Source organism: Cheilinus undulatus, linkage group 21 (assembly GCF_018320785.1).
Source record: "Cheilinus undulatus linkage group 21, ASM1832078v1, whole genome shotgun sequence".
NCBI classification, from domain to species: Eukaryota; Metazoa; Chordata; class Actinopteri; order Labriformes; family Labridae; genus Cheilinus; species Cheilinus undulatus.
Genome location: NC_054885.1, coordinates 39,671,900 through 39,816,078, shown reverse-complemented (window position 1 = coordinate 39,816,078; position 144,179 = coordinate 39,671,900). Strand labels below are relative to the sequence as shown.

Genomic DNA, 144,179 nt, shown 5'->3' with positions numbered 1-144,179 from the left:
CATCCGTGTTTGTCCTGATGCAGATCTGAAGAGATAACGTCTGAAATAACGGTGTTATTTTGTGGTTTAGACACCGAGATCCTCCTCCACCTCCAGCTCACAGAATCAGAAATATGAGCAAATCCTCCTGAAGCATCGACAGCCTGATGGAGTATTGATGTTTAGTCAGACGAATAACAGCACTGCTAATGATATTAGCATGTTAGCTCATGTCATGCTAATAGGTCTGTATTGATGCTGTGCAGGTATCGACTCCAAGGGCTCATGGTTCTGACAGTCAGTGTTTCACTTTAATGCTTACCTCATTTAAATGTAGAGCAGCTGTTACTGAGGGAATCTGTAGAAAGAGCTGCTCTGACTTCATTAAAGGACAGAAATAAAGCTTTGATTGGTCCATTTAAAGGACATTCATTTCGTTTTCAAAGCAAAAACTCGCATATAAGTGACCTGCCTGAACTGGTGTTAAAATTGTGGTGCATCTTCTGTAGTTTTTATAAAAAAGGAGTAAAAAAAATGATTTTTTTTAATGCATTGTTTTTGCAAAGAGTAAAGCCAGAGATTTGCCATGAATGGGAGCAATCTGCTGCTGAGTGACTCTTCTTATGCTGCAGTACCGATCCATTACTAACCCCGCAAAGCTGATGGAAGTCCAGATTCCATGCCTGTCGTCAGGTGGGTCCAGGGGCGTAGCGAGGGATTTTGAGCCCCCAGAAAAAATATAACAAAGGGCCTATGGTGATTTTGTATGCACTCATTTTATTCTGAAGGACTTGTTTCTGGTTTTGACTGTTTTTTATTAACTTTGTTTCTCCCTGAGGCTTTCTCTTCCCCTTGGCACTGTGGCTGCTCTGCAATCAAGCTCACCACTCCTCTGCAGCAGTCTGACGCCTCAGCGCCAGAGTATTGTTTGCCACGCACAGCGGTACAACGGTCCTCTGCTACTACCAGTGACACTCTTCGCGTTATTTGCAAATTCTCTTGTGCTTCTGTGAACTTGTTTTTGACCATTTCATGTGTTTCCTTTTTTCCAGTGCCTCCCTCCTCGTCTCACGCCAGCCCTAAAACCCAGCACTCTCTCAAGAAGCCTCATTCTCACTCTCACTCCTCCTGCGGGTCTCCTCACCCTCCAGACCTGTGGATTCCCCCCTGCCTATTTGCACTTTAACCCATAAATCTGTTAAAACTTTGCAAACTGGTCTGCCTTCAGGGTTCACCACACCAAACCTAACAGGGCCCCCCTTAACCCACTAGCCAAGCAAAGAATGTTGCAGCATTTTTACAAATATCTATGCATTTTAATGTATTTTTGAACCTTTATTTCCCCATCAATAATTCATACTTTTACTATGGTTAAATTAAATTTACTTGCATTATTTTTCAGTGCTGTACTACACAACAGGGGCCCCCAATATTGTATTTTACTCTATTTGATGCAAATTGCAGGCTGTTGACTGATTCATTTAGTGGCTTTTGATTCAATAATGACAGCAATTATTCAGAAAAACTACTGTGGGCCTGGGTAATCAGTACCCTTCGCCCCCCTGTGCTACGCCCCTGGGTGGGTCCATCCTGCAGAGCTCCAGTCTAATACATCTCTGTCCCGTCTTCGAATTGACAGACCAGTCAGAGTCATGGAGGCAGTGTTAATTTTGTCGACTAAAACTATGACTAAAGCTATTTGACAACCGCCTTTTTTCTATGACAAAAACCAGACTAAGACTAACAAAAATAGATCTGTGACGACTAAAACTGACAAAAACTAAGTTTAGTTTTCATCAAGATGACTAAAACTAGACTAAAACTAAAAAAGATAGAAATGACTAAAATGTGACTAAAACTAAAATGCATCTCATTTAAAGACTAAAATTAGACTAAAATTAAAAATAGCTGCTAAAATTAACACTGATTTGAGGAGAACGAGGCGGTAGCTACAGGTTTAGTTGAAGTGACAATCCTGTCAACCAGGGGTTCTCAACCTTTTCAGCCTGCAACCCCCAAAATAAAGGTGTCAGTGACCGGGGACTCCACTGTACCTGAAGGTGGCTGAACACAGCCATGCACATTAAAAACAGAATTAAAATACGTAAAAAATAGCTAAAATTGGTTAATAATGGCAAAAAATGGTGTGAAAGGTGGTGAAATAAGATTTTAAAAGTAGCAGAAATGGGTTAGAAATGCCGAAAATTAGATAAAAGTGGCAAAAATTACCAAAAATGGCAAAATGAGTTAAAGTGGCAAAAATGGACATATCAAGTGGTAAAGGGGGAATTCAAAAATGGCTGAAATGGCATTAAAGTGGCAAAAATAGGTGGAAATTTAGTTAAATGGGATGAAAATTGATATAGACTGGCAAGAAAGGGTCAGCTGAGGCAGAAAAAGTCAGAAACTGGCAAAAATGTGGCTTAAAAATTGGTAAAAGGGGTTAATAGCGACGTTAATGTGTCAACAGAGCCAGCAATAGTCAGAGAGTTGCAAGATTTGGTTTAGAAGTTACAAAAACAGGCAGAAGAAAGTGGTGAAAAAGGTTTAAAATTGATTTAAAAAAATGGGTTTTAAGTTGCAAAAATATGTTAGATTGGCAAAATTGGTGGGGAAAAGTGATAAAAATGAGTTACACTAAGGCAAAATTAGTGAAAAGTGGCAACAGTGTAATTCAGAAATGTGCTTAGTTTTGTTAAGGCATCTGGAGACCCCCTCTCAGTGGCTCGCGACCCCAAATGGGGTCCCGATCCCAAAGTTGAGAACCCCTGTAAACAACGGTGGCCAGTGAACATTAGTTTGGATATAGCCAAGAGAACCTGGACATCTGAATTGTCTCCACACGTTTTAAGAGTTAACTGATCGTTAGTGTAAGATTATGGTCTGCAACACAGAGTTTCTGTTAGCTGGTATTTGCTAATATCAAACAAAGCCTTTAAAGCTCCTAAAATCTATGCAGAAAAGATGTAGAATTATTCATCCCTGCAGGTGATAAAGAAACTGAAACAAAGGTAACTGTAGATAAAACCAGTGCAGCAGCCTGGGCCAAGCAGAGCGCTGCAGTGGACTCCAATGAGTGGGTAAATCCACCTCTGACCACTTCTCTGATGAAGAGGAACTGTTTAACACAGAATCAAGTTACACAGAAAGGCGTGGATCATTAGGGTCGACAGCGAGAGAGACATCTCACTTCCCTGTAGCTGGGTGGTCCTGCTCGGGACGTCCTGGCAGCAGTTTAGGAAGAGTCAGCGATGAGAGGAGGAGTTTTAGGGTGGTGTCCAGTTAACACTGCACTGGTGAGCTGTTGTTGGGAAGATTGGTTGGTGTTTTCAGTGGAGGATGGTATTTAGCTGCTAAGATAGGAAACTGCAAACTTGTGTTTGTTTCCATGACTCTAATGAGAGAGTAAGGAGTAACCAGGTGGAGCTGCTCACAAAATAAACATGTTAAATAAAGAAACCTGCAGAAGAAGAGGGCTCAAGGTCAGACTGCATTAAAGTCTTTATCTTAGAAGGGAATATTCAAAACTGCATACAGTAAAGACTGTTCAACAATAGCATGGATAGAACGACTGCTTTACAATTAAATCCTGAACTGTTTATGATCATGCTCCCTATGAACACACACAAACATCACATGTTTAAATTTACATACATGCTCCCTATGAACACAAACAAACATCACATGTTTAAATTTACATACATGCTCCATATGAACACACACAAACATCACATGTTTAAATTTACATACATGCTCCCTATGAACACACACAAACATCACATGTTTAAATTTACATACATGCTCCCTATGAACACAAACAAACATCACATGTTTAAATTTACATACATGCTCCCTATGAACACAAACAAACATCACATGTTTAAATTTACATACATGCTCCCTATGAACACACACAAACATTACATGTTTAAATTTACATACATGCTCCTTATGAAGACACACAAACATCATGTTTATATTTACATACATGCTCCCTATGAACACACACAAACATCATGTTTATATTTACATACATGCTCCGTATGAACACACACAAACACCACATGTTTAAATTTACATACATGCTCCCTATGAACACACACAAACATCACATGTTTAAATTTACATACATGCTCCCTATGAACACACACAAACATCACATGTTTAAATTTACATACATGCTCCCTATGAAGACACACAAACATCACATGTTTAAATTTACATGCATGCTCCTTATGAAGACACACACATCACATGTTCAAATTTACATACATGCTCCTTATGAAGACACACACACATCACATGTTCAAATTTACATACATGCTCTGTATGAACACACACAAACGTCACATGTTTAAATTTACATACATGCTGCGTATGAACACACACAAACGTCACATGTTTAAATTTACATGCATGCTTCATATGAACACACACAAACATCATGTTTATATTTACATACATGCTCCATATGAACACACACAAACATCATGTTTATATTTACATACATGCTCCCTATGAACACACACAAACATCACATGTTTAAATTTACATACATGCTCCCTATGAACACACACAAACATCACATGTTTAAATTTACATATATGCTCCATATGAACACACGCAAACATCACACGTTTAAATTTACATACATGCTCCGTATGAACACACACAAACATCACATGATTAAATTTACATACATGCTCCATATGAGCACACACAAACATCACAGGTTTATATTTACATACATGCTCCATATGAACACACACAAACATCACATGTTTATATTTACATACATGCTCCATATGAACACACACAAACATCATGTTTATATTTACATGCATGCTCCCTATGAACACACACAAACATCACATGATTAAATTTACATACATGCTCCATATGAACACACACAAACATCATGTTTATATTTACGTACATGCTCCTTATGAAGACACACACACATCACATGTTTAAATTTACATGCATGCTCCATATGAACACACACAAACATCACGTTTAAATTTACATACATGCTCCATATGAACACACACAAACATCACATGTTTAAATTTACATATATGCTCCATATGAACACACGCAAACATCACACGTTTAAATTTACATACATGCTCCGTATGAACACACACAAACATCACATGATTAAATTTACATACATGCTCCATATGAGCACACACAAACATCACAGGTTTATATTTACATACATGCTCCATATGAACACACACAAACATCACATGTTTATATTTACATACATGCTCCATATGAACACACACAAACATCATGTTTATATTTACATGCATGCTCCCTATGAACACACACAAACATCACATGATTAAATTTACATACATGCTCCATATGAACACACACAAACATCATGTTTATATTTACGTACATGCTCCTTATGAAGACACACACACATCACATGTTTAAATTTACATGCATGCTCCATATGAACACACACAAACATCACGTTTAAATTTACATACATGCTCCATATGAACACACACAAACATCATGTTTATATTTACATACATGCTCCCTATGAACACACACAAACATCACATGTTTAAATTTACATACATGCTCCCTATGAACACACACAAACATCACATGTTTAAATTTACATATATGCTCCATATGAACACACGCAAACATCACACGTTTAAATTTACATACATGCTCCGTATGAACACACACAAACATCACATGATTAAATTTACATACATGCTCCATATGAGCACACACAAACATCACAGGTTTATATTTACATACATGCTCCATATGAACACACACAAACATCACATGTTTATATTTACATACATGCTCCATATGAACACACACAAACATCATGTTTATATTTACATGCATGCTCCATATGAACACACACAAACATCACATGATTAAATTTACATACATGCTCCATATGAACACACACAAACATCATGTTTATATTTACGTACATGCTCCTTATGAAGACACACATCACATGTTTAAATTTACATACATGCTCCATATGAACACACACAAACATCACATGTTTAAATTTACATGCATGCTTCATATGAACACACACAAACATCATGTTTATATTTACATGCTCCATATGAACACACACAAACATCATGTTTATATTTACATACATGCTCCCTATGAACACAACAAACATCACATGTTTAAATTTACATACATGCTCCCTATGAACACACACAAACATCACATGTTTAAATTTACATATATGCTCCATATGAACACACAAACATCATGTTTATATTTACATACATGCTCCGTATGAACACACACAAACATCACATGATTAAATTTACATACATGCTCCCTATGAACACACACAAACATCACATGTTTATATTTACATACATGCTCCATATGAACACACACAAACATCACAGGTTTATATTTACATACATGCTCCATATGAACACACACAAACATCACATGTTTATATTTAAATGAATGCACACTATGAACACACACAAACATCACATGATTAAATTTACATACATGCTCCATATGAACACACACAAACATCATGTTCAAATATTACATACATGCTCCTTATGAAGACACACACACATCACATGTTTAAATTTACATGCATGCTCCATATGAACACACACAAACATCACGTTTAAATTTACATACATGCTCCATATGAACACACACAAACATCACGTTTAAATTTACATACATGCTCCGTATGAACACACACAAACATCACATGATTAAATTTACATACATGCTCCATATGAGCACACACAAACATCACAGGTTTATATTTACATACATGCTCCATATGAACACACACAAACATCACATGTTTATATTTACATACATGCTCCATATGAACACACACAAACATCATGTTTATATTTACATGCATGCTCCCTATGAACACACACAAACATCACATGATTAAATTTACATACATGCTCCATATGAACACACACAAACATCATGTTTATATTTACGTACATGCTCCTTATGAAGACACACACACATCACATGTTTAAATTTACATGCATGCTCCATATGAACACACACAAACATCACATGTTTAAATTTACATGCATGCTTCATATGAACACACACAAACATCATGTTTATATTTACATACATGCTCCTATGAACACACACAAACATCACATGTTTAAATTTACATACATGCTCCATATGAACACACACAAACATCACGTTTAAATTTACATACATGCTCCATATGAACACACACAAACATCACGTTTAAATTTACATACATGCTCCGTATGAACACACACAAACATCACATGATTAAATTTACATACATGCTCCATATGAGCACACACAAACATCACAGGTTTATATTTACATACATGCTCCATATGAACACACACAAACATCACATGTTTATATTTACATACATGCTCCATATGAACACACACAAACATCATGTTTATATTTACATGCATGCTCCCTATGAACACACACAAACATCACATGATTAAATTTACATACATGCTCCATATGAACACACACAAACATCATGTTTATATTTACGTACATGCTCCTTATGAAGACACACACACATCACATGTTTAAATTTACATGCATGCTCCATATGAACACACACAAACATCACGTTTAAATTTACATGCATGCTTCATATGAACACACACAAACATCATGTTTATATTTACATACATGCTCCATATGAACACACACAAACATCATGTTTATATTTACATACATGCTCCCTATGAACACACACAAACATCACATGTTTAAATTTACATACATGCTCCCTATGAACACACACAAACATCACACGTTTAAATTTACATACATGCTCCGTATGAACACACACAAACATCACATGATTAAATTTACATACATGCTCCATATGAGCACACACAAACATCACAGGTTTATATTTACATACATGCTCCATATGAACACACACAAACATCACATGTTTATATTTACATACATGCTCCATTTGAACACACACAAACATCATGTTTATATTTACATGCATGCTCCCTATGAACACACACAAACATCACATGATTAAATTTACATACATGCTCCATATGAACACACACAAACATCATGTTTATATTTACGTACATGCTCCTTATGAAGACACACACACATCACATGTTTAAATTTACATGCATGCTCCATATGAACACACACAAACATCACGTTTAAATTTACATGCATGCTTCATATGAACACACACAAACATCATGTTTATATTTACATACATGCTCCATATGAACACACACAAACATCATGTTTATATTTACATACATGCTCCCTATGAACACACACAAACATCACATGTTTAAATTTACATACATGCTCCCTATGAACACACACAAACATCACATGTTTAAATTTACATATATGCTCCATATGAACACACGCAAACATCACACGTTTAAATTTACATACATGCTCCATATGAACACACGCAAACATCACACGTTTAAATTTACATACATGCTCCGTATGAACACACACAAACATCACATGATTAAATTTACATACATGCTCCATATGAACACACACAAACATCACAGGTTTGGATTAACATACATGCTCCATATGAACACACACAAACATCACATGTTTATATTTACATACATGCTCCATATGAACACACACAAACATCATGTTTATATTTACATGCATGCTCCCTATGAACACACACAAACATCACATGATTAAATTTACATACATGCTCCATATGAACACACACAAACATCACACGTTTAAATTCACATACATGCTCCATATGAACACACACAAACATCATGTTTATATTTACGTACATGCTCCTTATGAAGACACACACACATCACATGTTTAAATTTACATGCATGCTCCATATGAACACACACAAACATCACGTTTAAATTTACATACATGCTCCATATGAACACACACAAACATCACTTTCAAATTTACATGCATGCTCAGTGACATGTTGATGTGCAGGCTCACAGCTGCAGCTCCGTGGGGGTCCGACTGTACGGCCCCGGGGTAAACACTCCTCTGAGTGTGTTGAGATGGTAGATACAGTATTGTGAGTGTGTGCTGATGTGTGTGTGGTTGTGTGGAGGGTCCTGACCCCCATCAGTCTCACTCAGGACCAACTTAACAGAACCAGAGGGGGCCAGCAGCAGCAGCAGCAGCTCCAGGGGAGTCAGAGTGAGTGAGTGATGGGGGTTGTTGTTTAGCTCTGCAGACACTCCCACCGTGGGGTTTTCATGAATGTGGGCCGAGCATCAACATCAGAAAACATACAAATAACCACACTTGAATGTTGTAACTACTGCAAATGCTGCTGGTGTGTTCGGTCAGTATTAACACATTATTCTCAATGCAAACAAGGTCCAGATTTAACATTAAATTTTAAAATTGCATTAATTCCATACTGTCTTGTCCTTTTAGGTGCACCGTAGTAAAGCTAGTGAGGCATTAGATGGATACTGCTGTGGGTTGTAGAAAATGTTGGACAAAGTCAGATAGATTTAGCAGTTTGGTTAGTGAATGTGGCTTTTTGGTCCAGTCCTTGGCGGCCACCATGATGGGGATATCACCCTGAACTAACTCCATTTGGTTTCCTCTACACCAGTGATTTTCAAACTTTTGTCGTCCAAGGCACACCTAAGGTTAAGCCAAAATCTCAAGGCACACCATATTTACATAGATACAAAATAGACTTTTTAAATAATGTTACAGTCAAGGTGGCCTATAAGGGGAGGTAAAGGGGAGAGTTTTCTGGGGCCCAGCCAGCTGGGGGATCATGGAATTGGCAAAAGGTGCCTGAAAGGTGGCTAAAATGAGTTAAAAGTGATGAAAAACATGGCAAAATTGGGTAAGAAGGGGCAAAACAAAATCAGAAATTGGCAAAAAATTGGTTAAAGTAATGGCCAAACAGTGGGTTGAAATTGGCAAAACTTGTTGAAAACGCCAAAAAGATGCTTTTCACAATTTTTTCTCCCAGTTTTCAACCATTTAAGCTATCTTTTGTCATGAAATACCCCTTTTTTCCTATTTTTCCCCATTTTAGCCACTTCTTTTTGCCACTTTAAACCCATTTTTGCCCCTTTTCACCATTTTTGCCCCTTTTTGCCCATTTAATCTACTCTGCCATTAAATACCACTTGTTTCCTCTTTTTGCCCATTTTTGCCACTTTTATCTGATTTTTGCCCTTTTCCACCAATTTTTTTTTGCCATTTTTCACATATTTTTCATGCATTTAAGCTATCTTTTACCATTAAATCCCACTTTTCCTACTTTATACCCATTTTGACACTTTTTTTTGCAACTTTTTACCCATTCTTTGCCTCTTTTCACAATTTTTTCTCCCAGTTTTTACCATTTGAGCTACTTTTGTCATTAGATACCACTTTTTCTTAGTTCCTAGAAATTGGCAAAAACTTGTTGAAAGTGTCAGAAAGGTGGCAAAAACTGGTTGCAAGTGGTCAAAAAGCATTAAATGTAAAAAGATGGTAAAAATTGGTTAAAAGTGATATAAAAGGGCAAAATTAGGCAAAAAAAGTGTTCAAACAAAGGTGGGCAAACATTGGCAAAAAGTGGCAAAATAGATCACAAGCAGCAGAAAAGTGGGTTACAGTTGCTAAAAGGTGGTAAAAAGTGTTAAATGTTATGGAAATAATAGCAAAAATAGCCAAACAAATGCAAAAGTGGTCAAAAAGTGGCAAAAGGGTAGCAATAAAGGGTTAAATGTGGCCAAAAATGTTCCAAAAAAGTGGCAAAAATGGATCAAAAGTAGTAATAAGAATTGACAATAAATGCTATAAAGCAGCAAAAGGGTTAAAGTTGTCAAACAAGTGGCAGAAATGGATAGATCAAATTGTCAACTTGGTTAAAAGTTGCATGAATTAATAACTTCAGCACTAATTTCAACCCATAATAGCTTGCCATGCTTTCAGCTCTTAATGAGGTAACTGTTTATCAGGATGCTAGCACTGCTGCTACCGATCCAGTACACTGACATCCTCAATAAATCACCATTGAGGAGGGCCCATTCTCAGGGTTTTTCAGTATTTGTGATAAAGTTGTAGTAATAACGTTGGACAAATTCCCATGGCACACCTAGACTTGCATCAAGGCACACCAGTGTGTCCTGTCACACCACCTGAGAAAGGGCCCAAAGGGGCTCATCACTTTTCATTTCATTTATTCAATGTCCATGTTTGGATACAACGTAAGACCAAAGATGACCATTGGGTGAAGTCTCCTCCAATCAAATCAGGGGATTTCACTCTCTTCAGGCTTGGGCTCACATGTCAGTCATTATGCTGCTGTCAAAGGCTAAAACTGAGGAGATTTTGTCTTTAATTTACTTTAATTTTAGTTCGTTTTCTAAGCAGATAATTTAGTTTTAGTTATTTTTCGTGTTTGGAAAGTTTAGTTTTTATTCAGCTTTAGTTCACAAAATGATTTTTATATTTTAGTTTTATTTTTTTAGTTAGTTTTAGTTCACTAAAATAACCTTGGAACACCGCTGGCGATATATGCATGCCAAATTATACAGTTATTATTTCAGTCTGCCTCCTGAGTAGCTGACAGACATGTCAATCATTCAGCCTCATCCAGTCCCCGCCTACTGACACAACTCTCACAGCCAATGACAGCCCGGTTTACTGTCTCAAGCTTACCGTAGTTTGTTTACAAAGTTAGCGGGTACAGTATGTCCAAACGACCGCAGTTATCTGGATGCTAGCGCAAACTAGCTAGGTGCTAGCTAAAGACCGGACAGATGCTAGCTAGGTGCTAGCTAAAGACCGGACAGATGCTAGCTAGGAGCTAGCTAAAGACCGGACAGATGCTAGCTAGGAGCTAGCTAAAGACCGGACAGATGCTAGCTAGGAGCTAGCCAAAGACCAGACAGATGCTAGCTAGGTGCTAGCTAAAGACCGGACAGATGCTAGCTAGGAGCTAGCTAAAGACCGGACAGATGCTAGCTAGGTGCTAGCTAAAGACCGGACAGATGCTAGCTAGGTGCTAGCTAAAGACCGGACAGATGCTAGCTAGGAGCTAGCTAAAGACCGGACAGATGCTAGCTAGGAGCTAGCTAAAGACCGGACAGATGCTAGCTAGGAGCTAGCTAAAGACCGGACAGATGCTAGCTAGGAGCTAGCCAAAGACCAGACAGATGCTAGCTAGGTGCTAGCTAAAGACCGGACAGATGCTAGCTAGGAGCTAGCTAAAGACCGGACAGATGCTAGCTAGGTGCTAGCTAAAGACCGGACAGATGCTAGCTAGGTGCTAGCTAAAGACCGGACAGATGCTAGCTAGGTGCTAGCTAAAGACCGGACAGATGCTAGCTAGGTGCTAGCTAAAGACCGGACAGATGCTAGCTAGGAGCTAGCTAAAGACCGGACAGATGCTAGCTAGGAGCTAGCCAAAGACCAGACAGATGCTAGCTAGGTGCTAGCTAAAGACCGGACAGATGCTAGCTAGGAGCTAGCTAAAGACCGGACAGATGCTAGCTAGGAGCTAGCTAAAGACCGGACAGATGCTAGCTAGGAGCTAGCTAAAGACCGGACAGATGCTAGCTAGGTGCTAGCTAAAGACCGGACAGATGCTAGCTAGGTGCTAGCATCATGTTCACAGACTGATAGACCGTCAGCTTCAAGTCCAGTATCAGGTCTTTATTTTCGATCATACTCGTTTCTACAAAGGAGCATTTTTCATCTTTCAGCTGATTTAAAAACCAGCATCCCAGCAGTTTAATGGGACAGAAGAGGCTTGATGGACCTCCAGTGAGCTGCACAGAGGACTCACTGCTCAGGAAAAGGAAAAGGTGCTCTGTTAGCGGCTGAGGAAGCATCTACAGGTAGGCTTTATTTCACCTGTGATAAAATCAGGATTATATTCTGAAATCGTGCATGTTTGGGAGTATAGAGGTGATCCTGCGCTGTCCCACAAAGTTGTAGCTGTTTTTTTTTTCTGTGCGTTATTAGAGTATACAGTGACAACAGACCTGCATGTTTATTCATGCAGACTATAAAATTGTCGACCTTTGTGTTGCAAAAGTCTGTTTGCATTTTCCTGTTGACGTGCTGTCATCATTATGTTGTTTCCTCCATCCGTCCATCCATTTTCTATGCCGCTCATTCTGTTCCGGGTCGGGGGAGGGGGGCTGGATCCTATCCCAGCTGTCATATAGAGACAGACAACCAGGCACGCTCGCACTCACACCTACGGGCAATTTAGAGTCACCAGTTAACCTAATGAACACGTTTCTGATGGTCAGAGGAAGCCGGAGTACCCGTAGAGAACCCACGCGTGCACGGGGAGAACATGCACACATGCACAGAAAGGCCCTGGCCCTGACTGGGAAGCAAACCAGCGACCTTCTTGCTGTGAGGCAACAGCGCCGTGCCGCCCCATGTTGTTTTCTGTGCAGCTTTATTTCTTCTCACTTAGCGGACATTGGTCTTCCTCCTGAAGCTTATTGTTGGCATATAAAAGATGTTTGTGCTGCTCCAAGCCTTTCTAGAAATAAGAAATGGGCTGATTATACTTTAAAACTTTTAATAGGCACAGATTGAGAGAGAGAGAGAGAGAGAAAGTGAGCAAGCATGCATTGCGCCGTTAACGGGAGGGCAAATGGGAGAGAAAACCATCATTGAACACATGAATCATCTGCTATTTAACTGTGTGTCTTAATCACTGGTTAAATTAGTGTGGATTCTCAACAGCTTATACAACAGACTACTTATTCACAGTGAAGACTCTGGAGGATGTGGCTCTGATAAGTTCAGAGTTCATAATGAAGAGAGCAGTGATGGTCCACGCAGCTGACCAGTGGGTCCATGCGCAGTGAGCCATGTCAGAGTCCTAAATATGAGACAGCTACGGTCCACTGAAGTCTACGGTGCTGTTTGCATTATTCACTGGTTAACTCAGATATTCTGTCAGAACACAAGATCAGCTGCTTCTGTCACTTCTCAGTCATTTTCTATGAGCAGTGCTGTTGCGGTGTGCTCTGATTGGCCCCCCATGAATGTGACAGACAGAACGCTCCTCCAGTCACCTTCAGACAATTTTTTTAAAAGTACTGCCCTTCTCGAACACGTTCTATAGGAGCTTACCCAGATACATGCATGCATAGGAGATATGAAACAGTCGATCTGGAGTGTCAGGTTGGCCTTCAACTTAAGTTTGTAAAACACACTTTAGAGTTGAAGAAAAAGACATCAGCTGATGTCATATATCAGTTATTGTAGTACAGACAAAGCCTCGTGCCCCCCTCTGAGGTTTCCCACTAGAAGATGGATCCAGATCAAAGGTTGGGAACCAACGTGTTAGAGAGTCTAATCTCAGTAACAACACAGTCATGTTGTCTGGGTATTCTCCATCGTGCTGAATCTGTGAGACAGCCTTTCTTGTAAACTGTGTGGGATGTTTTATGGCGTGATGACGCACAGTGATCAGACCTGGTTAGCCTTGGAGGGATGGGAGTGCAGAGCAGCTGGCCCTGGTGTGAGAATACCCTAACTCATGTGGGTCAGTTGTAGACCCAGTCCAGTTCACACAGAAGTCTGGTACCGGCCTCATTTTACAGATATGTGAAGAATCAAATAGAAAAAAAATCACACCTGAGCGAAAAATAGAAACTAAGCACTGATAGTTTCAGCGTGGATGCAGCCAGAGTTACGTCTAAGTGTCCTGCATCTGAAAAAGCAGCACAAACTCCGATTGTAGTCCCCTCTCCCTGCAGACGGAGCTCATCTGAAGGATTTTTCTAAGCTGGCTGCTTCTTCTCCCTCTGCTCCATCAGCTGCCGTTTATCTCTGTTAAAGTTGAGCTGGAGCTGTTCTGTTTCAGACGTTCTTCATGATTTCCATCCTCACAGCCAGTGTAACCTGATATTTGTCATTAAAGCAGTAAAATAAGTCAAACAGACAGCCTGAAACACAGCCTGGGCTCTGTGTGCGTGCTGCAGGAGGGGGTGTGTCCTAACTGGACAGGATATTCATTAATTTGGGAGTAATTGATCGTCGGCCCGTACCGTTTATTATTTACTTTAAGGGTGTGTGTCACAAAGCTTCAACAAACCAGTTTATTTAATTAATTTCACCATTAAACCCCAGAAATTCATAGAAAAATAAGATTCATCCTGGTTCTCTCATACTTTAATGACCTTTGGTTGTTTTTCTCGTCATCATGGCGACCTTCGCCGTCTCTGTGGATGTTTGAGAAAGTTATTTTCCATCCTGATGCCCCGCGGCGTGTTGGGGAAAAAGAAAACACGACCATGTGATGAAGAATGTGAGAAAGAAGGGCTGGGGCTCTCGGTCTGAACCCCTAAAGAGAGAAAAAACAACTCAGCCCGTTTAGAAACCTGCAGCACGCTTCATTGAGACGATGGATGCTGTTTTCAAACTTTCAAACACGTTTACAGCTGGGTGTTTTCCCCGAAAACAAGACGCCGCCACACACAGGAGGCCAGAAACATGCAGTATTTCATCATAGTGGCGGCGGGTTTGAGGGGATAAATGGTGCTGATTCAGCTCGGTATGAGGAGGATACACTTTCAGAAGAGAGACCCAAGTACAACAGTTTAATTTATCCTAAAGCCTGATCAAAACATGACTGATCAATAAAACAAATCCTACCCTGGTCTTTATTTATTAAACTGCAGATGCCTGAAAGATCAGGACCTGGTCCTTAAAAGACGATCTTATTTGAAGAAACAGGGGCCGTCCTTGCTGTGAGTATCAGAGGAGGAAAAGAGATGAAAATGGGATCGGCAGAGCCAGAAGGGGAGCGTGGTGCTCTCTCACACTGCAGTGTTCTAAAATGCATTGAGAACTGAAGGAGAAGACGACAGGTGGGCCGTTTGAAGCTTACAAAAACGTGCAGGCACTCACCTTTGTAAATAAGCCAAAAATTGTGTTGTTGTCCTATCACCGCACGTACGCACCGGTGCGCAGAGATGCTGAGCCTTTATGCAGTTACATGAGAAAAAACCCTCTTTCCATGAAAACTGGTCTTAATGCACCGATCATCTAATGACGAGGACGGTAACAGCTGAGCTGAAGTCGTGAACGTGACAAAATAAAGACTGAAGAAAATACACCAGAGTTTCTGGAAAAGTAGTGTAGAAGATTTCTAAAAGTCCCAGTGCCACATTGCAGATAGGTTTCCAAAAATATTCTGATGTTTCCAGTGGAAATTCCTGGAAGCATCCTGGAAAAGACTGCTCAAAGGTTCTGTGAAAAGTCCTAGTATTATTGTTGAAAATTCCAAAACATTCCTGGTTCCTGCTGGGAAAATTTCTATAGATTTACAGGAAAAGTCCCAGAGAAAATCACCAGAAGTTTCTGGAGAAACTCCCTCTGATAACTCAGAAATGAAGGGAAGATGACTTTCATTTCCCTAAAATCTTTTCATTGTGATTTCAGAGAAATTTCCAATGCAAATTTGTTTGGGTTCCTTTCTGCGGTGAAAACTTAACTAAACTTCACCGACCATTTGACTTTATCCATGCTCACAGTCCCAGTTTTGGGTCCCAACCCACCAGTTGAGAACCAGGGTCTTAAATATTATGATGATGAATCTTCAATTCGGTGTTTAGGTCCTCTGTAAAAACTCTTTGCATTCGCTTTGTCAGAGTTTTCAGCAGTTTTTATGATGTACGGATTAAAATAGTTTCAGTGTTCTCTGTGTTTGAGCATCTTCATACGTTTTTGTGGATGAGACAGCCGATGTTTATGTTGGAGAGAGAGAGAGAAGGAAGGAGAGAGAGAGAGAGAGAGAGAGAAAGAGGGAGAGAGAGAGAGAGAGAGAGAGAGAGGGAAAGAGAAGGAGTGAGCTGTAAAAGGCTAAAGGAGATGGCCACATGGCGCCACCGCTCCACCATCCCGATCATCAGTGTAGCCCCTCTGCATGTGTTCTGCTCTCTAACTCAATCAGGATGCCACATTGGGATGATCGTGTGTGTGTGTGTGTGTGTGTGTGTGTGTGGGGGGGTGTGTTTGAGTGTGTGTGCTGGCACAGCTTTGAAACAGAAACAGGCGGAATAAAAAACATGTATTTAATTATCTAACATTTTACATTTAGAATCGCATACATATTGATATGAAACAGAGTTGGGGTTACAAAGTAATCCATTAGAGTACTCAGATTACTTTTGAAACGAGTAACACGACACGTTAGTTTTATGGTTCAAGTGATCTGTTTTTATTTAGCTAGAAAAAAGAAGCTCAACAAAGCAGCTGCACTGTTTCTGTTTCTCTCCTTCCTGTTAGCATGTAGAAGCTTCCAGTTTTTCACCAATCAGGATGCAGCATTTAAATGTCCAACCTAGTGATGGACAATATAGCAGTCCTGGATGTATGTAGCAAAATATGTAGCTAAATATGTAGCTAAAATATTTCAACTGCTCATAGTCGGTAGGGACAGATCTTCTCTGTTAATGCTTAAAAATTCACAACATGTTGAAAGAAATTGATCCAACTAAAACAATAGTTTGTTATTTGGACTAAAATATTTATTTTATGCTGGTTAATTTGAAACCCCCACAGTGACTGTAAAGATTAAACCTGGTCCTTGTACAGTTGTGACCCCTGCTCTAATCTGCCTGCTTGTGCTTTTATTTGCTCTGTTTGCGCTCTTATTGTCTGATGATTATAATCAGGGGATAGGTTTGAATCTAAAAACATCTGGGTCCAAGTCCGGCCTGTGGCTTCTTCCCTGCATGTCTCTCCCCCACCCTCTCACCCCTGTCTCTCACTCCATCCTCCTGAATTTTAATACTTTTTTTTTAAAAATACATTTCCTTTGATTTATTTATTTATTTATTTTGTTTACATATAAGCAGTTCCTCATATTAATTCACTTGGTAAATATACACATGCATGAACACACACAATGAAGATCAGATATAAGACAAAGAAAGATCTGTATATGATAAAATATACATAAAAATTTTTAATGAAGTATTTTTCTTGCAGTTGAGTTATTTTCAATAATTCTACCATGTAATGTCTGATAAAACTTATAATTTTGAAAGTTATTCAATTAGTTCCCACTACATTACATACCTTAAAGTTCAGACTTTCTCTTTTATGATCATATATTTAATCATTTCAGGTTTATTTTTATTTTATTTTACTTTAAAATGTATGTTAGAATTAGTTCTCATGTTGATGTGTGTATGCAGATGAGCTTCAGTGATGTCTGAGTTACAGGACAGCTCAGTAACTGTGACAATGGTGTGTGTGTGTGTGTGTGTGTGTGCTGAGTTTCGACATGTGACACGCACTTATAGAGACGTGGAGAGATTTACTGAAGTTAGACCGACATATGTGTCTGACAAAACCTGATCAGACAAAGACTCTCTCTCTCTCTCTCTCTCTCTCTCTGTACGTCACTGGGCAATCAAACTCCTCCCATCCTCTCGCTCGACCATCTCCTCTGGCTACCATTGGTTAATTGGTCCATTTCCTGCACTTTGATTGGGCGCTTGAGTATCTCTCTCTTTCTCTCTCTCACTTTTGTCCCCGCCTTCTCTCTCACCCTTTTCTCCCCCCTCCTCTCTCTCTCTCTCTTTTTCTGTCCAATCATTGTCTGGGCGATCAATCAGCTCTGACAGGATGTGGGGCCCTGGTGAAAGAGAGAGAGAGAGCATCAGCAGTTGTTATCCCCCCCTTTCTCTCTCTTTGTTTTTTCTTTTTTCGGAGCAGAGAGGAGGTGGAGTGATGGCGAGCTGGGCATTAATCAAACTAACCCCCTGGAACGCCTCCAACCACACACACATGGACACACACAAACACACCAGAGTTCACTGGTAGGATCCTAACACAGAGAGATGAGGCTGGGCAACAGATCCAGATCTATCACTAAAACCGGTTTAGTAAATCTAGGCAGGGGTCTCGGGTCCGCTTGTAGAGACACGATTCATGTTTGAGGAACACAATAAGATGATCTTAGAACATTATAATTTACCGACAATCTGCTAAAGCAGAGAAACAGGAGAATCCTGTTCTAGATCTACAGATCTGCGTTCACTCGGCCCCTCACCTTCTGCTTCAGCAGAGCAGGATCATGGCTGAACCTAGAGCAGTGGTACTCAACGTGAGTTTGAGTTTGTACTCAAGTTTGAATTATTATTCCCCCAGAAAAACTTAAAAAAGGGAAACTCTGACCTCAGAATTATCCATTGGGATTTGTTTCCCACACTTAAACAGCAGGATTTAATTGTCAAACTTAATTGTTGACCTTTTTTGTCTGTATATTACCATTGCCCTTATTTGCATTTTTTACCCTTTTTGCCTCTTTTATCCTGCTTTTCACTAATTGTATTTTTCCCTTTTTGCCAAGGTGTCTCTTGCCATTACATATTGCTTTTTCCTATTTCCCCCCCACTTTCTTGCTGCTTTTAGCCATTAATAGTTATTTTCCACTCATTTCACCCCACTTTTTGCCAATTTGTTATTTTTCACTAATTTCCCCACCTTTTTTGCTGCTTTTAGTTATATTATACTCATTTCCCCCCCACCTTTTTGCTGTTTTTAGCCAAGTTTAGTTATTTTTCATTCATTTTTGTCATGTTTTTTCTGCTTTTTACCAATATTGCCCACTGTAAGCCTTTTGTTGTGTCTCACCCAGCTCTGCCACTTTTTCTTCACATCTTTCATCACTTTTCAACCAGTTTTTGCCATTTTCTGCCTTTTTTGCCACTTTCACCCATTTTTGGCCACTTTTTTTGCAGCTTTTTCACCTATTTTGCCAGCTTTAACTTATTTATATTGCCACTTTCACCCACTTTTCACCACTTAGATTGTGGCTCTTGCAAAGATATTTTTTGAAAATTTGGCTCTTTGGTTGAGCAGGGTTGAGTAACGCTGGCCTAGAGCTTCAGATTTAGTCCTGAGAAAGAGAAACTCTCCGGTAGTTTTCAGTAATATTTTTGTCTTTGTATGCTTCTCTGCTTGTTTTACTTCCACCAAGAACAGCTGCTCTGACTTAATCCTGATATCTACAACAAATTGGTCCATTATACTAAATTTTGCATATCTATAATCATTCCCGATTTTCATTTTTGGGCCAAAAGTCGACTGTTTGCAGCTGTTCGTTCCTCAGAAGCAGAAGAAGAGATCTAGTTATAGATAAGTCAACAAAAGTGTCTAATTTATCCCCCAATCATTTAGTTTCCTTTATTTTCTCTCTCTTCATCTTCTCCCCCCTCCCCCTCCTCACCACGTCTTCCCACAATGCCGAGCGTAACGGGGGAACACGACACCCACGGTGCATCGCTTTCACGGCTCCACGCGTCATTTTAGTGTCACATTTATCTGTCCCGGTCTGTGAGTGTGTCAGGTGGTGTACCTAACCAGACCAAACCAGCCCCCCCTCCATACTGGGCTACCAGAGCTCTGCCAGCTGCCCTCCTCTCCTACTGGGAATTAATCCACCAACCACCAGCTGAGCTCCGAGAGAGACGGAGAGAGAGCCAAACCCACCAACATGTGTCCTGTTAGGGCTGGGCTTTTTGGAGCAAAAATCTCCACATCTCCGAGTCTTTAGCTGAAAATCTACACACCACAAATATCTGGATATTTTTATAGAAATGTCTTTGTGTTAAATATAAACCCCTCAGTCAATCCTGTAACAGTTCTCTGAAGTTTATGCGGTTGATGTTTTTCTTTTGTTCTATCAGATAAGATCGATTCTCTAAGACTCCAGGCATTCCCTCTGATTATATCGAATGCAAAGTTATTTTCTGTATTTGTTAATATTCTCCTCTTAAACACAGACTTCAGGTTTATACAGTTGAATTATTTGGAGTAAAACACTCCTGATAAATCCTTAACTCAGCCACCCTGAAGATAAATGTCGAGTTTCATCGTTTTCTGAAAAACTGCGGTTTGTTTGTCCTTAAATCAACCACGTTATTTTCCAAGTGGATATTACAGTTTAATACAGGACTTAGATCATTTCAGAAGGCAGCCTATTTTATGTTTTTAAATAAACAGGTAAAAAATGTTAGTGCATTAAATATGATAAAAAAAAAAACAGGAAATCAACTGAAAGCTTGTGCTGCTCAACATCATTTAAAAAGCATATTGCTCACATGGATTATCAGCAGTGGGGTTTAGTGTTAAATACTTCTTAAAAGTCATGTCTAATTAAACAACCCCAGATTCATGCAGCACTGCCGGTCCACATGGAGTAAAACCTGTGTACACAAGCTCAGACCTGCTCTGGGATTTAAGCGTATCATACACTCACAGTCAGATTGATTATGTAGATCTGTGCATGGAAATAATGAACAGTGATGTTTCTGCCATACCGATAACTGAAAGCCTGATGGCCCACTTACATGTAGTGTCTACTTCTTTAAGTGCTGTTGGGACAGTTTTGACCCCTTTAAGTGCTGTTGGGACAGTTTTGACCCCTTTAAGTGCTGTTAGGACTCTGTGTTGACTACTTTAAGAACTGTAAGGACTCTGTGTTGACCAATTAAAGTGCTGTTAGGACACTTTTGACTACTTTAGGTGCTGCTAGGACTCTGAGTTAACCACTTTAAGTGCTTCTTCTCTGTTTTTCTCTCTACTTGGTTCCACCGTTGCAGCTTTCATGCTGTAGCCATGATGTGGCTACCAAACTACTCTATAGATACGTAATATGAAGAAACGGGATCATTTCAGAGCACGAGGTTTTGAATGTGGTTGAGGTATTTTCATCTTCAATTTCCATCAAAGATTTTTGGTGGATTTCATTTCCAGCAGCTGTTTGTGTTTAAAGCTATCTAAAGCCCACATCATTTATCAGAGGCCATTAAACTCCAAATCTGATGAATGGAATAAAATAATAAACATTCCCATTGCTCCGGTGTATAAATCAGCTGGATGCAGGATGTCTCTCTGCTCTATTTCAGTAAAGCGTGGGATGTGAGGAGATCCTTACTGCTAATCTGGAAGTCTCACACTCACCGATCAGCTGTGATAGTGGCGTGTTAATGGATTAGCTTCATGTTCCTCTGACACTGATTGGGTGGAGTGGGAGTCTGTTTGACACTCGGACTCTTTCTGTGTTTCTGCGTGGGTGTGGATCGGTGTGATAAGAAGACTTCTGAGGACTTATTGATCCTTCAGCTTTATAAACTAATACAGCATCTGTCTGAGTGGTGTCTGCAAACATCTGATCTCTCTGGATTTATTTCTGAAATTATTTTATACAAACATCTAATAAGACTTTTAATGATAAAATAATTTATCTGACTCTGGTAGTTCTTAAAATGATGCAGGTTTATTTTGATTTATATATATATTTTTACTTAAACTGGACTTTTAAATCCATCTTAATCTAAGTTTAGAGATGTTGGACTAACACGCCTAGCTAATGTGGTTGGAGAAGGATTGCGTGTGTAGACCTCAATGAGACCCAGAATGGACTAGAAGCTCTGAGCTCCACAGTTACCCTGCTTCTATCTTTCCTGGCTTTTAATGAAATCCTTTGGATGAACTTTCCTGCCGCCTCCAGCTCCATGAGGCTGATAATGTCCACGTTAGCTCAGACCAGCACCAGGATTTCTCCATCCACTGAAGATGTGTTTAAATTGTGGAGTTCTGGTCCATCTGTCTCTGTGAAATCAATCCGTTGTTTCTCTCTCAGTGTGTGATGACTCTACTCAACATAAACACGAATCACCCAAAAAATGTAGATTTATTTCAGCACACATAAACAAATAAAAGCAGATTCTAATGAGATCTGTGGATCTGTTGTCCTTGGCTGTGTTGTTTTAGCTCATGTGTGGTGTTCATTTGTGGAGTTGATGCAGTTCATGGCTGAGTTTTTCCCTAAATTACTCTGAAACTAGTCACTTTTTCAACATTTCTGCCGACATAACTCTTCACACAGCCTGCTCCTTAGAAATAAGAATATTTATCTCATGATGAAGTTCTTAGAGGAGAGATGATGTGAGCGGTCTCTGACAAACACATGAATTAAATCACCAGCATGACTCTTAACAACGGCGTCAACAGAAGCCGCCGTGACAGTGATGGATGGGGGTGGGACCTACAGGGCCCAGTGGAATGACCCGTCCACCAATGAGATGCCAGCAGCGTGACCTTTGGACCAATCACAGCACTTCCAGGTCAAATGTGTCCGCAGGGCAAGACCGAGACAATCTGTCCAGGCGGGCATGAATGGATGGAGCAGAGAATGGAGCTGGAGCAGCAAGGAGCTCCTCCTCCTCCTCTAGAGAGCTTTATAGACTTCATCTTTGGTATTTTATTATGACACATGTATGATGATACGACTCCAGCTGAAAGCTGCTGATTAGGCCTAAAAACATCAGGATATCAGACTTTTCTTTTTTTATTTGAATTCAATTTAACTAGACTCTGATAGCTAAGACCGATACTGAGGAGGTCTGGGCTGTTTTCATCTGGGTTGGATCGCCTCTGCAGACTAGTACAGGTCAGCTGCTGTGATCTGCTGTAACTAAAAGAATGGTTTAATTTATGTCCATCCAGCCTCTCTCGGAGTGAGGGGACTGTAGCTCTGTTTAGAGTAGAGCTGAATGGTGTGCAAAAGTAATCTAATTGCTATTTTTCCCCAATATTGGGCTTGCAATTTAATATGCAACATCCACAAATTTAAGCGATGAATCATTCTATATTATAACCTACATTCAGGAACATATGCTCTCGGGGTTAGCCAGCAGCAGGCTTTGACTTTACAGTGAATGCATAGCTAGAAACCCCCATATTAACAGACACATTTATGACCATGCTTATTAAAAACAAAGAAATTATTATTTTAGGATCAAGTAATCCATAGTAGCATGAATCTGAATATTAGGGTGCAAAGAGCTTTAGTCTATAAAGGAGGAGGCTGGGGTGGAGGAGGTGAGGCTTTAGTCTATAAAGGAGGAGGCTGGGGTGGAGGAGGTGGAGCTTTAGTCTATGAAGGAGGAGGCTGAGGTTGAGGAGGTGAAGCTTTAGTCTATAAAGGAGGAGGCTGGGGTGGAGGAGGTGAGGCTTTAGTCTATAAAGGAGGAGGCTGGGGTGGAGGAGGTGAAGCTTTAGTCTATAAAGGAGGAGGCTGGGGTGGAGGAGGTGGAGCTTTAGTCTATAAAGGAGGAGGCTGGGGTGGAGGAGGTGGAGCTTTAGTCTATGAAGGAGGAGGCTGAGGTTGAGGAGGTGAAGCTTTAGTCTATAAAGGAGGAGGCTGGGGTGGAGGAGGTGAAGCTTTAGTCTATAAAGGAGGAGGCTGGGGTGAAGGAGGTGAAGCTTTAGTCTATAAAGGAGGAGGCTGGGGTGGAGGAGGTGGAGCTTAAGTCTATGAAGGAGAAGGCTGGGGTGGAGGAGGTGAAGCTTTAGTCTATAAAGGAGGAGGCTGGGGTGGAGGAGGTGAAGCTTAAGTCCATAAAGGAGGAGGCTGAGGTTGAGGAGGTGAAGCTTAAGTCTATGAAGGAGGAGGCTGGGGTGGAGGAGGTGAAGCTTCAGTGTATAAAGGAGGCGGCTGGAGTGGAGGAGGTGAAGCTTTAGTCTAGAAAAGGAGGAGGCTGGGGTGGAGGAGGTGAAGCTTTAGTCTAGAAAAGGCGGAGGCTGGGGTGGAGGAGGTGAAGCTTTAGTCTAGAAAAGGAGGAGGCTGGGGTGGAGGAGGTGAAGCTTTAGTCTATAAAGGAGGAGGCTGGGGTGGAGGAGGTGAAGCTTTAGTCTATAAAGGAGGAGGAGGCTGGGGTGGAGGAGGTGAAGCTTGGGTCTATAAAGGAGGAGGCTGGGGTTGAGGAGGTGGAGCTTTAGTCTATAAAGGAGGAGGCTGAGGTTGAGGAGGTGGAGCTTTAGTCTATAAAGGAGGAGGCTGAGGTTGAGGAGGTGGAGCTTTAGTCTATAAAGGAGGAGGCTGAGGTGGAGAAGAGGGAAGCTTTAGTTTATGAAGGAGGAGGCTGGGGTGGAGGAGGTGAAGCTTTGGTCTGTAAAGGAGGAGGCTGGGTTGAAGGAGGTGAAGCTTTAGTCCATAAAGGAGGAGGCTGGGTTGAAGGAGGTGAAGCTTTAGTCTATAAAGGAGGAGGCTGGGGTGGAGGAGGTGACGCTTTAGTCTGTAAAGGAGGAGGCTGGGGTGGAGGAGGTGAGGCTTTAGTCTATGAAGGAGGAGGCTGGGGTGGAGGAGGTGACGCTTTGCCAGCAGCAGTGTGGCGCATCAGCATTAATGCAAGCAGGGATTATTGATAAGTACTTCATATTTAAACGGACTGCTTTGTCGATACTTGAATGTTTGTGAAATGTGCATAATATGCCTGCTGCTGCTGCTAAAAAAAAAAGGTATTGTGACACATTTCATGTTTAAGGAATATTAGAACCTTTGTGATTTGTAAATTGCAGCAGACCATATTATGATTTAATCTAATTTGCGATTAATTGCCCAGCCCTAGTTTAGAGATCTGGATTATTCGTCTCAGCTCAGTAATAAAAGTTGGTCTTCAGCTTCCATTGGCTTTTATGCCTTTGAATCAATAAGAATGGAGAAAAAGGAATCAGAGCAGTTTCTGTCATCCACTAAAGGAGCCAGCTCTTAGAACCAGCTTGTCTGTGAATGACAGAAGACTCATTCATAACTGTAAGCTGTTGAAGAGGCTCTGCTGGCCTCTTAGCTCGTGGCATCCCCAGCTTCACCAACATTCCAACCTCTGCCTCTATAGATGATATAAAGCTTCTAAAACAGGGGTGTCCAACTCAGTCACAGCAGGGGCCGGATTCAGGATTCAGGTCTAACCTGAGGGCCTAACAGGGTCACCTTTTTAACCATAAACTGTCAACCTCATTTCACCAGTGGTAAAATATGAAGAAAAAAAAGCCTAGCACTAATGATAAATGATTCTGATGTTTCAAAAGTTTAAAAGGTCAGTTTAAAGGCTCACATTCTGAGAAATGTACATTTATTAGTTCAAAAAGATCAAAAAATAATGTTTTTTTTTTTAAGGCAAATACATTAGAAAAAAAGTCAAAATCATGACTTTAAAAGGTCAAAATATAAAATAAAATTTGTAATCATTAAATTAAATTCAAAATATCATCCAAAATGTTAAATTGTGAGTCTCAAAGGCCAAACTATGGGATTATGAATTCAAAGTTTGGAGTTGAAAACATGATATAAAATACAAAATAATTGGTTAAAAAAGTAAAAAAAAATTAAAAATCTTAAAGGTCAAAATAAAACATGAGAAATCAAAATGATGAGTTGAAATTCTCAAAGTATTAAATAAAAAGTCAAAATCCTAAGTTTGAGTCCTAATTTTGAGATGCAACATTGAAAATTTAAAATTAAAACACAAATTAATTTATTTTTCCACATTTCTAATTTCGTATCTATTTATCTTTACTCCTTGCTTTTTCAGATTTTTTAACTTAACGATGATATCCTAAATCATCAAGGATATGTTAACATTTTTATATTTGAATAAAACTGCAGACCTCAGACTGATGGGCCAGTTATAACAGAAATATGAGATCATCTTGCGGGCCGGATTTAACTGTTCCACGGGCCGGATTTGGCCCCCGGGCCTTGAGTTTGACACTCCTGTTCTGAAACATTCCCTCCTTTGCCCCAGTTATCATTCCAGCCTAACCAGTACCCCAGAAGACTGATCTACTAGTTTATGACAATATGAGGGAGAAACGCTGTTAAAGATGAACCATAGCCTCTTAGTTTTTGGCTGGTTGGCCCCCTTTCTGCTGCTTATCAGCAGCAGGGATGTCACTCACTGGGAAGTCCCACCGACTCTCATTTGGATGGTGCATTGCTTGAAGATACCTCAACATGACCAGCAGAATAACTTCTAACACTGCTCCTGACCGGCCAGATGAATTTCTGACATGTTTGATATTTTTGGTCGTATGAGTCCGGAGTGAGAGCAGAGCCACGAGCAGAATCCTCAACTTTGAGACATTTTTTCTTTGTGAACTGCACAATGACATCCTAAAACTCCATGAAAACTGCAGGAATTACTTTCTACCCACCCCCCCACCCCCACACCCACACACACACACACACACCCACACACCCCCACACACACTCACACAAAATAAGGGAAATAAATGAGCAGGAACTATGCCTACCCTACAACTAGATACAACTTTATCTACAGTATGTGTGTGTTTTTCAGAGTCCATAGATGTTTGCCGTTGTCTGTCCTGGCTGCACACAGTGTGAGCACAGCCATGGGACTGTCCAGTAAATTGTGTGCAATGGTTGTGCCTCTCTAAACCATTCAGTCCCTCAGTATGAGCCGACATTCCACCACAGCTGTCGTAGAGTCGGCTTGAATCGCCATGCTTAAGAGAGCCACAATAATCATGTATGTGCTGTTAGAATAAGAGGGACAGAAGCCTGATATCAGGCCATCACTGAGGAGAAGGGACGTCCTGGACTAGCATACAGTCATTCAGGATCTGAATGCACAACACAGGTCGTTACAGTCAAATGCAAACATGGCATGAGCGTGAAAATATAAGAGGAATTTAATTGGAACCAAAAATAGATAATGATTGCACGACTTTAAACCAGACGGTGGATAACAGCGGTCTGTCCACCTACTGACACATCATACAGCTAATATATGAACAAAAAATCGACGTGTGATATGTAAATGTTTAAAATGCTTCTTAGAAAGCCTTATACTGACTTAGATCCAGCTCACTCTGCACAAACTGATGTCCAGTCCATCAGCACAGCACACTGGAAACCAAAATTTACCAACATTTCACAGCTAAAAACCAAATTTAGTGTTTACAGAGAGGGTGAGTCCTGCAGCCATGTGTTAAACATTACAGCCAATCAGAGCGGGGCAGCCCGCTCACAATGATTGATAGATGCCGGTACTACTTTCCTGCTTGTCTTCCACGCAGAGAAACACTCCCAGGTCTGTTTGTTTACGGCTGGTGTCGGCATTGGAGATTGATTATAAATGAACGCTACACCGTGATTAGCTCCAACATGTTAGCGAGCGTTACAACATTAGAAGAGAGGCAGACCTCGGCCTCAACACGCCGTTACAATTAGTTTTATTCTGCTCATAATTTACCCCAGCACACACTCACACGGCAGACGTCCATCTCTCTTCACACACACGTCTGCTCAGAGCTGCCAGTCAGACCTTCATCATCATCTTCATCACCATGATGTCGGCCTGCTCGTGTTCCTGTCTGCTGTGTTTATAATTATCTGTCTTTTCTAAAGGTGTTTATAATTCACACTCAGAGAAACTTTTCATGGGAATTTGGGGAAATGTGTGTGGATGTTCTGGAGGATTGGTTCAGATATTTTCAGGCATTTTCATGGAGATTTTGGAAATGTTTTTCAAACTTTTGGGGCTCTTAATTTGATTTTTAGGGGGAATTTGCTTGGAAATGTTTAGGTATTTTCATGGAAATCGGAGAGAAATTTATTTGGGGGATTTTATTGAGAATCTATGTCTGGGTGGCTGGTGTCTTCAGGAATTTTCATGAAAATTTCTGTCAATTTGCATAGAAATATTGAAGTATTCGCATAGAAATGCAATTTGTAGATATGTAGCTGTGTGTGTGTGTGTGTGTGTGTGTGTGTGTTTCAGGATCTGATGTATTGGGGAAATGTGCTTTTATTGCATTTTTTGCAATTTCGTAGAAGTTTGGGACATTTCTCTAAGTCTTTTGGGGAATTTGTTTGGAAATTTTCATGGAAATTTGGGAAATTAATATGTAATTTATGGGAACTTCATTTTATTTATTTTGTTGGGGGGGTCATAATTTCATTGAAATTATTGGGAAGTTTTCTAGATTTTTTATGGATTTTGCATGGAAATTTTTCAGTGTTTTCATGGAAATTTTGGGAAAGAATATTTTTAAAGAGTTTCATGTAAGTTTTGGGGGAAATTCACTTTGAAATTTTCATGGGAATATGGTACATCTGTTTGGACGTTTGGGGGGATTAGATTGGAAATTTTCAGGCATTTTTATGGAAAACTGGAAATTTATTCATACATTTTTGGGAATTTGAATGGGAATTTTGGGGCTTGGTGGTCCTGTGAAATTTTCAGAAAATTGAATGGAAATTAAAGGAAATTTATTTGGAAGTTTGGGGGATTTTTCGCTCATTCTCAGTGAATTTGGGGGAATATTTTAGTGAATTTTCAGGAATTTGAGAAGAAGTTTAGGGGGGGATTCACTTTGAGTTTTTGGGGAATTGCTGTGACATTTTCAGGTGTTTACAGGAACGTTTTGGGGGTAAATTTTTTTTGGAATGTTTAGGATTTGTTATAAAGTTTTACCTTAACATTTGGGGAATAAATGAAGAAGTTTCGGGAACTTTTTATGGGATACTTTAAAAATGTGTTCAAATTTTGTCTTTTAAAAAGATTTGGTAGTTTGGAGATTTTTTGTGGATTTTGTAATGGAAAATTTGGAACTTTTAGTGGGAATTTTGATGATTTTCTCCCTTTAAAAGTTCTTGTGGTCCATCATTAAAATGCTTCCCCCTCCCTCTTTCAGTGACTGACCAACTGGACTACACTCAACCTAAACAACTGCTCTAAAACTGATCCAGGTCTGGATTTCCTGCAGATACAGGACCTTCAGGAGATTTGTGGCCATCATTTTTGGTCTGAACTACTTCCTGTTTAAAGACGAGGCTGAGCTAAGAATCTTACGTCCTACTGATCCCAAAAAAAGAGGTAGGAACTAAAACTGCATAAGCTACAGAAACTAAAGCTCTGGATTCAGGAGGATAGAGAGGAGATGAACACTGACATCTCTGAAAAATAATGCTGTTACTATTGCTCTAGAAAAATACCCAAATATCCCTTTAATGTGGCGACAGCTTCTGTTTTCCTGCTGCAAACTTTCCCAGGATGCTTTTAAGAAAATGTCGCTTTTAACCGCTTTTCTCCCTCGTGAGAAATTCATCCATGGAACTAAAACCAAAGTTTATTATTGAGTCAAAAGCCTGATAAGTTCATAAAGCTATTATTAACAGTGAATTAAGGGAATCCCAGTGGATTGTGGGATGTGTAGTTCCTTAACTCACAGAAAAAATCTCCACAGACTCCAGTCCAGATTTTGTGCTGAATTAAATGTTTTATTCCCAAGTTTTCTGGCAGATGCTGCTTCTGGTGTCTGATATTGTTCCTTACAGTGAAAGCAGGGATTTCTCCTGATATTCTGGTTTGTCCCGTCCCTAACAGACAGATTTACTCTCATACAGCGGTGGAGGAACAGAGATTCACTGGAGAATAAGAAATCTAAAGAAACCTAACAGCTGGAGTTTGGAGGAAGCAGCCTAGTGCTGACATATTTGTGCACAGCCAGCAGACAGACTCCCACTCTCTCCTCCCAGCTGCCATCAGCTGTCAGTCAAAGTCTGCCCCGACCAATCAGAGCAGCCCGTCACTCCCTCTTTGTCCTGAAGCCTTTGGTCATTTTAGACAAGCAGAACTGACGTCCATTCACACCGTCAGAGAGTTAGTGTTTGATCAGAGCGCATGCAGGCTTCCCCATTGTCATGGCAACACCAAACAACAGCATGGGAACAACATGGCGGGGATGAATTTAAACTATTTAACAAGTGTGAAAACGTCGTGTTCAGAACAAGTCATGGAGAGTCTCACATCACTGATAAAGCCACTGAATTAACGTGTTAAAATTCTTATCAAAGGGCTTTTTAATGTTTGATTAAACTCATACATGAACATAGAGTCAGAGGGTTAAAGGGAAGTGACAGATAAAAATATCAGAGAAGTAAATCATAACCTTTAATAAAATGTTCAAAACAGAGTCTGCAGGTCTGTGCCTCCGCCGTGATGATGAACCCTCACAGGGACATTTCTTTACTCTGATTGAATACTGACTGTTGTGTTTGGCTGTGAACTGGCTTTTTACGCCCCCTGGTGGTCAGAGAACGTCAAAGCAGTAACTCAGACTGCAGTATCAACAAATTAGCCTGTTGTGGACAATTGTGGATTTGCATAAATATAATGGTTACTTAAATGATACTGAATTTATTTATAGGAATGCAAGCACCACTTTGGAGTAGAAGCATGATAACTTCAAAACAAAGAACCCCAAACAACATAAGTAACTCAAAGATGATCAGATTTCTGCAACATAAATAAAGACCAGGCAGATCAGAGATGTAAGAAAATAGAAGGAGGAGGAGGAGGAGGGTTAAGTGTCCGTATGTCCTCTCTAAACCTCTGTTAGGTCAGCTCCTTATTTACCTGCTCCAGATGCTGATAGGCTCTGACTCTGCTCTACAGCACCTGTATACCTGTATGTATATATAAATACCTATATGTACCTGCATTTGGCTGGTGGTCGGTGCTAATTTTCCACCCTGCTATAAATAGATCACTGTAATGTTTATAACATATTTAAATGCAGATGATGAATTATTTTAGCTGCAGAATGTGTCTGCAAGAAAATCTGAATCGGTTTTTTAGGCATGTTCAGTCCTGTTAGTGTGACAGGAAGTTCTGCAGGTTTACAGCCAAGATATCAGATAAATGTGTGAATGCATGTGTGGAGTTTGCTTCTTTGTTATCCTCATTCATTAAACTTTAAAGTGTTCTGAGGTCTAGGAGGAAATCTGGACTCTGCTCTGGTTAGGACCATAAGCCTCCACTGGAGTACAGACCTCTGACGAAAACATGTTCCTGAGGGAGATTTTCCCTCTTCAGTCCGACTACCGCTGCATCATTTGGTAATAATGTCAGTTTGTAATTATACTGGACAGTATTGGGATTAGGAATTAAGATAAAGAATTAAAAAATGGTCTCATGAGTCTACCTGCTGGGGTTACCAGTGAAACTGCAGAGAATAATGAAGTGAATTTATCAACTAAAACATACAAATGTTAATTAGCATTTAAAAAAACACAAAACCTGATGTTTTTACAGTTCTGCTTTAACAATTACTTCATATTTTCAGAAAACAAAACTTTTTAACTTTGTTAAAAATAAAACTTCTTCTACAATAGTGGCTCTAATGTTAACTCAGAGGTCTTTCTGCAGCTGTTTTAGGAAATCTGAGAGCAAAAATAATTGCAGCTTTTTATGAAAACATTTAATTGCACAGCCTCCTCCTCCTTCTCTCTGATTTTACCCTCCTCCTCCTCCTGCCAATCTCTGATTTTACCCTCCTCCTCCTTCTTCTCCTCTCTGACTTTACCCTCCTCCTCCTCCTCTCTGATTTTACCCTCCTCCTCCTCCTCCTCCTCTCTGATTTTACCTTCCTCCTCCTCCTGCCAATCTCTGATTTTACCCTCCTCCTCCTCCTCCTCCTCTCTGATTTTACCTTCCTCCTCCTCCTGCCAATCTCTGATTTTACCCTCCTCCTTCTCTCTGACCCCCCCAGTCCATTCTGTGCGGCCTGTCTCCACATGTTTACCTTCTCGCTGCAATAAATCGTTTTTCTGTTGCTAATTGCAGCTCGGTGTTTTTCTGTTGGGCTGGTTTTGTGTTTCTCCAATCAGAGCTGGGAGATCCTGCTCGGAGCACGTTTGTTTTTCCAGGCTGCAGCATCATTTATTATGAGTCTGGATGTGAGTGTGAGCCGCTCCTCAAGACTTATGGCTATCCTGCAGACCTCTTACATTAGGTTAAATTACAGCCCAGAACCAGGATCAGTTTGGCCGTTTTGGTCTTTTTTCACGTCAGATTTTATCCTGAACTTTCTCATAAGAACTTTAAAGCTACAAAAACAACGTAGAGCATGATCTGAAGCCACGCAGCGACCTGTGTGAGCACATGGGAAGGTTTTATTTTAATACTGAGCGATCCATCTCAGAGTGAACGGATGATTTTTGGCTGCCTGGTGGCGCAGGAGGCCCCTCAGCCGGCAGCAGCAGGTTCTGGTTTATATTTATTCAGTTTGTATTTAATTGAAAAGGAGGCATGAAGCCCGGCAGGATGAGGGCCATGTGCTTTCACTGCTCGATGAGGGATGGCGGCATTCGACTGTGAGGCCAACATTCAGACCAGGATGGTGCACAAAGATGCCCGCTGTGTGTAGAGTCTGTTTTGAGCTGACCAGACCAGATCAGAGCTGCTGAAAAGGATGCACATGCTAGATCAAAACAGGTTTTGCCTTCTTTAGTTCTGCAGAAGTCTTCTTGGCCAGTCTGCTGACATCTTCAAACTCTTTCTTACTTTTCTTTATCAGTATCAGAGGTCTCCTCCCTGTTGCACGTGCCCAGAAGACCTCCACTGGGGGGGGCTACCAAGAAGCATCCTGATCAGATCTCCTCAGCTGAACTCTGTCTGGATGTCCAAGCTCCTCACCCTGTCCCTAAGGCTGAGCCCAGCCCCCCCCCCCAAGGCTTCCATCGTGTATCTCATTCTTTCAGTCTTTGAAAGGTAGGGAAGCGCTGATACCACTTAGAGTTAGTTCAAATCACGCACTGCCATATCAGTGAGATCAGCTGATCTCAGACCAGCCCTCATCAGCTGACGGCCAGCTGATTCTATTTAAAGTAAAAAGTTTTCATCCAACATGCCAGAGCCAGTCCTGATGTATTGATCTATATCCCTTTAATTGACTCCTCTCCCATGTTTGTATCAATAAAACACGCTGCTGTTTCCATATTTATCAGAGTATTGAGGTATTGATCCTCTATAAAGAGCTAAATGTAAACGTAGTCTTTGAGCTCTCTAGAGCTTTCTTCAGATCCATCAGGGCTCTCTTCGCCTCTCTGGATCTTTCTGGATCTTTCTGTAGCCCTTGTCTGCCGGCTGTCGTTGGCCTGCTGTCCCCTCCCTCCTCGCCGTGTCGGAGGTTTGGCGTTTTGAAGGTGCTAATTAATTTCTACATCCAGGCGTCCAGCTGGAGCCTGCAGGAAAAAAATCAGATGATTAGGTTTCCTCATGTCATTAAAGTGACGGTTAGCAGACAAACGTTTGACTTTGTGGAAACCTGAAAACATCACCTCCACTCTGAAACGTTACTCAGAGGATGGAGACGGAAGTATAGGTCATAACAGAGGGAAAGGACTGAGTCAGACACACCCATCATGAAAAATAACATTCAAAGTGACGTTTTACCTTTAGTCATGGGGAAATGAAAGATTAAGACTCTAAACTTTGGTTTCTACAGAAGCCTTAAAGGGACATGCATCCATACCTTTCTATTTAAATCATTTTTTTATAATTAAGCTTTTATCCTGCAAAATCTCAACTCATTCCTGCAGTAGGATAACGAAGGAGGAGGAAGTAGGATCAGGATTCCTCCTGGTTGCCTCCCTGTGGAGGTTGTCAGGTAGGTCCAGCTGTGAGGAGACCTCTAAGGAGACCCAGAACTCACTGGAGGGATTATATATCTCATGTGGACTGGGAACACTTTGGGATCCTGCAGGGGGGGCTCTTTGTAAAGAAGCACACATAATGTGTGGTTATGAAGGATATTTTTATTATCAGTTATTAATGTCAGTGGTGTGGCTGTTCTGGGATCCCCCTGCCTTTCCACAAGTGTACGTGGAATACACGCGGGAAGATTGGAATATCAATGATCACAGAATGACACTCATTCAGTCAGATGGAAACTAAAGGAGGAGCTGGGGTGGAGGAGGGTTGCAAAGAAGCCACTTGCAGAGGGAGCAGCAAAGCATAGCCAGGATAGAGCAGATTAAATATGGCAGCATGAGTGTGAGTAGCCAATCAGCTGGCCATCAGCTGATGAGGGGATGTGTGAGATCAGCTGATATCACTAATATGACTCTGAGTGGCCTGCTTGAACTAACGCAATACACCTGATCTGTGCATCCTAACCAAGGTTTGTCATGGTTTCAAAATTTTAATTTGATACTTTTTAAGCAAAAATCTAATTATACCTGATTTGATATCATTGCAATCAAAACGGAAGTCTTTAACTCCTAATATCTTACCATTCTAGTTTTTTCTTTCAAAAATGCTGGCAAACTCCTGCACACTGTTTAAACGGGAAAATATTGGCAATGATGCCTTTTTGTAATTAGACAGTGTGAAGGAGTTTGTCTGCAGCTCTGGTATTCAGTGATTCTGTGGTGTTGCAAAATATTAAAATAATAAATATTTTAAACAATGCCCTATTCACAAAATGTACATCATGCTATGGTTAACAATACATTTATGCATCAGTGGAGTTTATGTTCAGCATTTGTCAAGGTTTCCATCCGAAAGTGTCACAGAATTTAAACCAACAAAAGACATTTTAAACACTGCAGTTATGCAAGTATCAGGAGGCGACAGGTCGAGCAGCTCATGTTCAAAAAAAAAAAAAAAAAAAAAAATGCTGAAGAAAAGTGCTCAACCTGTAGGGAGAAAAAAGAACACAGAAGGATTTTGGGGTTTTGAGCAACAAATTCAGGCCCTGGCTGCTAGCTTAAGACTGACAATAATAATATTTATTCACTGATGTGTTTCTCATGCAAAAAGCCTCATTTTCAGCCTCCAAGTGTAAAAGCTTGTATGCCATATTTTGAAGTTTTAAAAATATGCTAGTCATGTATTTGCATACTCTGGTTGCAAATGTGTACAAAAACTATTGTACAGGAACCCTATAATGATTGGTTTCCCTTCATAATAGGTCGTTTTATTTTACAATTATGAAGATTATATGAAAAATGTAATTATTGCAGAAAGATATCCCAAGGTTATGACACAGAAGATCCCTAGAAAGTGAAGGAAATGTATCCATTTTTCTGTAAAAATGACATCATGATAAAATAAAGCATGCATGTCCCTTCAGGGCCTCCGTACTGTTTGGATGCCTTTGCAGATTTCTCTCTGGTGTTTGTCATCATTTTTCTCCTCAAATCAAACAAACAGGAGTGAGAGATCCATCTGTAACACAGCCAGGGTGTTTATACTGCACAGAAATAATGAACAAGAGAGAAACTCCCTCTCTCTCTCTCTCTCTCTCTCTCTCTCTCTCTCTCTCTCCAACATTAGAGCAGGGTCTCTCTACCATTTTAACCCCGCCCCCCTCTCTCTCTCCCCTCTCTGTCTCTGCCTCTCTCTCCCATCCTCCAGCCAACCCACATCCTGTGACATCACAGCTTAATTACCCAATCATAGGTCACCCCATCCATCACTGTCATGGCCCCAGCCAATCAGCTGCTGTATGATAATTGTCTCCAGCCAATGGCGTTTAAGCAGATCTGCTGGTGATGTATATAACCCCTCAGAGCAGATAAAACAGGCTCAGCCAGGACAGATTTAGACCTCTGACTCAGGAAACAAGAGAGAGAGATGTCCCACCCATCACATTTGATTGACAGGTGAATGATGGGAAATGTAGGACAGGAGAAAGAAGAAACACAGCCCCACTAATGCTGACTAAAGCTGAATTTATTTTGCTCTGAAGGAAACCAGACATCTGTAGAGTGATGATGATGATGATGATGAGTCTGAGTCTGAAGCCAACCATTACACCACAGCCCTTCTACCCCCTCGGTTTTTCTCTGTTCGGGATTATTTTCTGTTTCCAGCTGCTGAAAAAGTTCAGAAGGCTTCTTTACTCGAGTACAAACAGAAATATCAGTGAAGCCTTCTAGTAGGAGAGACTTTAAAGAGAGCAGTTGTGCTTTTTTTGTGTTTTGTGCTGTAAAAGAGTGAGACCACACACATTTGTCAGGCCAAAACGCTCTTGTAGACAAAATCCATGATGCTTTCAGGACAGTTCAGCAGGACTGGCATGTCTGAACATCTTCTATCCAGTACGCCGCTCAAAAATAACAGTCTACTCTACATGCATCTCTATTTTTAAAATTTCTCCAGGATATAGAAATCTGTTTCTTTGTACAGCATACACATAAAAAAAAACTATTGTTGGTCTAATGCTCTTTAAAATAATAATAATAATGTGGCCCAGTTCTGATTAAACTGCTGCTCTACTTTAGCTACATGTGCGCTGAATGCTACACCTGCGGCCACTGCTACCTGCTTCAGTAAAACTAAAACTCGCTGATGCTGATTGGTCCAGTCTGTTCTCTCACCGGGAACGATGGTTTGATCCTGAGCTCTGACAGAGGGGTCCGTCTGATGACAGAGATGGAATCTGAACATCTGAGTTAAGGCAGGTTGGAAACAGAGTCCAGGATTAGGACTGGGGATGTCTGTGCTTTGATGCAGCTGCTGAAGTAATCCTGCAGCCACTGCTGGACGTGTGCATGTTGTTTATTTTGATTTACATGTAGAGAGATGTATTTATGTTGTATTGATTTCTAAAAAAAGAAAAAGAAGTTTTCGTCCATCTGATCACTTGTCCTGATCGTCATGTAGTCAGAAAACTGAGGGTGAGGATAATCGTGATGATGCATCGAGTCAAATTAATGACAGAATAATCTGAATCAAACTGTGATACAATTAGAGGGAAAAAGCATGCAAAACAAACTTAAAGGGGACATATTTGACCTGTTTAAAACAGGCTTATATTGGTCTCAGAGGTCCCCAAAACATGCCTGTGAAGTCTGTTGGTGTAAAAACACTCCAGTATTGATTTGAGCATGTCTAAAAACTCCTCTGTTTCAGCCCTGCTCAGAACCAGCTGTTTCTGTTTCTGTGGCTTTAAATGTTACTGAGCTGCCTGACTCCGCCCCTCTCAGGAAATGAATGTGGTTTAATGGATGTGGCTCTCCTGATCCTCCCCTCAGCTGATCAGGAGAGGAGGGCGGAACTTTCTTCCAAGCAGGAAGGGCCAACCAAACCTGGGGGTGGGGCTAACTCCCCACATGACATCACTAGGGGAAAATCTGACAACGGTTTGTTTCAGCGCACATTTTCTGAAAGATGGAGAAAGAGAGGGGGGAGGGAATAAATATTTCTGGTACTTGAGGGGATTTAGACAGGCCAGAGGCACATATTTTAATTAGAAAAGTTTGAAAAGGTGAGTTTTGTATAATGTGTGACCTTTAGGCACTCTGTGTTCAGTTAGTCTCACTATGACGGCTGTGCTGATCTGCAGAGATGCTCTACAACCAGGACTGGATTACTTCATCTGGTCTGATAATGATTGCTTTTTCTTGGTTTTATAACCATATCTGAGTTTTTAAATATTTCTAAAGTTCTTAAATACCGTTGGATTGTTGGGTAGGTAGTATAATGAGGGTTTTAAACAAAATTTAGGCGCTGGGTGCTAACTAAAGGCTGATAATAATATTCATCCATTGATGTCTTTCCCCAGCAGAAGCCTCATTTTCCACCTCCAAGTGTAAAAGCTTTGCTGCAATATTTTGAAGTTTCTAAACGTTTGCAGCGTTTCTAGTCATGATATGCATACCCTGGTTAAAAATGTGCACAAAAACTATTGGACAGGAACCTTATATAATCTTATAAAATTATATATAAAATTCTTTTTTACAAAAATGAAATAATGTGGAAAATGTAAAGGATGTTTAATGTAGAATGTAGTTATCTCTGAAAGATATCCAGAATTTATCACATAGATCTCTAGAAAGCGATGGAAATCCATCCATCATAATATACCACACCATGTCCCTCTAGGGCCTCCGTACTGTTTGGATGTGTTTGCAGCTTTTTCCTCTGGCTTCATTTTTCTCCCTGAATCAAACAAACATGAGTGAGTGAACCATCTGTAAGACAAACGATCTCTGCTGTAGTGTTTAGCTCCTCTCGTTAGGAGCTGCAATATCACACTAGTCCTCATCCACTAGGTGGCGCCCTAGGGTTTAAACTCTGGTTTTTATTTTCATGTTGTCAAACGTTTAGTGTCAAACAAAAGAAGACTGAAGTCAATTTATTCGTCTCATATGTGATATAGTGGTGTTTCCTCAATGCAGTGAAAATCATGTTGCCATGACAACCTCTCATTCATCATCATAAGAATGATGGACATAAATAAGAATGAAAAACTTCCAGAAAATAAAAACAAAAATCACAAAAATCTCATATGAAACAGAAATAACATGGTGGGGAGTTGTTGCAGTGACAGCTGTTGGCCACTAGATGGGGACATTTTACTGTGCAGACTTCACATCACTATCAGCCTGACACCATCACTCATTATTCAGTGATCAATAAATAATCCAGAGTATGGTTGAATGAACGGCTGTGTTTGAGTGTAAGTTAACATCTGAAATTCATTTTTACATTTCTTAAATCTTTATTATAAATGTATTACAACAATTAAATACTTTTCCCCTGATTTTTTTATAATTACTATATTTGTGTGAATGACTTGTTGATTTTTCCTCTAAGCTTCCTGATCCACAAACCATAAGAATCTCTAATCATACCACTAATCATGATGTTGCGCTCTGTAGAATGAGTTTAGATCCATAAGGTAAACTTTATAGTCCTGCAGTGGGACGTTTGTCTTGTAATTAAGATTTTATTAATGTCTTATTGATTGTAGGAAGAGCTACATTTACTTCAGTTCTGTGCTTTTTCTTTACATTTTCATATCAGTAATTTTACTGAAGAGTGAAGCTGAAAGATTTGGGAAAATAATCTTATTGCAATTTTTTTCCCCCAATAATATTACGATTGCGATTTGATATGCCAACAAACACAAACAATGGATCATTCTATATTATAACCAACACAATATTGGATAAAACAAGGGCTAACCAGCTTTGAAAAAATATCTAATTGTGATGATTTTGACTCATATTGCAAATCAGACATGAAGAGTGATAATTTTGATTTCATTCACATATTCAATAAAAAAAACCTACAAAAATGAAAAAAAATCTGTTTTTTTTTGTTGACTATTCTTATAGAATTATTCACTTGATTGCATAATATGTGATGCATAACATCTCTGCTTAAAAAAAAAAAAAAAAAGGTTTTAAACTGGTATTCTGGTGCATATTTCAGGTCAAAGAAATATTGCACCTTCTGAGAATTGCAGCAGTCGACATCATGATTTAATCTAATTTTGATTAATTGCCCTGCCCTGCTGAGGAGCATTTCATTCACAGTCATTCATTTTCACTGTGGTGCTCCATAATTTGTACATACATTCTCCATCCGTGGGTAAAGGTCAGTGTTTTGGTAGTTAAGAAGCAAAAGCGTCAGTCGCCCAACGTGGGGCTCGAACCCACGACCCTGAGATTAAGAGTCTCATGCTCTACCGACTGAGCTAGCCGGGCGGTGTGGTAGGCGCAGTAATATTTCCCACCTGTAGGGTCGCTGTGGTCTCCCCTGATGTGTCGTTTACGGAGGAAACAGGAGAGAAAATGATCACGAGCTCGTTACTCGTTTATTTGTTGTCCAAGTTTGATTTTTTATCGTTTTTTCTCTGTTTCAGAGAAACAGAAGGACATGTCTGTTTACCTGGACTACAGACGCGATGAAGAACTGTTAGATATCTGATTTAGATAAACCATCTATGTCCTGCTTCAGAATTATAATAGTTTACTCACGTTGACTTTTTAACTGAATGAAGGAGGGCCTCTTATTAGTCTTTATGTAAATACCCACATTACCAAATCCAGCCCTGTTCCTGAAACCTCAGACCAGTAACCTCTGTTAACCTTTGTTTATGACCAACAGTTCATGATTAATCATCGTGATAAAAGTTACATTTTAAAGAGATGTAGTGTTTCTACCTCATGATGGCAGGCCTGTCCTGGGCTTCAACCCGGTTTGTTGGTTTCTTTGAATGTTTTTTAAATGAGCATATGGAAACAGACTAAAACTCATTTATTAATTCTCTGTTTGGAAATACTGCTGGAGACTGTATCAACCGTAGTTGTGCCATTCAAATCTCATTTCACAGCGTTTTACTCTGAGTACTGTTCTTCTGACATCGCTGAAAAACTATGACAATTACATTCATGAGACCTGAATGATTATATTTAAAATAATAACAAGTATAAATAATAAATAATGATATAATAATACTAAAAATGAATTGATGTTATTTTTAGTAATTAAATGTAAATATAATCTTCATTTTAATAGTATTTTTTCTGTTTCCGGCCTTCCTTTGGGAGGGTGTGACTGATAACCAATCATATTCCTAGGAGGAATTCAGAAACGAATCATTGGCTGAGGCAGTTATATGACGTCACTCGAGGGTATCCAATGACGTGGAAGACCACACCCCCGGCCTCCACCTACCATTATCCAGCTAATTAATATTCATGACAGGAGCGGAGCTGATCTCTGATTGGACTAGAGGGTAGAAAACGAGTTTTATTCGATTTCAGTTCTCCTTCTATTTTCTGACCTTTTAAGCGGGTAGAGAAACAAAATACAAATCATATTTATACACACTTTTTGTTTCAATACGAACTTTATATCATTTATTTTCAAATATTTTTATCTCATCCTTAAATGAAAAAATAACACGACCTTTTGAGAAAAAATGAAAATAAAAAAACATAAACAGCAAAAAGAGGCAGAAGTCCAAGAATTATGTATACAGATTTATTATCAGATTCACAATCAAAACATCTGAATCAGTTCAATTAAATATCAAATATAAACAGAACGGTTAGTCTGTCTTTGGCTTTTTTTATTTTTACACCTAGGGAAATATTTCATGTCTGTTGATATTTTAAATATTTTTAAAAAAGTTTAAAATATGATCTTTATGGACTATTTTCACCAAGTTCCCTTTTTATTTTGAAAATCCAATACATGTGCAGATGTTTGATTTCCTTCATGAACTTAGCTCAGTTTTGTGTTTTAAGCAGCATTAATTTACTTCACAATAATTTAACAAACTTTAATTATGGTCTTAAACACCAAACTTAGAAATATATATTAGAAACAACATTTTAAAGTGTGTTTGTTTGACTCCAGGTCATTTTATTAAAGCTTTATTGGGTCTTCTACCTTTGCAAACATCTTTTCTTTAAGTGTATTTTCTTATGGAGCCTCATATATTAGTGAATAATGAGAATAAAGCACCAATAAAGAGATTTTAGTAAAGGGAAATATTCAGAAATTTAACATTTTGGCTGAATAAATTCTTCATTTATAAAACAGTGTAAATTGAAAGTCTATAAATCACTAAAATACAAAACCACATCAACATAAACAGCATCTTAATCCTACAGTTACATTCTGTTATCAGAGGGGAAGATCCTGCCCCGCCAAAATAAAAGTAACAGATCATTACTAGCAGATAATCCTGTTGATTTTAGTGTTTGTTGGTGTCATTTGGCCATTTTATTTTCTCAGTAACATCGCTCTAAAACTAAATAAATTAACAGCACGTCTCATATAATAAAACACCATCATAGATGAAACCTCAGCTCTGGTTACGGGGTTTATAAACTAGTCTGCAGTTAGAAAAATAGGTCTAAGTAAAAATCCTAAATGTTTAAATGCTCTGAGTCATTTCAGGATGGACCATTTGATCTGCTCCTTCGCCGACTGAAGAACCTGCAAACAGAACAGGAAAGCCATAAGACTCATATCACAGTATGGTGCGTAAAAGTTAAAACAAAAATATTTTTCTATATTTTTGTGTTTCCACCGAGCAGATCCGTTGTTTTTCTGCACATTATGACACAGTTTGTCATGATTTCAATCTAACCAGTAGCCCAGAGGGTTTATTCTAGAAACAGATCAGTGAGTCCAGAGAGAGAAGAGCTGTTCTGCTCACTATTAAAATAAAAGACTTCATTTCACCAGTAACTTTATTATTGGTATGTTTTGGTAGTATTTTTCTAAATTAAACTGTTTAAAGAAATATAATGATAAAGATTAAAAACTAAATGTTTAAAATGAGGCCTGTTGTTCTGATTGACCTTCAGCTGTTTGACCACTAGAGGGCAGACTGACCCCATGTTAGACTTCATCAGGGAGACAGATGGAGACTCTGCTGATTTAAAACAAATCCTAATACATTATTATTCATCTATATCTAGAAAATAAGACTTCATTCCTCTGGTTCATCTGCCTGAAAACTCTTACTGTGGGCATCATGGAGCGTTCTGATTGGTCAGATCTGAGCTCTCCTGAGGCAAAATAAACTCTGCATATTCAGCAGGTAAAGATTTACATCTCTGGCGTTTAAAGCTTGCACTGATAAGCTACAGTATGAGATGGGCAAATTCAGTTTATGTCAGAGCACAACATTGTTACAAAGAGGGGAATCAGCTAAACACAGAAATTAAGCCAGTTTTAACTGCTTTTGCAGCAAATAGTGTAACACTTCCTGGGTATTTTAGTATATTTCACACACACACACACATACATATAAACTTGGCACATTTTTCATGGGTGCAACCCACATACTCAGCTCTGCTGCTCATCCCACAAATGCATGATCCTTACAAATGTGGCATCATTTAAAAGGGTAATAAACAGGCTTTCCAGCGGTATAAGGTTTATTACCAAGAAGCATTGTTACAACAAAGAAATAATTTACCAAACACAAATTGCCTTACTTTTTGTTTTAAGTTTATATTTTAAATACACAGGCATTTGGAGAGCATGTAAATTTATTTTAGCGACAAATACAGCTGATTATATCTCTGATTCAAAGACAATTATAGAAATATTTCTATTTTTCATGCTTTTGCAGCAGCCTCTATCACTTTTTCTTCCATTTTCACAATTCCTTGGTTTTTGAAATTGACCTGGGGGCCGTCCTGAGTGAGGAGGAGGGCCACATGTGGCCCCAGGGCCACTAGTTGCCCACCACTGAGCTACAGGTTTGGTAAAATGATTGTGTGAATTAATCGTCTGGTGTTCAAAGGCCTTTAGAAGTACGTTTTACTGACTGAGTTAATAATCTCTTTCTAGGTTTGAGATTTTCAGACAGTTTCATATTAAATTAACAAATGCTCTATACAGAGTAGGAACATTTTCCAAAACTAAACGATGTATTTTTTAAATTTTCTGATTAACTGATATTTTCAGATCCCTTTAATCATTTTGTGTCCTTAAGTGTATCTGTTTTTTTCTAAATTCTTACTGTTCTCAGGATTTTAGGGCCAGTCTGATGTTTTTTCTGCCTTTGTAAAGTGCTTTAAAACACTTTGATGCTCTATAAATAAAGAAATGTAATACATACTGGAATAGGGAGAAACACAAAGTTTGATCACTGATTACCCCTAAACTCAACTTCAGCTCTGGTATGTAGTTCCTCATTCTAACAGCAGGGGGCGCACAGAGCTCAGGTTTAATTCTCAGTCCCACAGAGCTGATTCTAACACAGCTGTCATGCTTTAAACTTTATGTGAGTACAAATTTGAAAGATTTTTTTTTACACTTTAATGCCACAGAATAAAAAGTCCACACAAAATTCTGGGTGTTTTTTTGTCTTATTTTTCTTATAATGCTGGTAAAATCTTGCACACTGCCTAAATTCCATCATATTTGTGCAGTTTAGATATTTTGCAGGATTCTTCCTGCATTTTTGATGGCGTAGCTCCCCTTTAAAGCACCTGTCTCTAATATTTGTTTCAGTTTCTGACAGTGTGTGCAGCAGAAGCGTTGTGTAGTTAGCAGACTTACGTTAGTAGTCAGAGCCAGTTTTTCTGTTATGTGCTGTTGAAGTTAAAGCAACAGAGAGAGAAAAGCTTAAAGCACAGAAACACTCGAGCAAAGACACAGTCACATGATCAGGAAATCGCAGAAGATAGGACTCAGAAAAAACTCTCCACAGAGGAAACTGATCTGATCAGTGACAGTTTCACATCTGTGCTTTATTCAGAGCCACGCTGCTCGTTGCTGTTAATCTGATTATTTAATCGATCGATCCATACATGTATTTATTCACTCACACACAGGTCGATCAGTGTAGAGAGGAGCCAGGCTGAGTGTGCAGACAGATGTTAAAATGTTTCTGATCAGTCTGTTAGTGTTTTAGAGTGAGGCAGTGGCAGCTGGTCACTAGAGGGCGCCAGAGCGACGGCTCAGCACTCTCCACATGGAGAATGACAGACCTTCAGCAATGAGGTACTTCAGGTTAAATGTTCCACATCTCTGTGACACCAGATATATTCACGTTTATTTGGACAACACCCCGTAGACTGTGTTTGGGAACCTTTCAGAATAAAACTCACAAAGGCACTGCCTGTCACTTTCATTACAGGTCAACCAGAGCAACAAAACATGATGTAGTGCCGCCCCAACCTATGAGTGGAGCCAGTTGGTAAATTAAACTGCTGCTGAAGCCGGTCAGGAGAAGAGCAAGGACGCCTGCCTTCGATGACACTGATTGGTCCGGTCATTTTCTGACCAGGAACAGGTGATATCCACTTATTCTTGGGAGATTTATGCAGCTGGTGAATCTGGACAATCTATGGGCCTTGTGAGTTTATTTATAGCTTTGCAAAGTTTCAGTTCAATTAGGTGTCACATCAGATATGCTGACTACATCCTATGAAACCCGTTTCTCTCCTCCTTTTGAAGTGTTATCATCGGAGCGTGCTTTAGGTGTAAATCAGTGTTTGTATTGTTGTAGAACCTGTTTGAATGTTGTCACATTTAAACCCAGTCTTACTGAAGGGAAACTGCATCTGACCCTCAAACAGCCACTGTAACCGGCATCTGCCAGGTCATCACTGAAGACATGTTCTTAATGCATAGTGTAGCTGCATGTGTTCAGGTTCAAACACATAATATCTGAACGCACAGAGCAGATTATTCATGCAGAATATCCACACGGCCTGGGACGGTCCGTCTGCAGCCCCAGCCCTCCTGCAGAACCATGAACCAGCTGCCTCTGCTGTGAGGGGGTTTAGCTTTCTATAACAGGAGTTAACAGTCTGATGCAGAGGAAGAAGTGAGATTTTAATGTTAATAACAGTGGAGAAACAAGGTAAACAGCAGAAATATATCTGTGTGTTTTGATTATCCGCTAAATGCTGCAAAAACTTCTCTGTTTCTTTTCTGCATTTGCCTCCTAACTTTGAGTCTACATTATAAAACATAAAACTCTTCTTTGAGTTCTGATCAGAGGATAAAGACAGCAAACGCATCGTTCCTGCATGCTTCTGTCTGTGTTCTCGATGCTTTAACCCAGGGCTGTCAAACTCAGTCACAGCAGGGGCCGGATTCTGAACTTGGGTCTAACCTGAGGGCCTAACAGGGTCTACATTTAACCATAAAATGTCTACATTATTTTCACCAGTATTGAATTATGGGAATAAAAAACTTGGCACGGGTGATAATTGATTTTGGGATTAAAAGGTGAACATGATAAGTTAAAAACTCCAAAGCTGAGATAAAAAGTCAAACTTATAAGTTTAAAAGGTAAAAACATGACACTTAAAGTCAAAATAATGTTTTTAAAAGGCAAAATATGAGATAAAATACTGAAACCATGAATTTTAAAAGGTCAAACACTGAGATTAAATTCAAAATCATAGTTTTTAACAGTCAAAATATGAGGTAAACATCAAGATCACACGTTTTAAATGTCAAAATATGACAAAACAGTGTTTTTAAGGTAAAAAAATGAGCTAAAAATTAGAGTTGGGAGCTGAAAAAGGTCAAAACTTGAGATAAAAGTCAAAATTATGATTTTAAAAGGTAAAAATATGAGATAAAAAGTCAAAACCATAACTTTCAGTCATAACTGTGAGATACAAAAATGAAAATATAGAGAAACCTCAAATTCTTCCCCACATTCCTGACTTTTTATCAAATTATTTTTACTGTTTACTTTTTCTCATTTTTATGACTCAAGGATGTTATAAATCATCAAGGTTAAGTTTGCATTTTTATACTGGAGGAAATCTGCAGACCTCATACTGGTGGGACGGTTATAATAAAAATATGATCTGGTGGGCCGGGTGTAACTGCACCACGGGCTGTATTTGGCCCCTGGGCCTCGAGTTTTACACCCGTGGTTTAACCCCATTAGTGTCTGAGTGTCGTTACCTGGGCAACGCTCTGTTCAGATAGTGGGTTTTCATCCGCCTGCAACAGAAAAACACACATCACATTATGAGGGGAAAATAAAAGCAAAGTTTGATTTAAAAACCTGACGGAGCACGGCAAACAGCATCAGATCTTCACTGAACAGCCAATCAGAGACATTCACAGCAGCCAGCAGAGTTTAGGATTGATTCTGATGACTCAGGTGGAGTCAGGTCTGAGGAAACGGCCTGGAAATAAAATCTCAGGTTTCTTCAAACCAAAACTGATGTATGACTTTAGAAACTACTGAAATGACTCGAAACAAGTTCTGCTTTAGTTCATCAATAAGTAAAGTAAACCGAATCTTTCTTCTGGGGATAAATTCTAATCTGTAAACTTGTCTTCAAGGATGTGGAGTGTGAGGATGGTGTCAGGAGGAGAGTGTCATTGCTGCAAAAGTAAGAGTGCTGTCCCATACTAAACTGGGCAAACTCTGAGGGGAATGGTGGAGGAGATTTTCCACCAGAATGATTCAGCAATAAAACCAATTTACTGCCAAGGCCTGAGACGAAGTTTTTCACAATTTCAGTACTTTTTTTGTCGTTAAAACAAGGCTGTATTGTTTAAAATGTGCGGTATCAAGAGTCTTAGACCATAAAAAACCTGACAACCTTAGCACAGCCTGTGATTGGTTAACAGCTCAGCCAATCAAAACTCATGTTAGGATTTGTAGCCATGCTGGTGGCGCTAGTCTAAGGTCTAAGGCAGGGGTCTTAGGCAAATAGGCAATCTTTTTTAAGGATTTTGGGGGACCAATCAGATTTCAGGGGGCGCTGGTTGGCTCTGGCTACCACTGGCTCCGCCCCTGGAACATCATTGGTGCTGCTGTAATCCACTGAGGTGTTAAAAATCAAGATATCTTTATTATTTTGGTGCCAATATGCTATTTTTAGTGTTGTCTCAGTTTAATCCTTAAAAAACCAGCATATAAACTTTTCAAATGTTTGTTTACAGTGTTAGCATGGTAGCACTGCCTTGTTTCAAAACTAAGAATAATACAGTGTAGCACAAGCATCATGCTCTGTTGAGGGCCATATTTGGCCCCCGGGCCATGGTTTGGACACCCCTGGTGTGAGGTCTAGATCTGTGGTGGTCAGGGGACCTGAGGACGCTGGGATGTAGGAGGATATAACTCCCCGTCTGTCTGTCTGTCATTCAGATGGAATATTCTCGCCCAGAAAGGGGCGGGGCCAGCGTCGACTATCAGTATGAAAGCATCCTTAGACTCCTCCTCTAGCGCCACCAGGTGGCCAATGTGTTAAAGATCAGAAACTGCAGTCCTGTGTTAGTGAGCACGCTCTCATTGACCTCACCGCCATCACTCATCCATTTACTCTCTCTCTCGCCCTCCCTCTCTCTCTCTCACCCTCCGTCTGTCTGTCTGTCTGCCTACAGCAGCTGGTTCCTTTCTGATTGGCCGTCTACGTTACCGGTGATGTAATCAAAGAGGACGAAGCCATAGGCTGGCTCTGACATTAGCTGACCAATCAGAGGAGAGAAGGAGAGAAGGAAAAGTGAGGAGGAGGCAGGAAGCAGACAAGGAGAGAAGCTAGGAGGCCGATCAGCTGATCTGAGTGTGAACAGTTTAAGGATTTTAATCAACTCATCAATGGATTTGATTGGTAGATTGGGATGATTGACAGCTCTCTTACCCTGTAGTTGACCTTCTGTAGGACCTGCTGGGGGTCGCTCTCCAGAATCACCCTGACGACAGAAAAAAAATCAACCAATCAGGAGAGAGAACAACGTCAGGACTTTCCAGGGTTACAAGCCAGAGTGAGAGCCATTAACAGTCATTCATTATTAACACAGCCACCCAGTTATTTAAGGGTTAATTAACAAGATCTAGAACGTTTTAGAAAATCATTTTATTTTGAGCCTAGCTAAGCATTTCTGGATGGTCTGGTGGGACCAGCGCACTGCAAACGCAGTCTAATGTCCCGTAATCATAAATGAACATACAGAGACTAAAGCAAGGCCTTCTGTTCTTCAGGTAACTCTCTGAAGCAGTGGTTCTCAATCTGAGGGTCGGGACCCCTTAGGGGGTAGTGAGGCACTGAGAGGAGGTCGGCAGATGACTTTAAAAAAACAAAAATGTTTTTTCATGTTATTATATATTCATAAGTTAGGGTTAGGGTAGTAGGGTTATACTTTACCCACTTATGAAAATATAAGCATAAAATGAGCTGAAAGTCAAATAAAACATGAAATCAAAGCAAATCAAAAAGTAAGTTTGCCCTGTTCTGATGTTTAAAGTATTTATTTTAAACCAATTTTCCCACTATTATTTCCCACTTTACACCAGTTCTGCCACATTTAAGCCCTTTCTATCACCTTTCCCACAATTTTTTGCCATTTTTAGCACTTTAAATGCCACTTAAACCCATTCCTGACTTTTCAGCCCCATTTCACCACATTTTCTGCCCATTTCTTCTACCTTTTAACTATTTTTGCCATTTTTAAATCAATTCTTGCCACTTTCCTTCTTTTGTTTCCACGGTTGACCCATTATTGCCACTATCAACCCATTGTCACCACTTTTTACTGCCCATAAATGACAAATTTCAAACAAATTTCACTATTTTATCTGCCCATTTATGACAATTTTTGCCTATTTTTCTGCTCTGGTTGCCCCATTTTTGCCAATTTAAACCCCTTTTTATTCCCACTGCACCATATTTTCGGCCCATTTCTGCCTCTTTAAGCCAGTATTAGCACTGTTAACCCCTTTGACCACTTTTTATATCAATTTTCTCCACTTTCAGCCCAGTTTTGCTACTTAAAGTCACATTTCGCCATCTTTTCAGCCATTTTTAGTCTTTTTTTGTCAGCAGTTTGGCTGGGCCTCAGACAGTCCCTTCCCCTCAGAGGGTCTCCTAAAGTCCAGGAGGCCGTACGCTCCTTTAACAATCCTTCTTTCTCACATTAACTGGCAGCATGCTACAGCTACTTCAGTGTAAATCACTGTCTCAATGGCGCCACATAGTGGTGAGGAATGTTAACATCCTTCCCAGACTTTCTCTCTCCTCCATGGCCGGCCTTACACCTAAAATGAGAACTGACTGATTCAGACGGCACATCTTATTTCAAGAAAACCAACAAGTAAACTTCACCGCTGACATTTTTACTCGTTACCGGCCAAACAGGTCTAAGTTTTGTGTTTTACATCTCTACTAAGATGTTCATCCGGACTTGTTGAAATAAGTTTTATGTGATATTTCTTTTTGTAACCAGAAGCAGACAAACCGAGCTGCTTAGATTCGAGTTTTTGCAGTAAAAGGTACAAACAGGCTAGAATTCCTCTCTCACCCTCCGTCGATGATTTCATCCACGACCAGAAACACTCCCTCCATGTTGTCCAGTAAACACCTCCGCTCCACGTTTTTCCTGCGAGGAGACGTAAAGGTTAGCCTCATCCAGCCCATAATAGTAAAATATTATTAAGAGTGTAAGGACTGCTTTAATAATTCTGCTGAGTGACTTTGCTTTGACTTAAAGGAACATTGACAGTATTTTTACACACAGAGGATGCTGGAGCCAGGAGACAGACTTCATTAACAAGTATAAATCTCAGAAACGATCATCCTGTACCTTTAAAATGTGACATTTATGGTTTCTCCATGTGGCTGCTGGTTTTCTCCTCTCTGGATGTCTGACATTTAAAAAAATCTCCCCGTTAACGGGAACAGAGGAGCTCTCTCTGATGTCAAACTCAGAACATTTAAATTTTTCACTGAGACGTCTAAAAGCCGATAATCTCTCTAACGGTATAATAAGCTCTCCGTCGCTCACACTCGGCATTACTGCTGCATCTGTTGCCATGGCAACCCCATCAGCTGCTGTTTGGCCGATGATGTGAGGGATGCATGCCGCACACACGCTGAAACACACAGAGATGGATTTATTAATGAATCTCTGCTCCTCCAAGCGTGTTTAAGATGAGAACAGGGCGTCGATATTTCACTGCTGTGTTTGTCTGATATGATTATTTTAATGAAATCCTGATTTTATTCGGGTAAAATGAGCTCAGATGGGTTTTTTCTCACCAAATCCTTCACAGTGACTCTCTGAGCAGCTCTGTCTGTGCATGTTAGCACTGAAGCCATCATTTTTAATAATGTGCAGTCATTCTGGGGAGAAGACTGGGATTTCTGGTTATTTTCTGATGCAATTATCAGCAAATATCATTTATTTATTCATGCATTCACTCCTAGAATGTGTGGAATTGCAGATTTGCAACTGCAAATCTAAACTGATTTAAAAACCCTTGGAGACCTCAGACGTAGGGACAGTTTCAGCTGATTTTTAAGGTTATTATCCTCTGGACTAGACGGCTCAGTCTGACTGCGTACCTGCTGTTAGTACCGATCTCACAGTGGAGATTCCACAGACATGAGATCTCACAGAAACACAGGATCAAATGTGACTTCAGAACTAGAACCTAGAACGTTTTTCAGCAAATCCTGTTTGTGATGCTGTTAAATTCAAGTCACCAGAAGTTTTAACTCATGCTACCTTTTAGTCCTTAAATTTCTCTGATGTATGGAACCAGTGTCATGGTTTAAATGGTGTTGGATTAACTGATGCCACTCTATCGGTGCCTACAGAGACAGTAATGCTGCTAGGAAAGAGTTTGCTGCTCCACAGAGAGGAGAAGAGTTTACAGAAGGAAGGAGAATTTAAGTCACTCTGGAGATGACTGATCAAAACCAAGCGTTTACTTTTTGATCCTTTTGAGTCTTGTGTTCTGGTGAGTCCCTGAGGATTTCCAGGTGTGATACTGGGCTGCAGCAGACTGAAGTTTGGGGTCTGGTCTGGTCTGGCAGCCCAAAGAAAAAAACCCTGATTTGTACTTCTGCACTGAATCCCTGCAAACATCGGCTGGATGTTGCTGGTGACGCTGAGGCGTTGGCGTTTGTTTCGGATCCATTTACAGGCAGTCGGTCCGAGTCGACGCCTGGATCGGGTCTAATCTGCAGGAGGACCCTTGCATACCTGCAGTCAGCTGGGAGGATACCTGCAGAGATGGGGCATGGTCCTGGAGCAGGATGTAGCTACGCCGCATGAGTCTACATCATGACCACCACATCTTCCTCCTGCAACACTCTGCTCTATCTCTACTCAGCTGTGAGATTTTAATGCCGGATCCTGATCCCATCATCACATTTCCTGCTTGTTTGTGTGCAGAAAACCACAACGACTGAACCTGAACATATTCACCTGGAGCTGGAGCTTCTCTTTATCGTTTAGTAGTTGATTAGTCAGCAGTTATTGCATATAAAGAGAGGAGACATCGTGTCTGTACGGACCTCTAGCATTGGCTGGCACAGAATCAGGCTTAAGACGGGATGAGAGACGTACCTGAGGATCTGACTGAGCGACTCAAACAGGCAGTTCAGGACGGACATCAGCATCAGCTACAGAGAGAGAAACAGAAGATTAGTCTCACAGCACTTTAGCTCACATTAATCAGGTTTATAGTGAGGTTAAAACTAGAAATGAGCAGGTTTCAGGGTCTTATTTATGATCTTTTTTGGACTTTGGCTTTTATTTTGAAAGGACAGAGGATGGGAATGACATGTGGGAGGAGCCATGGTCAGATTTGAACCCAGGCTTTCTATAAGAGGTGTAACCTAACCTCCAGACCAGGAGGGACCTAGAGGAAACAGTGTGGGCAACTCTGCAGATAAAGTCATAAAACACCATCCTTTAAGCATGGATAAAGAGCTTTAACTCACTTTCATTCTGTTATCACTGTTAAAATGAGAGGCAGCGGCCTCTCTTTACCTCGTTCTCTTGAGAACTTCCCACCACGTAGAAGAAGAGGTCGATGCTGCTCTTATAGACGATGGTCATCCCCTCCAGGAACGCGATTTCATCTGAGCAGAGAGAGGGAGGTTAGGACAGAAATATCGTTTAACCTTATTTAACCCTCAGGCATCACTAAGGACATTTTTGTCCATTTGGGTAAATGTTTCCTCTTTCTCTGCTCACCATCTTGGCTGTGTTCGTGCATATGGGCTCATTTTTTGCAACAAAGTTTCTTTCTAGGCAAATTTTTTAATTCAAATTTCAGTTGCTCTAATAGGTCAGAGGAACACTGAAACACATTTACTACCCTTTAAAGCCATTAAGGACAAAAATGTCCACTTCCAAAAAACGGCTATAAAAACTTAACAGATTGATCATTTTTTCTGCTTTTTTTGCATAAATCTGTTAAACAACTTCAGCTGTTCTCAAAACTACCAAACATTCAATCATGTTGAGGATTTTAACCCTTTAAATGCCAGTTTGATTACAGGATGGTCATATTTTTCTAAAAAATCCACACAAAACAGTAATTATTTTCCAGATAACTAATGTTGGGGGGGTGGGGGGTGTTTTTCTAAATCAGTCCTGGGTACGTCAAACATTATTTAAAATACTGACTTTAATGCATTATTAGTTTTGGTGTAGCATCTGATTTAAAATTTACTACCCTTTAGAGTCGTTGTCCTTAATGACTTGAGAGGGTAGTAAATTTTAAATCAGATGCTACACAAATACTAAAAATGCCTCAAAGTCAATATTCTGGCTAATCATGGACATGTCCAAGCTGGATGTAGAAATAACGCTCCAGCCGTCTAACATTTGGTTTCAGGAAGATATCACTTTTTTTTCTTTATGCTTTTTTTCATAAAAACAACGTTGACTCTAAGTAATCAAACTGGCATTTAAAGGGTTAAAATCCTCAAAATGATTGAATGTTTGGTAGTTTTGAGCTCAGCTGAAGTTGTTTAACAGATTTATGCAAAAAAAGCAGAAAAAATATGAACCTGTTAAGTTTTTATAGCAGTTTTTTGGAGGTGGACATTTTTGTCCTTAATGGCTTTAAAGCGTAGTAAATTAAAGTGACATCTGAGGTTAACTTTGATGCTCCAGATAGGAAGAAAACAGCAGCGGCTTCAGTCATTCATGCTTCTACCTGAAGCAGGTAGAAGCATGAATGCAGGAGCAGGTTAGTGATATCTGTGCTTTAATGAGGAGCAGAATGCAAACTGATTAAAGAGAGCAGTCTTATTTAGCATTTATGTCCATTCTCAGAAAGAAAGTGGAGCAAGAATGAGGATGGAGGGAGGAGAGAAGGGTGAGAAAACCAGAGAGGGGGAGAGAGAGACAAAGGGAGGGAGATAGTATGACCCAGAGACGAAAGAGGAGGAGAGGAGGAATGCAGGAGGAGTTAGGGACAAAAGGAGGGGATAAGGAGACGAGGGGAGTAAAACATCTAAAAGTTAAATTTAAACAACAGTGAGAATGTTCCTGTGAGGAGGAGAACACGTGTGACCTGTTTAAATATGAAATGTTGGGTTAAAGTCGACTCTAGCAGAGCCGTGAGCGTCTATAGAGTTAACAGGAAGTGTCAGAACGCTGCAGGCGTCTCAGACGACACTGGAGACGTGTGTGAGCGCTCAGGACCAAACAAAGACACGGACTCTTCCAGAGGAACTCTAGAGGACGGGGATGCACTGGTTCTTAGATATCACATGACTCAGAATGTCAGAGGGTCAGGAAGCGGGGGTCCATCATTTATTATGATCCCTTCACTAGGGCTGAACGATTTGGGAAAATAATCTCATTGTGATTTTTTCACCCAACATTGTGATTGCAATTTAACGTGATTATTCTTCAGGTTCCTCATCTTATAAACCATTCTATATTATAACACACAAAACTATTTCCCCAAGAAATTTATATCAAATCTCCCAAAATCTACAAGTAGATTTTCAAAATTCAAAGCAACCCCTTCACAAAAAAAATCTAATCAACTTCTTAAAATTTCACAGATAAATTTCTCAGATTTTCATGAAATTACAGAAAAGTTTAAAGTTAATTTCCCCAGAAATTTGAATCAAATCCCGCAAATTTAGAAATAAATGTTAAAAATTTTCATAAAACTACCTAAAATTTTCAAAACATATTTCCAAAGAAATTTAAATCAAATTCCTAAAAAATTACAAATAAATTTATCAGATTTTCTAGAAGATACTTTAAATTTTCAAAGCAACCCCCCCCCCCCGAAAAATCGAATTCCTAAAAAAGTGACAATAAATGTCTCAAATTTCTGCATAAATATCTAAACATTTCTAAGCACATTTCCCCCCAAAATCCAAATCAATCTAACAAAAATGTCTTACTGTAATTATTTTGTCCTATATTGTAAATTTGATATGAACAGTAATGAAGGGAATAATGATTTTATGGATTTCTTATTTTGAAGACAAAAATACACAAAAACAAGGAAAGTAGGAACTTTTGTCAGTTATTCTAGAAAAACATTCAATATACTTGAATGTTTGCATTTATGTGTGGAGCGAAACACCTCTGCATTGTTTAAATGTATTAAACTGCTATTTCAAAACAATTGTGATTTCATCTACATTTTGACTAATTTCCCAGCCCTAGACAGGAAGTGGGGGTCGATCGTTTATTATGATCCCTTCACTAGGGCTGAGCGATTTGCAAAAATCATTTAATTGTGATTTTTTTTTCCCCAATATTGCGATTTAATATGTAATTATTTTTAGGTTCCTCGTCTTATATATTTTTCAATAAATCCTTCTAAATTATAACGTACACAATATTAGATATAATATTCTATGGAAAAATGATTTCAAACAGATATCTAATTGTGATTATCTTGGCACTATTGCAAATTTGACATGGATTGCTATATTGAAGGGGGATTATCATCTTTATCTCAACAGCATTTTAAATAAGAAAAACAAACATTTAGTAAAGCTGGAATTTTTATTCTTAAAAATGTGAATGTTTGCGTTATGTGCATAAAATTTCTGCTGCAAAAGAAATATTGCAACTCTAGTGATTTGTAAATTGCAGCAGTTCATATTGTGATTGAATCTAATTTGCGATTAGCTGCCCAGCCCTACCCTACACTTACCTGGAGGTGATCCAGATCACTAATACTCAGACCTCCTAGTGTGGCCTAGAGTCTAGAGGAGTCTGGTCCTGATCTGAGAGTCTAGCTGAGTCTCTTTAACATCTATAAATCCTCCTTTAGTCTCAAACAGTCTTTAATGTAAACGCTGATGTTCTGTCAGCAGACTAAACCTCGTGGGCTGAGAGAGCGAGGAATGGTGAGCCGTTCATGAACGAGTCTGTTCTACTAAACCACTCTTTAATGTGAGCCGCTGTAGCTAGCTCCTGTTTGAGTGCCACTTTCTTTCCTCCATCCTTTCCTTCGTATTTAATCCACATTTAAAAACCAAACTGGAAGCAGATGAAGAACCAGCTCTACTGAGCTGAGCCAATAGAAGAGACGGATTTCCCGTCAGAACGAGAGAGACTGGACGGACATCAGCTGAGGAAACACGGGTAAGATCAGAGTTTAAAGAGCTAAACCAGGACAGATCTGGACTGAACCAAACCAGACTGCTTTGTAAGATCTTTTAAACATTATTTCTGGTATTTTTCCTTCAGCTTTGGTTGATTTTGTTCAGATATTCTAAAGAAGCTTGGAGGAACCTACTGTCTGCTTTGTACGTCTTGTTGAAAACGTTCCTCTCAAAGTTCTTCTGCTCCTTCATGGACGGGTAGAACTCCCGATCGTAGTACTGAAACACAAACACACGAAACAAATCAACGCTGCTTCACTGAGAAATAAATAGATTAATAAATAAAACCACAGATTAGAATTCAAAGACCTGATTCTTTACAAAAGCATGAATAAAACCAGAGATATAAATGTCCCATGTCACCTACTACATTCATATTTTATCTTTGATTCAGGGATTTAATTCCCTAAAATCTCAACAACCCTAGGGTCATACGCTCTGGCTTTTATGGTGCTGGCCCTTTAAGACCTGCAGGAGCGCTGGCGCTCCCAACGCTTTTCTGTCTTCTAACCAAAAATGACAGAGCAATAATTCTTTATGCACATTAAACTGAAGGAGTAACACTAAAATATCACACACTCAGTGAGCCCCAGAGTTCTGTTTCCCTCCAGAAATATCCTTCCTTCTTTGCAGAAATGTAGTACAAAGCACACACATCAAAACAATATACTAGAATACGATCTAGACTGCTGCTTTTCACAGCACTTCCTACTTTACATGACGGCGTTTTTCTGCATGAACCTATCGCGTTGTTTCCTCGTAGCTCACGAATCGCACTTCATCTGATCGCGCTGCTGTAAATAGTTTATTTTTGATAAACATTCTGTCTTTTTGCCTTCTATTGAAGGTCATAAAGGGTTAAAAAGAAAACCAACCAGGGGGAATGTTATCGACTAAGACTGACTAAAACTGTGAGTGGACTATCCAGACTAGACGAGCTAAAAATAGATCTTTGATGACAAAAACTCTAAAGTGAGTTTAGCTTTCATCAAGGAGACGAAAATGTTGACGTTCATTTCTCCACTTAGGCAGAAAAACACAAGGACAGACTGGGGAGAGGTCATTAAAGGTGTGTCAGCATTTTCTTCAGTACATATTAGAGCTCGGGTTCTCAAATGGTGGCTCAGGGCCCAGAAGTGGGTCATGGACATGGGCAAAAGTCATAGAAGTAAATAAAATAAATTAATAAATAGAAGTAAAAAATAATACTAATACTAATAAAATAGTACTAATTAAAATAATATTTAAACTAATAAATATTAATTTAATAAAATAATACTAATAAATAATACTCATATTAATAAAATAGTACTAATTAAAATAATAGTTAAACTAATAAATACTAATATTAATAAAATAATACTAATACATAATACTCATATTAATAAAATAATACTAATTAAAATAATACTTATAAAATAATTATACTAATAAAATAATAGCCTACTAATTAAAACAATACTAATACTAATAAAATAATACTAATAGAATAATACTATTGATATAATACTTGAGCTAATAAAATAATACTAATAAAATAATACTATTGATATAATACTTAAGCTAATAAAATAATACTGATAAAATAATAGTTAAACAAAACAATATTTAAACTAATAAAATAATACTAATAAAATAATACTAATTAAAATAATATTTAAACTAATAAAATAATACTTATTAAAATAATATTTAAACTAATAAAATAATACTAATAAAATAATACTAATTAAAATAATATTTAAACTAATAAAATAATACTAATAAAATAATACTATTGATATAATACTTAAGCTAATAAAATAATACTAATAAAATAATAGTTAAACAAAATAATATTTAAACTAATAAAATAATACAAATAAAATAATACTAATAAAATAAAATTTAAACTAATAAAATAATACTAATTAAAATAATATTTAAACTAATAAAACAATACTTATTAAAATAATATTTAAACTAATAAAATAATACTAATAAAATAATACTATTGATATAATACTTAAGCTAATAAAATAATACTAATAAAATAATAGTTAAACAAAATAATATTTAAACTAATAAAATAATACTAATAAAATAATACTAATAAAATAATATTTAAACTAATAAAATAATACTTATTAAAATAATATTTAAACTAATAAAATAATACTAATAAAATAATACTAATAAAATAATACTAATTAAAATAATATTTAAACTAATAAAACATACTAATAAAATAATACTAATTAAAATAATATTTAAACTAATAAAATAATACTAATAAAATAATACTAATAAAATAATACTAATTAAAATAATATTTAAACTAATAAAATATACTAATAAAATAATACTAATTAAAATAATATTTAAACTAATAAAATAATACTAATAAAATAATACTTATGTGCAGCGTGCAGTTCTGTGGTTACAGATAAAAAGTTGTGGGTGTGAATCAAGGCGTACCTTTGACAGAAGTCTGTTTCCATCATTGTCCAGAATAAAAAGAGCTTTCACCGTGTAGAGTGAAGGTTCCTGCAACAAGAAACAGAAAAATCTTCAAAATCATGGTTTTAATGAGTCACAACACCGTAGAGATCCACACACAGTCCTGATAGAACAACACGATTGAACCTGTCAGGATGCATCCACATTTATTTCATGTGAATGAATTCAAATTAAACTCCTGTCCACACTGTACGCTGCCTTCTTTGCTGCTGATTAGAAGTTTCTTTAGTTCTGCAGAGATCTGCATGCATTTATTTTTACACCTTTCTTTTCAGGTGTAAAAATATCCATAAAACATCCTCTGTTCTGCACACTCTTCCTCATCGTCCGTCTGTCCTGGTGATGAGTTTCCAGCCCCGGGACAAAGTTCTGTTATGCACTGACTAGCATAGATTCACAGTCAGAGTGTATCACAGAACTTAGACCAGGAGCCCACCACATCCAGAGTCCAGCATCCAGAGACACAGGGATTGCTAACACTAATGTCCAGGACCAGGCCCCAGGTAAAGACCAGTTTGAGGCTCTTTAGGGTCAGTCCTGGGTGAGAACTTCAGGCCAAACCGTAAAACTAAATCCACAAACATCGACTCTAGCATCAGTTCTGATCAAACTGCTGCTACAGCTGCATCCACGCTAACCTTTTAATGGCCGCCATTGTTCACAGGCTCGGGTTAGCTTCAACTAACTTTATAGCTCTGTTTTGATCCAATCAGGAGTCACATCAGATACTCCGCCCACATGAAGCCGGCCCTCCCCCTCTGTAGTGTTCATGTGTTAAAGCTACACCTCTAAATGCAAAACTACATACAACAAATGAAGCAGAAGTAGTCGCTCCAGTAGAACCAGTTTAAATCCACTCTGGAGGATCTCAGTGGACTCAATCTGACCCTGTAACCAGCTCCTGGTCCTGCCTGGCCCTCAGGGAGCTGCTTTTTACAGAGAGTGATGGATGAACCTGAACACATCACTGAAACTACCCGCCCAACAGTTGAATAAGTGTCTGTAAATGTGGCTTTATTAGAAGGAAATTAGAGGAGATTCCTGCTTTAGTGTGTTCTCTGCTGCTTTAAAATAAAGTTAAAAATGAAAATCAGTGACGACATAGAAGGAGAAACCCTCTTATACTGTTGCACATATATTTGTAGAGTATTTACCAACCCAGAACATGAGAAATAAGCCAACCAGCCCCAGATTGTGGTCTTTTTATGTCTGAAAACTCCAAATCAGAAGGTCTGTCCCTTCGAGAATCTCCCATCTAAACTTTAGCAGAGGTCCACCAGTGTGTTTCTGAAGGATGGGCTATGGGGGTCAGTGACAGCAGGTCTACCGGTCCGATGCACAGAGACAAAACCACTAATAATTATCTTTATTATTTTATTCTGAGATAAAGTTGACTTTAGGATGAAACTCAACCACAAGATTCTTTTTTTAATCCTGTGGTTTTTAAAGGTTTATATTAATATGTCGGCTTTCAGGAAGGTTTTTCTGCCAGAGTTTCTGCTCATAATGAACGCACTGAAACCTTTTATAAAATGTAAAGTCACAGTTTAGATGAAATGCACATCTAGAGTTCAAGGTCTACATATCCTCAACCACCAGGCTGGACCAGTGATACTCAACCTGTGGCTCTTAAATGTCTTACTTTGAAATATCATCCCTCCAGAAAACCTTAAAGGCAAACTTTTTTTGCCCTTTTCACAATTTTTTTTGCCACTTTTCACCCATTAGAGCTGCCTTTCCTATTAAATACTACCTGTTTCCTATTTTGGCCACTTCTTTTGCAACTTTGAACCAATTTTTGCCACTTTAATCCAATTTTTTCCAATTTTTTTTGCTTTTTTTCACCCATTTAAGCCACCATTTGCCAATAAATACCACTTGTTTCCAATTTTTTTGCCAATTTTTGCCACTTCTTTTGCCACTATTATCCAATTTTTGCCACTTTTATCCAATTTTTCCAATTTTTTGCCACTTTTCGCCCATTTAAGCCACCATTTGCCATTAAATACAACTTGTTTCCTATACTTTTGGCCATTTTTGCCACTCTTGAGTGCTTTTTGCCCATTTTAGTCAATTTTCACACATTTTTTGCCACTTTTTGCCCATTTTTGCCACCTGTAACTCATTTTTTTGTCACTTCTCACCCATTTTTTGCTATTTTCTGAACCTTCTTCCACTTGTTCTCACCATTTTTGCTGTATTTCACACATTTTTGCTGCTTTTTGACCATTTTTCCACCTTTAGTTTACTTTTAATGCTCCTTCAAGCCATTTTTTACACTTCTCACCACTTAGATTGTGGCTCTTAAAGGTATTTTTCAACAGTTTGGCTCTTTGGTTGAGTTACACTGGGCTAGAGTGATGTACGCGGTAGAGCTCAGCATAGAAGCTGCTCTGTGATTGGCTGCATAGACCAACATGTGACTCCAGCCATTGAAGCATGCATGTCTGCTCCTGCAGGTGCAGCTTTCACACTAAACGCAGGTTTGCTGCATGTTGGCCGCGTCTCTCTGCTGTCACAGCTCCGTCAATCTTTAAAAACCTCCCTTCAGAGTACAGTGCAGGGGTGTCCAAACTATGGCCCTGGGGTCAAATGCGGCCCGCAGTCCATTTTTGATTGGCCTGCAACAAATTCTAGAAATAAAATGAAATATGGCCCACATGAGATGATGAAGCTTGTACTCTACTATTGTACTTTTTAGCTTCAGTGCTGGGCAGTGCTACCATGTTGATTCTGTAAACAAACATTTTGACAAGAAGATATATTGATTATTCATGTCCTGATAGATCATTGCAGCACACAGCAGTCCCAATAGCATTTCATGTGAGGACCAGTGGTAGCCAGGGCCAAACGAGGACCCCTGTAATCTGATTCACTCCCCCAGATCCTGAAAATGACTGTTTGCCTTGTCAGCCGTTAACAAGCCATTCAGGTCTATTCAGTAGCTCAGCATGTGTTAACCTACACTGGGTTGGTCTTACTTCAATACCCTCAAGATGAGGAATATGAAAGTCTCCCCACCATTCTTATATATTTCTGTATGTGGAAAAAGTTAGGACACCCCTGGTATAGTGCAACCATGCAGGGAGCTTTTCAGAATCAGGAAGTTTCTCCAAACACATGCTAGATTGGGCTTTTACTTTGAAAAGCACAAACCAGAAGTGACACAACAGTGTGGAAATAGAAAGATTGACTGATGACTGAAGTTTAGAGAACAACTTTATAAAAAGATGCATTTTAGCTCATGGCTCTAATCAGGATGAACACGTTTGTTACAGTGAGGTAAACTCGGCTCTCTGTTCATCATGACAACCATGCACAGTTTTCAGCCCAGAGAGAATAACACAGGCGAACCCTCTATTCTCTAGATTCTACATGTGATTGGTGGCACAGAAGCATGAGATGCGGCGCACACAAAACGGCCTTCAAGTGAAACGCCTGGACTCAATCTTTGATAGAAATGTACTCTGTTTGACCAAGCACGGTTGACTTCCTCGGCACAGACTGCTCCAGCACAGATGTTCATGCATGAGCAGACACAAGCACTCGACGTGGATGTGAAGTAAAATCACTGTGAACCTTTAACAGCGAAATCCCGGAGTCTGAGGAGGCTGAATCTGACCTACATGAGACTAAAGTCTGTAAAGCTGCAGCCAAATTCTCTCAGTTGTTCCTCACTGTGCAGACTTGGACTAGGAAAATAATGCAACTGTGTTTTTTCCCCAGAATTGCAATTTAAATAAATGCAATTATCTTTTAAGTTCCTTCTCTTATGTATTTTTAAGGCAAAAAAATCTGTCCCATAACATAAAAGCTAATATTCGATGAATTAGGGCTGAACACCTTTGAAAAAAATGTCTAATTGTGATTATTTGGATTTATATTGCAAACATGATCTGAATTGTTGTATAAGGGAAGGCAGGATTTGTTGTAAACTACTCTAAAATATGATGTTTAAATATTTGCATGTTTAGATTATCACATCTCTGCAGAAATCAAACTGTATCAAGAAATATTAAACCGGACTCAGAGATCACACTTTAAGTAAACTAAGACATGCATGTGGTGTGATGGCGCTGATGTTGATTAATCTAACAGCTCTAGAGCGAGCGTGCCGTTAGTCTGCTCAGACATCTCACAACAACCACATCAGAGTCTGAGCTCTTCAACAGTTTTTGGCCTTTGTTTAAAGTGTTTCAGATGAAATTTTCTCCTAATTATAGACATATTTTAGACTCTGCATGTATCCGCTGCTGTAAAACAGGATTTCTCTGATCTGTTTAGCCAAGAACACGACCACAACACTTCCATGAATCTGATGTTTCTATTTCCTCTTCTGCTGAAGCTTGTTAGAAAATATGACTGTGACGAGACGAGGGAGCGTGCACACAGAGCAAATGAAGGGTTCTTAAAGGGACGGCTGTTTAAAATAACTGTTAATTATCCGTTTGTGATCAGAAAGGCCCTAACTCAGTCTGACGTCCTGTTGTCTGAGCCTGACAGAGACTAAAACAACTGTTATGGTTCCATCCGGGGTACACCAGCTCTAAGTCTAAGTTCATAGGTGGGGTCATCACAGACCAGCTGGGATGATCTGCCCTGATGTCCAACACAACAGCGATGGAGGACGTGCAGGTGAGAGTGCCCCTGGTTCCTCGCTCTCTGGTTTTCTTTAGCTGCAAGGAGACCAGTTTGGTTCCAGACGGCGGCACGCAGCAAGACGCAAACTAGTGAAGAGTTCAGGAAATGATTCGCCGTCAGCAGAGTCTCACATTTTAGTATCAGCTCGGCTCTCTTTTGTTTGATATTTGCCATATCAGCTATGTCAATGTCTACAACATTTAAAGAGATTTAAATGTAGGCAGAGCTCAAACTTTAGTCCTAAAAACACTAAAAACTTTAAGCAAGAACAAGAAAGAAGATTTCAGCTGATGTACTGTCAGTCTTAAAACCCCAGACTAAAGTGTGCATACAGTTGATAACAGCTGATTTATCCACAGAAATATTCACGTCTGCTGATACCAATAATTCGTTTTTATGCGAATAAATGCCAGCACCAGAATCACGCTGCTAACTGCATCCTTACTTCCTCATCAGAGGTCAAACCAAGGAATTACCAGGTATCAGGTCAGGTAAGGGTCCTGTACTACTGTACAGCAGTAGTCCTTAATAAGTACCACTCTCCTGATTTTGTGGAAAACTACCAAACATTTTCCACAGCCGCGGAGTAAAGCCGTGTCAAGAAGTTAAAAATTAAGGATAAAATGTTAGTTCAGATCAGCTGATCTCACGCAGGTCCTCATCAGCTGACGGCCAGCTGATTCGCTCTAAGCTTTCTATTGGATAATGACACTAACCTGCTCTAACCTGCTGCTCTTTGCTGCTTTACTTTTCGTAACCCTCCTCCACCCCAGCTCCTCCTTTATCCTGCTTCTGTCTTCATCAGTGTCGTTCTGTTATCACTGCTGCCCGCTCTGCCTCCGGCTTTCCTCGTAGGCTGGTGGAAGGGCGGGGGGACCCCAGACCAGCCACACCGCCAAATATAAATGACATCAATAAATGCTAATTATACGTATTTACAGCTGCAAATCATGTGTGTCCTTGAAAAAGTGGTCCTGACTGAGGTGAGCTGTTAAAACGAATGCCTGCCTGCTTCTGGGGCTGACAAGTTTCTAACCTGTTAGAAAGGTTTCTCAGTTTCTTCTGCTTTTGTGCAGAGTATGGCGCTACTTAAAGTCTTGCAATGGAAAAACTTCTTTGCATTTCTATTCACAAGTTGCCAGATGGGGGTCAGGAAGTGGGAGACAGCCATAAGGAATGAATGGGAACAGAGGAACGTTAGTACTTTACAGCTCTAACTTTCCCTACACTTTACAAAACAGTGAGTTTATCCACAGTTCAAGTTCTCAGTCCTGCAGACCGACTAGATCAGCGGTGTCAAACTCAGTCACAGCACAGGCCAGATTCTGAGTTTACCTTACCTGAGAGCCTAACAGAGTCAACATTAAACCGTATTAAAAGTCAAGGTTAGGAGTTTGAAATGTCAAATATAAATCATATTTAAAATGTTGAATCTAAAAGGTCTAAATATAAAATAAAATTTGAACTCATGAGTTTAAAAGGTTTAAATTTGTTATAAAAGTCAAAATTATGAATTTGAAGGACAAAATAGGAGATACATTTTTCAATTCTGAGTGTAAAAAGTTTAAAAAATAAGGGATTACAAGTCAAAGGTTAGAGTTCAAAGGTCAAATAATATATAAAAAAAATATAAATATATATAATAAAAATATATAATCTGAAAAGTTAAAATATAAAATAAAAAGTCAAAATTGTGAATTTAAGAGGTAAAATTATGAAATCCTGAGTTTTAAAGGTCAAAATGTGAGATAAAAGTATAAAACATGAATTAAGAAGAAATATGTGATCAAATTTTAAATAATGAGTCTACAAGGTCAACATTAGCGATAAAAGTCAGAAATCAGGACTTTTAAAGCTCAAAATATGAAATAAAAAGTCAAAATTATGAGTTTAAGTTGTAATCGTGAGATGCAAAATGGAATATATGAAATAAAAACACTCATTTCTGTCCAAATTGGTGACTAATATCTAAATATTTTTACCCTTTATGTTTTCTGAGTTTTCTGACTTAACAAGGATGTTTTAAATAACATTTAACATTTTCATGTTTATACTGGAGGAAACCTGCAGAGCTCATACTGGTGGGCCAGTTAGCATTAAAGTATGAAATGATCTTGTGGGCCGGATATAATCGCTCCATGGCCCGGATTTGGCCCCCGGGCCTTGAGTTTGACACCTGAGTTCGGAGGGTCTGATGGGGGTTTAGTACTGAAACCATTCAAATAAAATCTTTTTTATTAAGTTGGACATGTTCAGGAGTTTCATTTGAATTTTTAGTGCGTAGCTGTGAAGTCGGACATAATTATCCTGCAGACTGTTAACATAAAAAAACAATTTTACTAAGAAAGTGTGTTTTTGTTGCATTAGTAAGAACGGTGACTAATTAGGCCACTGGTGTCAAACTCAAGGCCCAGGGGCCAAATCCGGCCCCTGGAAAAATGATATCCGGCCCACAAGATCATATTTGTATTCTAACTGTCCCACCAGTCTGAGCTCTGCAGATTTACTCCAGTATAAAAATGTAAACTTCTACCTGATGATCTAAAATCTCCTTGTTAAGCTAAAAATCTGAAAAAGTAAAGAGAAAGAAAAAAATAGATAAAAAGTCAAGAATGTGGGAAAAGAAATTAATTTGCGTTTTATTTCATATTTTCAATTTTTTCATCTCAAGTTTACGAATCAAACTTGTGATTTTGACTTTTTATTTCATGCTTTGATCTTTTCAACTCATAATTTGGACTTTATAGTTCACATTTTTAGCTTTTAGATTCACAGTTTTAAACTTAAGTCATATTTTGACCTTTTCAACTCCTTACTTTGGCTTTTTAATCCCATATTTTGACTTTTGAACTCGTTATTTCATTTTTTTCATATTTTGACATTTTAAATGAATAATTTTTACTTTTTATATCATTTTTTGACCTTTTACACCCCCAATTTTGAAATTAAGTCATATTTTTAACTTTTTGAGTCATCATTTTAAATTCTAGCTCATATTTTGACTTTTTAAATCCTAATTTTTGGCTTTTTAGTCCCGTATTTTGACCTATCAGGCTCAATTGAAATTTCAGTCATATTTTGACTTTTAAACTCATGATTTCAAATTTGATCTCATATTTTGACATTTTCAAACTTGTGATTTTAACTTTCTCCTGGTATGTTTGCTCTTTAAAAACATTTTTTCTATTTTAATTTCGTGTTCTGAATTTTTTAACTAATAAATTGGAATTTTTAACTCAGATTTGAGTCTTTAAACTTATCATTTTAGGCTTATAATAAAGCAGTTTAACTTTTGTGTTGACCTCTGTGGCCCCCCATGCAGTAGGGCCCCCATGCAGCAGCCCTCCCATGCAGCAGGGCCCCCATGCAGTAGGGCCCCCCCATGCAGCAGGGCCCCCATGCAGCAGGGCCCCCATGCAGCAGGGCCCCCATGCAGCAGGGCCCCCCCATGCAGCAGGGCCCCCATGCAGCAGGGCCCCCCCCTGCAGTAGGGCCCCCCCATGCAGCAGGGCCCCCATGCAGCAGGGCCCCCCCATGCAGCAGGGCCCCCCCATGCAGCAGGGCCCCCATGCAGCAGGGCCCCCATGCAGCAGGGCCTCCCCCCCATGCAGCAGGGCCCCTGAAGTCCCCCCTTATGCTCGGCCTTGCTGAGAGCTAATATGACATCAGACATCCTCAGAGAAAAGTACGTGGCTCTCTTTAGCTCACTCTGACTTTAGTGAAATGACTTTACTTAAAAAAGAGAGAGAGATAAAAAGAGGAAAGAAAGAGGAAGGAGAGGAGGAGGAGATGGTGCGCGAGGCAGAGAGAGAGAGAGAGATCGGTGGACGTGGCACCTACTCCTCTCTACACGTCAACGATCTGTGCACACATGCTCAACACTGGCGCACATTTAAACACACACCGACTACACACACTCCTAACACTGCTGTGCCTCATAAACACACACTGATGAACACACACACCGAGTATGGAGTCCACAGGTGATCCTGCAGGAGCTGGAGCTGCGTGTTTGTGCGCGTGAGTGGATCGTAGCTGTGAGTGTGTGGCACTGGTGTAATGGAGTTAACTTAACACCCAGATAAGTTGTGTCCCCGCGGCCAGCACGAGCCATCTGCACTATTAATACCCGCGTGGACCGACAAACTGTCTTTAGAACGCTGCTGCACGAGCGGGCCTGCGCGTGCACGGACTCGCACCGTGACCGATCACACACACACACTAACGAACAAACATGTTGGTAGGAATCTGTCTGTGATAGATGAAGAATCTGCAGCCCTCCTCCTCCTCCTCCTCTACACCCAAACTGCTCGAACGCAACAAATGTCCCGCATGCTCTCTCAAACAGCGCACCAACACCAACAGGCGCACAAACAGCCGCATATCTGAGGAAATGCGCGTTAACGGACGCGGAGGCTCACCAGAGACGTGGAGTCCATGTCCGCCGCCGGTCTCTCTCTCTCTCTCTCTCTCCCTCTCCCTCTCTCTCTCTCTCCTCTCGGTGTGTTGACGTGGACAGCTCTGAGCTGTCACACCGACGGAGCCGCCCGCGCGCGCTCCCGCTCCCCGCAGCATTCAACCGGATAGAAGAGCAGAGCCTACAGCAGAGCGCGCTCCCGACACCCCTTCACAATAAAAGTCTTTGTGCTCGACATAAAGCCACTATTTACGGGGGCTGATCAGTGCCAGTGTGCTGAAAAGTTTTCAGTTCAGAGGAAAAACTTTATGAAAATTAGAAATAAGAGATCGGTCTGAAGTTAAACGTTTAAAAAGGCACAAAAATAAACGATTCACTGAGACTGGTCAGGATTTATCACTCTGATTTATCAGGGACACAGCTGACCTTCTGATCTAAGAGGACAGACGTCTCCCTGTCACTGAGTCTGAGTAAACGTCGTCACAGATTTTACTACTTTGATATTTTTCATTACAAAAAAATAAAATCTCTGATCATTTCACAAGCAGCAAAATCAAAAAGAGACAAACCTTTAAGCAAAAAATGTAACCTGACCGATCCATCCATCCATTTTCTAAACAGCTTATCCTGTTCGGGGTCACGAGGGGGGGTCTGGAGCCTATCCCAGCTGTCATTGGGCAAGAGACGGGGTACACCCTGGACTGGTCGCCAGTCAGTCGCAGGGCTGACATCTAGAGACAGACAACCAGGAACGCTCACACCTACGGGCAATTTAGAGTCACCAATTAACCTAACGAGCATGTTTTTGGTGGTGGGAGGAGGCCGGAGTACCTGAAGAGAACCCACCTGTGCACGGAGAGAAACTCTGCACAGAAAGGCCAGGAGGCGAACCAGGGACCTTCTTACCGTGAGGCAACAGTGCTAACCCCTGCACCACAGTGCAGCCCTGCCAGTGTTATCAACATTTTTAAAACTTACAAACTTTTCTAGATTCCAAGTTTTTAAAACAGTAACATTTCTTTCCATGGATGGTTGGCTAAATCAATTTAAAAGTGCATTTTTCTTAAAGGACAGTCGTGCATGAGGACTTCAAAATTTGCAGGAAAAACTCCTGCACACCGTCTGAACTGTGCAAAAATGTTGGCCACTGCAGTACCACCAGGGCGACCGCTTACCAGCAAACAAAGTAGGCCAGTGCTCGGGGTCCCGGGGCCAGCAGGGCCCCTAAAAGGCTGGCAAAACTTCAAACCAAAGCAGAAGGTACCATGAGCAAAATCTGCAACGACAGGAACCCAAAAGTACTTCCTGTTCGTTTTGGTATCAGCCTGTTCAAAGGCAAAACACACTAGACTCCAGAAGACCATGAGGACCAAGGAATACTATGAAACATCACTGTGGCAGTGACTTTTATTGTGGGCCCTTTTTTGATCTACACTGATCCAGAACTATATCTCACAGAACCAGTTTGGATTATCTGGTGCTAATATGGTGTTAAAATGCACCAGAATACAGGAAATGGCATCTACTTCATTGAAAATGTTTGGGGGAAGACCCCCAGACCCCCTAGGGATTTATTTATTTACTTCTGTGTTCCTCACAGTCCAGCGTTGAATCTCCACAGTCCTTATGGATACTGATCCTCACTACAAACTGACTTGAGTAGTCTGTCTAGTTAGTCTGTTTTAAGGCTATATAATGTGCCATTTATAGAACATATAAACATGTCTGAAGTGCCCTCAAAAACACGCCAAACTTAGCGCCCTCTTCAGTGGCGAGAACACGCTGGATGTGCCCTTATTTTTCTTTTCGCCCCTGCCCTTGAAAAGTCTGTGCACGCCACTGCTGATCCCACAGAAACTAAAATCCTCCTTCTAAACAGACGCTCAGGTCTCAGGAGGTTAAATCACATCCCATAACTTTGTTTCTGACTAAAGAGGGCAGAAATATTAAATTCATCTGTATTTGGCCACACCAGAATTTATGAACTTTCTAATGAAAAAAGTTAATAAAACTTCATAAACATGGGCGGGGGGGTACTGATGACCACCACCAACCTTTGGAAGCCTGCAATGATAGTGTTTTATTTATTTATTTATTATTTATTCTTATCATTAATTAGTGTCATTATTGAATCAAAAGCAACAGACAAAAACTTGTATCAAATAGAGTGAAATAAAATGCTCAAATGCTCCATCCTCAAAACTGTCCAAATGGTATAGCCCAGCGCTGTGAAATAATGCAAGAAAATTAATTTAAACATTGTAAATAATATTGCTCATAAATCCAGAAATTATGGTTCAAAAATACATTTAAATGCATAAATATTTTTAAAAAATCATGCAACATTTGTTGCTTGGCTAGCCGGTTAAGGGGGGCCCTGTGTGATATTCTTTCTGGGGGGCCAAAATCCCTAGCCACGCCCCTGCACGTAAAACACCAAATTCTGACATTTGACATAACCAGTTTGAAGTCTGCGACAGAGTATTAGGGCCATAAATAAAAGAATAAAAAAACATTTTTTGATATTATGAGAAAAAATTTGTAATATTACGAGAATAAAGTATTACAATAAAGAAAGTATGCCGTTAAAATGAGCAATGTTGAGCATCTAGTGAAGCTATACTTTAGTATCAGTTTCACAAATAAGGAAATACTTCATCTTTTAGCACATCAGCATCAAATTATTATCAGAATCAGGTCAATACTCCGTCGTAGATCTGCGGCAGCGCGGCAGACTGTCTCTCTTGTAATATTTTATTCTCGTAATATTAAGACTTTTTTCTGGTAATGTCAAAAAAGTATTCTTTGATTTTTTTTTCTCTTCGTGTGGCCCTGATACTCTGTCGTAGAAGTCCTATGACGGCATGTATCTGTAGATTTTATTTAATTTTTTATCCTGAAATAACTAATTATTTTGAGTTTTTCCTCATGATCACATGCAACTAGCTTACTATCAGCCGTTTATTCTTAAAATAACACCGGAAATATGAAAAGATCTAAAGGAAACAACCAGAAATGAGTTTATTTGTTCTACTGCTGATTCAAGAAAACAAAAAGTATGAGTCATGTCCATTTTGGGCTTCCATAGTTCAGGAAAGAGTCAAACTGTTTAAATTATATCCAAATAAAGTTGTATTTGTTTAAAATAAAGTAAATATTTAACAGTAAAACCCAGCAGTGCTGGTTTTAAGATCATTATAGTGAGTTATTTTAACTTATGAGAGGTTGAAAGCGCGTTCTCGACGCTCGTTCTCGAGTGACCCTCCCCTTTACGTCCTCCGTGTTTCTCGCCGCGGTGCATGCTGGGAGAGCTAGTTCTTTCTCCTGGTGTAAAGATGGCAGACGTGCAGCCGCCTCCCCTCCGCACCCTGGATGACTTCCTCCTCAGCTCGGCTCGGTTCGCGGTGCCGGACTTTAGGGACCTGGACCGGTGGAACAACCGGATCATCAACAACCTGCTGTACTACCAGAGCAACTATTTCCTGAGCGCCCTGCTGCTGCTGCTGCTGGTGGGGTGAGAGACAGTCAGCGTGACTGGCGTGGTCAGCTCTCTCTCTCTCTCTCTCTCTCTCTCTACAGTAAACTTTAATTCTCCTCTTTTTTCCTTCTGTAGAGTTTTTGATCATTTTACTGTATTTTCCGATCAGCTGTCAGTCTGAGTCTTCTCCAGTGAGCACGGCTTTATATGAGACATCTAAACAAAAACTCCTCTCCATAGGCTGACATTCAGGATCCCCAGGGCTCTGATAATTACCCTGCAATCATGACTTTGCTGCTGCTGAGAACTGTTGGTCCTCAGGCGTCCATACTGAAGTTCACCAGCCTATAGAGGAGGGTCAAGAGCAAACATGACCAATGATGGAAGGAGGAATAAAGTCTGAGATTACAGGCTACAGTTAGTCCAGGTGTTCAGGAAAACAGTTCCAAAGTTGACTCTGTTTCTACAATAAAACCACTAAAATATTGAATTAAATGTAGATTTACTCCAAGAGAAAGTTAAAGGACCTAAAAGTGGGTCGTGAAGTTTAAGTCGGGTCCAAATTTGTCCTGTGGCAAAAACTACAGAAGCCCTAGGCAGACAAACATCCAAACATGTTATTTGCTGGATGTTATTAGACCGATGAGAAGTCAGTTTTAGTTGTTTTTGTGAGATTTTGACTGTTTTATCTCCTGTCCTGAGCATAGCAGCGCTGTTTCATGGTCATGTCTAATCGTTTTTAGAAAAAACAAACAAACAAACAAAAGAAAAAACAGTTTGTTGTGACCACGGTGATATGTGCTGTGGGAAGGCAAATTCAGCATGTAAACCTTACAGCTGTCACTGCACACCTGGGCAGGTAACCACAGCGAGGGAGGGAAGGGAGTCACAGGTGAGACAGTTTTTCGACTGCGTGGTTAAGTCGGAGGATTTTTTTCAGTGGGCTCTTTCTGATATCGAGCTCATTTTTAAAGCAAAACAGAACGGCTGATCTTTGGTAGTTTTTTTTTTTAACCCTCTGGTTTCCCTACAAACTGCTGCCTCATTTTCCTTCTAGTGTGCAAAAATGCACAGGGGGGTTATTACTGTAAATAAAAAAGTTATATTAGTTTATTTTTAATTGTTTAATTTTTTTCTTGTTTCATCAACTTGTGCCATTAACAAAAATACCAAATACTCAGTTATTATCATATCTTTTAACCCTTTAACTGCCGTGTTTGTAATGTAAACAAACATTTTTTGATGAAAAAAAAAACACAAATGGATTTTTTTTTTAAGATACTACACTGAAAGTGAATAACTTATTTATGGATGATTGCAGCCTGGCATATGTCATTGATTAGAAGCAACATTGGTTAAAATGCATTATTAGTTTTTTGTGAGGTCATTTATTCTAAAATACTCACATTTTTCACCCTTCTGTGCGAAAAATGCACACCTTTAAATCATGTTATAAATATCATACATTTTAAAATAGTTTTACTGCTATTGAATTATATTTTTCTCATTTAAGGTCAGCCCTAATCATAAATGTCAAATACTCATTCATTTTAATTTTTGTAAATTTTTGTTTCATTGATGATGTCACTGCATTTTTAGATGCAGAATACACAAAAAATGTTTTTTTTTGCAGGTTACTACATGAAAATTAGATAAGTTATTTTTTGATTATTGCACAGACACACTCACAGACTCACACACTGATCTGCACTGAAACAAACCCTCAGAGAGTTAGTGAGAAGGGGAGCAGAGGGCAGTATAACACTGAAATCTGGTGGAAAAAAACATCTATTTCCTGCCCTCGCCCATATATGGTAAAAGTGACATCACAGGGTAAAAAAATGCTCCAGGTGCAAAGGTAAAGCCCCAACTCTCAAATGAAGCCCAGAAACCAGAAAATGCATGATTCATGCCTTAATGGTGTATGGATCAAAAGAAGTGGTTTGAATGGGTTTCAATGGGGACTTTTTGCACACCAGGGATATTAACGCCATAAAAAAAGGTTTACTTCATTTATGTGGGGCTGATTGTTGTGGCTGGGACAGATTTTGAAAATTGTGCAAAAATGCAAAAAAATGCAAAAAAAAAAAAAAAAAAAATACGACACATGATAATATTAATTGTGAAAGAGGATGAAGTTTAAAAAAAAATCAACTAAGTGTGCATTTTTGGCACGAGGGGTACCAGAGGGTTGATATAATGAATTATGAAGTGTTAAACATTAGACATCTAGGATTCTCACAGGAAATGGAATGAAAACATTTTTACATGCATGTCCTCCCCGGGCTTCCGTAAGGATGAGCCTTTAAACATGTTTGTTTTCTCCTGTTAGAAGTTTTTTCCATTAAAGTAGGAATCACTGATTTTAGTTTGTCATGGCTGATACCAATACGATTATTATGAGTAACGCCATCAATCACCAATACTGAGAACCATTCTGAGTAATGATAATTTACAGTAAAATGAGCCTTTAGTACTATTACATGTCTGAAATGTAGATTTCCAACAGCAGTTATTAATTCTGCTCTTCCTGCTGTTATTTATGTGTGGTTGTTCTGCAGCAAACAGGAACACATTCCAGCCTCTCCTCTGCTGAGGCAGGTAAAAAAGCAGCATAACCCCAGAGCAGAGCAGGCGTAATGACAATGAAAACACTGATGGAGTCAGAAGAATGAAGGAGGAGCTGGGGTGGAGGAGTGTTGCAGAGGGAGCAGCAGAGTAGCAGGCTAGAGCAGTTTAAATATGGCAGCATGGGTGTGATTAGCCTGTAGCATGCTTAGAGCTAATCAGCTGGCTGTCAGCTGATGCAGGATTGTTTGAGATCTGCTGATCTCACTGATACAGCTGTGCTTGACTCCATGGTCTGCCTGAACTATAAGCTCAGTTTCTAGCCTCCTAAGACAAGCTAACGATTAAGGATCATCCCTAATATTTAGTGTCATTAATTCCAGAAACTTCTGTTTATTGAAGACCTTTTGGTAGCAGGCTGCAGCAGTATTCTGTTGTTTCATTATGTTTATACTTTTTTTGTAATGTTTTTATAAATATAAAATGCAACCTAAGTAAGCATGGGAATCTGAATACGTCTGAGAAGACGTGCTAAAGGGAAGTTCTCATGTTCCCAGTGAAGATGAAATTTATTTGTTGCATTTGTTTCACTTTTGTACCAAAATGTACCGAACCATAGACTTCAGACCTGAGGTACGTAGGCTGCAGACCATGAACCAGTTCATCAAATCTACCTGTCCACTGAGGTGCATCTTCCTCATCCTCTTCTCTCACCGTGGTGCTACGAGTGTAAATATAGTTCTCAGTTCATCTAAAATAAAAGTTAAAATGTCAAAATGTCCATCAGATGCAAATCTGAGCTGTCTTCTCTAGGGTCATCCTGAATCCTGATTTTCAGAGTTTAAAATGATTTTTAGGCTGTAAATAAAGAAAGTGAGTGCACCGTTCACAGGCTGAACTCTTTGCAGACAGGTTAATATTCATTTTAATCCTGTGAGTACTGTTAGAGTAAAACCAAAGAATACACCTGTGTCTTTCCTCTCAGGTGAATGTGTCTTTCCTCTCAGGCAAATGTGTCTTTCCTCTCAGGTGAATGTGTCTTTCCTCTCAGGCAAATGTGTCTTTCCTCTCAGGTGAATGTGTCTTTCCTCTCAGGCAAATGTGTCTTTCCTCTCAGGTGAATGTGTCTTTCCTCTCAGGCAAATGTGTCTTTCCTCTCAGGTGAATGTGTCTTTCCTCTCAGGTGAATCTGTCTTTCCTCTCAGGTGAATGTGTCTTTCTCAGGTGAATGTGTCTTTCCTCTCAGGTAAATGTGTCTTTCCTCTCAGGTGAATGTGTCTTTCCTCTCAGGTGAATGTGTCTTTCCTCTCAGGTGAATCTGTCTTTCCTCTCAGGTGAATGTGTCTTTCTCAGGTGAATGTGTCTTTCCTCTCAGGTAAATGTGTCTTTCCTCTCAGGTGAATCTGTCTTTCCTCTCAGGTGAATGTGTCTTTCTCAGGTGAATGTGTCTTTCCTCTCAGGTAAATGTGTCTTTCCTCTCAGGCAAATGTGTCTTTCCTCTCAGGTGAATGTGTCTTTCCTCTCAGGTGAATGTGTCTTTCCTCTCAGGTAAATGTGTCTTTCCTCTCAGGTGAATGTGTCTTTCCTCTCAGGTGAATGTGTCTTTCCTCTCAGGTGAATGTGTCTTTCCTCTCAGGCAAATGTGTCTTTCCTCTCAGGTGAATGTGTCTTTCCTCTCAGGCAAATGTGTCTTTCCTCTCAGGTGAATGTGTCTTTCCTCTCAGGCAAATGTGTCTTTCCTCTCAGGCAAATGTGTCTTTCCTCTCAGGCGAATGTGTCTTTCCTCTCGGGTGAATGTGTCTTTCCTCTCGGGTGAATGTGTCTTTCCTCTCGGGTGAATGTGTCTTTCCTCTCGGGTGAATGTGTCTTTCCTCTCCAGTGAATGTGTCTTTCCTCTCAGGTAAATGTGTCTTTCCTCTCAGGTGAATGTGTCTTTCCTCTCAGGTGAATGTGTCTTTCCTCTCAGGTGAATGTGTCTTTCCTCTCAGGTGAATGTGTCTTTCCTCTCAGGTGAATGTGTCTTTCCTCTCAGGTGAATGTGTCTTTCCTCTCGGGTGAATGTGTCTTTCCTCTCGGGTGAATGTGTCTTTCCTCTCGGGTGAATGTGTCTTTCCTCTCGGGTGAATGTGTCTTTCCTCTCAGGTGAATGTGTCTTTCCTCTCAGGTGAATGTGTCTTTCCTCTCAGGTGAATGTGTCTTTCCTCTCGGGTGAATGTGTCTTTCCTCTCGGGTGAATGTGTCTTTCCTCTCAGGTAAATGTGTCTTTCCTCTCAGGTGAATGTGTCTTTCCTCTCAGGTGAATGTGTCTTTCCTCTCAGGTGAATGTGTCTTTCCTCTCAGGTGAATGTGTCTTTCCTCTCGGGTGAATGTGTCTTTCCTCTCAGGTGAATGTGTCTTTCCTCTCGGGTGAATCTGTCTTTCCTCTCAGGTAAATGTGTCTCTCCTCTCAGGTATTTCCAGCCCTTCCAGATGTTTGTTGGAGCGATCGTGGTCACCTTGTGCTTCCTTGGTTTTGTCTGGGCCGCTGAGAACCAAGCTCCTATACGCCGTTTCCGTAGAAACCACCCTGCTGCCGCCATGTTGGCCATTCTCCTGGGCAGTTACCTCTTCATATCGGTGCTGGGGGGCGTGGCCGTGTTCCTGTTTGGGATAGCCTTCCCTATACTAAGTAAGACACGCACGCTGCTTTAGAAGATGCTGCAGATGTTTTTGTGCAACTTAAACAGTATTTGCATTTTTTATGTGCTTGTTTATTCCGTGTGCAAATGTTTCATGATATAGATGCCTCTACATATTAAAGCTGACTAACCAACATTTATTCCATCTCCTCTCAGTGGTTCTGGTCCACGCCTCGATGAGGCTACGCAGCCTGAAGAACAAACTGGAGAACAAACTGGAGAGCATCGGGCTGAAGAGGACGCCGATGGGACTGCTGTTAGAGGCTCTGGGACAAGAACAGGAAGCTGGATCGTAGAAAGGAAGAGGAGGAGGAGGAGGAGGAGGTGTGGAAGGGAGGGGGGAGGAATTAGTGCCATCTGATGGAAGGAAATGGGTATGAGTGGAAAAAGAGAGGGTTTCTGCAGGAAGAGAAGAGATTTAAAGCAAAATGAAGTAGGAAGAAAAAGTCAGGGACAAAAAAAGGAGATTTGAAGTGCTAAAAACATTTAACATGAAGTCAACAGTGAAGGAAGTGAGAGTTGGAACAGAAGATCACATCATTGCTGATCTGTTTTCCCCAAAACTTGCACTTTAAAGCACATTTTTCTAACTTAAACACATGTATGCTCCAAGACTGCGCCATCACAGCCACATAAACATTCACAATCAGCCGTTAGAATAAATGGAATTATAAAGGCAGAAGAAGAACAGACATGCTCCACAAAGCGAGCTCTACATACTGCTTTAAGCTCCAGTTAGAGATACGGAGGATCATGAAGCAGCTTATCTCTGAACTCTTCCTGCTCCAGACTCTGAGTGCGCTCACATAAAAGGGCGTTTAGGGTCTTCTGATGCTTTGTCATCCCTAAAAAAGAAAGATGATTGGCTGATCTACAGATTGCATAATGAGCAGAAGATGGATGCATTGCTGAAGGAGTGCCAGAACAATTATACGATGCATTAGCAGCTTTTCAGTCAGGACGACTTTGTAAACAGACTTGATTAGTGGTTATAAATATTTTTCTTCATTAGCCTTTATTAGTTATACATATCACCGTTATTTATATTTGGCTGAGCCTACAGGAAAGGACAGTCTGAGGCAGCAGGAGCAGACATCATGAAGGAGGAGCTGGGGTGGAGGAGGGTTGCAAAAAGTGGTTAGCAGAGGGAGCAGCAAAGCTTAGCCAGGCTGGAGCAGTTTAAATATGGCAGTATGGGTGCGATTAGCCAATCGCATGCTTAGTGTGAATCAACTGGCCGTCAGCTGATGAGGGCTGTGCGTGAGATCTCACTTACAGGGCAGTGCTTGACTTTGTGGCCTACCTGTTCTAACGCTATACACTCAATTTATATCCGTTTTGGGCATTCAGATACCAAATCCTTCGTGCTGTGTAGACACACCTGTACTGACAACAGATATCTGACAGCTCAGACTGCATACAGGACGGTTTGGGATGTCTTCAACTGGATTGGATCAGTTGTGTGAATAACTAAGGCCTACTATCTGGCAATAATGGAGGAAAAAACAACCACAACATCCCCAGCTTCATCAACATTCCAGCCTCTGCCTTTATAGATGATGCCATCCTTTTTAGCCTATAAAACATTCCATCCTTGCCTTTTGCATACAGGCCAGCCAATGCCACCAGTAGTTGTCATTCCAAACCAGGACCCTACCAGATTTGTTGGCTAGATGGTAGATCAGCAAGTCCTTTAAAATGTATGACAACACGATGGAGAAAAGCTGTTAAAGAGGCACCGCTAGTCTCTTAGCTCTGGCTAGATGGCTCCCATTCATTCCGATCAGCATGGACATGATTCAGGATTTAAATGTGGGTTTATAAGACAACGGGAATACCATTGCAGTTTTCTTAAAAAAAAAGAATAAATTCATCACAACTAAGTACAAAGTTGCATGATCTTTTCCCTTCTCAGTAGTAAACAGTATAGTCTCTTCTCCCAGGCTTTGCAGATAAAATCTGCCATAAAAAGGCTCCTTTCTTGAAGAAAAACTCAAGTTTTTTGCAGTCATCCAATAATAAAAGTCAGCCTTCCATTCCAGGCTTTATAAAGTGTTTATATTATTTTAGTGTTTCACTAAAATAGACTCAGATAAAGGAGGTTAATGCAGCAGAAAACGTGTTCAAAGAGACGTTTATCCCCCACATAATCCAGTATTTCAAATGGGATTTAAACCTTTTTTTCTGAGTCTTTTCAGGAACTAAATGAAGTATAATTTTATTTACAGCTTGTATTTTTGTTGTTTTCTTTAAGAACAGAAGGAAAAGACTCAGCATGGCTGAGGAATATTTAAAAACACTAGTGATAGTGGAGGAATGAGTTTGTAAAGTTGAGCAGAATGAAGGTTTTTGACAAACTGAAAGCCATTTGAACGCTTGGAAGCTGCCTGTTTAACCCTTTACTGTACTGCTTTGTTTAAGCCAAGCATAAAGACATGGGGATCTGTTTTTAATATGTGGTACCTACCTCTGCAGCATTTATTTTCATTCATCTGAGGGTTTCAAAGAAACATTCCTCCTCTGTATTACAGCTTTTATAAACTCTTTGCTAAAGTTTTCCTTCAGTGTAACACCACTTCCTGTCCAGATCGTTCACTATGATGCAGAAAATGCTGACTTGTGTTTTTACAGAAGTATTAAACGTACATGTAGGGCTGTTTTTGTTTTATTCTATGTGCCATTGAAAGCTTGATATTTGCCTTGTATGCATTTATTTAAGACATGTAGCTGATGTATTTAAACCTGGAGCAGTTTGCTCGGCTCTGTCCCTAAAACTCCTGAAAAACATTCAGTATAAACCGTTTTATTTCTTTCTAAAGGTGTGGACTCTGAATGTTCTGACTCACCCACGCATCTTTGACTGTCTTAAGATTTATTTAAGATTTTATAAATAAAGAAAGATTGCAGAGCTGCAGGGTGTTTTGGCTTTTTATTGATCTACTTTTCTGCCTGTTTGGATCAAATACTTGGGACTTAAAAACAAACACTGAGCAAAAGTCTGAAAATGTACCGTAAATAAACATGCGCAGCATCATTTTTCTGTCCTGATCAATTCTTTCACAGTATTGATAATCTGCAGATACAAAGGACCTCTTTAATACCTAAAACAGGGTGAAAACACAGATTTCTGCTATTAAACAAGCGTTAACATTACTCTACCTGCCTCTCAAATGTATAAATGAGTCTCAGTCTGCTTAGGACTTCTTCAAGAATGCCTGTAAATAAAATTTTTAAAGTTCTGACTATTATTTCATATAAATGAGGCCCTCCAAAGCTTCCTCCTCCTCATATTTTTATAAATTATCATCATTTACTCTCGTGGTCAAACACTTAGTTTATTTATTTGCTGTTTTAAATTAACTGATCATTTTAATTTCACTTTAAGGAGTAAACATTGCCTCATACATTCTCGTCACTCTCGCTCACATAAACAGCGCTCTTTCCAGGGCGGAGTGTGTGACGTCATGACGTCGTATGTCTTTAAATAGGCTCCTCCCTCGCGGTGTGAGCAGAACAGAAACAGAAGCCGGGAGGGACACACTGAGAACATTTACTTAGACCACGGTAAGAAACTTTAAGATTCACTTAAATCTCTGTTGAACTACCGTAGACTCCTGAAAGATACCGTAATGTCTCTAAAACAGCCGCTCTCAGGGATTTTCTGCGTTTTTACACTTTTACTTTCACTTCTCTTTGCCTGTTTCTTTATTTCTGAGTGATAGTGAAGAGGTTGTGTAATGTTTGTGTCTCATTATTGTGCTAAAGGGTTGAGATCAGTGAGTACTGCTGATGAAAATATTGTGTAACCTGTTGATCTCCTGGAAAAGTTCAGCTGCATGTTTGGGCGGAAATAAACCCGGATCATGTTAGGATGACCGGACTAGACTAAACCAAGCTGTCGGTGCACTTACAGAAGATTGTCGTAGTTTGAATTCATGGTACTCCTCTACTTAACCAGAGAGGGACCTACTGTTCATTATCTTTCAAATGTTGAGGCGATCGAAGTTCTTGGATTTGTGAAAAATACCGGATATACTCCCAAAAATAAGCTGAAGGTCTGCTGTTCTTATTCTACAATGCATGCATAATTAAAGAGAACACCGATTAGGAACACAAAGAGATAATTTAACTCAGGTAATGAAGCATGCAGATGTTTTTAAAGATCTGGTCACAGAAACAGTAAAGTGATGAACGTAAAAACAAAGCCTGTGTGCCTGAACATGTCAGAACTCCTTACATTTAGAGCAAATGAGTAAATTTTGTTCATTTAGAGGTCACTTTTGCAGCAGCCAGGGATTTTGGGCCCCCAGAGAGAATATTACACAGGGCCCCCTTAACCAGCCAGCCAAGCAGCAAATGCTGCACCATTTTTACAAACATCCATGCATTTAAATGCATTTCTGAACCTTAACTTCCAATGTATGAGCAATATTTTTTACTGTGGTTAAATTAATTTTACTTGCATTATTTCACAGCGCTGGTCTACACCATTTGGACTTTTTTAAAGGGAGAAGCAGGGCCTCCAGTATTTTATTTCACTCTGTGTCACTGATCATCAACTGGTGGCCCGGGGGCCATATCTGCCCCCCTAAAGCTTCCTGTCCGGCCCCCTAGAAGATCATTTAATCCAGAAAAGCAGTAAAAGAAGATGTTGTTGGCTTTAAATGTCTGCAGTTGTTAAATGCGTCCCAAAAACAATTAATAGTGAAATAGTTAAATACTTGATCCCTAATTTAGAATAATATTGTATTGGTATAGAATTATTTATGGCTCGTGTTTGTTGGAAAATACACAAGATGAGGAACTCAAGAAATAGTCGCATATCAAATCGCAATTGCAATATTGGAAAAAAATATCACAATTAGATTATTTTCCCACATTGTTCAGCCCTAATTAGCACACAGGGGCAATAATTGGCAAGAAAAGTGCAAAAAAGGGGTTAAAATGTGGCAAAAATTTCAAACTTGATTTTTGTGTATTTGAAAGTCCGGCCCCCAGAGTTTCTGCAGAGACGTAATCTGGCCCTCGTGAAAATGTACCCGATGACTCCTGCTCTATGTAGTACAAATTTCAGTCCGATGACCAATTCATTCAGTTGCTTTTGTTTCAACGTCACTAATTACGAAGAAAAAATAAAAACACACTTTTCATTGCAGGTTTCTCCCTACTGTTGGCCCGGGTAATCTGCGCCCATGTCTGCAGCATTCTCTCAGACATGATTATTAGATTTGATTTGAATGTTACTAATATCTGTTTATGCATAACGTGCCACACCTGAAAGCCTGTTCATCTGAGTCACATGCATCTAGACAACACCAAATAGGAGGTGTGTAGGAAGGGTGGAACCTTTCAAAATAAAACGCTGAGTAACTAAATGAACATTTATTTTGGGCCAATCAGAGCAACAAAATGCTGAGCAGTGACTGAGCAGTAAACTACTTAACGTTAGCTCTACAGTCAGCTGTTTTCATGTCGGTGCAGGATTGTTAACGATCAGTGGAGCCAGTCGGTGAATTCAACTCTGAGGCGGTCAGGAGAAGAGCACTTCATCTTTTTGCTGCTGTAGCTGCACCCACGCTAATCTCTTCACCAGCCGCCATTGTTTACAGGCATTCAGCCACTTTAACTAAACCATGCCTGTAGCCCCGCCTCCTTCTCATCTAATGATTCTGATTGGTCTGATCATTCTCTGACTGGGAACCAGCAAATCAGAGAGATGGATCCACCCAATGTAATCTGGATCTTTGAATTTCACCAGGAAGGCCACTTTGAACAGCTTTTCTCCCTCCTTTTGGGAAATGTATGCGAGATAAAATGATAAAAGACCAGTAGAATATATTAAAACCAGGTAAAATGAGTTAAAGTTGACCTTAAGAATGGACTTGTGTGCAGCGTCAGACCCTGATTTACCCCAGATTACACAGAACAGTGTTAATTTTGGCTGCTACTTTCAATTTTAGTCTTAGTTTTAGTCTTTAAATGAAATGCAATTTAGTTTTAGTCACATTTTAGTCATTTCTACCCTCTTAGTTTTAGTCCATAAAAAGTTATCACATTGTAGTCTTTGCTTTTAGTCTAAGCATTTATTTTCTTGCCTAAATCTGGTACCAAATCATGGTAGTGTGTTCTCTGCACTCTTCCAAACCTGGGGTCCCTGCTTTCTACAGCTGAGAGGCAGAATAGATACAGCTGCATTGTTTTTTGTTTTTTTTGACAGATTTACCCACAGTGGAGAAATATCACACATTTTGAATGTCTGATTAAAAAACTAAATTACATTTACACCTAGTTTTAGTCATTTTGATGAAAACTAGACTTAGTTTTTGTCAGTTTTAGTCATCAGATCTATTTTTGTTGGTCTAGTTTTGTCATGGAAAAAAAGGAACATTTTTACTCATAGTTTTAGTCGACAAAATTAACACTGACACAGAACAGGTTAGAACCTGACTAGACCAGTGCACTGGGTTCAGGTTATATCCCTCTTTAAGGTGGTATTGTCTTTAAGGTGGATTGTCTTTAGTCGGAGCAGTGAGGCGTGCCGGTACAGTCATGTGTTCCCTGCGTTACCACGGCATGAAAACAAACCCTGAGTGTGTCAGAGGAGGAGACTCGGAGGGTTTTTCCAGGCAAACTCTGTCATTACATCATGTGGCAGCAGGAAGGCAGGTGCTTACCCGGGCCTTTCTAGACTCTTCTAGAAGTAGGTCAGAGTGAACGCGTTTGCAGAGGCCGGCTGTGTTTCTTATCTCCTCTCACTAACGGTCAGCTGCCTCCTCTCTGCAGTCACGGCTCTGACAGACGAGGAGAGATGAGGAAGCTTTGTTTTACTGACAGAATCAGCTGAAGAAGTCCCTGTAGGAGAACCTGATGGGTTTAAACTGAGAGCTGTGTTTAGTAACAGAAGTGAAAGTAAAAAGGCTCAGCCCCCCCTCCTCAAGCTTCTGTGCCGGGCTGAGCCAACCAGCTTCAGCTTAATAACCGGTGGTGATGTTGGTCTTCCTCTCTGAAGTTTCTGCTCTTTTTTCACAGGAAGAAACAGTCCAGAAGTTTCCATGAAGAGCCTGTAAGAAAACTGAAGATTCACCACTGTTTCCTCCTGTTTTTTTTTTACTTTTACTTCATTTAAATTCAGCCCTGAAGAAATAAGAACTCCTTCAAGAAGACCTAGACCCTGGACAGTGAGGACTTGTACAGTTTCTTTTACCAAACCCAAGTAAAGGACATATTTTAAGGAACTTTTTGGTCCCAGAAGGAGGGGGGTTGTTATCTTTCAGCTCCTCTCCTCCCATAGGGGGGTCAGCAGACAGACGCACCTCTCTTTGGCGGTCTTTGACGCTCCTGTCACATTAAAAACCATGCTGTACTTGAAGAAATACTTCTCTGAGGGTCTGATCCAGATGGCCATCCTGCTCAGCCTGTGTGGGATGATGGTGGACGTGGGACTGGAGCCCTACCTGCCTTCCTCCTGGCACGAGATGATCCTCGGACCGACCTCGGCGCTGACGCAGACGCAGTTCCACAACCTGAGGAACCGCCTGGAGGACGGCCAGGACCTCCACCCAAAGAGTGTGGACCTGGACGGCTTCTTCACGACTCGGAGGCTGCTGGGGTTCGTTTGCTCTCTGGACAGACTGCAGGTAAAAACATCTGTTTCCACCTTTATTAATAACAACCAGGCCGCACATGCTCCGCTGTATAAACAGGTGTTTTCATTCTGCTTTGTAAGGTTTACCCTCAGGGGTTTCACTCTGAATTTAGAGGTGTTTTATTCGTTCCTCTGCAGGTTCCTCGGACTGAGCTGGAGACATGGCTGGTCCAACGGGAGTCCGATCCTCTTCCTGTGGGTCGTCCAGACCAGCCAAGGCACAGACCTGCTCCACCTGTTGATCCCAGACCTGGAGTCATCCCTCTGCATGAGGAAGAGGAGGACGAGGAAGAGGTATGACTGTTTCTCTGTGTTTGTCATCAGCAAACGACATGGAAACTACCGGCTAAGACGATATGCCGTATTGTCTGTATCACCTTAGATATCTGCATTAATCATGAGGTGAAACATTGGAAGATTGTTCAGGTTTTCTAGAAAATATACAAGAATATATCTCCACAGATCAGCTCAGGCGTGAGAGTTCAGCTCAGAAATATCTGCTGACCTTTGTCCGAGTCATATCTGTGAGGTTATCGTCTTAAAGCTCGTAAACATCCTCTAAACAAACCTGTTTGTCCTAATTCTCTCCTCCGAACACCAGGACTAACCCTTCGTGCCTCAGATTAAGGGTGTGTTCAGAAAAAAGTAAAGCAGATCGACCCAGGATGGTTGAAAACACAGCTGAAGGATTAAAGGTGTTTGAGTATCTGTTTATTTTTCTCTAGGCGCCATCCAGAGGGCATGAGAAAAAAATCAGACAATAGTATGTGGTTCATTATTTCCGTAGCTTTCTGGTCCACACGTTCCTTCCAAAGGGAGCTGAAGCCCTTTAACTGGACTCTGATAGTCGTGCAGCAAACCCCTACAATGTGGTTCTTAGGATAGACCAAATGTCAAAGGTCAGTGTTGTCTCTCAGCTTTCAGAAAAATCACAGAACTAAACGATTTAGGTTTAAAGCTTCAAATTCTCTGCAGGAACTAGGAACTTTAGGAGGTACTTGGTGCATTTTTGCTGCAGGAATCAGTGTCAAATGAAGGTTCCAGGGACTTAATTTTACACCTTAAAACACAGGTGTCAAACTCAAGGCCCGGGGGCCAAATCCGGCCTGTGGAACAATTACATCCGGCCTGCAAGATCATCTCATATTTGTATTCTAACTGTCCCACCAGTATGAGGTCTGCAGATTTCCTCCAGTATAAAAATGTAAACTTCTACTTGATGATTTAAAATATCCTTGTAAAGCTAAAAATCTGGAAAAAAAAAGGAAAGAGTAAGAAAAATTTCATAAAAAGTCAAGAATGTGGGGAAAGAAATTAATTTGTGTTTTATTTCATATTTTCAATTTCTTCAAAATTACGACTCAAACTTATGATTTTGAATTTTGATTTCATACTTTGACCTTTTCAACTCATAATTTGGACTTTATAGTTCACATTTCTATTAGATTCCCAATTTTAAACTTTGAGTCATATTTTGACCTTTTCAACTCCCTACTTTGGCTTTTAGTCCCATATTTTGACTTTTAAAAACATGATTTCAATTTATTTTCTCATATCTTGACATTTTAAATGAATAATTTTTACTTTTCATATCATAATTTGACCTTTTACACTCCCAATTTTGAATTTAAGTCACATTTTTAACTTTTTAAGTCATCATTTTGAATTCTAGCTCATATTTTGACATTTTCAACTCCTAATTTTTGACTATTTAATCCCATATTTTGACATATCAGGCTCACAATTTAAAATTTTAAGTCATATTTTGACTTTTTAACTCATGATTTCAAAATTGATCTCATATTTTGACCTTTCAAACATATAATTTCCACTTTCTCCTCATATTTGCTCTTTAAAAACATTATTTTTCTATTTTTAATATCATGTTCTGATTTTTTTGAACTAATAAATTGGTATTTTTTATCTCAGATTTGAGCCTTTGTACTTAACATTTTAACTTTTTTGAATTTCCAAATGATTTATCAACAGTGCTGGGTTTTTTTTTTTCATATTTTATTACTGGTGACAGTTTATGGTTAAATAGTGACCCTGTCAGGCCCTCAGGTTAGACCTGAACCCTGAATCCAGCCCCTGCTGTGATTGAGTCTGACAGCCCTGCCTTAAAAGCTCCCTTTTGGAGGTTTGGACTTGCAAAGCTTTGGTCTGAAAGTGACCAGTCAGCGTTGTTTGAGGAAAACGAGGCAGACAGTTGTAGGCGTGGCTTAGCTTTAGCTGGTAAACAATGGCTGCTGCTGCTGCTGACGCACTGATAGCAGTTTAGATGTGAAATAAGATTTATGAAACAGCCTGTCTGGTGTGTCAGGTTAGCTTGTCATTAGATCTCCTAAAACTTCTGCTGACGGAAGCTTTGATTCTTTGAAAAGTTTGTCTAAAGTCTTTTTTTAGGGTTAAAACTGTGGCTAAAATATTCCATCTTCAGCTCGTTTTAAGAGTATTTCTCTCAACTGAAATGCAGATTAATTATGAAAATGCATCCTGAAGTTTGGATTATTTTCACAAGTTTTCTGAAACTAAAACTGATACTGAACTTTAAAAACCTGCTTCTAAAATGTAAATCATGTTGGTTTCCACAGCTGAACAGGAGCAGGTAAAGTCAGACCCCTTAGACGAGGACTAAAAGTCAGATAGCAGAAGTTTTCAGATCTATAAACTTAGAGAAAGTTTAAAAATCTATTTATAGGTCAGTTAAATAAGGCTGTGATGTGGACAGTAGTGCTGCTCTTGTTTTGACTGTCTCTAACACTGTGCATGACAGCGTGTGATAAAATGAGTCAGAGTTCGATGAGTCACAAAAGGAAACCTCAGCACTGATGACCGCGCCCAGAAAACTGAAGCAATACAACCAGAAGAGCAGAAATGGGCTAAAAATACTCCCTGCTGTGGAGAACACATCTTTAAAAGAGAGAGTACCCTTTTTTATATTTTTAATCTCTTTTGTGTTTAGAAAAAGAGGAAAAAACGTTCACAGCAGGAGGCGAACAGGAACTCCCTGCAGCTCAGACCTCGCTGTATGGAGTCATTATTGTTGCAAAACTCAAGAGACAGTTCCAGCTTCTTCTTCAAACCTGCCTCAAACTCTCAAACATGAATCTGATTCTGTAGTCCTGTGGTTCTCAACTGGTCCGACCTCATGACCCACCAGTCTGTGTTAGGACAGATCGTGACCCAAGTTTCCAAAACATTTTCAACAACACCTGTTAGGTAGTTGAATATGTTGCAGTTTGGAGCATGATTGGATCAAAACACCTGATTTAAAATAGAAAAGGGATAAAACTGACTAATTTTATACCCTCTGTACCCATCATTATGTGTCAATTTTTGGCCAATTTTCCAGAGAACTTGTAAAATTATTTCATTATCATGGGAAAAGTAGCCATTTATTGTGAGAAAAGGAGATTAATTCAAATATTGATCAAACATTTAAATTTACCCAATTTCACAGTAAAATAAGGTCAAATAAAAGGTATTGATGCATGTCCAATAAGAACTTCAGAACTTCTGCCTCCATTTTGTTCAGATACCTAGTTGCGACCCACTGAAAATTGCTCCGTGACCCACTTTTGGGTCCCGACCCACCAGTTAAGAACCATTGCTCTAGTCTATTAACTGTCCTAATATAGAGTACAAAGTATTGACCCTCTTGGATGTTTGATTTTGCAAATAAATTGTGGTCTATATAATTTGGCTTTTAAGACAAAAAATTACAAACTCATGTCAATTAGATAAAAATCTGTCATGTAGAATAAGTGACTGCGTAAAGTCCAGTCATAAATCCTCTCTTGGATTGAGATCTTGGCTTTGACTCGACCGCTCCAGAACATGCCTTGTTGTCTTTAAACCATTTTTGTGTAGCTTTCTCTGTCTGCTTCAGATCATTGTCTTGCTTGTTGAGAAGCATCCCCACAGCATGATGCTGTCACCACCATGCTCCACAGTGGGGATGGTGCCTTTGTGGTCTTGTCTGATGGTCAAAAAGCTCCATTCTGGTCTCATCAGACCAAAGAACTTTCTTCCTCTTGACCATGGAGTCTCCCACAGTCCTTCTGGTGAACTCTAGTCCAGATTGAATCTGAGTTTTCTTCAACAGTGTCTTTCTCTTTGCCACTCTCCCATAAAGCTCTGACTGGTGAAGAACCCGGCCAACAGTTGTTGTCTGCAGAGTCTCTCCATCTCAGCTGCTGAAGCTTGGAGCTCCTTCAGAGTAGTCATAGGTGACTTGGTATCCTCTCTCACTAGTCTCCTTCTTGCACGCCCACTCAGTTTGTGAGGACGGTCTGATCTAGGCAGATTTACACATGTGACATATTCCTTCATTTCTTCATGATGGATTTAACTGAACTCTGGGGGATGTTCAGAGACTTGGAAATGGTTTTGTCTCCATCCTCTGACTTAGCCTTTTCTATAACCTTTTCTCTGAGTGTTCTTTTGTCTTCAGGGTGTAATGGTAGCCAAGAATACTGATGAACCAGTGACTAATTGTGAGACTACTTTGCACCAGGTCTAAACATAGCAGAATGTCAGATTAAATGTACTTATAGGGGTGTTAACCTGCTCTCCTTCTCAGCTAGAGTTCCCCTGTTGGCCAATAACAATGGGTCAGATGAGTTGTTGTTGTTGTCTGCAGCCTCTTTAGCAGCGAGTCGTGTTTATTAATGGAAACACCACGGATGTGTCTGCTCAGGCCCTGGCCTGTCTGAGGCTCATGTATGCCCTGGTGCAGGGACAGACTCGCGCTCTGATTGTGAAAGGCCGTCAGATCCTTCACTGCAGTTACAGACATGTTGAATCTGAAAATAATCTGGAGTACATCATGTACACTGGAGCGTCTAAAATAAGTGTAGGAGCAACTGTTGGCCCCGAGGCTTCAGTTCACCGAGTTTATCAGAAATATTTCCCACAGACTGGAGCTGTTCAGCAGGAATTATGGCGAGTAGGAATGAAGTTACTGGGGAATGAAAAAGAGGAAGGAGGTCAGCGTGTCAGGTCAACTAAAAGTCTAAGTCCAATTTAAAGTTCTGCAGCAAATCTGTAGCTCTCTGATACCCTGATGAAGATGCATGGAGGCAGATTAGCCACCAGCTGAGAGCTAACACACTCACATACTACTAAGACTATAAATCTCATAGAGTTCTGGTTAGACTGGAATGACAATGGTGGCCTAGACTGGCCTGTATGCAAAAGGCAAGGAATGTTTATGACCTTAAAGATGACATCAACTATAAAGGGAGAGGATGGAATGTTGGTGAAGCTGGGGATGTTGGGAGCTTATACCCTCAGTTTTTGCCATATAGCGGGCCTTAGTTGGCAGCCTTTAGGGAAAGGATTCAAATGCCCAAAATGTACATTTATGCATGTTAATGGTTTCCATGCTAAATCACAGCAGCTTTTTTAGCCCCTTTTAAGTTAGAATAAAATAAAAACATATGATATTTAAATGTAATAGAGCTCTCCACCATAGAAATCCTGGAGTCTCCCCACACTCTCAGGGTCTAACACAGCGACCCGCGCCAACAAACAGATGGTTCTGCATGTAAATAGCAGCAGATATATTAGTTTACATGTCCAGCCCTCCATGTGCTCAGTCACACTTGGATGGTGTGTAACAGGAGTCATTTCCTGTCCCGTATCAGTTTCTGTCTCGTGGTACATTATCAAGAATTACACACCAATTTACCTAATGACTAAGTGAGTAGGGTTTAAAATTAACCCTTAATAACCACAATAACAACCTCCTTATTATAGAAGTACAGTTACAGACTGAGCAGAACCTTCTCACTGTTAAAAAAAGACTTAACTAATCCACATAGAATGATTTTAATCCATTTTAAAAGAAGTAGTAGTCTGGTGGTTGGTTTGGTTTGGTTGTTGGAGCAGGTGCTGGAGGATGCGGCTATGGTTGCAGAGAATTGCACCTTAAACCACGGGTGGGCAGCTGTTGGCCCTCCTCCTCAGTTACTGCGGCCTGTGGGTTAATTTCAAATATTAGTCAACTGTAAACTCCTGCTAAACACGAGAAAATCATCCATGAAACATTACAAACAGTAAAATTTCCATGCTAATATTTGATTAATAACTTTAGTTCTTGGCAAGAAATTAGACTTTTATTTTTTCTGTAATGCTGTTTTTAATATAAATAAATACATTTGTAAGAAAAATAGAAATGCAAGTATATTAAAATAAAATAACCAGTAAATACTCTGTCCATTGCATTGAAAAATAGCTTAAGCCAGCTTGAATTCTGTGTGACTTTAGCTGTATCAGCATTTGTGTTTGCATTTTGCTGCGATGAGCACCAAAGCTGCCCATTTAAACAGAGATTGCGAGGTGCAGTGTGTGAAATATGGGAATATCAGCAACATATTGAAACGCCCACGTGCTGCACGGTGGTGCAGGGGTTATCACTGTTGCCTCACAGCAAGAAAGTCCCTGGTTCGCTTCCTGGTCAGGACCTTTGTGTGTGGAGTTTGCATGTTCTCCGGCTTCCTCCCACCACCAAAAACATGCTTGTTAGGTTAACTGGGAACTCTTAATTGCCCGTAGCTGTGAGTGTGGGTGTGCCTGGTTGTCTTGTCTCTATATGTCAGCCCTGTGAATGACAGGCGATCAGTCCAGGGTGTACCCCGCCTCTTGTCCGTGACCCCCCATGGGATAAGCGATATAGAAAATGGATGGATGGATGAAATGCTCACTCCTGACTGTGACTGTGGCACTTTTCTGGTATTCAAATATACAGGTTTATGTGATTTGCTCCCTTTTGTAGTACAGTAGAAACAGGCAAAATGCAAAAATCCAAGATGGTGGACTCTGTAGAGGGGGCCCTCCCTGTGTATAAGTAAAAGGAGGTTTATTTTTAGTGTTTAATCCCCTGAATGCAGAAGATTGTCTTTAGTCATTTACTGACTGAGGCACATTTACATATATTATGGTGCAGTTTTCCAAGTTTGTTCCTCTAAACGCTATCAGGCTAAATATTACGCACTGCACCTTTAAAATGTACATGCTGATTAAGTCTGGAAACCTCCCAGTTTGAAGCATTTTCGCTTTAAAATCTGTGTTTTTCAGGGGCTTTTTGGAGTGGATTTAGGGGAACTATGACTGTTTTGCTTTCACATTGATGTTAGAGGTCACGTCCTGAAAGCTGAGCCAAAGAAACAGACGTCTGATAAAGTTTATCAAACTTTCTTTTAATTGTGTTTTAGTCAATATTTGCAAATATTGACTAAAACCATGATAAAGCAGATATTAAGTAGTTTATACTCAGGTCTTCTGATAAGAAAAGCATGCCTAGGTCTTCTTCAGTGTTCTATCAGTGAAAAAATTAAAACCTATGTTAGTATTTGGTGGCAGTGTGTCACTTTCTCTTCTCTCTTGGGTCCTGGGGGGGCTCTGATTTTCTTAGGTACATGTAGGGGGGGCTCCAAGGAAAAATGGTTGGGAAACACTGCTCTATGGCACATATACCTGGCTTTTATTTTTATAACCACTTATCAGGAGACCCTTCACTTCTTTCCACAGTCAGGCGGACACAAACACACACATTAACACACACACTGATGATGGTATACACTGGATACAGCACACAGAGATCTGAGCACACGCTGAGCCGTCCTCCTCTGAAGTCACTATAGGGGTGTTTTCAGATTCTCTGCATGGATCAGATGGCAAACGTACACAAAAACACACACTTAGGAACACACACCTCCAAACACTCACAGGCTCTAAACACTTTATTAGCTCGCTGGCCTTGTGACCGACAGGCTTGTTTTGAAACCCGATCACCGGCATGTTGACACACATTTACATCGCTTAGTTTTGCAATCCCTGCTGTTTACTGCACACGCACAAAGAAGCAGGGGCTTGTGGGTAAACAGACAAACATCGGAGCTCACTGAGTCTTCCTTACAGTATCCGAGGAACAAAGAAAGGAAATCCTGCAGCTCTATTTTATTATGATTTCGACTTTTTGACATATTGGTTGGACATTTCTTATTTACCTGAGCCTCCTGATGTTTTACACCTGTTTAGAGAAATAAATAAATCCCTCCTACAAGATAGGGACGTCCGCCAATGGCTACTGGACTGATCAGTAAGGGCACAAAACCAAACGGCATTAATTTCACCACTCGGAACATCCTCCAGTGTTAAAACTGGAGCCGGGGGGGGGGTTGTTAGTCAGGGTCAAGCTTGGTGGCATTTCTTTTGTCTGGGCCTTTTCACCCCAGGCGATCTGCCCAGAGACCTCACTGTGTATTTATGGCCACAGACACACAGAGTCATAATGGTTGTTGTCTTTTCCTGCAGAGGAAATATTAGGACTTTATTGCTTGCTTTAGGAGTATGCAAATTGGCAAGGAATTTTCTGGATGTCAAACTTTTTCTTAGCTTTTAATTTCCAGTGAACGAACACCAGCTGTCAGAGAGAATCTCTGGATTCCCAAGGAGAAGGAGTCCTCTGATCTGAGCCAGTGCCGTACCATCTCACTCTTGAATGTGGAGGGGAAGATTTTCTTTAGTATCATGGCACTGTGGTCATCTAGATCAGGGGTGACAAACTCAATCACAGAGGGGGCCAGATTCTGAATTAAGGTCTAACCTGAGGGCCTAACAGGGTCCACATTTAACCAAACTGTCAACCTCATCTTCACCAGTAATAAATTACTGGGGGAAAATTAGCACTGATGATAAATGATTATGAGATTTAAAAAGCAAAAATGACAAGTTAGAAGGCATTAAATCTGAAATAAAAAGTCAAATGTATTAGTTCGAAAGGGCAAACGTAAGATTTGATGTTAAAACAATTCTTTTAAAAGTCAAATATATAAAAAAGAAAGTCATAGTCATGTTTTTATGGCAAAAACTTGACTTACAAGTTAAAATGGTGCATCTAAAATGTCAAAATATGAGATAAAGTTTGAAATAATAAATTGAAAAGGTCAAAATATGAGATAAATAGTCAAAATTATAGATTGACAAAGCTAAAATAATGAGATAAAGTCAAAATTATAAGCTGAAAAGGTTAAAATATGAGATAAAAGTCAAAATATTAAATGTTAAAGTTCAAAATAGGAAATAAAAGTCAAAATAGTAGATTGAAGTCATAATTCTGCAATGCAAAATTGAAAATATAAAATGAAAACACAAATGAATTTCTTTTTGCTAATTTCTTTTTGTCTAATTATGTTTACTCTTTATTTTTTCACCTTTTTTTTTATTTAAGGATATTTGATATCATCATGGTTAGGTTTATATTGGAGGAAATCTGCAGACCTCATATTTTTGGGTCAGTTATAATAACAAATATGATAAGATCATGCAGGCTGGGTGTAACTGTACCACAGGCCAGATTTGGCCCCCGGGCCTTGAGTTTGACACCCCTGATCTAGATGCCTAGATCTAGCATGTGTTTGGGTCAGAACCTCATAGTCTTATCTGGTTTAGAGTGCCAGAGGTCTCGATGAATTCAGTGAAAACATCTTTCAGAGGTATTAGTACGGCAAATCTCACAACAGAATGGAGAGGACTAGAGGCGGGTATTATGGCAGGGCGCTCTCTTTCCCCTCCAGCTTTTTAAGTGGCGGTGGAAGTCATCGTTAGAGCGAGAGACAGCAGGATGGGATACACCTTCCTCCTCTCAGGGCGTACATGGATGACATGACTCTGGTGTGTTTATTAATGAAAGATTAGTGATAGCTTTGTGTTGTTAAAAAACACTGGTTTTCATCGTCTCTGTTGTATTTACCTAAGACCTTTCTGCACAGACGTCCCACATGTTAAAATCCACATTCATGTCGTTGTTGACCAGCTGCTGACGGTCTCTGGGTTCGTCTTTAAGCCTTCAGTCGGTCAGGAGAAGGTTAAAGTTATTCTGAGCCTTGCTGTCTGTCTCTGGGTGAAACAGACGCCTTTATGTTGTCTACATAAATAACACGTTACTGTCGGGCTGTGATACTGCAGCGTTTAGCTTTGTTACACCTAACCTCTCCACTAAACCTCTCTGCATTTGTTTAGTCACTGTAAAAGTCACAGAGTCCAAATAAAGATGGACACTATATTCCCAAAAAAGAGAAAATATTACTAAAGATGAGGGAGAAACACCGGGTTAGTAGCTCCTCTGACATTATTCGTTGCTTTTGTCTCCAGGATCACGTCCTCTATCACAGCGCTGATGGAGATGAGGAGGAGGAAGATGTGGCGAGGCACTTCAGGAGGACAGACGGAGGACGAGGAGGATCCTACAGCCGAGCTGACAGCAGAGAGCTAATGCAGAATGAAGGGGACCAGGTAAGAGACAGAAAAATTCAGCTGAGGCCGCTGCACCGCTGACAGTGTTAGTGTTGAACGTCTCTGTCCATTCAAGCTGTCCTTGTGGATGTGATCCCGCAAAAACACTCTGAGGGATTTTCTTCAAACTTTGCACAAATGTCCACCCTGATAAACTGTTTAGATTTAGAGGTCAAAGGTCAAGCTTCTGGGGCTCAAGTGCATCCCTTACTGATGAACAGGAACCTTGAGAATGAGATGAGGAGGTAGATCTAAATATTTTATCTCATAGTGAAATGAACTAGAAAGGCTGGGGTGTGAAATCTTCCTCTAAATGAGAGCATGGATTCATCTTTCCTCCTCCTTTGCTGTGATGAAGTGCTGAAAACTCTCATATTTGTATGAAACAGAGCAGTAAGTAGAACATGAGTGCAGCTATGCCGTGTGTAAACTTGTGCAGCAATCGGAGCATCTGTCACGCTTGGAATCAGAGCTCCATGCTTCATCTTTAAACGCTGGACAGCTGCCGGCTCAGCAGAACAGAGTGTGTTGTGACACACTTAAATAGCTGCACCCCGGGGTGTGTGTGACTGTTAGGGTGTGTTTTCTGACATGTTACATACATGAGGCCATGTGTGACGGAGGGAGGAGGAAGTATGGATCAGAAATCACCGCTGATGCATCAAAACCCCAGGAAACCCGCGCTAGAGCAGACATGGGAACTTACTGTGACATTATTTTTGGAGTTTTATTTTTTATATTTCATAACATTAAAATCTGCACAGCCTCAACTGTTGGGTTATAAAGTAGGGCAGAGCGATGTGAGCCAAACAACATGTACAAATATTTTTTTTAGCTGAAATGCAGGATATAAACCTGGTTGTTGTTTTATCCTGTAAAAAAAACATTTTTTTAAATTGTTTTGCTTGTCACAAAACCTGAACGATAAACTTCAATATGATTCCAGTAAAGATCCAAAGACATCAATCCCTGTTTGATACCACAGCAAAATAAAAATACAAGTCATAAACACAAAATACTGGGCAGTTTTTCATTTGTTAGTTATTAAAAGTTGCAGAAAATGTCATCTGCAGACTTTCATTTCCATTTCTATTGAAGTTTTGAAACTGCTCGTTAGTCTTGTGTTTAAAAGATAAAATGATTTTTATTTTAATGATTAGTGGAATCGAAAAGCGCAGAAACATCACAAGCCTCAGTCTAATTTTATGGGATAAGGAACCTAAAAGTAATTGTATATTAAATTGCAATATTGAGCAAAAATAAATCACAATTAGATTATTTTCCCAAATAGTTCAGCCTTATCTCAGAGCGAAATAATGAATCCTTTTGATTTAATGTTAAACAGAGTTTTGTTGGGTAGACAGGTGGATCCATGTGTTTACATGTTGAGTTTTGGTGTTATGAGAAAAGCAGCTGCCATGTGAAAATGATTCCATTGCGCAGAATCCTCAATTTCCCTAAAGTAGAGATCAGATGTCAGAGGTGAGCGCTGTGTAATTTATGATAGGATCCAGAGAGGAGTTTCTCAAAGTCAGACGACTTCTTGGAAACAGCCTCACTGACCCACACTCTGTAAAACATTTCTGTATTTCTGCACCGATTTTAAATCTATTGATCATTTCAGCTGACGGAGGAAAGTAAGATGATAATGAATGCAGGGTTTTGGTGGATTAAGATGAGCTCATTTCTCAGATTCAGGCTGATGAAGGAAATGTTTGGGCTGCAATGAAACCAGAACTTTTTTTGCATTCATCCTCAGTGAAAATGTGGCCTTAAAGCTGCTCTTGAAATATAAATAACAGAATAATAGGTGTGACAAAGCAGTATTTACTAACAGTGCTGAGTTGAAGGATTAAATCAGTGTGTGCAAACATGCAGTATTTAAAAACTCAGATGTTGCACTTGCAGAGTTTTGCATAGTAGGTTCAACAGAAAAATTCTCCTGTGAAGCTTCATCAAAGATATTTAAACTCTTCCAGATGTACATCATAAGCAATGTTTTTCCTTATAGCTGGAATGACTGAATCAGGTTTGAGCCTTATCCCCTGTCTCTCTATTCTCAGACTTCCGTCTCCCTCCAGGAGTGTCTGAGGCTCCTCCAGGAAACTTTCCCCTTCACAGAAGAACAAGTACGTCCTTTACTCTTCTCTTTATCTGTTCTGTAGAATTCCTCTCCTACCCTGACTGATGCTTCATGTTTCTGTCTCTCCTTAGTTTCAGGATGTTGGTGATAGAAGATCAGACCTGGAGAACCTGCCCGGGGACACAGAGCCCCTCCTCGGCCCCACTGGAAACCCCTCAGTGGACCTGGAGCTTCACTGGCAGGACCTGCTGTCTATCATGGAGCCTGAGGTGACTGCAGTGATGCCAGTAAAGAGAAAAGAACTGGAAAAATAAGATTTAAGAAATGGAACAACAACTCTTTTTCTCCCATAGACCACAGATGTGGACATGGCGGCTTCATTTGATCAGGGTGTCAGGTCTGAAGCTCTGCAGCAAATCTGTGAAAACAATCAGGATGCTGGAAGTCGGATTCCTCCACAACACGGTAAAAACATCCTTAACGATCCATAACAACTTCCTTTTTCCTGTTGTAGTCCAAAAAAAAGACTGGAGTCTTGTATTTCATGGGTCTTGCATGTTCCACAGTTTGAGATGTTTAGCTAAAACTGCCTCTTTCTTTGTCTCCAGGTTTGATGGGACATCTAAGCCATCCACAGCTGGAGTCTCTCACCCCCAGTGCCGAGTTGGACGACCAAGCCTTGGACACAGGAGGAACTTGGGAAAGCTCGAACGTGAATGACTTACTGAATCCTCCACAACACACCAACCAGCTCACAGGGTATCCTTCAGAAGACTTCAGCCGGAGACTAAATGCAGAGGACAACTCAAGAACCTTCAGTCTGCTCACGCAAGATCTTCTAGACCTGGAAGGCAGATCAAGCTCACCATACTCCCCCTACTCTGAAAACCGTCAAAGCTTTAATAACCCTCACTCTCCTAGTTTGACACCGTCCAGTTTCACCACATCCCCAGGGCTAGAAGACACCCCAGACGTCAGGAGTCCTTCGTCCTCGGTCTTCCTGTTTGACCAAGAGGGAAACATTGAGGATGACGATGGTCTCCTTAGCCCACTTGGTGACCTCTTGGAGGATGCTTCCATCCTGGATGAGATTAGATTGTTGGACCTGGCTCTGGAGGAAGGTTTCAGTCCTGAAATGGCGGCAGGGCTGGAAGAGGCAGGTTACCTTGGACGTGAAATGGTCAGAGGAGACGCTGACGGGGAGGAACACCACGCTGGCCTGAGCATGGCGGTCACAGATGATCAACCAGGCGGACATCAGCAAGGTAATCAACAGGCCAGAGAGCCCCCCTTGTTGGTGACTAGGCTACTTCTTCAGCACAGTTTATCAAACATGTGACTCCATTAACAGTTAATCTTCTCTGAAGATCATCAGTAGAACATTCCTGTCTTTGACCTGTCTTTGTTCCACTCTCCTAGATGATGAAGACGAGGCAGATTCAGACTCCGGTCTTTCTCTGGACTTCAGTCACAGCCCTGCTTCCCCATGTGCCTCTGAGGCCTCTTCATATTCCTCCTCCTCCTCCTCTTCTTCTTCTGTGAGAAGTCCTTTCTCTGAGGATGAGGACGGCGAGGTTTGTGAAGGGTCATTTGACTCAGAAATGGAGGTTGGGGTGACTATAAAGCAGGAGGAGCTGGACGAGGAAGAGATGGGGGCAGTCGGAGGAGAATATCCCGAAGATGTAAAGAAACCATTCTCTTTTGACCACGGTGACCACAAGATGTTCAACGGCTTTCCTTGGATGGAGCACATCGGCCATGATCACACATACAACCAGCCCTGGTCCACCCCTTCAGCTCCATCTTTGGGAAAGATGCCCACCAAACACCCCAAATCTATCCAGCGCCACAACACCGCCAAGCCTTACCACGGATCTTCCTCCAGACACGTCTCCGACAAAGAAATGCGGAGTCGAGACGAACGGCGTGCACGGGCCCTGAAAGTCCCCTTCTCCAATGACTTGATTGTCAACCTGCCTGTGGATGAGTTCAACGACCTGCTGAGCAAATACAAACTAAACGAGGAGCAGCTAACCCTCATCAGAGACATAAGACGGCGTGGTAAGAACAAGATTGCAGCCCAGAACTGCAGGAAGAGGAAAATGGACGTGCTGCTGGGACTGAAGGGCGATGTCGCAGGTTTGAGGCGCTATCGTTCACGACTGCTCCGAGAGAAACAGGAAGCACTGAGGAGCTTGCAGGAAATGAAGCGCCAGCTAGGCATTTTGTACCAAGACATTTTTTCAAGATTGAGGGACGAAGAAGGGAGGCCCCTGGATCCAATGGAGTACCTTCTTCAGTTTGAGTCCAGTGGTAGTGTCACAGTAGCATCACGCCAACAAGGGGCACCACGTCCTCTGACGAAGACCAGCAAGAAACAGAAGGACAAGAGGAAGTGACGGACAGGTGGCCAGGAAAAGCTTCCTTAAGAGTCATGTGACCAGAACAAAGATGGAGGAGGAAATGCTCATGCATTGGGAAGCCAAAGGAAGGTGCTCAGATGTACTGTGAACCCTTCAGACACTTAAAGAGATGTTTCTGAAGAACTGGTCAGTGGCAGGAGAAGATAACCACAGACTAAAGACAAGATCTTTGAAAGAGGAGGTGAAAATCGAGATGCCAACACAAAAGCTTTCACTCCACTTTACACTGGAAGAAGACAGAAGTTCAACTCATGTTGAGTCCAAACCTGTAAATCCAGGAGATAACCAGGGACCAGCACAACCATGCTCTCCCTCAGATCAGCTGTCTGAGACTTTTAATACTGGGCTGATAGCCGCACACTGATAGCAGGCTGGATCCTGCCTGTGAGCCATAATGACTCCAAACCAAAGAGAGGGGCTGCTGAGGAAGGAAAGGCTAGATGTGGAGTTTCTGAACTTGTTTTTAGCTCATTTGGACCTATCAGAAGGCTGAGGACTTTTGGTCGTGGGTATAGGGTGTAGTCACGTTACACAGATGATATGCAAATGCCAGATAGGGGCAAGAAGTGAAGAACAGCCTTTGAATGGGAACAGAGGAGAGTTAGTGCATTAAGCTCTGGACATCTACCCTGCTTATCATATTTTTACTGCCTTGAGTACGATCCCAAAACTCTGCAAAAAAGTGTTTTTTTTTCCCCACCATTTACATTTGTTGAACATATTCAGTTATAAACTTGAAACTGTTAAGTACAAACTCACCACAGCTTTAATGAGTCTGACTGAACATATGTTACTATAAGAATCTTGGACAATTCAGGACAGATTTCCTTCTCCAAGATCAATCAGAAAGAAAAATCACGTTTTTATCTTTATTTTTCGTGTACCCCCTACGTTACTTTGCGTACTCCAGTTTGGGAATCACTGGTTTAAAGGACTGAAGTTTAAGGTTCAGGTAACATTTAAATATCAGTATTGATATCAATATTGGCTAGAATGATTTTGTGCATATCGGATATCTGCAAAAATCCACTATAGTGCATCCCTAGAGTTTTATAATCGTGTACAGCTTTTGTGGTCCAGGTGGGTCAAAACGACCCAGGGATGCTAGGATCATGACTATAACTCAAATCTATGTTCTGCTAATATTGAGGCTGAAACGAGGTGTTTCATGTAAGGCGTACTGACCAGACTTTTCAAGGTGAAAGGTAAAAACTGGTCTAATGACGGCTTGAAGTCAACCAGTCAGGGTCAGTTTGACCAAGGACAACAGTGATTGTTTGCTGCCATTAAAATGAAATGGTTTGGAGCAGTGTTAATTTTGGCAGCTATTTTAAATTTTAGTCTTAGTTTTAGTCTTTAAATGAAATGCATTTTAGTGTTAGTCACATTTTAGTCATTTCTACCCTTATCAGTTTTAGTCTTATTTTAGTCCATAAAAAGTCCTCACGTTTTAGTCTTTACTTTTAGTCCAAGCATTTACTCTCTTGTCTAAATCTGGTACCAAATCATGGTAGTGTGTTCTCTGATCTAAAAAATCTGCATCCACCATGTACTGCTCTTAAATCTGAGAGGAATGGACTAGCTTCTCCTGCTTTAGAGTACAGTGACTTTTTACCGAAAAGCGCTGCCTTTTTTACTCTTGGATTAAAGTGTGAAAAAAGATTTTAACTGTTCCTTAAACTGTTTGTTTTTAAACTGTATTTTTACTCACTCTGCGGTCTGTGAAACTATAAAAAAAAGTTTATTCTTAATCAGATTAACCTCAATCTTCCCCGTCATTCACCCCTGCCCAACGGCCCCCAGGGAGTAGCGCCCCACAGTTTGAGAACCACTACACAATGCCATCTAAGGATACACCATCTAAAGCTGGAGAATGTATGACTTTATTAAGCTATTAAGGTTTTACATGAAAGATAAAATGCACTGCATGTGTAAAGTAAAATAAAGAAATGTGCCTTTAATTCATCAATAAAATGATATTACTAAAGTACTGCAACAGGAATTAAGCTTTAAAAGGATGAAATTAGGAGGTTCAAAAGCAAAGAGGAGGATCAAATAATGGAATCCTGGTTTAACCCTGGATAAATTCTCAGGTCTAACATTGATCAAAAAAAAAAAAAGAGGATTAAAGCCTTTGCACATGGAGTCTTTTTCTTAAACTGCTGCACATTTATGAAGAAATCTTGTGTGTCAATAATATTTGCATGACTACAAAACTTTCTGACGCACCAAAGGGTGCCTAATGATTCGACTGATTTTTTTAAAGCAATGCAATACACATTATTGGGAAAATTGCCCAAATTTGCAGGGCCAGAGGAATATTTGTCTCAGTTTGCTAAAGAAAGTAAATAATCTGAGATGGTTATAGAGGACACCTGAGTGAAAACAATGCACTACAGGTCAATCTTCTCATCAGATTCACATTGAGGTTGAATTGTCTCTATATAAACCCTCTACTCTGTCAGACGGTTGAATGTAACGTCTGAATGTTTTATCCTGCATGTCTGTCTCGTCCTCTGCTGATTGTGTTTTTTTTATTGTTTGTATTTTGTGAATGCTCACTGTTCTTGCTGGTATTCGAGGACTTTGGGGCCTTGTCTTCAAAACTGAAGAAATAAAATCTAATTGAGTTGTAATTCCTGTCTGGTGTATACATATATCTGACATCTACAAATCTGCTTCTCTTTAATTCAGGAGGAAAGTTTAGTCTCTGAACTAGGGATGCACACATGCAATGGTTTAACATTCATCTGAGCGTAATGGCGGTGTCCAACATGAGTAATAGCCCTGATTTTCATGATTGCTGCATAAGTGTTTAGTAGTTGGTGATGACTTTACAAACTAGAGTGAGAAAAGTAGTGATCACCTGTTGGTTGTAAAGATTTATCCAGATTTTCCTGAGGTGAGGTGAGTGATTTTACCCTCCTTGGTTTGTTTGAGGAGCTGCTCTGATTTAAGACTGTAAATTAAGCATTACACATGTCCATTATTCAGGATTAGACAAGCTGTTGTGCAGGAGGGAAAAATCGAGGATAGCAGAGCAGGATAGCAGCTTTAGCAGCGGGGTGTCCAACTCTTACTGGGCTGGGGCCAGACTACTCCAATGAGATATCCTGTTGCGGGATCATTTTTGTTAGCGTCATTAATACAACCCAACACATTTACCTGTACAGGCTGTTGAGATTATTCATTTAAATTATTTGGTGTTCATATTGGTATTTTTTCAAATTTTCCCTCTTGTTGGCAATAATTCAACTTCTACAGCTCCGTGTTACATCCAAGAATATCATGCAACAGTTTAAGGCAGGGGTGTCAACTCAAGGCCCGGGGGCCAAATTCGGCCCGTGGTAGTTATACCCGGCCCGCCGGGTCATATATTTTTATTTTAACTGGCCCACTGATGTGAAGTCTGCAGATTTCCTCCAGTTTAAAAATGCCAACCCAATCCTGATTATTTAAAATATCCTTGTTCTGTCATAAAAATAAAATAATTAGATAAAAAGTAAGGAATAGAAAAATAAATTTCTGTTTTCATTTCATATTATTGGTTTTGCATCTCTCAGTTATGGTTTTGACTTTTTATTTCATATTCTGACCTTTTCAATTCACATTTTTGACTTTTTATCCTGTTTTTTTTACCTTTTAGATCTTCAATTTTGAATTTTCAAAGCAATATTTTGACCTTTAAACCCCTTTTTTTAATTTATTTTTATCATGTTTTGACCTTTTTAGCTCTGACTTTGACTTTTATGTCATCATTTGGCCTTTTGTATACTCAGTTTTAAATTTTAAGTAATATTTTGACCAGCAAAACTTAAAATTTGTTTTTTTTTATCAGTTTTTGACATTTTTAACCAATGATCTGGAAGTTTCTAATTTTTTGACCTTTAAAACTCATGATTTCAAATTTTAATCTCACGTTTTGACCATAAAAAAACATGATTTAAACTTTCTTTCTTGTATATTTGCCTTTTAAAAACATGATTTTGACTTTAAATGCATTTTGAACTAATAAGTTTGAATTTTTATCTCAGAATTTGAGCTTTTCAAACTTACAATTTTTAATTTTCAAATCTCAAAATCATTTATCATCAGTGCTAAGGTTATTTCCTCCCATAATTCATTGCTGGTGAAAATTAGCTTGACAGTTTATGGTAAATGTTTGCCTTGCCTTGTTCAGCCCTCATGGACCCAAATTCAGAACTTGGCCCCTGCTGTGAAGTTTGACATCTCTGGTTTAAGGCAAACACCGTTTTATCTACTGCTCTGTTTTCAGAGATTTGGCATTTATTCGATTTCCTTAGTGACACTTCTTTAGATTGAGACACAGGAGAGCAAATATTTACGAAAACAAAAAACCTTTATTGTCAAAATGGACAATTTAAAGTAGATCAGCCAAGATGGTGACAAACCGATAAACATGCAACAGGACAACACAAGCTAGTCCGCTAAATACAGAGAAAAGTTTAGACACAAGGAGATAGAAACGCTAAAAGGCAGACCCAGAGCAGCTCATTTGAATCCCTACCTGTCAGAGGTGAAACAGGAGGCAGTCACAAAATCTGAATACTGAAGTGGAGCCGGGCGAGAACATCGTTTTAGAATTCAGTGTACAGTTTTCAGGGTCATTTCCAGCAGTTAAAGGCAAACTTATGAAAACCGTTGAGGGAATGTAATCAGCCGACCTGGGTCTGGAAACACAAGAGGCTACTACTCTACCTTTAATACAGAATACTTAAACAAGAGAATATGTTTACAAACAGCTGACAAGTCACTGAAAAGGTAGCCGGATCATTTCTTCACTGTTAAATCATTAGGTAGAAGTTTTGGTTCAAACCGTGGAGGATCAACATGTTAGCTTCTAACGCTGAGACTGAGCGACACGTACGCAGCTAAATAATAAAGGCAACCAGGGGCATTTTGGGAAATTACGCCCAGCTAGATGCCTAGCTGCCTGTATGATCTACCAGCCACTGCAGGTCACCAACCAGCCTCAGTTCAGTTTTAAGAAAGAGCCGGACTGACACAGCACTTGAGACTGCAAAAAACTCTCAAAGAATATTCAGTATCGACTACAGCGGAGGCTTTCAGATTACAAACTTCACAACGGCATTCGCTGTTTTTAAACTTCTCTGCTCTAAAAGAGAAGTGAGTTTTGATTGGTGTATATCTAAAAACAATTCTAATACATCTCTCCCATTTTTAAAAACTAATTCAACAAAATTACTCACTTTGCATAAAAGAAGTCTGAGGATTAATCCAACCGCAGCTGCCTGGGCAAAAACTGAAATCTGTACTCCAACACAGTTTTCTCCTCTTACATGTGAACCCAGCGACGTTAATTACGAGTACCGACTCCACCTGTAGGAGTGACGTTTGAGGAAATAACACATAAAGGAAAGAGCAGCAACAAAAATACATGCCTTTTTTATGGAAATTATGCAGAAGAATGTTAAAAAACAGAGGAAAGCTGCTGCTGAAATATCACAGAAGTCTTAACCCCTAGCTTGTTAAAATACAAACTTAGCTGTCATTTAAGAACCAAACTGCACGTGTAGTCCAAGCTTTTGGCAGATCATCATGGCTGGAACAACGCAAACTTTCAAAAAAATAAAAATCAGGGCGTTCAAACATCAGCTGGCTGCGTGCTGCAGCGGTCGCTCAGATACGTGAAGCTAAAGATTTCAGAAGTGTACTGTAACAGCGCTACGTCAGCGATAATGAGAATCCAGGTGGCACAAAGAAAACCGGTGTTTCATCTCGTTTTGTTACCTTCCAAAAGAAGTTCCCTCCAATGTATCCTGACGCAGCAGGGAGAACGTTTGTCGTGGTTATCCATCACAGACCACCAGCCAATAAACGCTTCTTAAGGTTTAATATGAGGGGACTGGTGATTTGTGAGGAGAGAAACTATCCAGCCACGGTTACACATTCAGACATGAACGTTCGATCAAGAGGCAGCGAGACAACTTGTATTGTGTTTCAGTTTTTTCCAACACCAGGCACATGTCACCAAATGTAGCACAAACACGGTTTTTAGTGAATTTACTGAAATAAGTTCTAAATACTCGGCTGGTAATGCCAAGAAGGAAAACTAGCTGATCAAAAGGCACCAATTCCCATCAAGCGACATGCTTCTGGTGAAGGAAAAACTCAAGTCTGGATGCCAACATACCTCTGTGAAAGACGTTACATTTTCAGACCAGATACAGGCGGGAGCATCTTTTGAGGAAAGGCCACGTCTCCTCTCAGGGCAGGAAAACAAACTCCTCCTCTCTCGCAGCTACACTGGCAGCTTTTCTCCGCCATCGCTGCCAAAGTTGCTGCTAGAAACAAAAACCTGGATTGCAGTTCACCAGCATGTTGTTGATTTCCTGCCCTGCCCCTTTCTTCTTCTCCATTCTCAATCATCTAGTCCTTTTTCTCCTCCTCTTTCTTCTCCTCCTCCTCAGTGGGGTAGGAGTGCCAGGTGAGGCGCTCCTCGTAAAAGGAGATCACCACCTGGGGACACTTGACGTTCGCCTCCTTGGCTGGGACGAGGTCGGCCTCGTCTGAGTTCTTCCTGTTGGTTTTAATTTCAGAGAAGAAGAAAAAATGTAAAAAGAGAGCAAGGTTAGATTATTAAATCTGACTTTATTTTCTTCTGGCAAATATACACTAGTTTAAGTTTCATGTTTAGTTTTCTAAGGCTGCCGTTGACCAGGGGTGTACATCACCAGTTTCATCGTGATAGGATTCAGACTCACAGGACTAAAATGTCACTACCACAAACTCTGCCACTGTAAAATTTTGATTTGATTTAGAAGCCTGGTTGATATCTGATTAAATATTTAACCGTTTAGCACAGTTTTTAAAGAAAAGCAGGCTGTGGAAATTTAATTGCTGAATGATTTCTGCTTTTTAACAACCTGAACAAAAAGAACAAAGGCTTGTTTTTCCCTGTACAATGACTTTTTCTCTTGCAAGGGTCCCCGATTACCTTTAAATTAGGGACTTAACTGTGGACATATGTGTCAAAACACATCGACTTTAAAAACATCCGTTATTCTTTCTTGTCCTGTGTTCTGGTCAGTCTGATGTACCTTTAAAATTCAGGATTTTAAGCCACCACACTGAACATCTTTAAACTGAGAGTGCAGACCCACCACTTCATGAGGAACATCAGCTCTCCACTGGAGTCCGTCGCACCGATGATCCTCTCCGGCTGCAGACCTCTGCCAAACCCTCGAGCCTTCTCACCCTGAAGACACAGAGGTAGAACATAAATTGACCTGTGCTCTGACATAGTTTTACTCTAGTTTTTATTTTGGTCTGGAAAACTGCTTGGAGTGTTAGATTTTTGCTCCTCTCCCACGCTCACCTCCTCCTTCTTCCTCTTGCTCCCTCGCTCTTCAGAGTCTCCCGAGGCCTCAGTGGTAGCTCTCCTCTTGCCCTCCTTCTTCTTCTCCTGATTCTCTTTGTATTTTGTCATAAACTCTGCGATGAGGTCCGGGCAGTCCAGGTTCTCCTCCGGCTCCCATGTGTTATCCTCGCTGCAGAGAGAACAGATGTTTGAGCGACATCAAAAGTAGGCAACGCCATATACTTGCTGTCAGCTACTTGTTCTAACACATTATGGCTGCCACACGTCTCCTGCTGCATTCACACGACACTACTCAACCAATCAACTCCTTCATTAACACCAGGCTGGCACAATAACCCAGAAAAGCTCAGAAGACTGCATAGTGCAGTCTGCTAACAGAAACAGAGGCATGAAGTGAGTTGGGGAGAATAAAAAAAGAAGACTGTGACATCAGACATTTTCATCAAGGATAGGAGGACTCTTTGTTCTTTAAACCAGAATGTATCCCATGTTTAAATACCACTGCAGTCATTAAATGTTGACATCAAACATAATGATGAGACAAAACACATCTGTGGCGCAAACAGATCACAAACAACTGGATTTAATGGGTGTGAATCCAATCTCTATTCAATCCTGGACCTGTACTCACTTTGAGAAGCCCTTCCATTTCAGCAGGAACTCCACTTTTCCCTTCACCACTCGACGGTCCAGAACCTTCTCCACTACATACTCCTCCTCTTCCTCCTCCTCAGGTGGAGGTGCGTCTGCAGGTTGATCTGCAGGGGGTGGTGCTGCTGTCTCTGGCGCTGCTGCCGCCGCTGTTTCAGCTGCAGGAGCTGCAGGCTGCTCCTCCTCCTCACCCTTCTTAGCCTTCTTTGCTGCAACGGTCGCCAGCTTGACGTCTACTGAGGGGGCCTGGTGAGAGAAGAGGGAGCAGTTTTATAAAGAGGACTAGAGGTGACAACTGCCTGTATGACTAAGTTTAAAACACTCTAACCATGTGTAATATTCATTGTCAGTATGTTATCAAGAGCAGACATAATATCATGAAACCTGCCTTATGGAAAAATACTTTTCTACTTTGTTTCTTATCAGCTACCTGTACACACTGCTGTAAAAGACTTACAGCAAACATAACTGTTGAGTGGGAACTCCTCTCCAGCCCCCAACCTCCAACAAAAATTGCCAAAGTATCTGTTGAATGCAGGCCATGTTTACGTGACCGTGTCGATTTGGGTGCCCAAAAACTGTAAATCAGTGGCTCTTGAGCCACATGTGGCTCTTTACGGTCTTAATTTGAAAATATTGTTCCCCTAGAAAACCTTAGAAAGGGAAACTTTGACCTCAGAAGTTAATCACATTAATCAGTTTGTTTCCCAGACTTATACAGAAGGCTTTAATTGTCAAAAATAATTGTCCCATTTTGCCACACTTTCCCATGCCCATGCCCTTTTCACTACTTTGAGACACTTTTCACCCAATTAAGCTACCTTTGTCATTAAAAAACACTTTTTTGCCCAATTCTGGCACTCCTTTTTGCCACTTTTTCCCCGTTTTTGCCACTTTGTCCTATTTTGCCCCTTTTCACCATTTGTTTTTTGCCACTTTTTGCCCATATCAGCTACCTTTTGCCATGAAATACCACTTGTTTCCTCTTCTTTGCCCATTTTTTTCTACTTCTTTAGTCACTTTTATCTCATTTTTGCCCATTTGCCCCAATTTGTTTTCTTTTTTTGCCCTATTTTGCCACTGTTTACTGCTTTTTGCCCATTTTAGTCACTTTTCTCTCATTTTCTGCCACGTTTTTGACACTTTTGGACCACCAACCCACCCCCCCTCCCAAACCTATTTTTATTGATACTTCAAGCAGTTTTTGCCACTTTTCACCACTTAGATTGTGGCTCTTGCAAAGGTATTTTTCAACAATTTGGCTCTTTGGTTGAGCAGGGTTGAGTAACAGTGCTTTAAATGCTTGAAACCGGTTGCAGAGGGGACATTTTTGAAAACACCATAATTTTTGTTATGCACATGATCAATATAGAATTTCCTCTGAAAATAGGGACTTACACAAATGCACACAAGGGCCCCAGTCAATTTGCACGCCCAAGTGGGCAACTACAGCAACTATGGTGGACTGTTTGGGCTCCTCACCCCTGTTTCTCCACACAAATGTTTGTAATGAAAGCCTCTTGTCTTACTGCCTGAAGGAAGAAGAGTTTGCACATGTGTTGTTCCATTATAAAGCCACACTGCCAACTGCTGGCCTGACACATATACTGCAGCTTTTAGAGTCATATTTGACAGTCTGCTTGTAAGGCATAATCCTTAAAACACTTATCTGAATGCAGAACTAGTTACAGAAGATGATTTGGTTTCCAGTGAGTTGATTCTGTGTGAGCATTTCCCTCTTGCAGCAGCTTTTGCTTCAAAATATGCCTCAACGCTGTAGTATAAACATTGTCAATGTATTTCAACAATTAGGACAGTATACAGGAGTCTACCAATTTCCCATAGCTACTTCTACAGCGGTGTTACTCAACCCTGCTCAACCAAAGAGCCAAATTGTTGAGTAACACTGTTCTACAGAGTTGATTAATAAAATAAGCTTAGAGGAATTTAAAATGAGTGAAATCAAAAAGTTGAGGGAGTACATTTTTGAAGGCCTCTAATTTAATGAATAATTTGTGTAATGGCGATCCAGTTTCAGCATTCATATAGGGTTGACTAATGACCTTTTTGCACCTAACCGTCTCTTTAAACTACCTTGAGTATGTTTGCCAAGTTAGTGTGGATTGTTTGTGCTGGTGTAAAGGAACCCTGGTGAATGGTTTAACACATAGACCACATGAAAGGGTGGGTCTTGTTCTGCTTCCTTTTTTTCAGCTAGTTTGAATGAAGAACATAAACCAACATTACAGCACTTAGATTTTTTTAAACCAAAGTCACCACCCCAGGTGTGACAGATATGCTCAGTAATCATGTAAAAAATTAGGTCCAACACTAATAATTAACATCTTATCACTTCTGTTGGTGTAGGAGTGCCAATATTCCCTCTCATGTTTGACCATGAAAGCAGTCTGGTAACAACCTAAACATCACCCGTTTGTGTCTGTGTTATTAATGTCAAGCACCATAACATAAAAAGGGTAACCTTGGTCACCTCCCTGACTAAGGCCCTTCTCCCCTGATCGCTCAGTTTAGACAGGCGGCCAGCTCTAGGAAGAGTCCTGGTGCTTCTGAACTTCTTCCATGTACAGATGATGGAGGCCACTGTGCTCACTAGGACCTTCAAAGCAGCAGAAATTTTTCTGTACCCTTTCCCAGATTTGTGCCTCAAGACAATCCTGTCTCGGAGGTCTACAGACAATTCCTTTGACTTCATGCTTGGTTTGTGCTCTGACATGCACTGTCACCTGTGGGACCTTATATAGACAGGTGTGTGCCTCATGTCCAATCAACTGAATTTATCACAGGTGGACTCGAATTAAGCTATAGGAACATCTCAAGGATGATCAGTGGAAACAGGATGCACCTGAGCTCAATTTTGAGCTCCGTGGCAAAGGCTGTGAATACTTATGTACATGTGATGCCTTAGTTTTTTATTTTTGATAAATTTGCAAAAAATTCAAACAAACTTTTATTCACATTGTCTTTATGGGGTGTTGTGTGTAGAATTTTGAGGGAAAAAAATGAATTTATTCCATTTTGGAATGAGGCTGTGACTTAACAAAATGTGGAAAAAGTGAAGCGCTGTGAACAATTTCCGGATGCACTGTGGGTTTAAAATAATTTTCTAGTCTGCACAGTCCAGAAAGTTCATGCTGGTATGGGACCAGTACTCAGCATCTGCTGACACCCAACACCTTGGTATCAGAATCATGTCGGAAGGACAAAAAGGTATCGGAACATCCCTACAAGATATAGTATGACATTACCATTTATATTGTTAACATAACTGTACAGGTTTCTTCCGTACAGCAGCCAAATCACCTTCTCTTGTCACCGCCCGTCCCACGTCACCCTTTCCCTCCTCCCTCCCTCTGGACAAAATTCAACCTGTATGCAGCGAGCAAAGCAACATGGATGCAGGGAGATGCGGGCCATGCTGGAGAAGAGGAGCTAGTCAGCTCCTTTCACTATTTACAACAGCTACACAAGTTGCAGTACAAAAGTGTGCTGCAACCCAGTAGGGGTGAACGATTTTGGAAAATAATCTAACTGCGATTTTTCTCCCCAGTATTGCGATTTATAAGCAATTATTTCTTACGTTCCTCGTCTCATGCATTTTACAACAAAAACAAGCAAAAATTAATTCTATATGATAACCAACACAATGTTAAATTAAACTAGGGCAGAACAATGTTTTAAAAATATCAAATTCTGATTTTTTTACTCATTTTGCACATTTGATATGAATTGCTGTATCAAAGGGAATGATCTTTTGTATATAATTCTCATAAATGAATAAGAAAAACATACACAAATGAAGAAAACAGGAATTTTTTTTGTGCACTATTTTAAAAATATGGCACTAAAACATCAACTGGGGGCCTGAGGGCTATACCCCCCAAAGCTTCCTGTCTGGCCCCCAGAAGATCATTACATTCAGAAGAAGAGGAAAAGATGTGGTTTTTGGAGTAGCTGTCTGCAGCTGTTAAATCCACCCCAAAACAGTTAATATTGAAATAGTTTTAGAATGACTTTCACAGAAATCCACTTATTATCCATTATAAGTGTATATAAAAAATGGGTTGAGAATGGCAGAAATATGTCACAAAAATGTCTGGATAAAGTGGTGAAAAGGGGTTAGAGAGGCAAAAATGGTTGTGGAGTGGCACAGAGGGTCAAAAATCGGCACGAAAGGTGGTGAAAGAGGGTAAAATATAAATATTAGATAAAAGGGGCAAAAAGGGGACATAGTATCAAAAATTGGTCAAAAGTGGTGAAAATGTTGCAAAAAAGTAATGGAAAGGGGTTAAAAGTGGCTAAAATAGATGAAAAGTGGCAAAAATTGATAAAATAATGGCACAAAATAGATAAAAATGAGCAGGAAAAGTGATTTAAGAGGGGATAAAGAATGGCAATAATTGGTTAAAGAGGCAAAATATATAAATGTGTTGAAAGTGCCAAAATATAGCACAAATAGCTTGGAAAAATAGTGAAAATGGGTTAAAGAGTGGCACACAGAGACAATAATTGGCAGGAAAGTTGCAAAAAGGGTTAAAGCGTGGCAAAATGGGTGAAAAGTGGCAAAAATCATCAAAAATGGGTTTAGAGTGGCAAAAGTGTTGCAGAAGTGTCCAAATGAAGTTGTGAAAAGGGCTGAAAAGTGTCAACAATGAGTTAATATTGCTGTTAAATCACAATTGGAGGGCCCATTCTCTGATATTTTCAGGGGCCCAGCCAATTCTGTGGGCAGACCTGTCTCCTTGTAAAAATACAAATACTCATACAATAATATGTTTAATCTGACCACAACTTTTATTTAATTTCTGTTTGTTTTTAAGTCTGGCCCCCAAAGTCTCTGTCAAGACTAAACCTGGCCCTTGATATATAACAAGATAAACAAAAAAATAGTGAAAATAGGATTTTTTGTGCACTATTCTAAAAATATGTCACTAGAATGATTGCATGATATGTAATGCATAACATCTCTCCTGCAAAAAAAAGGTCTAAACTGGTATTTGACACAAATTTAAGGTTAAAGAAATATCGCACCTTCTGCAATTTGAAAACTGCAGCATGTCACATTGCGATTTAATCTAATTTGCGATTGATTGCCCAGCCCTACAACCCAGAACCTGAAGCCTCCTCAGCCATCTGCACTGAGAGAATCATTGGAGGCGTCTTTAAGGGGGGCAATGCTATATGACAAAAAAGGGTAAAGGGGAGGGCCAACTGAACCAAGGGGCAGGGCTAACTCCCCACATGACATCATGAGGGGGAAATCCAAGAACAGCTTATCACAGCACATAATTTCTGAAAGGCATAATTTTTGCCTGCACTTTTTCCATTCCCTTACCTAGATTTTCCTATGGATCAGCTTACATACATGCACCTGGTTTGTGTGGATTTGACTAAAAAGTAACTGTTTATTTTCTGGCAGAATAGATGTGATTTTTGATCAATATTGCCCAGCCTTAAATATCAGTACTGATGTATCTGAATCAGAAAAGGACTTAAAAAAAAGTGGTTCAGCCCATTTCTAGTACATGTATAGCAATTTCACAAATCAGCCTGTGATTTAGACCAGAGAAATCAAGAGTAGCGGTGGGAGCATCACAACTACCACAGTATCAATATATCAATATTTCTGAAGTACTCTTTTGTTATCGATATCTCTGGAAAAATATTGATACCAAACAAGTACTATAAGATACGTTTCACCACTGCTTCTCCTCCGAGTGCCTCCCTGCCTCTCTCTCCTGAAGACTGTTTTGGCTTTATCGCTAGTCCGTGTCATGTGACTTTGGAGACCAATCAGAAATGCTGATCCTGCCGTACCTTGTGACTTTGGGGACCAGTCATAAATAATTAACAATTTTCAGCTCTCCAATCGCTTGCATATGAATTCATTTTACAGTTTCTCACTCAATGTGGTCCCAAGGTAAATTTCAAAATTTTAAGAAAACATAAAAAATACTGAGACCACATACCAATACCATACAATGTATGAAGACCAAGTTGTAGAAACATAACAATCTTTGATGACTTTTAGGCTATTTCTTACATTTTTACTTGAAACTGGCGGCTATAGGTAGCTGATACAGCCCTTCTATCTAAATTAAAAAAAAAGATAAGAAATTGGGCAATTTTATGTTGTAAATATTTTAATTCTACATACATTCCACATTATTGCTATGATTGTTTTTTTTTTTTTCACCTGCTTACAAATATTTAATCGAAGTTTCACCCTAAATCACAGATGTCAAGCTCAAGGCCCGGGGGCAAAACCTGGCCCGTGGAACGGTTTAATCTGGCCCGCAAGATGATTTCATATTTCTGTTCTAACTGTCCCATCAGTCTGAGGTCTGCAGATTTCCTCAAGTATAAAAATGTGGACTTATCGTGATGATTTAAGATATCCTTGTTAAGTCACAAAAACTGAAAAAGGAAGGAGTAAAAGTATTTAGATGAGAAGTCAGGAATGTGGGAGGATAAATTAAAATTTATTTTTCAATTTCATATTTTCAATTCAGCATCTCACAATCAGGACTCGAATTTAGGATTTTGATTTTTAATTTCATACTTTGAGCATTTTAACTCATAATTTTGACTTCTCATATAATATTTTGAGCTTTAGGATTCATAACTCTAATATAGAAGTCAGATTTTAACCTTCTTAATTAATAATTTTGTATTTTATCTCATATTTTCAACTTCAAACTTTTTCATAATCCCATACTTTGACCTTTCAGACTCACAATTTAAAATTCTGAATCATATTTTGACTTCAATTTCATGATTTCAAATTTGACCTTTAAACTCATGATCTTGACTTCTAATATTTTTGGCTTTAAAAACATTATTTTTCTTTATAAAGTTCATGTTTGGACCTTTATGAACTAAAAAAAAATTACTTTTCTAGATTGTGAGCCTTTAAACTGATCTTTTTAACTTTTTAAATGTCAACATCATTTATTAATCACTGATAAAACAAGATTGACAGTTTATGGTTAAAAAGGTGACCCTGTTAGGCCCTCATGTTAGTCCTGAATCCAGAATCCAGAATCCAGCCCCTGCTGCACCTGAGTTTGACACCCCTGCCCTAAATGAATTTCTGGATGACCTACATGCGCCTTTTTGTTTTCCTGAAATGTGTACCTTTTGAAAGTCCAATATTTTATTCTATCTTCAAAAGTATCTGTACCATGTGGAACTGAAAAACACTGGTATCGCCCATCTCTTATCAAGGGGGACATTTCTACAAGGGGACTCTGAAGTCCCGGAGGCGCCCCTGGTGTGATAAAGGGTCCAACGTGAGCCCCGCCCCTCTCTGCAGGCTGCAGCCAAGTATTCTCTAAGGCCAGGCCACACATGGAGGGACTCCAGGTTAATCTCGAGGGCTCTTTGTCCGTTACAAAGGTCCCCGATACTAAAATCGAAATTAAATACTTATAAGTTATTGAAATCGCGGCTCGAGCGACCACAGTGGATCTAGGTGTTGTGTTCTGTTTGGTAGAGAAGAAAAACGCCCCCTCCATGCCTGCGATAATGAGCGTGATTAACAGGATGCATCGACTAAAAAACCTCCAGCTCTGATCGTTTACACTCACGGACCAGCAAACTTCATCACAAATGCAAATGTGATCACATTTAATCATCAAAGTACAAAAACTGCCGGTCTACGGTTTCATAAAAGGCGTAGGAGCCAGCATGGTGTTGAACGTTTTCGCATCATGCACGCTCGCGCTGACCGTTAGCATCGCATGCTGCATAGATCCTGTCCACAAACTCCACTTGAAGTCTAAAATCATTTGTTTCTCTTCCAGTGTTCATAATATGAAACAAAAAACGATTAACCGACCACGGGGGCGACCCAAGCGGCCTGGCCCACCGACCAGAGGGCAACATGGCTGGCGTATCCTCCTTTTCAGCTAGCTAACACGAGCCTTACCTTTGCAGAGAATGCTTCGGAGCGTTTGATGGACTGGCGGTAGGCCCGAGAGACTACACCGCGATGTGTCGGTCCTTGGTGATCGAGAACACGGCCAGTGGCGTTATAAAGCTCCCGGCTGGGCTCTGCGGCGAGGTTTGGCTATTTTTTCCTCAATGTTCACTGCCACAGAACAACACAATGGCCTGAGCGTCGCTAACAACCAGGAACGATCCCGTTCTGCCCGCCAACATCGCCGGATGTTACGTAAGTAGGCACTCGGTCGCAAGAAGTTGTGGGAAATGAAGTTTTACTGTACCAACAGCAAGCTATAATATTGAGTGCTGCGTCTGATTTTTACTTTTTTAAGCAGCTTTTAACAACAACAGTTATAATGAAATCTATATTTTAATTTTTTGTAACTTCTCAGAATTACAAGACCAGCAACTGAACCCCATGAAGTACATTAGAGCGCCCCCCACATATCTAAGAAGAGCTGGACCCACATGGAAAAAGTGACATACTGCTGTCAAAAATACACGTAAATTAGAATAATTTTCACTGTTAAAAGCCACACACAATAGCCCAAACCACACATGTTAGCAAAAGACCTTGATATGAACCATCCATATGGGTTTTACCAAGATTTTAGGTCGTTTGAGTGAACCTAATTTTAACAACCTCAGAGCAGACAGGCCATTGCGCCCCCCCTGAAATCTCTGTCCCCCCCCGAAGGGGGTCCTGGACCCCGAGTTGGGAACCAAGGCATGAGGGCAGGGGTTCTCAACCTTTTCAGCCCCAAAATCAGACCCCCAAAATAAAGGTGCCAGAGACTGGGGACCCCCACTGTACCTGAGGCTGGCTGAACACAGCCATGCACATTCAAGAATAGTCATGTGCAGAAAGTTTTCTGGGGGGCCAGCAAAATCATGGGTCATTGTAAAGTTAAACTGTGGTATTTTATAACCAACCTGAGTAATAACCACTCTTATCACAGAAAAACATTTAATTCATTTGTGTAGTGAGTAGCCCTCTTAAAAATGTAAATCATTTTGTTAAAACAGAATTAAAATACGTTAAAAATAACTAAAATGGGTTAATAATAAAAAATGGTGGGAAAGGTGGTAAAATTAGATTTTATAAGCTGCAGAAATGGGTTGGAAATGCCAAAAATAAGAGAGAAGTGGCAAAAAAAGGCAAAAATGGGCATATTAAGTGGTATAAGGGGATTCAAAAGTGGCGGAAATGGCATTTCAGCGGCAAAAATAGGTGGAAATTTGGTGAAATGGGATGAAAATTGATATAAACTGGCAAAAAAGGGTTAGCTGAGGCAGAAATAGTCAGAAACTGACAAAATGAGAATATCAAATTGTGAAATGTGGCTTAAAAGGTTGTAAAAGGGGTTAATAGTGGCAATAATGTGTCAACAGAGCAACAATAGGCAGAGCGTTGCGAGATTCGGTTTAGAAGTGGCAAAAACAGGCAGAAAAAAAATGGTGGAAAGGGTTTAAAATGGACAAAAAATGGGTTTTTAGTTGCAAAAATATGTTAAAATTGGTGGGAAAAAGATGAAAATTGGTTAAAATTTGGCAAAACTAGTGTAAAGTGGGAACAGTGTACTTCAAAAATGTTCTCAGTTTTTAAGGCACCTGGAGACCCCCTCATAGTGTCCTGCAACCCTAACATTGAGAACCACTGCATTAGGGGACATATCTCACATTTTTATGCTAACATGAATTCAGAATTTTTACATTTAGCTCGTTTGATTTAAAGCCAAGTTTGATTTTACCATTCTAGTCGTCAACTCCAGTATTAGGAAACATCTGAAATTCAAAGAGTAAACTGTTATATTAGCCTGCTCCAATAAAATATGGTGCTGTAAAAGTAAAAGTATTTACCCCTTACTGATTTCTTAATTTTTACGTATTTGTCACACTTTTATTTCAACACTAAACAAAGATAACCCCAGTAAATACAGAATAGTTTTAAAAGAATGATTTAAGGGCAAAAAGTCACCCAAACCTACCTGGCCCTATGTGAAATCATCATTCCCCATTAAACCTAATATAACTGGTTGTTCCAAGGCAGTGTTTGTGAAAACTGGCAGTGAGTCTTTAACATCACTAGGGAGGAATTTTGGCCCACTCTTCTTTGCGGCATTGTTTTTATTCACAAACATCCTGTTTAAGGTAATGCCACAGCAACTCAGTCAGACTTAGGTCTGGACTTTGACTAGGTTGCTCCAGATTTTTCATGTGTTTAGTTGCAGCTGGAACGGCAGACCTGTGCATGGAGTACAGTTCACATACAATGAAGTTAAATACATATATGACACCCCCCCTATCTAAGAGTTAATTTCAGAACGTAATGGTAGAAATGTTTATAAAGATCTGGTTTTAGGTCTTACAGAAGCATGGATGCACAGCTGGCTGGGGAGAAGAGTCCAGAGCCACACAATCATGTGCTGTATACAACATCCGAAGTAGAGTACTTACCCTGAACCAAATGGGATTTATACAGGGTTTAGAGATGCAGACAATGATACAGAAGTGGGTGCTGCATTAAGGGACTGTCTATTTAAAGTATCATTTCAGTTTTTGTAATCAGGAAAATAACTGAGGTACAGCTTAATATTCATAAACTCACAATAAAGTTGATGTTTAGATTAGAATAAACATTTATATAACTAAAAAAGAAATGCTCCATACTGTTGATTCTTCCTAAAAACTCTGAATGAAAATGAAGTTTCATACCAATCAGTGAAACAGTTATTCCCAGTTTAATAAAATTATAATTTAATAAAATATTTCCTGAAAAAGAGGATTTGTTCAAAATTTACAAAACTGTAACAAAAATAAAGCATCATGGATTTGATGAGTCTATGTGTCCACATGGTGCCTCCTTGAAACATGAGAGCTGCTGTTTGCAAAAACAATCTGTGTTCCTGGTGGTCTTAAGGCCGGCTCAGACTGCACAAATTCAGCCAGATTTTGGCCCGACTGCACCGCTGCAGCTCCTCATCAAACGTCACTCTCAAACAGGCCGTTCAAACCGCCAGGACTCCACGCCAGTTCCTGAAGACTGGCAGGCACATTATAACTGAAAAAAAAAAAAAGAAAAGAAAAAAAAGGTTCACAACCTGGAAAGATCTGGGAATTGACAGAAATGCAGGTGAAGCTAGAGGAAAGGCAAGTTCTATGCCAAACTAACAAGCTTGCAGATAATCATTGCACTCTGCCATTTTGCCTGCGTTGCGTTTTCTTCCTCCCACTTTGGTTCCGCTTAAACTGCCAGCTGGTCGCCAGAAAGCACCAAAGTTCTGAGACTCCAGAATGGAGCCAGAGCCAAAACCAGAGCCGTGTCTATCTGGGAGCACTAGTAGTGTGACAATACCACAGTGTTAATTTTGGCAGCTACTTTTAATTTTAGTTTTAGTCTCTAAATGAAATGCATTTTAGTTTTAGTCACATTTTAGTCATTTCTATCTTTTTAGTTTTAGTCTAGTTTTATTCCAGTTTTAGTCCATAGAAGTCCTCACATTTTAGTCTTTACCTTTAGTCCAAGCATTTATTCTCTTGCCTAAATCTGGTGCCAAATCATGGTAGTGTGTTCTCTGCAGCCTGCCAAACCTGGGGTCCCTGCTTTCTACAGATGAGAGGCAGAATAGATACAGATGCATTGTTTTTGACAGATTTACCCACAGTGGAGAAATATCACAGATTTAGAATGTCTGACAAAAACTACATTACATTTTAGTCTAGATTTAGTCATCTTAACGAAAACTAAACTTAGTTTTTGTCAGTTTTAGTCATCACAGATCTATTTTTGTTAGTTTTAGTCTAGTTTTTGTCATGGAAAAAAAGGCTGTCAAAGAATATTTTTGGTCATAGTTTTAGTCGATGAAATTAACACTGCAATACAGCAGCACATTCAAGGAGCCACATGACCACGACTCGGCAAGGCTGGCATGTCAGAAGCTTTCTTTCATTCTGGTCTAGTGTGACACCCTGACCGACTAATAAGAAAAATTCACTCCTTTTCTCTGCATCATCATTTACCAGCGAGTCCCTACTTTTTCTCTTCAAAACTATTTATTGCATTCATACCTTAAAAGCTCTATCTGAAGGAGAGCCAGTCCATATTGTCTGTCCATAATTGTTTCTTCTATTAACGATCATACACGTTTCTGACGTATCTATGGTTGTAGCGGAGACGGTGGTAATGTCTGGATCACACTTGTAGTGTGGCCTGTCTGGCGGCCAAGATGGGTCAAGATTTTTGCTGCACAGTCTGACATGGTGCCGTCGTGAAAGACCAACAAAAAAATTGTTTAGTACAGGGGTGTCAAACTCAATCACAGCAGGGGTCGGATTCTGGATTCAGGACTAACCCGAGGGCCTAACAGGGTCACCTTTTTAACCATAAACTGTCAACCTCAGTTCACCAGTAATAAAATATGAATAAAACTTAGCACTGATGATAAATGATTTTGACATTTAAAAAGTTAAAGAGATAAGTTTAAAGGCTCACAATCGAGGATAAGTAAATTTAGTAGTTCCCAAAGGTCCAAACATGAAATTGAAATTGAAAAAAAAAAGTTTTTTTAATGGCAAATATATTAGAAAGAAAGTCAAAATCCCGAGTTTTAAAGATCAAAATATGACTCAAAATTTTAAACTGTGAGTCTAAAAGGTCAAACTATGGGATTATGAAGTCAAAGTCTGGAGTTGAAAATATGAGGTAAAATACAAAATAACTGGTTAAAAAGGTCAAAATAACACAAATTAGAATTATGAATCTTAAAGCTCAAAATTATATATGAGAAGTCAAAATTATGAGTTGAAATGGACAAAGTATGAAATTAAAAGTCAAATCCTAAGCTTGGGTCCTAATTGTGAGATGCTGAATTGAAATTGTGAAATTAAAACACAAATTAATGTCTTCTCCCACAGTCCTGACTTTATCTAAATATTGTTACTCCTTACTTTTTCAGATATTATGACTTAACAAGGATATCTTAAATCATCAAGGATAAGTTCACATTTTTATACTTGAGGAAATCTGCAGACCTCAGACTGATCGGCCAGTTAGAACAGAAATATGAGATCATCTTGTGGGCCAGATTAAACTGTTCCATGGGCCGGATTTGGGCCCTGGGCCTTGAGTTTGACACCTGTGGTTTAGTATGTGTGGTTCCATGATGTATGTGGTTTACTCTAATGTCCACGCCACTCTTGCATCCAGATGTGGAGGGCAGAACATCAGCCATCATGGCTGTCATATAGCTGTAGTTCTTCTCTGACTCGGAATCCCCCCGTGGACCCCCGTGGTCTGTGTTACAACATTGTTAGGGGACAGATAGAAGACAGCTGACCAACCTGTTCCCTGTTTGCTTTGCTGTTATGATCCAGAGCAGCGAGCATGGAGGCGTGGATCGTGACGTTATGGGATCTCTTTGGAGGATATTTGAGGTACAGGGAGCAACACACCTAAAAAATAAATATTACTGCATTACACATTAAAACCTACAGATAACTTTTTTGACTTTTGTAACATTGATCTTACCTCTAGTGTTAGATGACCCAGGTCTTTGGAAAGGCACTTGTCTTTCACACTGAGGTCTTGTGGGCTTCAGGTCCAGATTTTTTCGTCTCTGGCTCGTCTCATCCAGAGGTTCATGTGCACGTCTGTGATAGTGGCTGCTTCCTCATCACTAGTGCTGATTGGTTATGAGGTGAATTACTGATGACCACTTTTCTCTCAGGAGCTCCACAGCAGGATTGTGAACTTCAACACAAATGATTTCTAATAGAAGGAATCCGTCTCCCAGGCCATCACATCCCCTCTTTTAAGCTGCAGCTGCTAGTTTCTTTTAGAAGCATGCAAGCTGTCAAACTGGTCATCAGTGGCGACTGTCATCACTTCTCTTCAACAGATGTAAGGGCATCCTTAAAACCTTTGATTTCCATGTTATTTGACTTGTAACTTGAGTGCAGCTTATAATTTAAAGTCCACAACCTTTTGACTCAAACATATAAAAATGTTTATGTGCGATATTTAGCAGAGAGTCTCATCTGCCGTCTCCACAGATGACAATTTCCTCACCTCCAGATTCCAGTGTATTCCTCACTGCTCTCTGCTCCTTTGTCCACCTTTTTTCAATGACAGGAAAAACAAAATCCCTTCTCACTCTTGGGTATTTGTTCTCACTTATTGTCTTCAGGTTTAAGTTGTTAGAAAAACATCCAAATTTAGCAAAAAACTTGAAAAGGTAAAAAGAAAAACCAAAAACTGATGCTGCCAAAAGCAAATGTCCCCCTCCTTTCTCCATCTGCAGCTGCAGCCATTTGCACAGGTAAGCTCTAAAGTCAGACATTGTCTTTAATCTGTGGTGGACTTGGGATATTTGAGGGGCAGGGGCAAAAATAAAAGGGGCATCTGCTGTATGCACTATTGTTTAAAACAAACATTTATGGTGAAATAGTCAGAAATTCTTAATTAAAATTTTACTTTTTGTTATGATTGTAGCAAAGATGATTATAACTGATGTAAAAGAGAGGGTGTCAGTGAAAACTAACTTAAACCAAGGAACTTAAAGAACTCTACTGCATTTTCTCTGCTGCTGGACATGTGGGTTTGTCCACTGAGAGGACACCCTGAAGGGGAATTTATCACTTATTGTCCATTCAAAAAGTAGCCTGGAGACACTACACCACATTGACCTTAGTGCACTCCAAGTGTTCTCTCCAAGTCAACCTTTGTTTACTGTGAGGGCAATTAAAAAGACTCTTTGTATAATTTATTCTATTTTAAAGGCACCAGTAAGGCCTTTTTTCCCCTTTTGCCCCCCCTCTACTCATAACTAAGAAAAGCTAAGCCCTCCCAGGACCCACTTGGAAAAATAAACATCAATTTTAATTGTTTTACTGACAAAATCCCAACATAATAGGCCTGTGCACACTTGTTCTTGACAAAAGATCTATGTATAAACTATCCATTATGATGACAATGCATTGGAGCTGCTGTAGAAAAAATATTAATAAAGAGGATTTGCTCATTTTCCAGGAAAACATTGAAATTTTTCATAGTAAATAATTTAAGAAAAAAAAATTTTTTGGACATTAAAAGTTGTAAATGTCAGTGAACCAAAACTTAGTGTTTTTCAGATTATAAAAGACAAAAATGTCAAAAATCCAACCACTATTTTCAGTTTGGTTTCTTGAAAATTTTTGGCTCAACACTGTCTTATAGGGAGGGGTTTTAAAGCTTGAAATTTCTGAGTTTCTATTGTCAAAATTGAAGTATTTTAAATTCTGAAACTGTAAGCTTTTCTTGTGAATTGCAACTTTGAAATTCTGAGTTTGTTTTTGTCTAAATAAACAACTTAATAATCTCAAAATCGGTTTGTGTTTTCCTCCAAAAAAGTTTTTTTCCTTCATATTTTAGGTTGGCCAAAATACATTATTTTTCTACTCTTTTAAAAATATACGCACATCTTATTTGAAAACCTCAGAGCCAACAGGGTCCCCTGGAGGTGTTGGGACCCCAGGTTGAGAACCAATGATTTAGAGGACACTAAGGGAGGTATTTAGTCAGATTTTGTCTATTTAGATGGCAACAAATCAAATTTTGTCCACAAAAAGGGCACTTAAGGACAGACTTTGTCCAATCTTTGTATTTTGAGGGCACTTATGAAGAAAATAATGAAAATTTTGTCGACTGCGAGGGCACTGCAGAGGGTTCTGAGGTTTAAAGGGCAACAATAATAGCCTTTACTGATCTTTGTCTATTTATAGGGCACTAAAGAGGGTAATTGTTAAATTGCAGTGATTCTTCAACCATTACCAGTCCACCAGTGTCTTTAAAAGTTTGAGATCCACAGTGTGTGACTTTAGTGTGCTCTGAAAGAGTTCAGATAAATTCCAGAAAAATGTGAATCATACAAATCTAGACTTTGAGGCTCTCCGGCCTTTGTGGTTGGATTTACGCCTACGTGTAGAATATGCATGCTCTATAACAATGGGCTCCTGCAGATCTGCAGGGCATTGCACCACTGCATCCTTTTTCATAACAATGTCAGTCTGAGTTCCTACGTCGTATGTAAAGGAACACTGTGAACCTACAGAGTTCTTTTCTGGTGGAGTGTCCTGGCTTTTAGATGCTGCTGTTTCTCCAGGTGTGCCAGGTGCAGCAGGGGGTGCATCATGAGCCCGCAGAAGAGCATCAACTGTATCCCGCTTGTCCCGCTTCTCTAAGCGGAGCACACTGAATATCCGGGGCCTTTTCGGCTGCTTGTAGTTAAAGAAGATTGTCGGGACGGCGTCTGTCCGTAGTCTTCGGTTGACTGTGGCACCGATGAGCTCCCTGGTCAGTCTAGCTCTGTCAAAAGACTCAAAAGAATCAGGGGTGAAATGCAGGGAGCACAGCCGGGGATCCCTGGGGAGTTCAATTCGCTTACAGGCAATTTCCCAAAGTTTCCGCATTTTCGGGTCCACAGGAAACTTGTGGAGACTCAGGTCACATTTCTCCACTCCTCTGGTGTTATAAATACAACGAAACACAGCACAGGACGGCATTCTGGTGGAAACTTGGCAGTAATGGCTCAACTCTAAACTCACAAACACAGCCTCGCTCTCCTGCATGCGGCCAGATGACGTCAACTTCCCAAAGTGCTTTGCGCACTATTGGTGGTCGTGTCTTCCTACAACATCGATATATCGATATTTACAAAGTACTAGTTTGGAATACTTTCAGAAGTATCGGTATTAGATTAGTATGTCTACCAAACCTCTGCCCATGCTCCTCTTCGGCTTGTTTTCAGCCATTCTTCTCTCTGTTGTACCGCTGCTGCTGCTGCACTGATTTCCGTGTCACGTGACAGTGGAGGACCAATCAGATGGAGCTAACCGGCACATACACACTCACAGCGGCAGCATGCAGAGTCCTGAGCTCTGTTTCAGAGGAAATAAACTGCAGCTTCTAACAACTTCGATGCATAAAACGGGGATGAAAAGAGAACGGGACTAAAGTGAATTTTACTCTGCTTAAAATTTAGTTAAAATACTGGTCTGTAAGTCCACAAAAGTATAAAGTAGTTTAAAGTTTACCACTGAGTAGCTGCTAAGGCTGGGCAGTTAAATTGAATTGCAATCTGACCTATTGCAATTTTCACATAGCACTAAGTGCAATATTTCTCTACATACATGCAAGCTTTAAAGCTTTCATTTCTGAGGATAGTTTGCAAAAAATCCCCCTTTCATTAAGTTTGCATGCATTTTTCTTACTGAAAATGAGGAAAAGTGGTCATTCACTTCAATACAGGTCATGCTGGCTTTGCAATATAGCTCAAAATAATCATGATTGGATATTTTTTTTTAAATGCTTCAGCTCTTTTTTCCACTAACTTCCATTTAAATGTTTTCATTCTTCTTTAGCAGAGCTTTGCTGTCTTTTATTGATTCCTCACAAGACTGTCAGTTAAATAAACCAGTAAATTCACTACTCAGTATTTACTCAAACCACACAGTACTCAGATCAGAAACAGCCTAAGCAATAGGGTCATTGTAGTCCATAAAATAGATCATTATTATTTCTAAAATGTGTAAAATTAAAAATGAAAGAAGTTGAATTTAAAATCCTACCATTAAAAAAATAACTTCAAGATAATGCAAAAGTGATACATTATGTTTATTTTTTCAGCATTAGTTAAGTTAAAAGTATCTATCTATATGTATATAAATGTATGTATCTCTATTTCCATCTACCTATCTGCAGTTGAAACCAGAAGTTTACATACACTATATAAAAAGGCACATAAACTTTTTTTTCTCACCGTCTAACATTAAATCAGATTAAACTTTTCCTGTTTTTGGTCAGTTGGGATTACCAAAATTATTATTATTTGCTAAATGCCAGAATAATGAGAAAAGGATTTATTTTTTTTAGACAATTTTTATTACTTTCTTCAAAGTCAGAAGTTTACATACACTAAGGTTACTATGCCTTTAAACAATGTGGGAAAGCCCAGATGATGATGTCATGTCTTTTGAAGCCTCTGATAGGTTTATTAACAACATTTGAGGTAATTAGAGGCACACCTGTGGATGTATTTTAAGGCACACCTGAAACACACTGCTTCTTTGTGTAACATCATGGGAAAATCAAAAGAAATCAGCCAAGATATCAGGAAGAGAATTGTGGACTTGCACAAGTCTGGGTCATCCTTGGGTGAAATTTCCAGATGCCTGAAGGTGCCACGTTCATCTGTTCAAACAATTATACACAAGTATAAACACCATGGGAATGTCCAGCCATCATACCGCTCAGGAAGGAGACGGGTTCTGTGTCCCAGAGATGAACGTGCTTTGGTCTGAAAAGTGCATCTCAACCCAAGAACAAAAGCAAAAGACCTTGTGAAGATGCTGGCTGAAGCTGGTAAGAGTGTGTCATTATCAACAGTCAAACGAGTCCTGTACCCACATGGGCTGAAAGGCCACTCTCCCAGGAAGAAGCCATTACTCCAAAAGAAACATAAAAAGCCAGATTACAGTTTGCAAATGCACACAGGGACAAAGACCTTAATTTTTGCAGACATGTTCTGTGGTCTGACAAAACTAAAATTGAACTTTTTGGCCATAATGACCATCGTTACATTTGGAGAAAAAAGGGGGAAGCTCGCAAGCCTGAGAACACCATCCCAACTGTGAAACATGGGGGTGGCAGCATCATGTTGTGGGGTTGTTTTGCTGCAGGAGGGACTGGTGCACTTCACAAAATAGATGGCATCATGAGGAAAGAACATTATGTGGAAATACTGAAGCAACATCTCAAGACATCAGCCAGGAAGTTAAAGCTTGGGCGCAAATGGGTTTTCCAAATGGACAATGACCCTAAGCATACTGCCAAACTGGTTACAAAGTGGCTTAAGGATAACAAAGTCAATGTTTTGGAGTGGCCATCACAAAGCCCTGATCTCAATCCCATTGAAAATTTATGGGCAGAGCTGAAAAGGCATGTGCGAGCAAGGCGGCCTACAAACTTGGCTCAGTTACACCAGTTCTGCCAGGAGGAATGGGCCAAAATTCCTGCAAACTATTGTGAGAAGCTTGTGGAAGCATATCCAAAACGTTTGACCCAAGTCATACAGTTTAAAGGCAATGCTACCAAATACTAATGAAATGTATGTAAACTTCTGACTCTCAAGAAAATAATTAAAAATTGTCTAATTGACCAAAAACAGGAAACGTTTAACCTGATTTAATGTTAGAGAGTGAGAAAAAATTTTTTATGTGCCTTTTTATATAGTGTATGTAAACTTTATATAGTGTATGTAAACTTCTGGTTTCAACTGTATATATATATCTATAAAATAAAATCATATAAATCCAAAATTTTATATATATATAAAATATTATATATTAGGGCTGTTATTTATAACGTGTTAGTGCTTTTGATTGACCTTGAAACCTTAAATGTGTTAAAAAAATAACACAATTTAATCTCATCCTCCTGAGACCCGAGCTTTCATTGGCAATGCATGAGTAGTTTTTCTCACTTATTTAGGATCAGCAGGACCTGATAAAAAACAAAACAGAACAAAACAAAACAAGTACTGTCTTTAAACAGGATGTAGTTTTGACCAAAATATATGAATATATTTTACAAGACATGACCAGAAAATTATGTAGAATTACAAAAATCCCATGAAAATTTTGCCAAAAATTTCATTTAAAAATTCCTGTAAACTTTCAAGCAAATACTCTAAAATTCAACACAAATTTCGCTGAAAGTTTCTGATCAAATTCCCATAAATTTACGCGTGAATTGTACCTGAATTCCATTAATGATTAGGAAAAAAAGCCCCAAAACCCCTAAAAAAATTCTTGAAAATTTAGGAACATTTTGAAGGAAATTCCAAGTTTCCAATCAAATTCTCAAAACTTAAAAAAGAAAAAGAAAAACACAAACTCTCCATAAAACTCCAAAGATTCCTTTAAAAATACCCCACAATGTCCTCAAATATTCCCCAGATGTTTTAGGTAATCTTTCTGGGAAAAAAAAACCTAAGGACAAACATGAAATTTTCAAATACCACTTAACATTTCATATCGAATTCTCCAAAAAATACAGATACATTCAATCCCAAATACATGGAAAATTTCCCACCAAAATCCTACAAACATCCAAACAAAATCTCTAAAATTCCATGAAAATTCAGGAAAAAAATGAAGAGAATTCCCCTCCTAAATTTCCAGTCACATTCCCCAAACTCCAGAAAGACATCCCATCAAATGACTAAAACTTTATTTAAATTCTGGTTTATCAATTATAAAAATCCAATAGCAGGTTTATAACTATGTTGTAGGAAAGCCAAAAAATGACAATGTCCTCATATGTGCACGCAGGGTCTCAGGAGGATATGACTAAGTTTGACCACAACGTGCTCCCGTAGTCTGCGGATGATTACTGGGGGTGAGGAGGTGAGAGGGTCAGACACAGCCAGCAGTGATGAGAGGAGACAGACCCAGGTCTGCTGAGAGGTGATTTTCTTTTTAAAAAGCTGGAGAATGTTAGTAAAGATAAAACCAAAATAGTTAGTACACGCTGCAGTGACGAACTGCCTTTACACCACAGGTAAAGCACATCTTTGCTAATGTTAGCTAACAACAACAACAACGGCAGTTTTCTTCTTCAGCTGCTCAGAAAAATGATGGAAAGTGCTCCAAAACTCTGAGCAGTTCTTGTTTGTTAACAATGTTAATCCAGTGTAGAAATCCGCGCTGGAATCGGCAAAACTGAAGTTAATTAGCGAACTTTAGAGCTGAAGATGGAAAATATGATGCGTTCAGGTAACCTCAGTAAATTAGACCACTGTATTCTTTATGTTATGATGTGTTCCAATGTCACATAGAAATAGGAACATTTAGTTTTTGATGAGAAACTTGAATAAATACAGTGTGAATATGTGTTTATATTTTAGAGCTATACAATAGATGTGACAGACTGAATCATCGATGAGCCGTACAAAGATTTAAAAGAATAAAAATAAAGCACTTGACAATAACAACCTGTAAAAACCTAAAAACCTAAAATTATACCAAACTACTTTTTTAAGTTGCCGTGATTAATCATGATTAATCACTGAATAGTGATGCGATTAACTTGATTAATTTTTGATCAAATAGCAGCACTTATTTATTTATTTATTTATTTATTTATTTTTAATCTACATTTATTTAACCAGGAAAACCTGAGAAACCCTAGATTCTCATTTCCAAGACAAACATGAAACATAGGAAAAGACTTTTTCACTTTTTCAAATCGGTCCAGATAGGTTTAGATGGCCTAAATAAATGAAATCATTATTTATATTTAAAAACGGACTTAATATTTACTCAGGTTATCTCTGTCTAATTTTAACAACAGTTTGATGATCTGAAAATTGAAGTGGGACAAATATGCAAAAAAGGTTATGTAATAGATCCTAGAATATTCTTACTACATCCTTATAACAGCATCTCTATTTTGAGCCATTATTTGTCCTGTTACTTCGTTCTCTGGACTCTTTATTAACTTTCAAGTTTTTTTTTTTTAATGTTAAGTTTGTTTACGGGTTTAAATTGTGGTTTTCTGGCAGTATTACATCTTTTTACTTACAGAGTTTTTTTATTCACTCCGTATTATTTAAAAAATTACATTGCATATTCATATTACAACTTTATTTTAACATTGCAGCTTAATTTTGTAACACCATGACTTCTCTCTGGTTTTTCCTTTGGCTCACATCCTCTCTAGGGAAACCAGTTCTATCTTTGGCCAACTCTCTTTTTCCATCACTTTAACCCACAAATACAAAGAATTTCTCCGGGTGAACGAACTCAACATTTACTTTTACCAAGCTTTTTAAATATGCGTGTCACCAACGAAGAAGAGCTGCAGGGCAACCACAGGTGGATGCGCATGTGCGCGCGCACACCTTCCGCATTCAGACGCAGCAGAGAGAGGATTGTGGAGACCAGCAGAGACTAGCAGAGACTGGTGGACTGATGGGATCCGGACCCGAGGTGAGCCCTGATAATATCGCTGTTATCTCTGTTAGAATGAGCTTTTTCAGGCTTTGGTGTAGAGCTGAGTCTGGGTTTACTGTTGGAGACAAACTAAGGAGAACTTTACGGAGTTCTTCCTCGAACCACTACGGAACTTTTAAGTTTTTCTCGACCTTATGTGGATCTGACCGGAATAAACACTCAAGACATAAAAGCCTGAAAACCCACGCTTTTAACATCGGTTCAGTAAGATTTCAGTAAAGACTGAACAATAACGACATGTTACAAAAACGGAAGTAATGTGGCAACGGAGGGTTTGGATTCGCCCACCAAGTTCCCCATTAATATTTCCTCCTTAATGTTTGTTTGCAGATCAGTAAGTTCATGTCCTCTCGTTGAAATTTTTGCTTTTACAGTATTATTTCTATATTGAAATGTTTCTTCAAAGCAGGGGTGTCAAACTCGAGGCCCGGAGGCCAAATCCGGCCTGTGGTGCAGTTATCATCGGCCCACAAGACCATATGATATCTTTATTAGAACTGGCCCACCAGTATGAGGTCTTCAGATTCCTCCAGTATAAAAATGTAAACTTAACCTGGATGATTTAGAACAGAGGTGTCAAACTCACTCACAGCAGGGACCAGGTTCCTGATTTAGGTCTAACCTGAGGTCCGAACAGTGTCAACATTTAACCATAACTGTCAACCTCATTTTCAACATTGATGATTTATGAAACGGATGATAAATCATTTGGAAATTCAAAAAAGTTATAATTATAAGTTTAAAGGTGCAAATCTGAGACAAAAAAATCCAATTTATTAGTTAAAATAAATAAAAAAACAGAACATGATATTAAAAATAGAAAAGTAATGTTTTTAAAGAGCAAATATATGAGGAGAAAGTTGAAATCATGAGTTTAAAAGTCAAAATATGACTCAACCCCCCCCCCCCCAAAAAAAAAAAAAAATATATATATATACATATATATATATATGTATATATATATAAAATTTAAATTCAAATTTTGGAGTGTAAAAGGTCAAAATCTGATAGAAAAAGTAAAAATTATGAATTTAAAATGTTAAAATATGAGAAAAAGTTGAAATAAAAAATCTGATATATATAAAGTCAGAAATATGAGTTGAAAAGGTCAAAATACAACTTAAAATTGAAAATGGGGATCTAAAAGATAAAAATGTGATATATAAAGTCCAAATAAGGAGTTGAGCAGGTCAAAGTATGAAATTTAATGTCAATATCGTAAGTTTGAGTTGTCATCTTGAGATGCAAAATTGAAAATATGAAATAAAACACAAATTCATTTTCCCCCCACATTCTTGACTTTTTATGAAATATTTCTTACTCTTTACTTTTTCAGATTTTTAAAGCTTAAAAAGGATATTTAAAATGCTGAAGTTAAAGTTTATATTTTTATACTGGAGGAAATCTGCAGACCTCATACTGGTGGGCCAGTTGTAATACAAATATGATATGATCTTGTGGGCCAGATATAATCGTTCCACGGACCTGTGATTTAGAATATCCTTGCTGAGTCATAAAAAATAGAAAAAGTAAACAGTAAAAATAATTTGATTAAAAAGTCAAGAACATAGGAGAAATTTGTGTTTCTCTATATTTTTAATTTAGCATCTTCCAGCTCTAAAAGTTATGGTTTTGACCATTTATTTCATGTTTTAACCTTTCATCTCATAACTTTGACTTTTTCTCTAGTCTTTTGATGTTTTAGATTCATCATTTCATATTTTAAATACTATTTTGACCTTTTAAGTCATGATTTTGATTTTTATCTCATGTTTTGACCATTTTTAACTAACTTTTATCTTTGTTAAAACTTTTAAAACTTTAATCTTAATCTCTAAAAAATGAATGTCATATTTTGAAAGATTAAACTCATGATTTTGATTTTTATCTCACATTTTGATTGTTAAATATTTTTAGTATTTTTTTCAACTCCTAACTTTCACTTTTAGCTCATATTTTGTTTGTTAAATATCATGGTTCTGAATTTTATCTCAGTTTTGCTGACCATTTCAACTCCCAACTTTGACTTTTATCTATTTTCTACCCTTAAAACTCATGATTTTTAATTTTATTTCATATTTTGACTTTTAAAGCTCACGATTTTATAATTTTATCTAATATTTTGACCTTTAAAACTCATGATTTTAACTTTTACCATATACTTTGACTGTTAAAAATCATGGTCTTAGTATTCTGTCTCATATTTTGCCTTTTAAAAACATTATTCTAACTCTAAATGTCATGTTTTTACCTTTAAAGTACCTTATAAGTTTGACTTTTTATCTCAGATTTTGAGTTTTTAACTTATCATGTTGACTGTATAATCTCAAAATCATTTAGGTTGACGGCCAATGGTTAAATGTTGACCCTGTTAGGCCCTCAGGTCAGACCCAAATTCAGAATCCGGCCCCTGCTGTGATTGAGTTTCACACCCCTGCTTTAAAGGTTTTCATATAGGGGCGGCATGATTCTGGCCAAGAAGATAATCACCATTACTTTCATTCATTCAGACTGACAACCAGGGCTGGACTAAATCCTGACCAGGTCTTTCTGGCTGATTTTCCCCTAACAAATAAAGGTAAGAGCTCAACAACTATATTGGAGAACTGGGACACCCTACAGTGTGGCACCCCTTCGCGTGAACATGGAAATAAGGGGTGCAAGGGCAGGGCTTTGGTGCACTCCTCTGCTTTCAGGTTATTGCACTGATTTTCAAACTCCCCTTTGTGTTCAGGGAGCGGCGATGGCCTCACATGTGGGGCTCCTCTTTGAGATCCTGCAGGATTTGGGGAACGAGGAGCTCAAGCAGTTCCAGTGGTTCCTGAGGCAGCCCGGCATCGTTGACGGCTTCCCGGGGATCCCAAAGAGCGAGCTGGAGGAAGCGGACAGACAGGATACGGTGGATCTGATGGTGCAGACGTGTGGGCTCCCTGCAGCTCTGTCTGTCACAGTGGAGGTCCTGAAGAAGATCAGCAGGAACGATTTAGTGGAGACTTTATCCAAAAGTGCTTCTAAAACCAACAGTGAGTCTTTAAAGGTGGTAAAATTATCTTGAAGGAATTTTTAAGTCCTCTGATTCAGGTTAAAGGTCACAAATTGGATCAAAATAAGAGAGTCTCATCAGAAGACCCTGTCTCTATTTCTCTCGCCTTATATCACTTCCTCTCTCTCAGATGTTGCTGCTGATGTAGCGGGAACCCCAGAAATCACAGGAGCGTCTGTGACATCTGCTGCCCAGGCTGAAGGTAAAGCTGTTTCACAGTTTTGCAGTGGTGGGACGTCTTCGTGCTGTTGCCTCACAGCAAGAAGGGTCCTGGTTTGCAGAGTTTGCATGTTCTCCCTGTGTATCTCTAGATACCTCCCACCACCAAAGACATGTTCGTTAGGTTAATTGGTGACTCTAAATTGGCTGTAGGTGGGAGCGTGCCTGGTTGTTTCTCCCTGTGAGTCAGCCCTGTGATTGACTGGTGACCAGTCCAGGGTGTATCCCTGCCTCTCGCCCAATGACAGCTGGGCTCCAGCCCCTGGACCCTGAACAGGGTGAGCGGTGCAGAAAATAGATGAAAAAGTGGGTGTTTTAATTAGTTTATTCCAAAGTAGAAACTTAACTTTAAAGGTGCAGTGTGTAATATTTAGCTTAGTAGCATTTAGCGAAACAAGCTTGGTTAAAATGAAACATAACATTTATAAGTAGATTGATCTAAATTAATGTTGACATCTGATAACACATTTTTTAAGTCTATTTTTTAAAATAACTCAGAATAAGCCTTTTATTCGTTAAGGGAGGGTCCCCTCCAAGGACACCGCCATCTTGGATTTTTGCATTTTGCCTGTTTCTATGGCACCACAGAAGGAATCAGATGTCAGATCTATCATACATATATATAAATACAGTATGTATATATATATATATATATATACATATTTATATATATATATATATATATATATATATATATATATAATAAATGTTATGTTTCATTTTAACCAGACTTGTTTCGCTAAATGCTACTAGGCTAAATACACACTCCACCTTTAATGGAATCATAACTATTTATTTTTCCAAAGTGAAGAATATAATTTGAAAGACAGTAAATGTGATCTCTATAATTACTCATAAGTCTATTTTAATTTTTATCTTGAAGTGAAGAAATGTATTTGAAACGATGGCATCAAAATTTACATCCAACCTGATCAAAATTTTTGTTTAAGCAGAACTGAAAGTATTATATGAAACAAATTAGGCTGATTTCTTAAAGTCCAATGTAAAAAACATCAGTGCACTCAGTCCTGCAAACCTTCTGTGTCTACAAAACAGCCCTGCAGTCTCATGCCCTTATATGGTCATAAAAAGGGTGTTTCCCTTTGCTGTTTAGGAGAAATATACATAAACTTTCAGCTTACTGGCACCTAGGCCTGGGCGATTATATGATCGCGATTAATGATCGCAAGAAATTTCAGGTTGATTACAGTGATCAGCTGTGAACGTATTTACTTGATCACATATGGCAGAAATGTGCATGGTTGCAAGACACATATAATCCAGTAGTTGGCGGTAATGCAACGCTACAGATGCAAACAGCTATAATATTCCATAAAGAAGTAGAAGGCCATGTACCTGACAATAGCCAATCAGAGTCGACCTTTTCCTGCTCCACTTCTGTTTGTAAGTTGCTGGAGATGTAAACAGAATGAGCAAACATTGAGCTAAACGTGGAGCTGAGGGCAGCGAAACAGATGTCAGCCATGACTTGGAGTTTTCCTCCGAAGATGAGGCTATTGTTGAGAAGAAAAGTTACTCAACGTCGGTTGTGTGGCGGTGGTTTGGGTATCTCCAAAGTGACGTTGAGCAAATTAAGCCGATGTGCCAGGTATTTCGGGGTCAGTGCCCTCAAAAACCAGCAACACAACAAATCTGTTTAATCATTTGAAGAAGTACCACGCAAGTGATTATACGGAAAGCATATAAAATGCGAGCGGAGTCTGCACAGTCTGCCACTGCTGCCAGCACACATAGCATTAGCAGTTCAGCCACTACTAGGGGTTCAGCCTCCGGACCAAAGCAGCAATCAGTCGTGTCACCTGTTGCGGCCATTGCGCCGTATGTGCAACATTCCAAGAGGAGAAAAACGTAGCAAAGATGCTAACAGCATATGTAGAATCATAACTTGAAAGTGATAATGTTTACATTTGTTTACATTTTTTCATTATCCCCGAGGGGGCAATTTGTTTATTTTGGGTCTTGCATACTGCAAAAACACACAGGACTGTAAACTAGTTCACTTTATTTTATATATTTCTACATTTGTTTTACTGTCAAGTAAAAATGTTTTTTATATTTTTCTATGTTCATCTTATTTAATTTGCTTTGTTATTTACTTCGTATGTTAATAAAATGTTGAAGTAATCTCTAGTTTCTTTAGTTTTCAGTACAGATGCTTGGCATTTTGAATACAAATTAAAAAATTGTGATAATAATCGAGATCGGACAATATGGAGAAATATATCGTGATCTTTTTTTTTGCCATATCACCCAGCCCTACTAGCACCTTAAAAACAGAGGAGAGAACAATTCACCAGTTTAAAAACATGCCATGAATCCCACAGAGGTTTCTCTTAGAAACTTTCATAAGAACAAATTTGAGAAAAATCTTTGGGAGAGACACTATATTGCCAAAAGTATGCGCTCACCTACCTTGTTTCATGAACTTTTCTTACATACACCTTGTGGTGCCCCTGGACACATCATCAGTGATGTAACCTGGGATCACGGGGGTTTCGGGTCTTTCAACAATCAGACCCCCTCCTCCAGGCAATCCAGCCGGGGTTGTTCAGGCCCCAACTTGTGTCCAGGTAGCGCTACCCTACTTGCCACGCCTCTCCCCTCCTGATCCACAGCCACCTCAACGCCACCTCTGCTGTGTCACTGGCCAACTTGATGGCCTTTCGCCGGCTGGGTCCTGTGATGCCCAGCATCTTGAAGGCCCTGCAGAGGGATTGGCCCACTTAAGTGACATCCCATTCTTAATCCATAGGGTTTAATATGACATCAGTCCACCTTTTGCAGCTATAACAGCTTCAACTCTTCTGAGAAGGTTTTCTACGGATTTAGGAGTGTGTTTATGGGAATTTTTGACCATTCTTCCAGAAGCTCATTTGTGAGGTAACACACTGATGTTGGACGAGAAGGTCTTGCTCTCAGTCTCCGCTCTAATTCATCCCAAAGGTGTTCTATGGGTTTGAGGTCAGGACTCTGTGCAGGTCAGTCAAGTTCATCCACACCAAACTCTCTCATCCATGTCTTTATGGACCTTTCTTTGTGCACTGGTGCACAGTCATGTTGGAACAGGAAGGGGCCATCCCCAAACTGTTCCCACAGAGTTGGGAGCATGGTTGTCCAAAACCTCTTGCTATGCTGAAGCATTCAGAGTTCCTTTCACTGGAACTAAGGGGCCAAGGCCAGCTCCTGAATAACATGCCCACACCATAATCGCCCCTCCACCAAACTTTACACTTGGCACAATGCAGTCAGACAAGTACCATTCTCCTGGCAACCGCCAAACCCAGACTCGTCCATCAGATTGCCAGATGGAGAAGCACGATTGGTCACTCCAGAGAAGGTGTCTCCTCTGCTCTAGAGTCCAGCGGCGGCGTGCTTTACACGCGTTTCCGTTTCCGTTGCTTTTCATTGCACTTGGTGATGTATGGCCTGGATGCAGCTGCTTGGCCATGGAAACCCATTCCATGAAGCTCTCTACGCACTGTTCTTGAGCTAATCTGAAGGCCACAGCATCCGCTGACCCCACTCCGTCATTTTACGTGGCCTTCCACTTGGTGGCTGAGTTGCTGTCGTTCCCAATGGCTTCCACTTTGTTATAATACCACTGACAGTTGACTGTGGAATATTTAGGAGCCAGGAAATTTCACCACTGGACTTGTTGCACAGGTGGCATCCTATTACAGTACCACGCTGGAATTCACTGAGCTCCTGAGGGCAAGCCATACTTTCACAAATGTTTGTAGAAACAGTCTGCATGCCTAGGTGCTTGATTTTATACACCTGTGGACATGGAAGTGATTGGAGCACCTGATTTCCATTATTTGGATGGGTGAGTGAATACTTTTGGCAATGTAGTGCATGGGTGAATGAGGCTCACTGTGTTTGGTAGAGATGTGCAACTCTGTGCTAGAAAAGAATTTAAATTTGTTCCTCACAGATTTGTTGGTGCCAAGACCAAAACCTCCAAGACACATCACATGGTACCAGCAGAAGCTGCAGTCGAACCTCCACAACAAGTTTATGTGCACTCCAGAGGGGACGTCAAAGCAGAAGGATAAGAAACTTCTGGATGAGATCTACACAGAGCTCTACATCATTGACGGGAACGATGTGGATGTTAACAGGCAGCATGAGGTCAGACACATTGAGATGACGTCAAGAAAACTGGAAGAAACCAAGAGACCCATTCTGCACAACGACATCTTCAAACACCCCTCAGGAGAAAGCACACCTGTAAGAACCGTCCTGACCAATGGGATCGCAGGAATCGGGAAAACGTTCCTTGTTTATAAGTTCATCCTGGACTGGGCTGAAAGACGAGCCAATCAAGACGTTCACCTCATCTTCCCCTTCACCTTCCGCCAGCTGAATTTGCTGAGCAGGAGACGGTTTCGTTTAGCACAGCTCATTCACGGCTGTATCCGGGAAAGTCGAGATATCACAGAAGAGGCTCTGGACTACATCTTCACAAACCTTCAGGCGTCAGGAAACACCAACTACGACAAAAGTAAATTCAAACTTCTCTTCGTGCTCGATGGACTTGACGAAAGTCGCCTTGAGCTTGACTTCAGTGAGAAGGAAGAACGTTCGGTCAATGAGCCGCTGTTGGTCAGTGAACTTCTCGCAAACCTCATCAAGGGGAGACTCCTCCCATCGGCTCGTCTCTGGGTAACCACACGACCTGCAGCAGCCAATCAGATTCCTCTGGACTGTGTCGACATCATGACAGAGGTGAGAGGGTTCACTGATCCACAGAAAGAGGAGTACTTCAGGAAAAGATTCAGCAACGAGGAGCAGGCAGCAAGAATCCTGTCCCACATCAGGATGTCCCGGAGTCTCCATATCATGTGCCACATTCCTGTTTTCTGCTGGATCACTGCTTCAGTTCTGAAGCAGATATTTGAAAAAGATGAGAGAAAAGAAATCCCTCAGACTCTGACGGAGATGTACACCAAGTTCCTGGTGTTTCAGATCAAGCAGATGGAACAGAAGTACGAGAAGAAAAATGTCAGTGTCATCCAGTCCCTTGCAAAGCTCGCTTTCCATGAGTTAGAGCGAGGAAACCTGATCTTCTATGAGACGGACTTGAGAGACAGTGGCATTCGTCTCAGTGAAGCGTCGGTGTACTCTGGTGTGTTCACCCAGATCTTTAAAGAAGAAGACGGGCTGAATGAAGATAAGATGTTCTGCTTTGTGCATCTGAGCATCCATGAGTATTTAGCAGCTTTATCTGTGATCCTTTCAGTCATTAATGATGAGAGGGACGTGGTGGCTAAAGCACAAAAACCTTTCCAAAAACTGCAGCAGTTCTTCAAGAAGCCATCTGTCACTGAGGTCTGTATGAAAGCTGTGGATAAGGCCTTGCAGAGTCCCAGCGGACACCTGGACCTGTTCCTACGCTTCCTCCTGGGCCTTTCATTGAAGTCGAATCAGGATCTCTTACACGGCCTGTTGAAAGAAAAAGAAAGCCGAGCAGACTGCCAGAAGGTTCTAGTGACGTACATCAAGAAGAAGATCAGGGAGAACCCTTCGCCGGAAAGATGCATCAACCTTTTCCACTGTCTGAGTGAGCTGAAGGACAGCTCGCTGGTCGAGGAGGTCCGGCATTACCTGAGAACAGGCAGCCTCTCCGCTGCACACCTCTCTCCAGCTCAGTGGTCAGCCCTGGTCTTTGTGCTGCTGTCATCTGATGAAGATCTGGATGTGTTTGACCTCAAGAAATACTCCAGGTCAGAGGAGGTTCTTCTGAGAATGCTGCCGCTGGTCAAAGCCTCGACAACTGCTCGGTAAGAACTTTTTAACTTTAGCAACAACAGTGCCAAGCTGCACTGACCATACTTTGATTTAACCTACACTCTTCTTATCCCTCTCTGTGTGATTTTTGAACAGACTGGACCAGTGTCAGCTCTCTTTAAAGTCTTGTGTAGCTCTGGCTTCAGTTCTCAGCTCCTCCAGTGTGAAGAGTCTCGACCTCAGTTTCAACAAACTGGAGGATTCTGGTGTTCTTTCCCTTTCTGAAGGACTGGAGCCTCCACACTGGAAACTGGAAACTTTAAAGTGAGTACTCCTTAAGATTGCTTATAAACAGTATTCACCTTCTTGGATGTTTTACTCTTTTATTGGTATTATAAGTCAATAATGGTCAATACGATTTTGCTTTTTGACAAAAATTAAAAAAAAAAAAAAGGCCACAAAAAATCCTCTGTATTGTCCCAATCAGGCTCCAACATCCGGACTCTGGAATTTTACTCTATTCTTTTTTGCTAAACTTGAGCTGAAATTCTGATTCAGAAGCTCAGAGTAGCTTAAACCCCAGGTTAGCAAATCCAGACGAACACGCTCAGCTCAGATGGGACGTCCATCACAGCTGCATTAGATATCAAAGCTAAAAAAGAAACTTGACATGTGGGATCATAAGAAATGCTTCTGATATATTGTTACATGCAGGTTGTCTGGCTGTGGGTTAAAGGAATGGAGCGGTGCTGCCTTTGCCTCTGTCCTCAGCATCAAAACGTCCTCTATAAAATACCAGGACCAGAGTGACGGAGGGAAAAAAATAGAAGTAAAACAGATTCTTAGGTCTTCAAAGCTCGAACCGGGAGAGGAAGATGATGAGCAACTGTACAGTACACCTTATTTCATCATTGCATCATTCACTGGCTTTTTATAGTCTACAGTGTTTAAAAGATAGGGAAATTATCAAACAGCATGATATCAATTTCTTATTTAAAATTAAGATTTAAAAAGCTTAACTGATTCTGGAAATGTGAGCGTCTAGGAAACAGATAAATGTGAATGATTATGAATGAATATTATAGAAACATGCATAAACATCTTTGTTCTGACTAGAATAAATGTTTTCTTTTCGTAGGCGGAGGTTTTCTTGGATAACGGAGGGAAGGTTTCGCAATGTGGGAGAATACTGTAGTCTGACGGACCTGGACTTGAGTCTCAACAACCTGAATGATTATGGACTGCAGCTGCTCTGTGATGGACTGAAGAGTCCACATTGTAGACTGGAAAGTCTCAGGTCTGCTCATTTCATTTAAAGATACAGGGATTTGTTTCTAATGCTGTTAGGTAACACTTTTACCATTCTCCTCATTTATTTGACAGAACGTTCTCAGTTTTCTGTTGGTGAATGTGCCTCGTCTGGAGAAGTCTCTGTGATAACTATATTTTATATTTAACCTGAATGATAGCCACTCTTTATCATATTTTTGGCTGACTGCTGAGGGCAGCCCTACAGATGGTAATGCCTCTGTCTGAGTGAGTCTCTCTGTCTGTCTGTCGCTGAGTGAGTGATGCTTTTGTTTGAGCCATTATACTACAGAGTTGCGTTTGCTTGTACTGAATGCTGGCAGTGATGGCTGCCTTCACTGTGTTAACTAGGCTGTAGTTCACATAATGTATGGCTCATTGATCCAAAGTTGCTCTATGGGCTGGGTTTATTTGTGCTGAAAGTTTTTCAATGGCTGCTTCTGCTCCAAATACTCAGCTTTAGCATCTGTTTCACCAGATCTGCTCCACATTTCTATATGACCAAGGATAAAACAACCCTATAAGCTTTTCATGTTGGGAAAGATGTTTTTACTCCTCTGCTGCACTGCTTTGGCTAACTGTTAGTTGAGGGGGAAAAGCCTACTTGTGAGTGCTTGTGTACACTACGGCTGCTCATGTCGCAATTAGCTGAAAGTCACAGCAGCACTTAGTCAAATTTGGACACTTCTTTATTAAAACAAGTAAGGACAGAGACCAACACAACAACAAGGAAAGCTTTCTGTGTCAGAAAACCTGCTGTCACTCTTCTGACCCCCCTTCCGCATGTTTATGAGATCGTTAGGGGGAAAGGGTAAGTTGTTGTGTCCCAGCTAACTTAGGCCTTGTCCACATGGAGACGAAAACGATATATTGCAGTTTGTTTTGGAAGAGTTTTCTGTAAAGATGGAGTCGTTTCAGGAACCACTCAAATGACTGAAAACGCTGTAGTACATATGCCAAGCCTGTGTGTGGCGCTGTCACGCTGCCACGGAAACGCACCAAAGTAGAAGAAGAATATCACAGAAAACTAACACGAACTTTCTTTTAGTTGCCCTTCTGGTTGTTCTTCGCGTTGGATTTAAGAATGTATGGTGTATGTGTTTCGCGGTGGTGGTAAAGGAGCACCATATTTTTTTTTGTAAAATCCATAAGAAGCTCAGTAGCTTCTGCAGCACGAACACAACCATGTAGTCAGCCATTATTGTTTTGGCCGGACCCCCACAGGTGCCTTCAGAGAGCTACGCTCTGTATGATGTAATCATTACTAGAAAGATGCGGATAGGCTTCCATACGGAGACAAAATGGTAGTCGTATGCCCTCTGGGACCCGTTTTCAAAAAGTATTGTTTACAGTCACCCGAAACGCTGTTTCCGTGTGGATGAAACACCGATCCGACAAATAACTTTTGTGTATACTCCTTTGCGTATACTCGTTTCCATGTGGACGCTGCCTTAGCTGGCCCTGAGCAGCAGCGATGCTTCTGTCTCAACCACATCATGTCTCATCCAAACAAGCTTAAAGCAACACTGAAAGCTTTCGGTCTGAAAAAAAAAAGTTTCTGTACCTGTACCTGGTTATCATGACTTAGTAATTTAACCATCAAGCTGTCTTTTTTTTTGGAGATTGGGGCCATCCATGGTCAATAACATGTGCGTAGGGTCCGCTCGCCGTTACACAGACACTCTCATCACGTCTGTCCAGTGATTTCACCTCCTGTTCTGCATCTCTCTCTCTTGCCAAATGTCACTTTCTACCATTATTTAGTGTGTGTATTTATGATTAAACTCCATGAAGTTGCCGCGCTGGTTCTGATCAGGAATTAAATGACATCGTCGAACCTTGAGCAAGCAAATAGCTAATAAACTAGGATTAATGTTATGATGTGAATAAGGTACCCCAAGTGATGACCATTATTTCTAAATGAAGAACAGATGAAAAAAAAAACATTTTTTAAAAATCTAAACAAAGAATATGATCATTAAAAGCATTTATCTTTTTTTTGGACTTTCTTTCAAAGACACAGGACTGTGGTAGTTTTCGGTATGCTATCCTTGATAGATGATACAGACTTAAGTATAACCAAGGATTGCATCTTTTCAACAAAAACTTTTTTATTTATTATTGCAGTATTATATTTTTCTAGTTACTTTAAGGTAATTTTATATGACTAATGTTAAGTGAATATGTTGGGGGTGGGGTGGATTCAACTTAATTTTACACATATAAAGACCCTTACACATCTGTCTGAGGAGAATTAGAAATGTTCATGAAACCTGTTGCAGTTTTTCTTTTATTTTAGAATAAACAGTTGATGTTTTATTGTTACTATAAACTTAATACCATTGAAGAGTACCTGAAGAGTACAAGTGCTCCAAAGTTAGACTACAGATGACATTAAAGAACTCCAGAGATCAGACCATCAGTAGTGCCGCACCACCCCTGGTAACAGGGCAGAAATGGACACCATCTGACGCAGTGCAGCAAGCTACAGCAGCCCTGAAGCACAAAGACATTGTGGGGCAAGTACAGCTGGGAAGAGGAGGCTTTGGCCTGGTGGCAAGCAAACCAACTCGGCATAAGGCCTCAGCAGCTGAGAGGAGAAAGCTGGTGTTGGATGAGGTACACAGACAAGAGGAAACTGCAACAAGTGCAAAGGCTGTCCCGCTTGCTAAGCAGGGGCAGTGGATGTGGTGGGAAGGCCTGCAGAAGAGGAACCTCAGCTTGAGGGAGCTTTGGGAAATGGAGGCAAGCAACATCAGCTTTATCATCAGAGCCACCTATGATGTGCTCCCATCACCAAAGAATCTCCGCTAGTGGTATGGTGAGGATCCGACCTGCGCCCTCTGCCCAAATCCAGCATCTCTCAAGCACATCATGACCAGTTGCAAGACCAGCCTCACACAAAGCCGCTACACCTGGAGGCACAACCAGGATCTCAAGAGCCTGGCAGCAGCACTTGAGATCAGGAGGAGTACAGCCAATTCCCTGCCCCTGAGAGCAAACAATACCATCAAGACACCAGCATTTGTCAGGGAGGGACAGGAAAAGCCCAAACATCCCACCACCAAGCCAGAAACTGGACAACTAGCCCTGGCCTGTGACTGGAAGATGCTTGTGGACATTGGCCAACAGTTAGTATTTCCTCCTGAGATTGTATCCACCACCCTTAGATGAGACATGGTCCTCTGGTCCTCTGGTCCCCTTCACTCAAGTCTGTGTACATCATAGAACTCACAGTGCCATGGGAGGACTCAGTGGAAGAGGCCTATGAGTGCAAAAAACTGCAGTACACAGAACTAGCAGCCAATGCAGAACAGCAAGGATGAAGACTAAACTTTATCCAGTCGAAGTGGGATGCAGAGGATTTGTCACCACTTCCACCATCAGACTGCTTAAAGACCTGGGAAGCCATGGACAGGCTCTCTGGCAGATCATTAGATCTGTGTCCGAAGCAGCCGAAAGGAGTAGCCAGTGGATATGGCTCAAGCAGAAGGACCCATGCTGGGCTCCAACAACAGCAAGAGGAGCAACTCACTAACACTACCACCTCCTTCCCCACTTGAGAACCCAGAGCAGAACCCCCCACGAACAACATCTGTGCATCTCGTGATAGGGCATGGGACACAAGCTCAGGCTTGATCACCCTGTAGCTGGCCACCTTTGATGAGGGTGTCTAGTGTTGAAAAGGCCGAAACACCCTATGACTCAAAGGTACACTACTGATGATGTGTCCCATAGTTACATCTGTCCATATCCGAGGTGCACCTCCGATGAAGCTCTTAACATCGAGGAACCACCAGGAGGAACTACTAGGAGGATTCTGCTCTTAGGTATTGCTGCACTGCAATCATGAGTGGTGTTAAGGAAGGTAGTATCGGCATTGTCACTACCTGGAGCTCGCATCAACGGAGCCTGGGTCTGTTGAAGGTGCCATGCTGTTGTGGCTGTGTGGGCCATGTGATAAGATAGATAAGAGGATGTCTGCGTGTTGGCATGGTGGGTTGTGACAGCCAGCATAGAGGGGGGTGGCTCTGGGATGCTACTTTTCAGCCCTCTGGAGGTGTCCGCTCTTAACCACAGGAGGAACTACTAGGAGGACTCCCAGTCACTTAACATCAAGGAAACCATCAGGTAAGTTAGGTGCATATCCGGTGACACTCTCGATGTTGGAAGTGTCATTGGAGATGCACCTCCGGTGATGCTCTTGGAATCGAGGAACCACCAGGAGGAATCACCAGGAAGACTCCCAATCACTCTTAACATCATGGAAACCCTTAGGTAGAGTGCACACCACCTATTGGCACAACGGACAGTTTAACATCACATCCCGTGTTTCATGATTAAAGACTTACATCTCACAAAAACATTTAATCTCCGGTGACATTTTCTCTATCAGTGAAGTCTGACACGTCTCTGTTGTGTTTCATATGCACACAGAGAAGAGCTTTATTAAGAGGAGAGACAGAGAGAGAGGACAGCATGTAGCTTTGTACATTTAAGAAGCCACAATAAATTTGACTAAAAAAATACCAATAATGACAAAATCACTCTGCCAGTCAGGCATTTCAACAGGCATCCCAGATAGTTGCGGTCAGCCATATACCAGGTTTTTGCCTAGTCTTGTTATTTATGCTTTAGTACAGTGTAGTCTTTTTTTAAACTGAGTAAACCCCTTTTCTTAAAACAGAATTAGCTTTTCTTTGGCTAATTTTTACAATGTGGATGAATTTAACCACTTGGAAAGTAATGTCAGACTTTATAGCTAAGCTACAAACACCAGGATGCCATGAATAAAGTAGAAGGAACTAAAATTACTTCAAGGCAAAATCAAGGTAACAAAGAGAGGCA

General features: G+C 39.9%; 5 protein-coding genes, 1 long non-coding RNA gene and 1 other non-coding gene across 11 annotated transcripts in view; 3 read left to right on the top strand and 4 right to left on the bottom strand.

Annotated features, from left to right (window-relative positions):
* Positions 1–40,044: 40,044 nt before the first annotated feature.
* trnak-cuu lies at positions 40,045–40,117 on the bottom strand. Its single transcript has one exon. It is a non-coding gene; the product is annotated as a tRNA-Lys (tRNA).
* A 1,268-nt stretch (positions 40,118–41,385) lies between these two features.
* Positions 41,386–67,943, bottom strand: copz2 (COPI coat complex subunit zeta 2). Of its 4 annotated transcripts, none has more exons than XR_005991393.1 (10): positions 67,810–67,943; positions 58,706–58,774; positions 56,383–56,467; positions 52,644–52,735; positions 52,218–52,273; positions 50,166–50,243; positions 48,509–48,560; positions 48,223–48,335; positions 46,818–46,856; positions 41,386–42,362 (listed from the first exon to the last, which is right to left on the bottom strand). XR_005991393.1 is itself a non-coding variant. In XM_041778335.1 (10 exons), the coding sequence occupies exons 1-10, from the start codon at positions 67,825–67,827 to the stop codon at positions 42,315–42,317; spliced, it is 570 nt and encodes a 189-aa protein (XP_041634269.1). In that variant the 5' UTR covers positions 67,828–67,943; the 3' UTR covers positions 41,386–42,314. The 4 variants fall into 4 exon arrangements, 2 of the variants coding, with proteins under 2 accessions (XP_041634269.1, XP_041634270.1); XM_041778335.1 differs by lacking the exon at positions 48,223–48,335 and adding an exon at positions 44,445–44,477; XR_005991394.1 differs by lacking the exon at positions 41,386–42,362 and adding an exon at positions 44,457–44,477.
* A 3,186-nt stretch (positions 67,944–71,129) lies between these two features.
* praf2 (PRA1 domain family, member 2) lies at positions 71,130–79,524 on the top strand. The gene is made up of 3 exons (XM_041777690.1): positions 71,130–71,319; positions 76,302–76,519; positions 76,686–79,524. The coding sequence occupies exons 1-3, from the start codon at positions 71,141–71,143 to the stop codon at positions 76,823–76,825; spliced, it is 537 nt and encodes a 178-aa protein (XP_041633624.1). The 5' UTR covers positions 71,130–71,140; the 3' UTR covers positions 76,826–79,524.
* A 501-nt stretch (positions 79,525–80,025) lies between these two features.
* nfe2l1a (nuclear factor, erythroid 2-like 1a) lies at positions 80,026–100,388 on the top strand. The gene is made up of 9 exons (XM_041817580.1): positions 80,026–80,093; positions 83,559–84,166; positions 84,313–84,468; positions 94,336–94,476; positions 96,540–96,605; positions 96,691–96,828; positions 96,913–97,024; positions 97,168–97,824; positions 97,979–100,388. The coding sequence occupies exons 2-9, from the start codon at positions 83,885–83,887 to the stop codon at positions 98,956–98,958; spliced, it is 2,532 nt and encodes an 843-aa protein (XP_041673514.1). The 5' UTR covers positions 80,026–80,093; positions 83,559–83,884; the 3' UTR covers positions 98,959–100,388.
* Positions 100,389–103,323: 2,935 nt separating this feature from the next.
* Positions 103,324–115,177, bottom strand: cbx1a (chromobox homolog 1a (HP1 beta homolog Drosophila)). Its single transcript, XM_041778589.1, has 6 exons — positions 115,148–115,177; positions 114,945–115,085; positions 106,977–107,242; positions 106,343–106,514; positions 106,128–106,222; positions 103,324–105,544 (listed from the first exon to the last, which is right to left on the bottom strand). Exons 1-6 carry the CDS (start codon positions 115,175–115,177, stop codon positions 105,394–105,396), a joined length of 855 nt encoding a protein of 284 aa, XP_041634523.1. The 3' UTR covers positions 103,324–105,393.
* A 2,525-nt stretch (positions 115,178–117,702) lies between these two features.
* LOC121503521 lies at positions 117,703–123,739 on the bottom strand. Its single transcript, XR_005991374.1, has 3 exons — positions 120,489–123,739; positions 120,302–120,412; positions 117,703–118,022 (listed from the first exon to the last, which is right to left on the bottom strand). It is a non-coding gene; the product is annotated as an uncharacterized LOC121503521 (long non-coding RNA).
* Positions 123,740–128,888: 5,149 nt separating this feature from the next.
* LOC121503849 (NACHT, LRR and PYD domains-containing protein 3-like) overlaps positions 128,889–144,179 on the top strand; it is a 19,284-nt gene continuing 3,993 nt past the window's right edge. Inside the window, exons 1-8 of one of the 2 annotated variants that reach the window (XM_041778416.1) lie at positions 128,889–128,986; positions 131,521–131,588; positions 131,745–132,033; positions 132,184–132,255; positions 136,228–138,076; positions 138,180–138,347; positions 138,738–138,911; positions 139,162–139,320. In XM_041778416.1, coding sequence (XP_041634350.1) covers positions 131,754–132,033; positions 132,184–132,255; positions 136,228–138,076; positions 138,180–138,347; positions 138,738–138,911; positions 139,162–139,320 — 2,702 coding nt within the window. In that variant the 5' untranslated portion in view covers positions 128,889–128,986; positions 131,521–131,588; positions 131,745–131,753. The remainder of the gene's footprint in view (positions 128,987–131,520; positions 131,589–131,744; positions 132,034–132,183; positions 132,256–136,227; positions 138,077–138,179; positions 138,348–138,737; positions 138,912–139,161; positions 139,321–144,179) is intronic. The other variant, XM_041778415.1, reaches the window with a different exon arrangement.

Coding starts and splice junctions, on each gene's coding strand:
- copz2 (XM_041778335.1), bottom strand. Junction 52,736..56,382: donor CAAGACGTACAAAGCAGACA/GTAGGTTCCTCC, acceptor CTCTCTGCTCAG/ATGAAATCGCGTTCCTGGAG. Junction 50,244..52,217: donor TCGCTCAGTCAGATCCTCAG/GTACGTCTCTCA, acceptor GTCTCCTCGCAG/GAAAAACGTGGAGCGGAGGT.
- praf2 (XM_041777690.1), top strand. CDS start 71,141: ATGGCAGACGTGCAGCCGCCTCCCCTCCGCACCCTGGATGACTTCCTC. Junction 71,320..76,301: donor CTGCTGCTGCTGCTGGTGGG/GTGAGAGACAGT, acceptor CTCTCCTCTCAG/GTATTTCCAGCCCTTCCAGA. Junction 76,520..76,685: donor GATAGCCTTCCCTATACTAA/GTAAGACACGCA, acceptor ATCTCCTCTCAG/TGGTTCTGGTCCACGCCTCG.
- nfe2l1a (XM_041817580.1), top strand. CDS start 83,885: ATGCTGTACTTGAAGAAATACTTCTCTGAGGGTCTGATCCAGATGGCC. Junction 84,469..94,335: donor AAGAGGAGGACGAGGAAGAG/GTATGACTGTTT, acceptor TTTTGTCTCCAG/GATCACGTCCTCTATCACAG. Junction 94,477..96,539: donor TGCAGAATGAAGGGGACCAG/GTAAGAGACAGA, acceptor CTCTATTCTCAG/ACTTCCGTCTCCCTCCAGGA.
- cbx1a (XM_041778589.1), bottom strand. CDS start 115,177: ATGTTGGCGGGCAGAACGGGATCGTTCCTG. Junction 115,086..115,147: donor GCAGAACGGGATCGTTCCTG/GTTGTTAGCGAC, acceptor AGGAAAAAATAG/CCAAACCTCGCCGCAGAGCC. Junction 105,545..106,127: donor CTGATGTTCCTCATGAAGTG/GTGGGTCTGCAC, acceptor TAAAACCAACAG/GAAGAACTCAGACGAGGCCG.